The sequence below is a fragment of the Musca autumnalis genome, unplaced genomic scaffold, assembly GCF_047663935.1.
Source record: "Musca autumnalis isolate F117 unplaced genomic scaffold, ASM4766393v1 scaffold_4, whole genome shotgun sequence".
NCBI classification, from domain to species: Eukaryota; Metazoa; Arthropoda; class Insecta; order Diptera; family Muscidae; genus Musca; species Musca autumnalis.
The window spans coordinates 50874669-51018847 of NW_027411977.1; the positions used below are offsets into that span (position 1 = coordinate 50874669).

At 36.6% G+C, this 144179-nt stretch overlaps 3 protein-coding genes across 3 annotated transcripts; 2 read left to right on the forward strand and 1 right to left on the reverse strand.

The window, feature by feature from the left end:
• Positions 1-26380: 26380 nt before the first annotated feature.
• Positions 26381-28222, forward strand: LOC141402945 (uncharacterized). Its single transcript, XM_073985072.1, has one exon. It carries the CDS (start codon positions 26381-26383, stop codon positions 28220-28222), a length of 1842 nt encoding a protein of 613 aa, XP_073841173.1.
• Positions 28223-46818: 18596 nt separating this feature from the next.
• Positions 46819-106241, reverse strand: NT1 (Neurotrophin 1). The gene is made up of 7 exons (XM_073987958.1): positions 105533-106241; positions 57746-58188; positions 56500-57683; positions 48575-48703; positions 48372-48521; positions 47470-48142; positions 46819-47384 (listed from the first exon to the last, which is right to left on the reverse strand). The coding sequence occupies exons 2-7, from the start codon at positions 58181-58183 to the stop codon at positions 46953-46955; spliced, it is 3006 nt and encodes a 1001-aa protein (XP_073844059.1). The 5' UTR covers positions 58184-58188; positions 105533-106241; the 3' UTR covers positions 46819-46952.
• Positions 106242-124847: 18606 nt separating this feature from the next.
• Positions 124848-125222, forward strand: LOC141402946 (uncharacterized). Its single transcript, XM_073985073.1, has one exon. It carries the CDS (start codon positions 124848-124850, stop codon positions 125220-125222), a length of 375 nt encoding a protein of 124 aa, XP_073841174.1.
• The last annotated feature ends 18957 nt before the right edge of the window (positions 125223-144179 follow it).

Here is a 144179-nt window from a genome sequence, read left to right on the forward strand (position 1 = left end):
GTTCATTACTTTTTATGGTAAAGTTAACTTCCATGTCTTGATGGCGGTGGCACAGCAATTATTATCTTCGACACAATTTCATGGACATGACTTAAATGGGGGTTAAACGGCCAAGCAAAAAGCTCAGACAGTTTTACAACAATTTTCCAAAACAAAAAATAAAATAACTTATCACACGCATTATCTTCATAATGGACAATTATAAATAAAATTTTCGCATAACCAGATCGTTTTTTTTTTAATTCACTAATGTTTGCGTTTTTGTGTTTGCTTCTTAACCCAACAGACACAATAGCTACATAAACGCCAAGTGGACAAAACAATTGTTGTAAACCATTTCAAACAAGTTTTTTGTTGTTGGCTTTGTTATCTTAGAACAATAATTATTTAATAATTATATGTTCAGTGAGGTCTTGGAGTTAGCAACTTTAAAACGACTAATTGACGGTAACGTGATAATGAGTGGTGTTGTGCTTCATTGATTTTTTGTGAAAGATTATTTGAAGATGACAGATAAACAAATGTGTTTTGACACAACATGACAGACAGGATAATAAAGAGCGACAACAGTTAGTGCAATCACCTGCAATAAAATGTTACAATTTTTTATTATAATTCTACAATACAAAATTTATGAATGAATAGAACAATAAATTAAATAAATATTTGGTTATTCTGTTATGGAATACTGCGTGGAGAAATTTTAATAAATGCGCAATTGTTTATCCATAATAAAATATTGTTTGAATAAATAAAAAAATCAATTTCGCACATCAAAAACTGGTATAATTGAAATTTCTAATGAATAGAATTTATTCAAATAACACTGTGCAGCAGCATTTTTGGGGGGTGGAAAATTTCTTTTGGAGATGACAGCTCTTGATGGGTATACTAAGAACCCAAAAGGAAATTTTCGCCATAGGTCAAGTTTCTGAGATATCGCGCGATGAAGTTTTTGATTTTTTCCCTATAATGCTTGGAAAAATAGCTCCATATCTCTGTTTGGCGTTGTTGTAGCTTCATTTGGAGGTGACATGTCTTCAGTCAAATCGATTGGCGAATCTTTTTGTAGAACATTTCATTGTTCTAACTCAATGCCTTTCATGTCCTTTTCGTCCTTTATTTCTTGAACTGTAGTGAAAGTACCACAAGATGAGATTTTTCAGCATCCAAATATTCTACAAAAATGTTGCTCAGAAGATTTTAGGTACGGTTCTCTTTGACAGCTAATCGATTTTGTCCCGTTTTCATTGTCCTTTTTGACATTTAATCGGTTTTGGTTCAGAAATAAACTATGATTTTTTGAAATTTTGCCTGTTAGGGCGAAGATCATTTTTTTTAATGATTTTATTAATTTTCTCGTTTAGAGTTAAGCTTAATGATCTGAAATTATTTGCAAGTGAAAAAGGAAAGCCATGGACTCGAACCCACATAGTCACCAAATTACGTTACCTGGTTTCATTGGTGGTAAAGCAAATCTTCGGACGTATCGACTATGTAATGGCTTCTCTGTCCTAGAACTTATCGTTTTTCAAATGCAAATGTGTTTTTATACATTAACGGATATTTGGCCGTTTTGAAATGTATTTTCTTCTTCACTTCTGATTTATGGCGCGATAAAATTTCGTTAGGTTTTTGTCATGTAGGTATGTATAGTTTGTCTAGAAAGAATTGATTTCGCTATAACTCAGAAGTTTGACCTACGGTATGACTGTCCTTCCGGGTTCGTAATAGTATCTTCATCGACTTTCATCGCCAAAAAGAATTGTTCGCCCCCCATCCTTTGATCTCCATATTTGCGCGTACTGATATTTTTCCTTAAAACCGGTTTAAGAAATCGGTTTTTTGTTCCATAACTGCAACTAACAAAGTTTTCAGAACCGAATTAATTTAATTTGATTGACAATCCTATATGCTTTTTAACGGTATACATATAAGTTTAATCGGTTACATAAAACCGGTTCAAAAATCCGTTTTAATGTCGGAATATCCGGATCAAAAATTGAGATAACCGGATCTATCCTCCAAGAAAATTTGTTATTAACGTGTTCACCATTACAAGAGCTATTTGTGGTAAATATTTCAGAAGCACCCCAGATGTCTACATAAGCAATAACCAATTGTTATGTCTACATACCAATAAATAACCAATGACGAATATACAGAAAAACAAATCATAGTTTATTTCTGAACCAAAACCGATTAAATGTCAAAAAGGACAATGAAAACGGGAAAAAATCGATTAGCTGTCAAAGAGAACCGTACCTAAAATCTTCTGAGCAACATTTTTGTAGAATATTTGGATGCTGAAAAATCTCATCTTGTGGTACTTTCACTACAGTTCAAGAAATAAAGGACGAAAAGGACATGAAAGGCATTGAGTTAGAACAATGAAATGTTCTACAAAAAGATTCGTCAATCGATTTGACTGAAGACATGTCACCTCAAAATGAAGCTACAACAACGCCAAACAGAGATATGGAGCTATTTTTCCAAGCATTATAGGGAAAAAATCAAAAACTTCATCGCGCAATGTCTCAGAAACTTGACCTATGGCGAAAATTTCCTTTTGGGTTCTTAGTATACTCATCAAGGGCTTTCATATTCAAAAGAATTTTTCCACCCCCCATACTTTGAGTTCCATTTTGTGTCACAGTGTAATTATTCTATAAAGTGAGACTTATTAATGTTAATGTGATAACAAATACAGAAACCTTTTTCATTTTCACACCACTTATGTCATTTTTAAACCCTACACCACTATGTGGGGAGGGTATTAGAAGTTGGTTTTTACCAAAGAGTTTGTAAAGCATCGAAACAATGGTCGTAGACCTTTTATATACAGGGTGTTTTTTTAAGCCGATATAACTTGAAATTGTAAAAAATAACACAAAAAATTAAATTGTAATCAATTTTTTTTATTCGAAAGATCAATACGTGACATTAACATTTGAAAATGATTTCGGGCATATGGGCACCGCGGCTGTTCTTGACGAAGTGCATTCTGGACGTCCAATTTTTGGCCACTTTTTCGAGCACTGCTGGCCGTATGTCACGAATAACACGAACAATGCTGGCCTCCAAGGCATCAATTGTTGCTGGTTTATCAGCATAAACCAGTGACTTCACGTAGCCCCACAGGAAATAATCGAGAGGTGTCAAATCGCACGACCTTGGAGGCCAATTGACAGGTCCACTTCTCGAAATCAACTTATATATAACAAAATGAATGTCTCGACGAGCTGAGTCGATCTGGTACATATAAACCTTGTTATTACTCTACAGGTCGCAATTTTGATCGGATCATCACGAAATTTTGGTGGTTAATGTGGGTCCCGAAGGGGACTAGGAGCAGAAGAAAGAATATACAAACATATAATAAAAACACTGTTACATCAACAGTAGCGAATAAAAATAATAAATTATTTTTATTTATTCTGGAATATTTTGCAATGGCTTGTATTGTTAGTACATCTTTGAAGCTCAGTTTGATGGTGACATTAGAATCGAATAGCCGTATCTCTCTTTAAAACGTGTAATTTATTATTTTTGTGTTATATATTTATTGTTAAATTCTGTAACTTATGTTTTTACAATAGATCCCTGAAGACGATTACTGATGGTAATCGAAATATCGGATAATAAAGATTTAAAAGAATAAAATCATCGGTTTTTAATGACATAAACAAAAACAATTTAAAAAATCAAAAAATAAATTTATTTGTTTAACACTAGAATATTAAGAGCTTTATTGCATTAACTAATATTATAAAATTTCTTCATTAAATTCAATCGCAACTGAGTTTGTTACCTCCGCTCTTCATTTGATCCTAGCTGAAATGTACTCTAAAGTTGACGAGCCCAGCAAACGTTTTAAGGACCATGATCTGCGAATCTGCACCTGGAATGTTCGCACTCTTTATAGAGAAGGTGCAGTTTACCCATTGGCAGATGTAATTGAAAAGTACAAGGCCGACATTACTGCCATACTAGTAATTAGAGTTGTACTTTTAAGCTCTTTTAGCTGATCGCTCTTTTTAGTTCAGCTCTTTTCAACGAACTAGGTCGTTCTTTTAGTTCAGTAGTTCAATCGTTCGTCGAAAAGCTCTGTCAATCAGCTGTCTTTTCGTTCTATCGTTCACCGGCTCTGACTCGTTCGCTTGCAAGTTCGTTCATTTGTATACAAACACACATACATATGCAGACCGATAAAGAACAAATAACAGAAGAATATTTTAAAGAACCTAGCAAAGAAATTGGTTTGGTGTGATTAAAAAGCAAATTTGGAGGTTTTTTTAGACTTTAAATTTGTAATTAAGTTAAAAATAAATGAAAATATTAAAATTACAATGAATAAAGATGTGTGTGGGTATCTGTGTAAAATTCAAAATGTAAACAAAACTATTACCTTTACAAAGGCAACAGTTAACTCTAACGACGGCGTCACATTATGATACGTGAATGACGTGCTGAATCGTTCGTTCTTTGATTTGATCGTTCTTTTATCTTTCGGTCAGTGAGCTACTGAACTATAATGAACTATATCGACTGATCTAGTTCGTACGCTCTTTTCAATGAATCGTTCAATTGAACTAGTTCGTTCGTGAACTATACAACTCTACTAGTAATACGACGGAACGGGAAAGGCGTCACAACAACACCTAAAAGTGACCCACTGTATTATAGCTGCCATGACATAAAGCATGAGTTTGGTTGCGGATTTGTAGTTGGTCGGAAGTTAAAGCATCTGGTCTCCAGCTTCACCCCAGTGAATGAAAAACTCGCTGCAATTCGATTAAAAGTAAAATTCTTCGACATTAGCTTTATTTGTGCTCATGCTCCCACTGAAGACAAGGACGAACAGACCAAAAGATATATTTTACAAGCGCTTTGAAGAAACTTATGACAGTTTGCCCTGCCCATGACATTAAAATTATACTAGGCGATTTTAATGCTTAAATTGGAAAGGAGAATATCTTTGGCCCAACAGTCGGGAAATTCAGTCTCCACAGTGAAACATGTGACAATGGTATGAGGCTGATAGACTTTGCAGCTGCAAGAACATGATAGTTGGCAGTACCAGATCTAAGCATCTCGTTATTCATAAGGGCTCCTGTCTGTCGCCAGATCAAAGAACAAGAAAATCAAATTGATCACGTTTGTGATAGATGGAAGACATGCATCAAGCGTGTTGGATGTACAATTGTTCCGAGGTGCAAACATAGACTCGGACCACTACCATGCTGCAGCAAAGCTACGTACCAGATTAAACGTAGCAAACAAAGTGCGAACAGACACAACACGGAAGTTGGACACCGGTAAGCTGCAATCACAACAGATAGCCACACCATATTCCACTCAACTGGCTCAACTGCTTAATCAAAGCACTCCTCGTCCCGATAACATATCAGGACAATAGCAAAACATTGCCCAATCCATGCAAACATCGGCAAAATCAGTTCTTGGATACCACAGACCTCCACCTAGGAATCCATGGTATGACCAGGAGTGTCGTGCTGCTAGCGAATAGAAAATGCGGCATATAGGGCTACTTCACAATCCGTAGCAACGCGTAGCGCAGGAGAGAGGTATCGGGAGAAAAGGAGAGAAGAGAAACGTCTTTTCCGCAGGAAAAAGAGAGAGATGGAAAAGCGGGAGTGTGAAGAAATCGAGATGTACAGGAGACAGAATGAAGTCCAAAAATTCTACCAAAGAGTGAAACATCAAACTGATGACTTTGGAACTGGCACATCCTCCTGTAGAGACCAACAAGGTAATCTGGTAACTGATACAGATACTGTGCTAAGGATATGGAAAGATAATTTTTCCAAACTGTTGGTATCCAATAGTAGCGAAGTCGACAAAGATACCACAGATCCAATCCCAGAAGATGGTATTGAATGTATACCATCCGGCCAAGATGAGGTAAAGACAGCAATAAGCCGGCTGAAGAATAATAAGGCAGCAGGAGCTGATGGCCTACCAGCCGAGCTGTTTAAAACCGGAGGCGACACGATGATAAGGTGTATGCATCAGCTAGTTAGTTCCATCTGGCAGTAAGAACGCGTACCCGACGATTGGAACCTGAGTATCCTGCCCCCCCGTCCACAAGAAGGGAGATAAGACTGTATGCTCTAACTATAGGGGCATAAGTCTACTCCCTATTGCCTACAAGATAGTGTCAGGGATATTGTGCGAACGACTAAAGCCCATGGTCAATGAAATAATTGCACCATACCAATGTGGCGTTAGACCTGGCAAGTCCACCATTGACCATATATTTACCCTGCGGCAAATCCTGGAGAAGACCCAAGAGATGCAGAATGACACCTACCACCTTTTTGTCGATTATAAAGCAGCCTTCGACAGCCCCCTACGTTCGACCGTATTCCAAGCCATGTCTGAATTTGGTATCCCCGCAAAGCACATTCGGTTTTGTAAAATGACTCTAAATAAAATAGGAAGGAAACTCTCCGATGAGTTTTGTTCCAAAAGAGGTTTCAGGCAAGGGGACAGCCTTTCGTGTGACCATTTCAACATCCTGCTAGAAAAGGTTATACGAGAGGCAAACGACAAAAGAAGTGGTACAATCTACACCAATAGCCACATGTTACTTGCTTATGCTGATGATATAGACATCATGGGACGATCAGTAAAAGAAGTAACTGATACCTTTATGAAGCTCGAAGGAGAATCTGCTAAAGTGGGTCTGGCGGTAAACGGCAAGAAGACCAAGTTGATGGTGTCGACGTGCAATGCGTCCATTCAGATCGGACCAACTGTTGAAGTTGGTTCCTATAATATTGAGGTAGTAAAAGACTTCGTATACCTCGGCACCGCCGTAAACACAACAAACGACATCAGTTGTGAAATAAAAAGTAGAATTGTATTGGCCAACAGATGCTACTTTGGCTTAAGTTAGCACTTCCAAAAAAAACCACAACTCGTCAAACAGAAATAACGCTTTACAAAACGCTGATACTACCCTTGCTGATGTATGGTTCCGAAGCCTGGGTACTTGCGCAAGCAGATAAGGCAGTGCTTGGCGTGTTTGAGAGAAAAACTCTTCGAAAGATCTACGGACCAATCTGCGTTGTGGTGAATATCGACGTTGTATGAACCACGAGCTGTATTTTCTATACAAAGACATCAATATATGTAGTTAAACGTATCGAGATGCAGCGATTGCATTGGCCAGGCCATATATATAATAAGAATGAGCGATGATAAATCTGCTGAAAAAGCGTATAAATACGAGCCACATGGCGGTGCACGCAGAGTTGGCAGGTCAAAGAATAGATGGCGCAAACAAGTGACAGAAGGGATGACAAGGCGCGGTATTCCAGAAAGCGAAGCACTAAAGAGAATTGGATATATTTTCTTAGTTCAGTCTATGGAACAAATGTTCTGTAATGGGCCAGCTAAGTAAGTACGTGAAATGCACTTGTTTATTGTCTTCCCATTATCAGCTGAGATTTCGACATGTACTCCAACAGCACTCCATTAGGAAATTTTTTCTCGCGCGCTACTGTAAATATGCTTGGGTTGTATTTTTTATTTTTTTATATCAAAACTTTAGAAATTGATGCACTCTTTTTTGATATTTTCAAAAATGTTGTCGTTGCTTGTAAGCATCTACAAACTGGCTTGCTTTTAGGGATCTCTAAGCAACTGGTTGTACATCGAGTGCCTTTTTCACGACTCCCTTGAACTGCAACCGAATGCAATTTAAATGTGAGAAATGGATGTCAATCGTTGGATCGCATCCGAATGCGGTTAACTTTTAGGGCATGGAGTGCCTTTTTCACGACATCGTTTGAACTGCATCCAAACTTGCCGTGAAGGAACTAGTATACAGTGCACTACTTCCAATTTATTTTGCTGTGTATTTGACTCTTTCAAAGCGTTGTAAGGTATCATATAGTCGGCAGCGCCCGACTTTGATTCTTTCCTTACTGTTTTTTATATTCTTGATCAACAAAAAATCAATGTCGATATAACGACGTTCGTGTGTTTATGTGTCATCAAGATACAGTTCGCATTGTTTAAGACAGAGCTTTATAATGTGGTGAAGAAGTTTGTATTACTCCTAGGATGTTTGATATCGGTCCACATTTTAATATAGCCCCATGGGTTGGTACATGACGATTGCCTGCATTTTGAAGGATTTCGTCTTATTATCCTATCGAAACACCTGAAATTTGGTATTAAGTCTTCGTTGGGGCTACCCAACCTTCTCACAGGCACAGGTCCACTTTTGATATAGCACATGTAACGGCACCACCTGATTTTTTCGATATTTTCGGGGTTATAATTGCATTACCACACCGAAATAGCTAAAATTCTGACTTAAGTCTTTGTCGGGGTATACAATATTCCCACAGAGAATTGTCGGTATTAGACCACGTTTTAATTATGCTTCGCTATTTTGGAAATTTTGAACGTTTTATCCACATTATACAATCGAAATGGTTGAAATCTGGTTTCAATATAATTTATGGTGGAGGGAATAAAAAATTCGACCCTGCCTAAGATATTTTTTTTTTTTGCTTTTTTGTGTGTGATAACATATTTTTTTATTTTTGAACTCAAAATTCAATGGCCAACTCAATATTCGTTTTCTACAAAATAGTTTTTTCGTAAATGAGCGATATAAGAATGTCTTTATCTTTAACATCGTTAAGATACTGATGATATCTTAAATGTATTTCAAATATTTTTACTGGGGGCTTTTTGGTTTTTCTAATTATTCTTTTAATATTGCGTATGTATTCTAAACACATTAGTTTTTGTCATGACTTCTTAGTCACTGGCCTTAAAGTTGTTTACAAAAAAAATATATTAAATGATTTGTTTCTACATGTGCGGGTTACCACTGACCTACAATAGAAAATGGTCAATTATGTTCAAATATTAATTGTTTTAAATGAAATACGACTACATAGAATTAATGACGTAGTAACAATTTCAATGTCATAGAAAAATGTTATCTTCAACAACTCGTTTAAGTTTAGACATGCCGCTACTTCGACATAAAATATAATTTTATTTTTCTAAAGGTTTTAAAAACGTGATTGAAAAGAAATTGGTTTTAATCTTGGTTCAGACAGAATTACAAAGTCTGTGGTTTTAATATATAATTATCGAATATTCTCTTTCAAAAAACTGTACTACTAAAGGGGCGTCGACACGAAGATGTGAACAATTCTAAAACGATGATTAACAGATAGTCACACACTTGTTTAATATTACTACCAAAAGGTCCATAAGGTATAAACAATTACAATTTAAAGGATAAGTACTCTCATCTATATATATAAAAGAGTAGTGAGGTGAGTGACTGACTGACTGACTGATTCATCAGCGCCCAGACGAAACCGCTGAAGCTAGAAAGTTGAAATTTTGGTTGCTGTTGGTGTGTAGGGGTGAGATAAGGCTGGGTTTTTGGAAATTCGACCTAGAAGTGTACGAAAAGTACTAAAAGGTACTAAATATGGTGCCCTTTGTATTAGGCAAACGGTAAGAGCTAGAATTCTGAAATTTGGAATGAGGGTAACTGATGGAGAGCTAGAAAGATGTACCAAAGGGTTTTTGGAAATTCGAACTACAAGGGTACGAAAATTACTAGATGGTACTAAATTTAGTACAATTTGGATTTGTGTGAACGGATTGAGCTGGAATCCTGAAATTTGAAATTAGGGTAACTTGTGAAGAGTAACGAAGAAAGGTTTTTGGAAATTCGAACTATAAGTGCACGAATAGTACTAAATGGTACTAAATTTTGAACAATTTGGAGTTGGGTGAACGGATGGAGCTGGAATACAGGCATTTGGAATGAGGGTCACTGATGAAGAGTAACAATGAAAGGTTTTTGGAAATTCGAACTGTAAGGGTACGAAAAGTACTAAATGGTACTAAATTTAGTACAATTTTGATTTGGGTGAACTGATTGAGCTGGAATTCAGACATTTGGAATGAGGTCACTGATGAAGAGTAACAATGAAAGGTTTTTGTAAATTCGAACTAAATGGTACTAAATTTAGTACAATTTGGATTTGGGTGAACTGATGGAGCTAGAATCCTGAAATTTGAAATTAGGGTCCCTGGTGGAGAGTAACGGAGAGAGGTTTTTGGAAATTCGAACTATAAGTGCACGAAAAGTTCTAAATGGTACTAAATTTAGTACAATTTGGATTTGGGTGAACGGATTGAGCTGGAATTCTGAAATTTGTAATGAAGGTCACTGATGGAGAGTAAAAAAGATAGGTTTTTGGAAATTCGAATTAAAAGTATACGAAAAATACTAAATGGTACTAAATATAGTACAATTTGGATATGGGTTAATGAATAGGGCCGGAATCCTGAAATTTGGAATGGGGGTCACTGATGAAGAGTAAGAAAGATGTACCAAAGGTCGAAAAGTCCTAAATGGTAGTGAGTTTAGTATGATTTGGATTTGAAGAGATGGAATCCCGAAATTTGGAATTAAGAGTACTGTTGGAATATAGAATTGAGATATGGAGGTAGCTTTGGAAAATCGTATTAATGTGCACGAAGTAGTACTAAATGGTACGAAATTCGCTATAATTTGTATTTGCGTGAACAGATTATTGTTGAAGTGTAGGATTGAGGTAGTTTTGGAAATTCGTACTTATGGAAAAGTGCTAAATGGAACTACATTAATTTGGGTTTAGGTGAACGGATAGAGCTTAGATATGAAAGTACATTTTGGAAAATCGTGTACGAAAAGTTCTAAATGGTACAAAATTTGGTATCTTTTGGTATTTGCTATATGGTATAGAATTTTGTACAATTTGTGATTTTGTAAAGGGTAGAACTGGAATTTTGAAATTTGGTATTAGATTAGCAATTGGTGTTTAGAGTGGAGGTAGGGAGAAGGCTTTGAAAATTCGTACTTATTTATACTGAAACTACTAAATAGTCCTCAAATGGGTTTCGGGGGAACTGGTAAAACTGGAAAAGTGAGTTGGGGTTAGGATATATGTTAAATATAAGGAAGTAATTTTTGAAACGTTTACCTATGTGTACGAAAAGTTGGGTAACATGTTGGTACCAAAACCGTTTTAAATAGTTAAGGTACTAAATTTGGTGTTGGGTGTAGGAACAAAGATGGGATTATATAATTTGGAAATACGCTATTTGTACAAAAAATACGAAATGGAAAAATATTTGTTATGAAGATCGCTCTAAAATTTGACACAAAGTTCTGAGTTTGAAAAATTGTACTGAATATTGTTCCATTGATTTGATGTTAACGCCAAGGAATTTCTAAATAATGTACTGAAATTAAGTAGTCAAACGTGAAGCATCTTTTCAAAAAGTGTTTTTTGTTCTGACCGCTTTGGTATGTAAATTTGAAAACGTGGTCCAATGCGACAAATTTGTTAACTAGAAGGTATTTACCCCCTGATATTAAAAAATCCTAAATTGAAATGCCTCCAAAAATTTTTCCGTTATATACGGTTGACATACCCGTGCACATTACATACAATTTTTTGTAAAGAAGTTTTCTAATCTTTCATGCAACAAATTCCGAATTTCGGTTGGAAAATGTGCAGAAGATCTTCAAAATACTCAAAATCTTCAAAATATCTCTTCTAATAAACGTGGATTGAAGTGGATATTTTTTAAATTAAACTTTTATATCCTCTGAGTATTCAAGGTCCAAATTTAAAGAAAATTGGACAATATACATTTGTTCTTCTTTTCAAATACACTAAGTCGAGAGATATCGTTATATGGGGATATTCGAAAACGTGGATTTTTATGGCCATTTTGAATGGCGAAAATTTAACGGACCTATTCGGGTTCTGGGCGAAACCGCTAAAGCTAGAACCTTGAATTGTGAATGTGCGTGATTGTTGTTGTAACGGGGTGAGATAAAGTTTAGTGTTTGGAAATTCGTACTGGAAGGGAATGCTGTGTTAGTGAAGGATTAAACCCAGGAGTGAAATCTGAAATTTGCAATATGATACGTAGTTTTGGAAATTCGAAATAAAAATATGGTAGTTGTGTAGGGATGCGATACGGCAGTTTTTTTTTGTAATTTCTGGCTACAATCGAAAAAAATATTGGTAATAAAAATAGGTCTTAGTACAACAGAATCTCCAGTATTCACCATTCCCGTATTAAATATTGTTTATATATATTTTGTTCCCTTTCCGCATACGAAGTAGCGGGCATTTGCTATTTAGCTAAAAATGATAATCAAAACCACGCATACAGCATGCACCACAATGGCACCAAGTTATGCTGCAGAGTATAATAATAAAAAATCATCTACATTAGTTATCGTGGTGATGTCAAAATGTCATTTAAAATAAAGAAGACCTTTTGAAGATCTTCTTTGTGAAGATTTTCGAGGATTTTCAGTGAGAAAAACATTTTTAACTTAACTCCTGTTATTTGACACTTGAGGCTCCCAGTGGTAAAAAACTTATCCATCAACAGCTGTTAACATAGCCCCGATTTTAGGTATATTGATTTTTAATCGAACTATAGGTGATTTAAAATTTGAGGTTCTCCCCAATCACAATCACAACATCTATGGGAAGATGGCCTATTAAAATTTTGTATGGTTGACGACTGTTTGAAAGTCTTCTTTGAGAATACGAGACTTTGATACATACCCAGCAAAATAAATTGGAAGTAGTGCAATGTGGACTAGTTCTGTCACGGCATGTTTTGATGCAGTTCAACCGGAGTCATGAAAAAGGCACTCTAGTCCTCACATTTTAACCGCATTTGGATGCAATCCAAAGAATCACATCCACTTGTCACATTTTAACAACATCCGGATGCAGTTCAGCGGAGTCGTGAAAAAGGCACTCCGTTCGCTACATATTATTAGCAGTTGTTAGAGATCCCTACATGTATATAAATCGGTTTGTACATCTCTACAGGCAGCGGCATACATTTTCCAATAAGAGATAAGCGTGTTAACATTTTCAAACATTTTCCGGTAACTCAAGAGAAGAAAATTTCAGAATGGAACGCTGTTGGAGTACATGTCGAAATCTTAACTGGTGATGGGAAGACAACCCATTTAGCAAATAAAGCAAAAACAGTTCAGCTTGGAACAAATGGAGAGCGGAGGAAACACGCATGTTTGCGATTGAATTCAATGGAGAATTTTCATAATTTGTGTTAATGTAATAAAGTTCTTAATATTTTTTGGTCTGTTCCAGAACTACAAGAATCTACTAATTTTTACTATTTTTTCCGATAACATAAAGGAAAAAATGTTATCGTAGTAAAAAATAGCAGCTTCTTGCAGTTTCTGGAACAGAGCATTTGTTTTACACAAATAATGCATTTTATTTGTTCTGGCATATTTTGTAATATTTCCGCAGAATGCCTGTATCAAAACACGTGCTTTGGACTGCCTCCTATTCTACCCCAAAGGGTTAGTTAAAATGCAATGCCAAAGGGTCAGTTAAAATGCAGTGCCAGAAGGTCAGTTAAAATGCAGTGCCAAAGGGTCAGTTAAAATGCAGTGCAATGGAGTGCCTCTTTCCGTAGTCACGCTATTATAAAAATCATGAGTGAAAATGCATAATTTGATGCACTTCCAGATCACTTGTACATATCATTTAACTGCCTCTTTGGAGGCAAACTTTTTGCTGGGTATATCCTACCCACCGAAAGTAGGGCATGGTATCGACTAGTATTAATATGTAATGCTTCAAATCAAAACATTTAAGGACATTGAGCGTTATCTATTACATTTACTACTCCCTTATATCTAAAAGTTCCCAACGATACACAATTTGCTATCATATCTTACACATTGTATGCAAATTGGATTCTGCTTGAACAACTTTTCGTAGAAACACAATTATCGTTTTCTTTTTCTCACATAGAAAAAGGTAATTAACCAGTTTTATTCGTTTCTTCCTGTCCAATATATTTACTTACACTCTTGGTCAAATTGCTACCCAGATCAAATGTTACACTTTATCATGCTAGCCAGAGATATTGAGGTATATGGAGTAATGCAAATTTCTGTGGTGCACAACTTATACAATATATACGCCAACATATAAAACAATGAAATATGTACAGCTCAGTTCAAATCGTCCATAATTGTAATAGAAATAAGAGTAGAAAAGCAGCAGCAGCTAGCAAAACTCCGCCGACAGATCAACCGATACATCAATGTCCACAGGCTTGAGATTATGTGAAGTTGTATCGTGTCCATGCAACAGTAACAACATCATACTGACCATGACAACGACCATCAGACCACTGATTTTTCCATTCATTCACAGAAGTAAACTATTGGAAAAACACCAGCAGAAAAACGAGAAAAAAGTATAAAACAATAACAAAAACACCAACAACTAAACCAGACGTGAACGACATTGAGGATGTTGTACTGCTGCATGGATGCCACACTCTTTATTACACTTACAGAAAATTGATTATGAACTAAATTCAGGTTTGATTTTGCATCAGGGGCTGAATTGAAGTTGTCACATAGAAATATCTTAAATAGGACTGAGCAAAATGGAGAGAGAGGGAAATTTAAGGGAGAATTAATATTTAATTTTTCTTGATGTTTCATTACTTATTTCCAAAAATTTTTTAAACATTAATGCTGTCTAAAATTGTCCAACACGCAAATTATTAAAAAAGTATAAATAAAAAAATTGCATAAGTGTTTAATTATTCATGGTTCACAAAAATTAAGAGTACGTTTTCAAAATTTGCCTGTGTGCTAGCACACATGCGAGCTCAGCCCAGATCTAAAAAATTGAAATGCGCTTTATTAAAGAAGGAAAGCCAATATTTCGTGAAGTAAAGTTCAATTGTAAGATACCTCCCTTTTTTCGGCGAGATATTTTTCGTGGCCGAAATATACATATGTACTTTCGCCGTTGAATTATGTAGTGACGGAGACAAGAACTCATGACATATCGGGGTGTAGGTCGAGCGAAATAACACTGCCCTACATAAAAATGCAGTAATATGACAATAAATTTATTAAAAAATAAGAAGGTATCAATCGTACGGCAAGTACGTTCTATGATGGTGAAAGAATCAAAGAATTAATCCAGAATGAACATTAGGGTTATGACATTTTTTACAACCTCGTATCCCTGTATCACATTTTCATGAGCTTTTACCTAAGATAAGATAAAATTTTAATTACGATTCAATAAAAAGCTCAAACGGCATTGACAATTTTTCTAAATAAGCTTTTTTACAAATTTTTGAATACACTTTAACCAGATATACAACTGAGCTAAAAACTGGGACATAATTTTTCTCATATGCCCTAGACAGACGGCAGCGTTTATTTGCATTAACTGCCTTAATTCAAATTAATTCGTGCATTACAACATTCTTAATGCACAAAATCAAACTGAATTTAGTTATTTCAGTATGGCAATGCTGTAAAAAGTAGCCCATATTAATGTAATAGAGAGAGCCTATTCACGCTCTGAAACACAATTTGCATCGCCAACAACAACAAGACAGCAGTTTACCAGCAATCAGCTGTTTCATAAATGCAGAATCTGTCGTAGTCTGTCAGGGGAAAATTAAATGCAGATCTTAATGCAAATTAACGCTCCAATAAAACGCTTGCCGTATATTGCCTTTACATTTTGCCACCATTTTTAATTTAAATGCAAGCGTTTATGAAGGAGAATGTACATATTGAGGCTAAGAGAAAAACTATTTGCTGGTTTTTAGTGCACTAATAAATAAAACACAGTTAGGCCATGTTTATACTATGGCCTTTTGCAGGGTTAACCTTCTTTATGAGGATTTATTTGAAACTAGCAAACTGCCCGCTACTTCGTATGCGGAAAGGATATTCAAAACAAATAAACAATATATAATATGGAATAGGCGAACACTGAATATTTTATTGTACTTAAACCAATTTTAATCAATATATATTGTTATTTTAGTACTGTTCGTAACGCTTTAGTTCGATTTTCAGAAAGATCAGCCGTATCACACCCTTACATGTTAACAGCGAGACCAACATTGCACACTAATACTCACACTAAATCCAAAAATACAGATTTCAGCACTGTCCCTACGCCCAACAAAAAATTGAGTGCCCTTAAGTACTCTTCGTACCCATAAGTACGATTTTCCAAAACTACCTCAATCCTTCACTTCACTAGTAACCTTAATTCCAAAAAACATGATTCCAACGCAATCGGTGCACACAAATTTAAATTGTACCATTTGGTATATTTCGTGCCCATAAGTACGAATTTCAAAAACTACCTCCATGTCTCAATCCTACACTCCAACCGTAGTCTTACCAAATTCCGTTCCCCAAATACCCACTGTACCAAATTTAATACCATTTAGTACTTTTCGTATCCATAAGTACGAATTTCCAAAACAAATTTAAACCTATACTCCAACAGTAATCTCAATTCCAAATTTAAGGATTCCAGGTCTATTCGTTCACTCAAATCTAAACTGTACCAAATTTATTACCATTTAGTACTTTTCGTACCCATAAGTACGAATATCCAAAACTACCTCAATCCTACACTTCAACAATAATCTCAATTTCAAATTTCAGGATTCCACATTCCAAGTCCAGATAGTACCAAATTTAGTACCTTTCGTTCTCATAAGTACGAATTTCCAAAACTACCACCAGAAATCTCAATTCCACATTTAAGGATTCTAGGTCTATCCATTGACCTAAATCCAAATTATACCAAATTTAGTGTTTTTCGTATCCATAAATACGAATTTTCCAAAACTACTTCAACATTAATCTCAATTACGAATTTAAGGTTTCCAGCTCTATTCGTTTGCCCAAATCTAAGCTGTACCAAATTTCGTATTTTTCTTACCCGTAAGTAAGAATTTGAAAAACTAACTCCATCTTACACCCCAACAGCAAGCTTAATTTTAAATTTAATTATTCCAGCTCTGTTCGTTCACCCAAATCCAAATTTGGTACTTTTTGTACCCAAAAGTACGAATTTTCAAAACTACTTACATTTTACACTCCAAATGTAGCCTACGAAGTACGAATTTCCAAATTATCTCAATCCCATACCTTAACATCAACGTTAATTCGAAATTTCAGGGATTCAGCTCTATCCGTTCACCATAAATCCAAATTGTACCAAATTTAGTACAACTTAGTGCAACTTTTCGTACCCACAAGTACGAATTTTTAAACCTACATCGATTTTACTCTCCGACAGTAGACATAGTTCAAAATTTCAGAATTCCACCTCTATCCATTCGTCCAAATCATAATTGTACCAAATTTAGTACCATTTAGTACTTTTCGTGCCCATAAGTACCAATTTTCAAAACTACTTCCATTTTACTCTCCAACAGTAGCCTTATGTTTGGTTTACATTTGGCGTCGTTTCGTGATTTCGAAGGCGTTTCGTGATTTCGCGCGGAATCAAGCAAAATTTATCATGATTTTGCATACAAAACTGAAATCATCTCATTTCGTGATTTCAGCGAAATCAACATCGAAATCACAGTACACATGATATACAACCCTGTTTTTGCCTAAAAAAGTACCAAAAGTTGCAACACTTTTCACGTGTCAGAATAAACAAGGTAGATTCATATTCAATGCCAACTTTTTATCCCGTCATGCTCCGGATCATGACGTGTACGCGATCCCTACGTAATGGGGAGGTCGCCCCCACAGTTCGGAAGGGGTGGGAAAGTGTGGCGTTGGGAAAGTTCGAAAAAAAATATGGTCAATTGCTGCAACAAAAAAATTTAATACCAAAATTTGTAAACAATGTGAAAAAAATATTAAATTACTTTGTTACAATGCTATTTTTCATTGTGTTCCCGTACTTTTTTAAAGGTACTGTTTGAAAAAAGTTCGAATTGTCAAAAATTGCTTCCCCATACAAATTTCTTAAAAAATACGGGAACGAAAAAATGGCGGAAATTGCAAAAACTCCAGCAGTGATATCAAAATTAACGTATCAGCTATCGTATTTAAATGCAAATTAACATGCTGCAAGTTTCTACTAGGCCAAAATTGTATGGCAGAAAACAGGAGAAGATGGTATTATTCGGCGCTATTTTTGTTTAAAGAGAAGTGCAAGTCTTCATGTCAAGATTTCGGAGTACGAGAACGCATTTTGAGCACTAAACGGGAAAACTGCTGCAAGTAGTAATATTTTGCAAGTTCTGAACACAAATTTTATCTATAAAATTTATTATTAAAATGTCCCAACGATTAAATAATTTTTTATTTTTTCATTTGCTAGTACTATGCAAAATTAATACGATACATAGATAATTTTACGATAATTTTCGAAATACATTGTAATGTTCTATATTGTCGTATGTTTTCTATGACTAATTCAATTTACAACAACTTGTTTTGAAAATTCATCTTCGATCAGCTGCGCATATGCATCCACCTTGATTATTGTGATATGTTTGAAATCAACAAAAAAATAAGTGTAAACACCGGGATGTATTTCAGGATTTCGTGAAATCCAGTGGATTTTAGAGCGCAAGTGTAAACTTGGCATTAGTTCAATATTCCAGGATTCCAGCTCTCCAGTTCGCCCAAATCATAATTGTAACAAATTTAGTACCATTTAGTACCCATAAGTACGAATTTTCAAAACTTCGTCCATTCTGCTCTCCAACAGTGGCCTTAATTCAAAATTTCAGGATTCCAGCTCTATCCGTTCGCCCAAATCATAATTGTACCAAATTTAGTACCATTTATTACTTTTCGTACACATGTGTACACTTTTCCTAAACCACCTCCTTATGTCAACCGTACCTTTTAACCTTGATTCTCATACCAAATTTCAACCTTTAACCTTTATCCGTTTACAAAATACGAATTGATACCAAATTTAGTACACTTTAGTGCTTTTCGTACACTAATAGTTCGAACTTCTAAATACCCTTTAGCACACCTTTCCTACACTCCATCAGTGACCATCATTCCAAATTTCAAAGTTCTAGCTCTACCGGTTCGGCAAATACAAACGGTACCATATTTAGTACCTTTTAGTACTATTCGTACCCTTCCAGTTCGAATTTCCAAAAACCCAGCCTTATCTGACCCCTTCGGACCAAGAATGATCCACACCCAAAATTTCAGGATTCTAGCTTCAGCCGTTTCGTCTGAGCGTTGATGAATCTATCAGTCAGTCCGTCCGTCAGTCAGTCAGTCAGTCAATCACTTTACTCTTTTATTAATATAGATATAAGCAATGGAATTGACATTTGAAACCCAGTGGGTTTGTTAAATCCGGTTATATAAACGTACTATTACTTATTTTTTAATTTTTTAGTAAATAGATTTTACTATTCCAAACAGTCTGCTCCGAACAACCCCCTCCGAACATCCCCCTCTCAACTTGTCCTTTCCACCTTCAACGCAACCCCACAACCAAATTAAATATTTACATATTTAGGTGGAAAATATAGATAAAAACTTCAAACTACTGGTACCGCTATATGGGGGGCTATACCAAAACCTGGACATATGTTCCAATTTTTGATGGGGAAGTTTCTATACCATTGGGAGCTAACTAGCTGATGCATACACCTTATCAGAGTATCCGGTTTTAAAGAGCTCGACTGGTAGGCAATCAGCTCCTGCTGCCTTATTATTCTTCAGCCGGTTTATTGCTGTATTTACTAGTGTTGGGCAATCTCGTTCATTAAGCGGATCGATCTTTTTCATTCCGTTCACCAAAAAGATCCGGATCTTTCACTTCGTTCGTTGGCTCTTTTTCGTTCAACAATACATTTGACTGTGTTATTTTCTTTTGAAGTCGTTCGTTCTCTGCTGCATATGACTCCGTCGTTCTTTTCACCGAATCGTTCTTTTGAAAATGTTCGTTCACGAATGACACATTGTGTGCTAATGGGGGTGGTTTTGTTTCTGGATTTGATATGAAAGAACCAGATGAACGAATGATGCAAAAGAAAGATATGACCGAGATGTGCTGTTACTGAGCGAGAGTAGCTCTCTGAATCATTGTTTGTTTTGTGTGGAAATTTGTGCTGCTTGACTGCAAAACCAATGCATTTGTTTTTTTTTTGCTTGCTTGTGTGCTTGTGTGTATGCAAAGCTAATGGTGGTGATTTTGTTTTGTAAGCAGCAATGACTCGGTCATCGGGGATCTAAATGAACGATATAAAAGAATGAGCTGGATACGGATCCGTTCGTTCTTTTCACGGAATCGTTCCTTTGAACCGGTTCGTTCATGAACGACACAACTCTAGTATTTACCTCATCTTGGCCGGTTGGTATACACTCAATACCATCTTCTGGGATTGGATCTGTGGTACCTTCGTTGACTGCGCTACTATTGGATACCAACATTTTGGAAAAATGCTCTTTCCATATCCTTAGCACACTATCTGTATCAGTTAGCAGATTACCTTGCTGGTCTCTACAGGAGGATGTGCCAGTGCCAAAGACATCAGTTTGATCTTTCATTCTTTGGTAGAATTTTAGGACTTCATTCTGTCTCCTGTACATCTCGATTTGTTCACACTCCCGCTTTTCCAGCTCTCTCTTTTTCCTGCGGAAAAGACGTTTCTCCTGTCTCCTTTTCTCCCGATACCTCTCCCTGCGCTACGCGTTGCTACTGATTGTATTTTTCTCTTCGGTAGCAGCACGACACTCCTTGTCATACCATGGATTTCTTGGTGGAGGTCTCTGGTATCTAGTACTGATTTTGCGGTTGTTTGCATGGAGTTGGCAATGTTTTGCCATTGTCCTGATATGTTATCGGGACGAGGAGTGCTTTGATTAAACAGTTGGAGCAGTTGAGTGGCCGATGTTCAATTTCCGTGTTGTGTCTGTTCGCACCTTGTTTGCTACGTTTAATCTGGTACGTACAAGGTAGTGGTCCGAGTCTATGTTTGCACCTCGGAATACACGCACATCAAACACGCTCGATAAATGTCTCCCATGTATCACAAGGTGATCAATTTGAGTTCTTGTTCTTTGATCTGGCGACAGCCAGGTGCATTTATGAATATCGAGATGCTTAAATCTGGTACTGCTAACCACCATGTTTCTTACAGTCTCATACCATTGTCAGGTGTTTCACTGGGTGAGAGTGAATTTCTCGACCAAATGGGCCAAAGATATTCTCCTTTCACAATTTTGGCATTAAAACTGCCTTGTATAATTTTAATGTCATGGGCAGGGCAACGTTCTTAAGTTTTTTCTAAGCGCTCGTAAAATATGTCTTTGGTCTGTTCGTCCTTGTCATCAGTGGTAGCATGAACGCAAATAAATCTGATGTTGAAGAATTTTGCTTTTAATCGAATTGCAGCGAGTTTTTCTTTCACTGGGGGTGAAGCTGGAGACCAGATGTTTTAACCTCCGACTAACTACAAATCCGCAACCAAACTCATGCTTGGTGTCATTGCAGCTATAATACATTGTGTTGTATTATAGTTTAGGTGTTGTTGCGACGCCTTTCCCGTTCCATGGTATTTCCTGTATGGCAGCAATGTCGGCCATACAGGACAGACGGTCAAGACCTTGGTATTCCTATTATCAAATATAGGGATTATAAAAAATAGGCCCCCGAAATTCATCAACAAATGTATAGTATTTTGGACCAAGGGACTTTCCTGAAAATTTTCTGAAATTATGTTCAGTAGTTTTGGAAAAACAAGGGTGAACTTGGTCATCAGTTTCCTGGATATAACTTATTTAAAAGGTGGGTATGGTCCGGTATTTTGGTTCCAAATATGTACCTAGGGTCGGAGACACAGCCCCACTGACTCCCAAAGTTAATGCTGAAACCCATATAATCCTAAGTTTGACATATACAGAAATCGTTTAAAAGAAAGGCATGATACCTTCAGGTACCTTCTCCGCAACACGTTTGAGCTTTAATCCAAACAAATTTTTAGTCGGCAAGTTCAGACCTCCAGAACCTGCCACAAAATCTGGGAATACAAAAGTTGACAAAAATGTTTGATGGAGTTCTGCTGCATGATTACTAGGAACCCAAACTAAAAACCCCAATTTAAAATTTTGGCTTGTTCAAAGACATTGCTCTCCCCATTTATTAAATGAAAAAATGATAAAAATCCGTTGAGAAAAAAGAAGTTTAAATTTTAAAATTCAAGAAACGTTGCTTTCGGCTACATTAACCGTTATAAAATCAAAAAACGAAGTGGTCCAAAGATACCAAAGTTATTTTCGTCTTCCATGGACTCCCACATAACCGAATCTATGCGTTAGAGCCCCTGCATTTTTTTACTGTAGAACAGTGTAATTAATAAATCCTCAAAATGTTGAAAATCGGGATGTACCGTTGTATGGCGTCTACAACAAAACATGGTCCTGTGTTGACATTTTTTGGTAGAGAAGTTTCATACAGGCAGAGGGTATATTTCTGTCGGCCAAGCCGACTGATACTTTTTTACCTGTTCGGTTAAAACATTTAGCAAAAGTCTTAAAAATACCTAAAATCGGGAAGTACCATTAAATGGGGCCTACAACAAAACACATGGTCCTATGTTGATATTTTTGGTGGAGAAGTTTCATGACTGCAGGAAAACTCAAATGTGAAATTGTGGATAGTTCAGTCCAAAAATGTAGTTAAAATTCTCAAAATACCGAAAATCGGGAAGTACCGTTCTATGGGGCTTAAAACTAAACTTGGTCCAACATAGGACCTTTTTGGGTGGAGAAGTTTCAAGACTGTAGAGGACCTCAAATGTCATATTACAAATAGTTATGTTCAAAAGTGTAGCTAAAATTAAAGAACTAAACAAGTAAAGGCTTTGCCGACAGAGACCCCCAGCCTTTGTGGATTGAAATACTTTTCCCCAAAAAAAACTTAAGTATTTCGGGGGGGTTTAAAAATTTTGTGTGTAGGAACCGACAAAGGTATGAAAAGGATTAAAGCTCAAAAATTTGCGGGGATATCGATAGATAGGGCTTTTTATCACTATCCTACGAAAAACATAATATCGCTGTAAACAGGGCCACCAGGGAAACCTTCGGTGAAAATGTCCAAAGAATCCTCGAACAGACCGTTAACCACACAAAAATGTTGAATATTTGTGTGGGTGGTACCACAAGGATTGGACAGATAGCGCCAAATTTGAACATAAACTAAGTTTCGACAATATTTAGAGATCCAAAGTTTGGACCAAATCCGTTGCTACATTTATGCAAAATCGATCGTACGATTATAGCGAATATTTTCGAACTTTTGTGGGGGAGGTATAGGCAGGAGTGGACACACATTCGAATTTCGTCTTATATTCAAAGAAATATTACAATATCTAACGTGTGGACGAGCGCAGTATTCGGTTCTACCTCTCCAGCCAATACATATCGTCGGTGTCATGCTTAAGTGTTCCATACGCCATTTTCCCGTTTTGAGATAATCGCATTTTAATGTTTGCGTCACAACTGCGTGGAACTGACTGAAGAAAATAGTTATATTTTGACTAAATTTATTGGTAATAGTATACAGAACATATTTGCCAAAAGTTAGAGGAATATATTTTGGAAAAAAATGATATAGAGATTTTTTAAAATAGAATATTTGTCGTAGTTTTCCATATCCACACTTATGACACAAATGCAAAATTTTGTAAATCACATGGAACAAAGTGACAAAAAATTTTTACCGCCTTTGCCTCAATAAATTCAAACCTTCTAAGTAGAAAATTAAAGTTCGGATTTTGTGGAATATATTTTAAATTTGTAGGTTATTAAAACACTTATTTCATACCTGAAAGCAACTTATCCTTTTGGACCGAAACGTGAATATCTCGGAAACTAGAGCAGATAGGAAAAATCCGGCCAAAAATTCGGAAGGAGCATACGCGAAAACCCTAGAAACCACCAATATCTCAAAAAGCCAAAAATGACGTATGGAACACTTAAGCATGACACCGACGATATGTTGCTATGGGTTTTTTTTACAAATTTCGGTTGTTTTTCTAGAAGTATGGACTTGCCCCTGAAAAAACTTTTACTGTCGTAATTGAGGCAGCGAATGCAAGTTGCTTCAACTAAAATCAAAGTGAATCGAGAGCAGTTCTTAAAGTGAATTTATCCAAAATTTTGTGTGAGAGGTACCCGAAATAGTGGACAAATATAGTCCATATTCGAACCTGTTCTATATCTGGTAGATATATTTGGATGTGTAAAATATGGATCAAATCGGTCACTCCCATCAAGAGTTATCGTGCGCACAATTTTTCCGAACATTTTTCAACTTTTGTAAGGGAGGTACCTGAAGGAGTGGACCGACATGGCTTATTTGCAAACTTAAACTAAGTTTGCACAAAATATTACGAAGCACACATTTTGGACCGAATCGGCAGATCGGTTCGAGAATTATCTTGCGCTCCAACCACTACACACGGTGTCATAGGGGATTTTTGTAAATTTCAGGAGATTTCCAGGAAGTATGGATTTGCCCCTGATAAAACTTATACCTTCGTATGGGGGTCAGTGAATACAAGTTGCTACATCAAACTGAACTTTTCCAAAATTGTGTGTGGGAAGTACCCGAAGGAGTGGACCGATTGAGTCCATATTGGAACCTCATCTAAGTATGGTAGAAATTTTACAATGTGCAAAGTATGAACCAAATCGGTTACTTCCTTCAAGAGTTATCGTGCGCACAAATTTTCCGAACATTTGTGAGGTAGGTACCGGAAGGAGTGGAACGATATAAGCCATCTTCGAACTTAAACTAAGTTTGAACAAAATATAACGAAAGCCAAATTTTAGACCGAATTGGTAAATCCGTTCGAGAGTTATCGTGCGCTCCTGCCAGGTAGACAGACAGACGGACGGTCATGGCTAAATCAACTCCAAATTTCGTTCAAACATACTTGGGGTCTAAAACTATTGTTTCGATGGAGTCATTTTGTCCGTATGAAAGTGTATATTAGGGTTATGACTTTTTGACATTTTTCCTCAAAAATGATTTCCTGTAGCAGGGATGAATGAACTTTTGCCTATTAATCACTATGCTATCGTTTATTCCATTGAAATATAAAAAAGTTCACGCACAAATCGATTTTAAAAAAATAATTTTTTGAAAAAATATATGTAATGAAAAAAAATTTTTTTTTTTCAAAAAAATATTTTTTGTTGCACGAATGAACAGAAGCCTTCTATTACTATAATAACGTTTATTTCATTCAAATATTAGAAAAGTCGCGAAAAAAATCACTTTTAAAAAATTTTAAATTTTTTGTTAAAAAGTTATATTTTTTTGAATAAAAGCGTTTACGACATTTTTACGACTCTCAGAATTGAAGAAAAATAGTGAGAAATAAATTTTATGTCATTTTAATTATCTCATGTGGCTCTAAAGTTTATTTTCAAATATATATCTGTTTTCAGTGACTTCAAAAAATTTTCCATAATTTTGATAAATTCAAATTTTAAAATCATTTTGTGCGTGAGGTTTTTTCACCGAATCGTCTTATAATTAAGATTTTATGTAATCTTATGGCAAAACTCATCACGCTATGATACAGGGATATGAGGTTGTAAAAAAGTCATAACCCTAGTGTATATACCCTCGTTAGCATAAATGCTGAGGGTATAAAAAAACTAAAAATTCCGAAAATCTGGAGGTGTCGTTATAAGGGGGCTATAACAAAACAGGGACCTATCTTGACAATTTTTGGTGGGGAAGTTTGGTGACTACAAATTACAGACAAAAATGAGCTACATCTCAAAAGAAAAGCTGACTAAGGAATACTGCTACCGGAATTGGACATAACTCGCAAATTTGAGTTAGAAACACAAAAAATTCCGATGAAAGAAACAGACAGTTTTTTCATTTTGTTGACCAGTGTTATTCTTGCAGAGAATTTTATAATATAAAAATTTTACTTTAGCCACTTTTCGATAAATCTTAAAATTTTTGACATCTCTCCACAAAAACTTAGCTTTGTCGGAATGTTTGCTGGGGGACAAAGCATTTTGGACTATTAAATAATAATCAAGACTTTATATGACTATCGGATCGCATTGCTCACTTTAGGGAGCGTATTCAATCTTACAGCTGGACATAGAAAATATTTTAAAGTGTAGCAGCGAACAACAGCAACAAAAAAAAAAACAAATGCAAAAACACAAATTACAGTTTTCACTTTCATTTGTCTTCATTTTCATGTGTTGAGGTAATACGGAGCTATTGCATTTATTGAAAAACTGCCACTGAAGTAACTCAACGTGTGGAAAAGTGGAAAAACAAGTGGAAATATAATACAAAATCCCGCAAATATTATAAAGTCTTGATATCGATGGTTTTTCTCAACAGTTGCTGAAAACATATTCAAGTGTAAACAAAGCGTTTGTTTAAATTCGTCGTCTTTATTTTCGGAAAATCTCGTGAAAATGTTACAAAATGTACACACAGTGATATATTTGTTGCTGCTACTCTACGGCGGTGTATCCTTGACCAAAGCCTTGACTATAAGAGAAGAAGCACCTGAAACAACTACCCACCCACCACCAGCTCAATCTTTTCCCAGCATTCATAGAGTACGCAATGCTTTCGTTTATGAAGATGCCGATGATGTTATTCATGTCATAGAGCCACCAAAACATTTTGAACAATTAAAAATATTGATGCAGAATCGACAAAAAATTCCACCAATTACTGGTAGAGAAAATGTTGCAGCGGCAGTGGCAGCATTACCAGCATTACGTGTAAAACCAGCCAAACGAGAGCCACCGCCTGGGAAAGCTAGACCAGCCGGCAGACCTTTGGCTAAACTTATGCCAAAGAAAACAATGAAAAATTTACAAGCCATTAAAAAACCTTTAGATATGGATTTGGAGATACAAGAAACTGAAAACTTGCCAATAGAAATATTGGCATCTGTGAGGAAAACTGAAAACTACTTGAAAAAATATAAACCCAAAATACCTTCAGCTCCTCGACAACGGCTAAAAACTAAGAAAATACAAACAGTTATTTGGGAAAAATCACAGGTACAGCAGCAATATGTCCAGGGCCAGGAACAAAAAGTCAATGGAATTCGCGAGTATTACACCCAACCCCATGAGAAGAATAACCATCGCCGTAAGTTCATCAAGAAACGTATCAAGAGACAAAGCGGATTGGGAGACTATGAGAACCTGAAAGGTGATGAGCTGTTGGATCATATCAATGAATTGGTAAAAAATGCTTCAATTTATTTGGAAAATTTTAAAGTTTATGAAGATATTGATGTAGGCACCATCGCAACAACAGAGGACTGCGGCACAGGTACAACCACTCTACTTCAGACGGAAATTTTAAGCCAACCAACAGGAAGGCCGTTTCAAAGGGTGAATCCACCACAACTGCAAGAAGAAGCTGTTATTAAAATATTAGAGAATTCCGTAAAGGCCACAAATGTCATTATGGAACAAATCAAAAACTATACAAATTCCACAAATTTACAAAGAAATTGTGAAACTACTGAACAGAATCCCCAAAATGCCGTCAATCACATTACAAATTTACGCCAACAAATCCAATGTATGCAGAGTATAATAAATGCCGTTAATACCACCAGATTTCAAAAACCCCCACCACCATCAACTACTCAACGTCCACAAAGCCTAACAACAACGGCTAAACGTTTTGGTGAACGCTTAACCGAACGCAAATCAAAAGACTTAAGGCACAGACCATTTCTGGTAGCCACCGTGGAAGATGAATATTTTGGGGATTCTTCACCTTCACCGCTGAACACATCATTGATTTATGATGATGTTATGACAACAATACGAAATCTGTTACAGGCCACAAATTTACAAAATCTCGATGAATCAACGCTAACAACTTCCGCTTCACCTACAGCCGGCCCAGAAATATCACCAGAAATACTTAGCAGCTGGGAAGAGCTAACCATACCACAGGATAACTCTGAACAGCCGGTGGATTTTCACAATCTCAATCAATATTTAAATTCCCTTCAAACGATTGTGGCAAATTTGCCGCAACCCACAAACTCCTCCTCACTTAATTTGCATGAAATTGAAAATAAAGCATCGAAATATTATTTCATTAGTCCAGTTGGTGGAATTTACAATTTACCACAACCATTTTATCCGAAAGATCGTCGACCATTAACACCGCCTTCCACAATTTTCCGCAAATTTCCCGATATTCCCTCGATCAGTGAATATCTGGGTGCAAGTGGTTCACTTTTGAAGGCAACACAAAATGTTATTGAAATTTTATAGCTTACAGTCTTCGGTCATTTGTTGTTGTAAAATAAATTTACTTTCTCTATACAGATGTTTTTTTTCTTTAGTCTTAAAATAAATGTTTACAATTTCGTTAACTCTGTAATGATTTTTTATTTTGCTTTTCTTTTTCCTTATTTCATTTTCGCAACTTCATAATCATGAACTTGAACTCTTTTTTGTTTGAAGTTTTTGAACGGTAAATTATTTTGTTTATTTTTCAGTTTGGTTGTCATTACGTAAACTTATCATCATCAGTATTGGCATTGCACAGCTGTATTGCAAATTAGCAATTTGTAAATATCTATACATACATACTTCCTTATATGCAATCATGACATAAACTTTATGTCATAAAATAACTGATATATGCTTTATATTGGAGGAATCATGTAGATTAAAGACATCAGGAAGTGAGGGAATTGGTTGTAACTCTTCGAACTAACTGCTAGAGACCTAGTAAAGTAATTTTTAAACTGCTCTTCGATTCCCATTTTAGAAAAGAGTACAACAGAATTACTTTGCTTTGCTGAGGTCTGAAGAAGGTACATACATATATAAAATTTTCGGATATTTCTATACCCATAGTATGGAGGAAATATTATGTTTGTTTTTTCTGTTTGTAAAACATCGAAATAATCATTTGCGACCATATAAAGTACTAGCAAATACCCGCTACTTCGTATGCGGAAAGGGCATAAAATATATATGAACTCTGTTCTGTTGTATTAAAACCTATTTTAAATACCAACATTTAATCGATTTAATTCCAAAAAACATATCTGCCGTATCGCACCCCTACACAGCTACCATATTTTTTATTTCGGATTTCCAAAACTACGATCTCATATCACAGACATACACCAACCGCGACTCATATTGCAAATTTCAGACTTGACTTCTGGTCTTACTCCTTCACTTACACAGCATTCCCACCCAATACGAATTTCCAAACACTAAACTTTCTCCCACCCCTTCACAACAACAATAACGCACATTCACAATTCAAGGTTCTAGCTTCAGCGGTTTCGCCAAGAACCCGAATAGGTTCGTAAAATTTTCGAAATATATCCCCATATAACGGTACCCCACGACTTAGTGTTTTTTAAAAATAGAACAAATCTATGCTGTCCAATTTTCTTTACATTTGGACCTTGAATACTCAGAGGATATCGTGCACGGCTTTCCAAAAACTACTTGCATAACTCACTTCTTTCGTTCACCTAAATCCAAATTATAGCCAATGTACTTTCATTTAGCACTTTTTCATAAGTACGAATTTCCAAAGTAACCGCAATCCTACACTCCAACAGTAATCTGTTCACGCAAATACAAATTGTATCGAATTTAGTACCATTTAGTACTGCTTCGTGCACATTAGTATGATTTTCTAAAGTTACCTCCATATCTCAATTCTAATTCTAACAGTAATCTTAATTCCAAGTTTCACTCACTACCATTTAGGACTTTTCGACCATTGGTACACCTTTCTTACTCTTTATCAGTGACCGTTATTCCAAATTTCAGCACTATTCGTTAATTCAAATCCAAATTGAACTATATTTAGTACTTTTCGTACACTTTTAGTTCCATAAACCTGTCTTTGTTACTCTCCATTAGTCACCCTTATTCAAAATTCCAAGATTCCTGTCCTATCCGTTCACCCAAATCCAAATTGTACTAAATTTAGTACCATTTAGTACTTTTCGTACGCTTATAGTTCGAATTTCCAAAAACCTTTCTTTGTTACACTCCATCAGTGACCCCTCATTTCAAATTTCAGGATTCCAGCTCTATCCGTTCACCCGAATCCAAATTGTACTAAATTTAGTACCATTTAGTACTTTTGTTAATCTCCATCAGTGACCCCTCATTCCAAATTTCAGGATTCCAGCTCAATCCGTTCACCGAAATCCAAATTGTACTAAATTTAGTACTTTTCGTACCCTTATAGTTCGAATTTCCAAAAACCTTTCATCGCTTCTCTCCATCAGTGACCCTCATTCCAAATTTCAAGATTCTAGCTCTATCCGTTCACCTAAATCCAAATTGTACTAAATTTAGTACCATTTAGTACTTTTCGTACCCTTGTAGTTCGAATTTCCAAAAACCTTTCATCATTACTCTTCATCAGTGACCTTCATTCCAAATTTCAGGATTCCTGCTCTATCTGTTCACCCAAATCTCAATTGAGTACCATTTAGTACTTTTCGTACACTAATAGGTAGAATTTCCAAAAACCTTTCTTTGTTACTCTCCATTAGTAACTCCATTTCAAATTTCAGGATTCCAGCTCTATCCGTTCACCCAAGTCCAAATTGTACTAAATTTAGTACCATTTAGTACTTTTCGTACCCTTATAGTTCGAATTTCCAAAAACCTTTCATCGTTATTCTTCAACAGCGACTCTCATATCAAATTTCAGGATTCCATCTCTATCCGTTTACCGAAATCCAAATTGTACAAAATTTAGTACCATTTAGTACTTTTCGTACCCTTGTAGTTCGAATTTCCAAAAACCTTTCATCATTACTCTTCATCAGTGACCTTCATTCTAAATTTCAGGATTCCTGCTCTATCTGTTCACCCAAATCTCAATTGTACTAAATTTAGTACCCTTTTGTACTTTTCGTACACTTATAGTTCGAATTCCCAAAAACCCTTTGGTACATCTTTCTAGCTCTCCATCAGTTACCCTCATTCCAAATTTCAGAATTCTAGCTCTTACCGTTTGCCTAATACAAAGGGTACCATATTTAGTACCTTTTAGTACTTTTCGTACACTTCTAGGTCGAATTTCCAAAAACCCAGCCTTATCTCACCCCTACACCCCAACAGCAACCTACACCCAAAATTTCAACTTTCTAGCTTCAGCGGTTTCGTCTGGGCGCTGATGAATCAGTCAGGCAGTCAGTCAGTCAGGCAGTCAGTCAGTCACTCACCTCACTACTCTTTTATATATATAGATATATATTTTTGATCAGGATAACATTCTAAGACGATCTAGCCATGTCCGTCTGTTGTAACCATTCTAGCGGGCGCAACAATTGAGAAATTGTATCTTTTTTCTATATCGAGTACCTTTTTTCCATAGGCAGAGTAACGTGGTTTTCTCGTCGGCTGGGGAAAGTTGAGTCGCGTCCAGGGTCCCCATAAGTACCCACTAAACCTTACGAAATGAAAAGACTAGTATAAGACTAGTATTTACTGATTAAATACTAATTTACAATCTACTTACTTACTTAGCTGGCCCATTACAGAACATTTGTTCTATAGGCCGAACTAAGAAGAGATCTCCATTCCTCTCTATTTGTTGCTTCGCACTCTGGAATACCGCGCCTTTTAATCTCATCATTTACTTGTTTGCGCCATCTATTCCTTGGCCTGCCAATTCTGCGTGCACCACCATGTAGCATGTATTCATACGCCTTTTTAGCGGGGTCATCATCGCTCATTCTTATGATATGGCCTAGCCAACGCAACCGCTGCATCTCGATACGTTTAACAATATTGATGTCGTTGTACAGCAGATACAGCTCGTGGTTCATGCGACGTCGATATTCACCGTCAACGCAGATTGGTCCGTAGATCTTTCGAAGAATTTTTCTCTCAAACACACCAAGCACTGCCATGTCTGCTGCAAATACCCAGGCTTCGGAGCCATACATCAGCACGGGTAGTATCAGTGTTTTGTAGAGCGTTATTTTTGTTTGACGAGATGTGGCTTTGTTTTTGAACTGCTTACTTAAACCAAAGTAGCATCTGTTGGCCAATATAATTCTTCTTTTTATTTCACAACTGATGTCGTTTGTTGTGTTTACGGAGGTGCCGAGGTAGACGAAGTCTTTTACTACCTCAATAATATAGGAACCAACTTCCACAGTCGGTCCGAGCTCAATGGACGCATTGCGCGTCGACACCATCAACTTGGTCTTCTCACCGTTTACCGCCAGACCCACTTTAGCAGATTCTCCTTCGACCTTCATAAAAGTATCACTTACTTCTTTTACTGATCGGCCTATGATGTCTATATCATCAGCATAAGCAAGTAACATGTGGCTATTGGTGTAGATTGTGCCACTTCTTTTGACGTTTGCCTCTCGTATAACCTTTTCCAGCAGGATGTTAAAGAGATCACACGAAAGGCTGTCTCCTTGTCTGAAACCTCTTTGGTACCAAACTCTTCGGAGAGGTTCTTTCCTATTTAAACTGAGGACCTCGTGTCAGTTAAAGTCATTTTACAAAGCCGGATGAGCTTTGCGGGGATACCAAATTCAGACATGGCTTGGAATACCTTTGAACGCAGCGGGCTGTCGAAGGCTGCTTTATAATCGACAAAAAGGTGGTAGGTGTCGATCTGCATCTCTTGGGTCTTCTCCGGGATTTGCCGCAGGGTAAATATCTGGTCAATGGTGGACTTGCCAGGTCTAAAGCCGCATTGGTATGGTCCAATTATCTCGTTGACCATAGGCTTTAGTCGTTCGCACAATATCCCTGACACGATCTTGTAGGCAATAGGGAGTAGACTTATGCCCCTATAGTTAGAGCACACAGTCTTATCTCCCTTCTTGTGGACGGGGCACAGGATACTCAGGTTCCAATCGTCGGGTGCTCGTTCTTCCTGCCAGATGGTGCTGACTAGCTGATGAATACACCTTATCAGCGTGTCGCCTCCGGTTTTGAACAGCTCGGCTGGTAAGCCATCGGCCCCTGCTGCCTCATTATTCTTCAGCCGATTTATTGCTGTCTTTACATCATCTTGGCCGGGTGGTATACATTCAATACCATCTTCTGGGATTGAGACTGTGGTATCTTCGTCGTCTTCGCTGCTATTGGATACCAACAGATTTGAAAAATTTTCTTTCCATATCCTAAGTACACTATCTGTATCAGTTACCAAATTACCTTGTTGGTCTCTACAGGAGGATGTGCCTGTACCAAAACTATCAGTTTGATGCTTGACTCTTTGGTAGAATTTTCGGACTTCATTCTGGCTCCTGTACATCTCGATTTTTTCACACTCCCGCTTTTCCATCTCTCTTTTTCCTGCGGAAAAGACGTTTCCCCTCTCTCCTTTTCTCTCTGTATCTCTCTCGTGCGCTACGCGTTGCTACGGATTGTAAAGTAGCCCTATATGCCGCATTTTTCTCTTCGGTGGCAGCACGACACTCCTGATCATACCATGGATTCCATGGTGGAGGCCTCTGGTATCCAAGTATGGATTTTGCGGCTGTTTGCATGGAGTGGGCAATGCTTTGCCATTGCGCTGATATGTTATCGGGATGAGGAGTGCTTTGATTAAGCAATTGGGCTAGTTGAGTGGAATATGCTGTGGCTATCTGTTGTGATTGTAGCTTACCGATGTCTAACTTTCGTGTTGTGTCTGTTCGTACTTTGTTTGCTACGTTTAAGCGGGTGCGTACCTTTGCTGCAACAAGGTAGTGGTCCGAATCAATGTTTGCGCCTCGGAACGATCGTACATCCAACACGCTCGATGAATGTCTTCCATCTATCACAACATGATCAATTTGATTTCTTGTTTTCTGATCTGGAGACAGCCAGGTGCCCTTATGAATATCGAGATGATTAAATCTGGTACTGCTAACTACCATGTTTTTTGCAGCTGCAAAGTCTATCAGCCTCATACCATTGTCAGATGTTTCACTGTGGAGGCTGAATTTCCCGACTGTTGGGCCAAAGATATTCTCCTTTCCAATTTTGGCATTAAAATCGCCTAGAATGATTTTAATGTCATGGGCAGGGCAACGGTCATATGTTTCTTCTAAGCGCTCGTAAAATATATCTTTGGTCTGTTCGTCCTCTTCTTCAGTGAGAGCATGAGCGCAAATAAAGCTGATGTTGAAAAACTTAGCTTTTATTCGAATTGCAGCAAGTCTTTCATTCACTAGGGTGAAGCTGGATACCAGATGTTGTAGTCTCCGACTAACTACAAATCCACAACCAAACTCATGTTTTACGTCATGGCAGCTATTATACAGTGCGTCACCTTTAGGTGTTGTTGTGACGCCTTTCCCAATCCATCGTATTTCCTGTATGGCAGTAATATTGGCCTTGTACTTTTCAAGTACGTCTGCCAATGCGAAGACTGCACCTTCTCTATAAAGAGTGCGAACATTCCAGGGGCAGATTCGCAGATCATGGCCCTTAAAAGTATGGGTCTACGACCATTATTTCGATGCGTTACAAACTTTTTGGCCAAAACCAACTTATAATACCCTCCCCACATAGTGGGTGAATGTCTCGACGAGCTGAGTCGATCTGGCTATGAGTGTCCGTCTGTCCGTCTATCCATATAAACCTTGTAATCACGCTACAGGTCGCAATTTTTATCGGATCGTCACCAAATTTTGGGTGTTGAAGAGGGAAAGGTCGGATAATATTCAGGGGTCGGAATGGGCAAAAAGCTTATGTGGAGAAAAAGTCAACGTTTTATTTCAAAGCGAATATATCTGTTTCTTTAAGAGGTGTACCAAAAGAAAACCCGCTATTGAAAGTAAAAATATAACCTTTACAACGACGTAAAGTAGGTTGTCGTAGGTGGTAAAACAACAGAGATATCGCAATAGTCGGTAATGCATCCCATTTTCCGATTTTTTTGTAATCACGCTACAGGTCGCAATTTTGATCGGAAATGTTGGTTGCTTATGGGGGTCCCAGAGAGAAAGAGGCATATTATGTTTGGTGGTATTCGGATTATATTCCCTAAAAGAAATGTTACTAGTGAAAAGCTTATGCACAGGGGTAGTAGTGTAGGGTATCACATAGTCGGCCCCGTCCGACTATAGCCTTTGCTCACTTGTTTTTTTTTCATTTTCTTCTAATTTTATTCCGAAAACAGATTTTTCAATAAATCGTGTATAGGATTGTAGAACTCGCGATTCTGAGTTATTTGATATACATATGTATCGTGTATGTAGTCTACACAGCTTCACAGAAATCTGTATCCAAATACGGTAATTTTATGGGAAAATTTGCCTAAAAATCTTACATTTCGGGCATAATTTTTATAATTGTCACTCGATTTTATCGTAGTGAATTGCAAATTTTAGATTGTTACGTTCCGGACCTAATAAATCATTACTCGTGAAAATCCATATAATAATAAAACGCGAGATACGGGAAAATCCAAAGGCTTTTGCCTACTAAGATACATAGTAGCCTCTAAATTAAATTTTGAGAAATATACACAAATTTATAATTTTGGTCTCTTTAGATTCACCTAATTATACCCTACACCAAAAAGTGGAACGGGTATTATAAGTTTGTTGTTCCGAAAATTCATGTAACACCGCGATATCCTTGGTAGACCCCCAATGTGATATCACTGTGCAACATTTTTAAGGTAATCTTGTGCAAACAATTTGAGCTGAGGATTTTTTGAAAATACAGACCCAAACGACAAGAACCCTAGTTGGGTTTTTTTGTCAGATCCAGCATGGATTTTATGGCCCCATCTAAACATGGTTAAATATTGACTTTTAAAAACAATTCTGGTCTATATCTCTGAAACCTATGTGAATCTTCATCTCACCTCTGAAGCAAATTTGTAGATAAAGCAAGAATAAAATATTTGTAGAAATAATGAATTCGAAAAACTACATTTATTGCATCAAATGTTATAAGATATCGAAAAGTTCCATAATTTTTATACATTTAGCACCATATCTCAAAAACTGTTAATTTTTTCTTAATGTTTTCATTATGAAAAATTGCTGAGACCTTTATTTAGAATATTTTTGCAAAAAAACTGTAGTTTAGCCTGGTTTAGATGAGGCCATAAAATCCGAACTGAATATGACAGGACAAAACCCTACTAGGGTTTTTGTAGTCTCAATATGTACTTTCAAAAAATGCATACTAGTAGTTGTTTGCATTTTCAGTGTTGCATAGTGTATACCAAAATTCATATCTCGACAAGGTAATGCGTCCATTAAAAATTGTAATCAAGTTAAAATCGAATATTATGATAAACATATCTAATTTTAATAATGTTATGATTTTTGTACCTAAATTAAAGGTACCTACTTCAATTAACTGCTAGAATCTGTTTCTTGTTGTGAATTTTAGAATCACTTTTAATTATTCAATAGAAAACATGTTCTTTTTTGCATAATGTTGATATTAAAGAAATAAGTATGGTAAATCACAGTTATTGAGTCCGTTGGTAATTGTCCCATATCCATGGCGTAGTTGCCCCATGAGTGGTGGGCTTCGCCGCTTTTTAGACATTTTGTAAATTCTCAAAAGTAATAATTTAGAAACAAAATTATAATCATTTGTATACCAAAACTTATATTCGCGATATGCTAATATTTTTACCAAAAATAATATTTGAAAATAAAGACAATTATATTCTCAAAAAAAATATATGGGATAAATAAATATCTAATGAATAAACAAGGTATGCAGAATATTGATAAAATTTTTAATATTATTTAATTTCACCAGCATTCGAATTAGATTTGTATTTGAACTTGCATTGGTATAACTTGCTATGATGTCCCCCCAATTTCAAACTGTCTGTCACTTTCACACATCATATGAAAAGCTTTTAAACGTGTAGGCGTAAAATAATAACTATTAAGTAACAAAGTTCAAAATTCCTCCTTAACCACTGTCACACATCATACTAACTAAAAAAAACAACCTTCAACTTGAACTCTTTTTCAGTTAACCATTTCGGTTTATTTATTTTTGTCTTTCTCTACGCTTCTACAATGCTTGTGGTCGCTCTTATTTAAATGGTTATCAAGTTTATGTAAATTTGTTTTTCACTTCATCGTGATTCGTTACTTTTTCGTCGAGTCATCGTTGAATTGTTTGTGTAGTGGACAAATAAAAAGCTGATAAAGTAGTTTTTGTTGACAGGCGGCAAATATGTATTTTATGGCTTGATGTCTTTCTTTTTTTCTTCAACGTTTAACAGAAAATTAGATTCGTCAGTAACAGACTGGTTGGTTAGTTTTTGAAGTCTGTTATTATTTAATAACATAACATTTTAGAATCACCTTAAAGTATGCTTTTCAATACGAAGTTATTTAATTAAATAAATCTAACGATTTTAAAGAAATTTGAAAATTTTCTACATTTCTATAAGAAAAAAATATCAGTTAAAACAAGTAAAAAGTAGCAGTCGGCTTTGCAGACAGAGATATACCCTCAGCCTGTGTGGATTGAACTACTTTTTTCCCAAAAAAAAACGTATGTATTTGGGGGGGTTTTCAAAATTTTGGCCGTATGTACCGACAAAAGTATGGATAGGATTAAAGCTCAAAAATTTGCAGAGATATCGATAGATAGGGCTTTTTTATCACACTAGCCTGCGAAAAACATAATATAGTTATATTCGGTAATATATTCGGTTCCAGCCCTCCAGCGGCTACTTATGGTGCCATAGGGGTTTTTTTTACAACTTTCGAGCTGTTTTCTCAAGAAGTGTGGACTTGCCACTGAAAAAATTTTTACTGCCGCAATTGAGGCAGCGAATGCAAGTTACTTAAACAAAAATCAAAGTGATTCGAGAGCAGGTCTTAAAGTGACAAACATAGTCTATATTCGAACCTGATCTATATCTGGTGGATATTTTAGGATGTGTAAAGTATGGACCAAATCGGTCACTCCCATCAAGGGTTATCGTGTGCACAATTTATCCGAAAAATTTTCAACTTTTGTGGGGAGATACCTGAAGGAGTGGACCGATATGGCTTATCTTCGAACTTAAAATAAGTTATCACAACATATTACAAGGACCAAATTGTGGACCGAATCGGCAGATCCGTTCGAGAGTTATCTTGCGCTTCAACCACTACACACGGTGTCATAGGGCGTTTTTTTGTAACTTTCAGGCTATTTTCTCAGGAAGTATGAACTTGCCTCTGATGAAGCTTATACCGTTATATGGGGGGCAGTGAATGCAAGTTGCTATAGCAAAAATCAAAGCGGTTCGTGAACAGATCCTAAACTGAACTTTTCCGAAATTTTGTGTGGGAGGTACCCGAAGGCGTGGACCGATTGACTCCATATTGGAACCTCATCTAAGTCTGGTAGAAATTTCACGATGTGCAAAGTATGGACCAAATCGGTTACTCCCTTTAAGAGTTATCGCGCGCAAAAATTGTCCGAACGTTTTCGAACTTTTGTGGGGGAGGTACCGGAAGGAGTGACCGATATAACCCATCTTCGAACTTAAACTAAGTTTGGACAACATATGCGTGCGCACCAGCCAGACAGACGGACGGACATTGCTAAACCGAATCCAAAATGTCTGAAACACATTTCGTCCAAACATACTTGGGATCTAAAACCATCATTTCGATGAGGCACATTTTGCCCGTATGAAAGTGTATATACCCTCGTTAGCATAAATGCTGAGGGTATAAAAAATATCAGTTACAAAAACAACACGCAAAAATTAATAGAAATAAATAAACAGATTTTATCGAGAGAAGTATGGAGAATAAAATTATAGCTTTGTAACAAAGACCATAGTAACAACAAAATAATTAATGCTAGATGTGTTTGACCCCTAATATTGGGACCTGGAGGTATTGACCGATATGGACCATATTGAAAATTTATATAAAGGAGCTTTTGTCATGTAGAATGGACTTTCCCATAAGAAATAGTTTACCTTCAGTAAAAATGTCAAGACGTTCCTTGAACATTTCTTAAACTAATCTTATCGATACAGTCCATCTTTTAACTTGATTAAAGTTTTTGAAAAATGTAATTTTTGGACCAATGGGGGTCACTCCTTTCGTATCGTGTCCACCAGTTATTTTAATTGGTCTTCGCAGGGGTTTTTAGTGCTTTCGGCCATTATTTCAAAAACCAAAGAATTGTCCTTGACAAATATTACATCGTTCTAATAAGATTGGTCTCGTAATATCTGAGGTTTGCTATCATTGACAAGGCTGACACCAATGGGCGATAGCTGTAGCGTCTTTCAAGCAGATATTTTTGCTATAATTAAACATAAGTGTTGGTTAGAGGATTTGAAAACAGCCTTACTGGACTCCTACCGGTGCATAGCACAACAAGAAGTTATTGAAAAGGTAGCTTCCACCAGGTAAATAATCTACATTTAGAAAGAGAGAGGTCCTTTCATGAAGACTAGCCTAGCATTCACAGTGATACAGTTGCACAGACAGTTCACTGGTTATGGTGTGAATGACGTACTCGAAGACCAACCCCTTTCATTGCAAAAAAGGGCGCCAGCTGCCAAGGCAAACCCACTTACCTGTCTCCTGATGCCTTATGAACGCAGTCACACCAGTTTGCACAGTTTTTGAATCTGGACTCGAGGAAAATTTACGAACGAAAAAATTTGTGTTGCTACCACAACAACAATTAGTACATTACTCTAATTCTGTTCCAGTATTACCCATCGAGCAACAATACAGAAATTTTCGAGAGAAAAAATTGTCCATGGAATTGTCTCATTATCATCTTCAAATGTATGAGAAATACAATGGACCAATGCTACTAGGCCTACTGCTACTATGTTGGACCAGATCGGTGGATTCGTTCGAAAGTTATCGTGCGCTCCAGTCAGCCAGGTGGACGGAAAGGATATATCGACCATTAATTCGATGAGGCACAGTTTTGATCTAATCAAAGTGCTAACCTAAGGTTCAAGAGAGTATATAAGTTTTAATACGGTGAAAATGTGCCTCATCGAAATAAATTTTTTGATCCAAAATGTGTTTGGAGGAAATCCGTGTCAGACCATTTGGAGTCGGTTTAGCCACGTCCGTACGTCTGTCTGCCCGACTTGCAGCAGTGCACGTTAATTAACAGATTTGGTTCAAAATTTGGTTCTCATAATATTTTGTGCAAACTTATATTAAGTTTGAAGATGGGCCAAATCGGCCTTTTCTTCGGGTACTTTCCCCAAAAAAATTTCTCAACACCACGTGAAGACAGTAACTGATTAGGTCGAAACATTTTACGCCATAATATTTCCTTTACACATAGATCACAAATGGACAACTTTCGAATAGAGGATAAATATACAATTTTTGTTAGCTTTTACTTTTAACACAGGTTTTATTTAACTAAAAACAAGTAAGAAAAGGCTATAGTCGGACGGGGCCGACCATGTGATACCCTACACCTTTACCCCTGGGCATTAGCTTTCCACATATCAAAATTTCTTTATGGAACAAATAAACTTATTGTAAGAAGTAACTTTGTGCATTCTGGTACCGTATCACACCAAGCTTAAATAATAATATAATAATTGTTTCAAAAACATCCAGAAGGGACATGGGAGACTTCTCTCATATCAATGAGTGAGTGCACGCCGATTCATGTTCGCTCAATGATATGGGACCCAGAGCTTATCTCCGAGTCCGAACGGCGTGTCCTATGACAGCACTTGTAGAGAAGTTTTACATGGCTGAAATACTCAGAAAATGTCGCAAACCTTACTGAAGGATATTTTGCCACCGTTAAAAATTTGATTTTGCCTGGCTAGGGAATTGTTTTAAAAAAAGGTGGCAATGTATGTATAAAAATCGAATTGGACCATTAAAACGTTAGGGCACCATATAATTTGCAATACTGCAAAAACTGGGAATGGGCAAATGTGGTTCTCTTCACAAAACCCATTATATATCAAGCAGTAGGCCCGTTATCTAGCAGACACGTTATTGCAATTTGCATCAAGGGGAAGATCAGTAGATCTATTTCCATATGTAGTCTACTTTGCCGGTATATGTCCTACAGCAAATAAAATATAGACCAAAAAAATTTTGTTGTATTTTTCATACAAAAGTAATGGTCTATTTTACCCGCCAAATATTATCAGATCATCATCCAAAATTGTAAGCATCTACTTCGACCTAAAGTCATACCTCGTGCAAAATTTCGTGACAATTGGGCTATAATTGCGACCTCTAACGTGTTCATGATTATACTACAAAGAAATTACAGGGTATATTAGGCTGTAACTCTGTTATCTTATCATGTACACCAACACAATTGACATTAATAGAAAGATCAAGCGTTCCTCTTCCAAGTATAGTTTACCTGCCCGGAATGTCTGTTCCAGGAATAAAGATAAAAGCTGTATATTCAAAATTTTCACAATTTTCACACAATAGTTGTGGTCCATTTAACCATCTAAATATTATCTGATCGCCATCTCAAATTGCAAGCTTCTTCTTTGTCATATTCTCTTACCTTATTTAAAATTTCAAGGCGATCGGACTATTATTGCGACCTACAGAGCAGCTACAAAATCGGATAAAAACTATGTTTTTGGTCCATTTCACCCGCTAAATATTCCACAATCATCACCAATTACAATAGCGATCTATTCTGATGTGCAACCGACCTCCATACCAAATTTCGTGACGATCGGTCCATAATTGCGGCCTGCAGTTTGATTACAATTTATAATGGAAAGACGGACACACGGACGGACGGACGGACACACATCTCAAAATCGCTTTATCTCGCCGAGATATGAAGATTGGCATACCACATTGGGGGTCTCCGACGAGTATTTCGCGGTGTTACATGAATTTTTACCAAAACAAACTTATTATACCCTTTCCACATAGTGGTGTAGGGTATAACTATCAATAAATAATTTATTTTCCGCATTATCCTACAGAGACTTGTCAGCATATGTCCATGTTTTGATATAGCCCCTTTAGCATATATTTTCGGCATTTTGAAGGTTTTAGCCAAATAAATGACCGAAATTCGGTATTTATTATTTGATATGGGTGTAAAGCATGCCTACGGAGAATTGTGAGTATAGATCATGAGGGGTATTATTTACAAAGACCAAGTAGAGGGCGACAAAATCTGAATGTATTTTAGAAAACGCAGGTTAAACAAGCGGTTGAAGAACGACAAATCAAAACATATGTACTCTTTGTCACGCTCCTTTTTAGCAATCGTGTCGTATGTGTGTAAATTGCCATAACATTTCAGCACCAATGTATAGTCCGTGCTAGCATATGGTACATATAAATACTAGGACTATGACTTTTTACAACCTCATATCCCTGTATTATAGCGTGATGATTTCTTTACATAAGATTACATAAAATCTTAATTATAAAGTGATTCGGTGAAAAAAACATCATGCACAAAATGATTTTAAAATTGGAATTTATCAGAATTATAGGCAGATATAAAATTGAAAATAAACTTTAGAGCCACATGAGATAACCAAACTGACATAATATTTGTTTCACACTAATTATACCATCCAGCATAAAATGGAGGGTATAATTAAATTTGACATTCCGCTTGTAAAACATCGAAATACTTGTATGTATGTATATATTCTTGATCAGGGTAAAATTCTAAGTCGATATAACAATGTCGTTCTGTCCGTCCGTGTTGAAATCCAGATACAGCTCGTAATTTTTAAGATAAAGCTTTGTAATTTGGTATAGAAGATTCTATTCCTCCTAGAATGTTTGGTATTGCACATGGGCTATATCGGTCAACGTTTTGATATAGCAACCATAGAACGGTACAACCCGATTTTCGGTATTTGGAAGATTTTAGCTTCATTATCACACCGAAATGGCTGAAAGTTGGTACTTTATCTTCGTTGGGGGCATAAAACTTTTCCTCAGAATTTTGTCGGTATAGGCTCACGTCTTCATATAGCCCCCATAAAACGGTACCTCTAGATTTGCGGTATTTCGAATGTTGTGGCCTCAATGTTCCACCAAAATGGCTGAAATTTGGTATTAGGTCCTCGTTGAGGGTATTCCCTTCTAGATTTGTCGGTATAGGTCCACGCCTTCATAGTGCCCCCATAGAACGGTAGATCTAAATTTTTGCGGTATTTTTTAAGTTTGTGGCCTCAATATTCCACCGAAATAACTGAAATTGGGTGTTAAGTCTTCGTTCGGGGTACAAAACTTTCCACCTGAAATTTGTAGGTCCACGCCTTCATATTTCACTCCCGATTTTCGCTATTTTGAAGGTTGTGTCTTCAATATTCCAGCGAAAAGGCTAAAATTTGGTATTTTGTCTTCATTGGTGGTAAAAAACTTTCCTACTTTTCTACGTTGAGATAAAAAACTTTCCGACGGAAATTCGTCGATATAGTTCCACGTTTCGATATAGCCCCCATAAAACGGTACCTCCCGATTTTCGTAATGCTGAAGGTTGTGACCGAAATGAGTGAAATTTGTTAGTTAATCTTCCATGGGGTTATAAAATATTCCAAAAGAGAATTATCAGTATGGCTTCGCATCTTCCTGTATAGAAGCGTACCTCTTGTTTTACGCTATTTTTTAGGGTTTAGCCCATTATCTTACAGAAAAAACTTTCCGCCAGAAATTTGATGTTTTGATGTAGCTCAGGAATTTCGGTATTTTGAAGGTTAGCCACATTGGTTTACTAAATTTCCGGAAATTTCTATTTTGGTCTTCCTCATAAACGTAAGGAAACTAATTGTTACATTTTGCTTTAATACAACTCGCGGTGGATGGTATAACAATTTCGGCCTGGCCGAAATTAACGCCTTCTAACTTGTTCAGTATTTGAATGGAATAAACGTTATTTTAGAGTAGGCTTACGTTTATTCATTTGTGCAACATGTGCCGCGCGTTCACTCATAAGAACGTTAACAACTTGGGTTGGGGCGTCGGATTGGTAATCCTCCCTAGAAAAAACAGCCTACTATAAAAAAACGAAAGAAAAGAAAAACAAATCCCTCAAAAGTTGACGACCCCCGCAAAAGTTTTAAGGACCATAATCTGCGAATCTGCTCGTGGAATGTTCGCACGATGGAACGGGAAAGGCATCACAACAACACCTAAAGGTGACGCACTGTATTATAGCTGCCATGACACAAAGCATGAGTTTGGTTGCGGATTTGTAGTTGGTCGGAGATTAAAACATTTGGTTTCCAGCTTCACCCCAGTGAATGAAAGACTCGTTGCAATTCGATTAAAAGCAAAATTCTTCAACATCAGTTTTATTTGCGCTCATGCTCCCACTGAAGACAAGGACGAACAGACCAAAGATATATTTTACGAGCGCTTAGAAGAATCATATGACCGTTGCCCTGCCCATGACATTAAAATTATTCTAGGCGATTTTAATGCCAAAATTGGAAAGGAGAATATCTTTGGCCCAAGAGTCGGGAATTTCAGTCTCCACAGTGAAACATCTGACAATGGTATGAGGCTGATAGACTTTGCAGATCCAAGAAACATTGTAGTTAGCAGTACCAGATTTAAGCATCTCGTTATTCATAAGAGCACCTGTCTGTCGCCAGATCAAAGAACAAGAAATCAAATTGATCACGTTGTGATAGATGGAAGACATGCATCAAGCGTGTTGGATGAACGATTGTTCCGAGGTGCAAACATACACTCGGACCACAATCATGTTGCAGCAAAGGTACGTACCAGATTAAACGTAGCAAACAAAGTGCGAACAGACACAACACGGAAGTTGGACATCGGTAAGCTGCAATCACAACAGATAGCCACAGCATATTCCACTCAACTGGCCCAACTGCTTAATCAAAGCACTCCTCTTCCCGATAACATATCAGGACAATGGCAAAACATTGCCCACTCCATGCAAACAGCCGCAAAATCAGTACATGGATACCAGAGACCTCCACCAAGGAATCCATGGTATGACCAGGAGTGTCGTGCTGCTACCTAAGAGAAAAATGCGGCTTATAGAGCTACTTTACAATCAGTAGCAACGTAGCGTAGCGAAGAGAGAGGTATTGGGAGAAAAGGAGATAGGAGAAACGTCTTTTCCGCAGGAAAAAGAGAGAGATGGAAAAGCGGGAGTGTGAACAAATCGAGATGTACAGGAGACAGAATGAAGTGCGAACATTCTACCAAAGAGTGAAACATCAAACTGATTGCTTTGTAACTGGCACATCCTCCTGTAGAGACCAGCAAGAAAATCTGGTAAAAAAATCTGGTAAATGATACAGATAGGATATGGAGAGAGCATTTTTCCAAACTGTTCGTATCCAATAGTAGCGAAGTCGACGAAGATACCACAGATCCAATCCCAGAAGATGGTATTGAATGTATACCACCCGGCCAATTTCGGGTAACACCTTCTACCTTGTTCAGTATTTGAATGGAATAAACGTTACTTTAGATTAGGCTTACGTTTATTCATTCGTGCAACAGGAAATCATTTTTGAGAACAATATTTTTCATTTCATACATTTTTTCCAAAAAAAAATATTTTTTTAACTCTATTTGCACGTGAACTTTTTTTATATTTCAATGGAATAAATGTTATTTTAGTGATTAATATTGAAAAGTTCATTCATCCGTGCTACAGGAAGTTATTTTTGAGAAAAAATTTCGAAAAGTCATAACCCTAATAAATACACGTTTTATTATTGCCCCCATAAAAGAGTTATTGCGAGTTCTCAGATTCCATACCGTTCGATGTGAAGTCTTTTAAATGATTAATTAACTGTAGTGACTGTAACTAAATATTTCGGATTTTCAATGGGTAGAAATTGGTGGAGGATAAGAAAGGTTATACAAATTTACACTATATTCTATTTGGATTTATATGATAACAAAAAAATATTCTTTTCATAAAAATATAATTTTAAAATGATCTGTGTGTGACCTATTTCAAAACTTAAATGTAATAAACGCTATTTTATTCTTTAATAGGCAAAACTTCATTCATCCTGCTGCAGGAATAATAGTCGAAAAGTCATAACCCTTATGTTCTTCAGAACACGTGACGATTTTCTCCCCAATAATGAAATTCACTTCTAAAAATATGTTTTTACAAAAAAATAAATATTTTAAATATTTATTCCAAATATTGAACGTATAAAAAATATATTTCTTAAACCACTACAAATACGCTTATATTATAAATATAAACTTAGTCTCACATACAATTATTGACATGAGAAACTTATTCGGGAAGCTTTCGCTTAATGAACTAAAATAATTTAAATAAATAAATAAATTAAATAATAGAAAAATAAATAAATAAATAATTAGGAAATAAAACACAGGCAAGTAACTACGAACAGAATGTTAGTTCAAAGAATAAGATCAGCATTATTAATAGGCAAAGCACTAGAGAGTAACAGAGGGATAAATGGGAGTTTAGAAATTTTCCACAATTACGGGATGCCAAACATCAGTAACTTCTGTTTCCTGCTGCTGCTGCTGTTGTGGGCGAACAGAGCGAAAAGCCGTATCTGATGTTGGGCCATCATTGGGGAAAAATCTACTAGAATGGGATGTAACTCTACTACCATCACCAGCAGCACCGTAACCAATTCTACGCTCATTTTGTTGCCTTTGTTGTTTATATTCGTTATTATGTGTGTGCTGTGTGGGTGTTTCAGGCTGTTGATATATTGTAGCCGGTACTGCATTGGGTATTTTATGTACATACAGTTGAGTCGAGGATAGATGATATGGAGGTTTGGTGGTAATTCGTACACGTCTTGTTGCAACTGTTGTGGATGTTTTAGATGTTACAGGTGTGGTGGAGGTCTGGTGTTTTTCGGTGGCCACATTTTGAATTTTCCGATTGTACTCAAAAAAGTCAATAATGGGATGATAACTGTAATTAATACGTTTTGGTGGGTTTGATGAAGACGACGAAGAAGACGATTTTGTTGAGCTGCTGGTTGCTGCTGTTGGTGGATAATACGAAGTCAAATTCAATTTGGCCTTGTAGGTATTGCGAAAAACATCCGAAGTTATAGACGGTAAAACCTTGAGCTTCGGTGACGTCTCAGAGTATTCGGTCGTTTCTGGGATCGTAGTCGCTGTTGTGGTGGATGTCGATTTCGTTCCCGTGATGCGTAACCTTGGCTTGGACTTGGGTGGGCCTCCTGCAGCATGGGTGTAGTAATGGGTTGGTAGTGATGCTGTACGGATGGCTGGTGTTGGTGTATGGCTGAGTACTGATGATTCGAGTAGTGCTGCTCCATCACTGGTAGCCTCTGTTGATAGGGAGTTTGGGGCGCTGTTGCCGGTATGCGAGATTGTTGGGGACTTTTGGTGGGCATTGGTATCAGGGCGTGGCTGTGGCTGTCCTGTGTTTGGGACATGGTGTAATGTTTCGGGTGTGTGGGCACGAATGGTTCCGGTGCTGGAGGTGATGGCCGTAGTGCTGTCGTTGCTACCGCCTGTATGGATAACAGAATAGAGAGGTTTAGTTTTAGTTTGTTGGGTACGATCTTGCTTGCCATTGGGTGTGCCAAAAACGTTTACCTCTCTTTCGGCATGCTGTTCACTGGGTGAAAATTCCAAATCCGTTTGATATTCGCTGTTAAAGCTTTTGTGAGGTCGGCGACGGGCCAAGTCACGTAAAATTTTGTTCGACGAACCTGAAGAGGAAGATGAGGTTGCAGATGAAGACAATGAGGGACCTGGCGCAGAAGGTTTGAAAATATTGCTTGAATCACGTGTTAATTTGTAGGGATACTGTCCGAATTCATCATTATCGGGTGGGCTAAGATAAGATCCAACCGTGGGGCTGGGAACTTTGGTCTTAATTTTATTACTGCCACCCGATAATAATTCATTGGCATCGTAGCTTGTGTCATGTTTGTAATGGTGATAATTACGAATATTAAATGCCAAATCATCATCATCTTCTTCTTCCTCATCGTCCTCTGTATAGTCAAAAGTTTCTGGGCGATAGGCTTCTTGTGGTTTGTGGGAAACAGGAGTGAAATCTTTTTTCGTGAATGAACCCAAAGCAGCGGCAAATTGTTGTTGCCGTATGCCATTGATTTGGCAAGAGCAGCAGGTGGGCACTTTAAAAATGTCAACGTGAAGGCCACGCATCTTGTCCCAGCTGAGTAAACGATGATAGTTGTAAACTTGCGAACAATACGATTTGTAATTGGACGACAAGTATGAACAGGTTTCTTGGGGATTTCTGTAGAAAGAAGGAGAGAAGAGCGATTAACATTTTATGGGTCATTACAACAAGTTATTTTTTGTTATTGGTTGGATTTTTGGAGACTGTGAACACAAAAATTTCATATATGATTCCCTTTTTAACTTTTAAATCTGCTGGCTATGAATATGTTCGCAAAATCCAACCAATAACCAAATGTATCTTCAATGACTGCTTAAAAAATAATAAACATATTTCTTCTACTTACGTGCATTTCTCTAATCTCAAGGTCTGCGTATGCTTGCCTGTATTCACAATAAATTTCCATTCACCCGAAGCTGAGCGAGCCTTTTGAGGTCGAGCATAACGTACAATACTTTGACATAATCCAGCATGAACCTCATTGGTGTCTTGGCGCCTACATAACAAGCAAATAATATTAAAGCTCTTTATTAAGTCAGATTCACTTACCTTTTCTTTCCCACGTTGAAATCCTCAAAATCATCACCCAAATCCGCGCTAGAGGGTTTATCAGTATATTCAGCCAAAAGGGCAGTCATTGCATTTCGATGCCTTCTAATGCTACCCATTATCTGTTCCCTGGTTTATTCAAATAAATTTAAAGAAACGCCAACAATTTTAAAACAATATTTTCTTAAACTATTCAAACCAGAAACCTTTACCGGGTGTTTATCTTTTGTTGTATTTTTATTTGCAGTGCAGTGCCATTGGTAGCTGAACCACCACTTGCCCAGTTAATAAAAGCTGAAGGGTTCATGGGATTTTTTTTTTTGGTTGGGGGGGAGTAGTTTGGAGTTTGAATTGCATTTCCCACATAACCTTCTTAATATATGCCAAAAAAAATTTACACAATAATTTACAAAATTATTTTACTTAAAATAAAACTTGTTTATTTTCATTTAACTTAAATGGAGAGGGTGTAGTTTTGTACTTACAAATAATATTATGTTTAAACTTAAATATATGTATATACCAAAAAAGTCAAGGCAGTGCTAGGATGATTTTACAGAATTAGTTAAAACTAATAAATAATAATATGCTTTGATTTTATGAAAAAAAAATAATAGAAATATTGTATTAATATAAAATCAAGTGGTATTTCTTCGAGCTGGCCACATTTGTTCGCAGGAAGCGCGACCCTCCAAAATGAAAATTTCTCATACATCTTTGCAAAATTTTACTTCAAAACACATTAGGGCTTACAGTAGAATCAGTAATCACCTAAAAATGTGTACAGAAATACATATGTATGTACTACATCCTAAATGGCTCTTCCGTGAATAATACTTGATAAGCTTGCAAAATATCTACAAGCATCTACAAGCATAACAAAAATAGAGTTATCGACAAGTGTATTTAAAAAATGACTTACTGGTAGGAATTTAGAAATTTGGCTAAATCGGATCAAAAATAAGAAGGATCAACGTGGTACGAAAATATGTATATGGGAGCTATATACAAATCCTAAGCAATTTAATTATAATTTTGTGCAGTTCTATACCCTCCACCATATTTGAAGGGTATAATTAAATTTGTCATTCCGTTTGTAAAACATCAAAATATTCATCGGAGACCCTATAAAGTATATATATTTTTGAACAGGGTAAAAATTCTAAGTCGATATAACCATGTCCGTCCGCCCGTCTGTTAAAATCAAGTTAGAGGTCACAATTTTTAAGATAGAGCTTTGTAATCTGGTAAAGAAATTTATATTACCCCTAGGGTGATTGGTATTGCAAATGGGCAATATCGGCCCACGTTTTGATATAGCCTCCATAGAATGATACCTCCCTATTTTCGGTATTTTAAAGTTTTTAGCCTCATTTTCACACCGACATGGCTGAAATTTGATATTTAGTCTTCGTTGGGGTATAGAACTTTACATCTGAAATTTGTAGATATAGGTCCACGCCTTCATATAGCCCCCATAGAACGCTAGCCCCAGTATTTTCGGTATTTTGAAGGTTGTGGCTTCAATATTACACTGAAATAGCTGAAAAATTTGTTGGAATAAGATCACGCCTTCATATAGCCCCCATACAACGGCACCTCCCGATTTTCGGTATTTTGATGGCTGTGGCCACAGCAATCCACCGATAAAATTCTGTATTTGGCTACGTTGGAGGTAAAAACCTTTTCGACTGAAATTCGTCGTTATAGGCACAAGTTTTGATATAGCTCCCATATAACTGTACCTCCCGATTTTTGTAATTCTTAAGGTTGTGACGTCAATATCCCACCGAAATGACTGACATTTGATATTTAGTCTTCCATATGGTTTTAATATATACCTGAAGAGATTTATCAGTATATGTCCACGCCTTCCTATATCCCCCATAGAAGCGTACCTCTTGATTTTCGGTATTTTGAAGGTTTTAGCCACATCGGAAATTTGGTATTAAGCCTTCTTTCCGCCAGAAATTTGACGGTATATATCTTCATGGTGGTGTAACCACCATTGAACGGTACCTCCCGAATTTCGATATTTCGAAGGTTAGCCGCATTGTTCTACAGAAATTGAGAAATTTAGTATTTAGACTTCTTCATAAACGAAAGGATGCTAGTTGTTCCTTTATGCTTCAATAAAACCTTACATGAAGTCGGGTGAAAATATCTATGGGAGCTACATAAGTATATCCAAATATGAACCAATTCTTATCAAAAGAAATGCCGTTCGTCCTTTGGACAGGAAAATAACCATCTTCAATTATCACCCGAATAGGACGGATATGTATAAATCAACTCACTATGAGCTATGGTATGAGTAGTCAAAAGTAACCATGGGGTTATCTCGTTTCCTTTTGTATTTTACATACAAATGCACAACACATAATACCCCTTACTAGGGTGGTCTAGGTTATAAATAATCTCTTTCCGCGGAAAAATATATATTTATGAAAACAACCAAGACGAAGGCTAAAAAGATCCCAATATTGCTGACTGCGAAAACGTTTAAATGATATATTTGCTTAATCTGTATCTCTATCTCTATGTGGCTGCTCCAACGGGTTGCAACAACAAAGCTACTTGGCAGGACAGGAGAAGTGGTGCAGTGAGCCGTGCGGTCTTATGTCTTATAATAATATGACTGGTTTGAATATTTTTCCATCCCTTATATAGACCGACTTATCGCGTTTTATGTTGTCAACATAGTTTTTTCATCTGCACCGTAAGTACTGTCGGCTAGGAACTCGAGGACCTTGATCCTACATCTAAGCTTATCGTAGGTAGTAGTGGCAAACTCAGACGATGTGAACATACTATTGAATGTGACCCTTAAAATCTTGGGGAAGCAAGTGGACATTCAGCTGAATGATAATATCCGCAGTCGTTGTGTTGAAAAGAGGGGCGCTGATTTAATGGTGAATATTTGCATTGCCTATTTCTTGTGCGGAGAAAGGTAGTAAGATCGATGAAATGGCATCAGGGAAAGTACCTGACATCAAGATCGTACAATCATCCGCCTGCAGGGGGTGGAATACAGGAAAAGTACAGGATAAGCTGTATAACACCACCCCGTTTTCCCTTTTTCACTCTACAGGGCTTGAACTTCTTGTTCGAGAATTCCACGTTCGAGAATTCCACGCAGTGTGTCCAAAATGGTTTTTTTGTATCAAAAATCTATATCTTCTAAAAGGATGAAGATTGAGCTATGCAATTTGGAGGAGACGTTTGAGATTTTAGTGAGGGTGGAGCATCCCTGCCAAAAAAAAGTTCCATAGAGGTGCAATTTTTGTAACTCAATGAAATAACAGATCTTCATTTGATCTGTTATTACTGAGGGATCACTAAGATCCCAAAATGTCAATTTTCAGCTAGTTTGTTTAAACCTTGTTGCCCTTAAAATGGGAGTTACCGTTATGTGGGAGCTATATCAAAACGTGAACATATGTATACTGAAAATTTTTGGTAATGAAATATTTTACTCGTAGAAAAGTATATATTTCAATTTTAGCTAAATCGGTGGATTATTGTAGGTAAAATCATGGCAATACATAAAATCGGGTGTTACTTTTATATGGGGACTATTTCCCAACGTCGCAGTTGGTCGCAATTAATCTATTAAGAAATTGATAGTTCGAGAGCTCCTCTAAGTTTGTGTACCATTAGAAAAGTTGAACCCCGTTGAACTTTTCAGTTATATCCTATTAAAAAGGATTAATTAAAACTAGTAAAAAACATTAAGTTCGGGCCGAACTTTTAGTACCCTCCACTATAAAATATTCGGAACTAAAATGGAATAATTACTTTCCTGTTAGGTGCACAAATTGTTCGACCATGAATAACCCAAATGCCTAAATTAGGTCAAAGATTGTATATAAAGTTCTTCAATCTGTTCGTACCTTTATATGGGGTATATATGGGACCTCTAAACACTTCAAATGTCTAATTACAGATAGTTCGTTTAAAAACTGTAGCTAAAATCCTCAAAAATACCGAAAATTGCGAGGTAACGTTCTATAGGGGCAGAACAAAAAAGTTGACCTATGTGGACGATTTTTGTTGGATAAGTTTCGAGACCACTGAGAACCTCAAATGTCAGCTAGTTCGGTCAAAAATGTAGCAAAAAATCCTCAAAATAACAAAAATAGGGGGGGGGGGGGGGAGGGCGTTATATGGGGGCTATACCAAAAATGGATCTATGCTAGAATTATCTTGTGGACTTTTCACTTTGTTTAGTTGCCGTCAGGGTTTCTTGGACCTTATATCTCAGGAAGTACGAACTTGCGCAAGAAAAACATTGTAATTGTAATTGTAAGAACTCTTAAACCTGTGTGGGAGGTACCCGAAGGAGTGGACCGATATAGTCTATATTCGAACCCGATCTATATCTGGAATGAATAATACGACGTGTAAAGTTTAGGCAAAATCAATTGCACCATTCGAGAGTTATCGTTCACACCACTTTACAGAACCACCACTGTTCGAACTTAAACTAAGTTTAGACAAAATATTACGATACGTAGAGTTTGGTTTAAATGTCAAATTACAGCTAGTTCGGTTAAAAACTGTAGCTAAAATCCTCAAAATACCGAAAATTGCGAGGGGCTACACCAAAAAATTTACATATTTTTAGTGGAGAAGTTTCGGGACCACTGACAACCTCAAATGCTATCTGTCAAAAAAATGTAGCAAAAATCCTCAAAATAACAAAAATAGGGGGTACCGTTATATGGGGGCTATACCACAAAATGGACCTATGTTAACGATTTTTGGTGGACCACTGAAAACCTCAAGAGTCAAACTACAGCTAGTTCGGTTAAAAATTGAAGCAAATATCCTCAAAATACCGAAATCGGGGGTCGCCTTTATATGGAGGGCTATACCAAAACATGGGCCTATGTTAACGATTTTTGGTGGAGAAGTTCCGTGACCACTGACAACTTCAAGAGTCTAATTATAGTTCGGTTAAAAATTGTAGCTAATATCCTCAAAATACAGAAAATCGGGCGGTACCGTTATATGGAGGCTATTCCAAAACATGGACCTGTATTGACGATTTTTGGTGGAGTGGTTTTGGGTCCACTGAGAACTTTAAATGTCAAATACAGTTAGTTCGGTTAAAAAATTTAGCTAAAATACCCAAAATACCTTAAATAGGGAGGTACCGTTATATGGGGGCTATACCAAAACGTAGACCTATATAGTGGTAGAGAATTTGTTTGGTCATTGGAAACATCAAATATAAAATTTCAGCTAATTTGGTCAGTAAATTTAGCTAAAAGCCACAAAATACCTTAAATCGGGAGGTATCCAAAGGTGGACCTATCTTGGCAATTTTTAGTGGAGAAGTTTATTGACCACTTGAAACTCCAAGTGCCAATTTGAAGTAGCTAAAATTCTCAAAATACCTTAAATTGTGCGGTACCGTTATATGGGGGCTATACCACAACGTGTACCTATATAGCCCATCTTCGAACTTGGCCTGCCTAAGGAAAAAATACACTCTGGTGCAAAATTTGATTACAACAGACAGACGGGCGAGGCTAGATCGTCCTAGAATTTTATCCTGATCAAGAATATATATATACTTTATATGGTCGCAAATCATAAGTTCGATGTGTTTCAAACAGAAAAAAAAACTTAATATACCCTCGATACTATATTGGAGGGTATAAAAATACACGTGAAAAAGGTTCCAAAACATATTTAGTTGTTCTACATAACTGTAACCCAGATTCAAATATTTCTAAGCACATACATCAGGGTTCGTACCATCGGATAACAAAAATAACTATTAAAAACTCCAATAATTCGTTATAAAATGGACCACTCAAAATCAACGATTATCCTTACGATTTTGAGTAGTTTTTAAAACGAAAACAAATCATTTTTTAGATACTTCAAGCTTAACGATACAACCGACTATATTTTCATTTTTATCCCTTAGTTCCAATTTATATTAAGCAAGTTTACTTGCAGCAAGTCTCAGTTTGTCGGTGAGAGAGGGTGTTGAGACGCCTCACCTCTCTCCCCAACAAACTGACAATTGCCGCAAGGAAAATTGCCTAATATAAATATGGACTTGCTAGCTTGTTTTCTATTACTTCATGTACATTTTTTGGAAATTTTTGAGAAAAATTTTTTTTTGGCCGGAACAGTATATAACAGTATCAAAGTCTATGATAAGTCACCAACACTCTCCCATTGCACGACTTGTTCTGGTTTAGTCCTATTGTATGATATGGCTTAAATCGCTTTTGTATTGTCCTGTTGCTTACTAATTCTGACGCAGAGGAGAAGTAAAGCCTCAAGAGTCTTTGCTACGGGCGACAAAGGTGAAATCGATCAGTACGATTAACCTTTGCTGACATCCTTATCTGCCTGCATATGTGCCAGACATCGAGCACTATGTTAGTGGCTAGCGACAGGTTGAAAACTTTGGTAAGATACTCAACTCCCTGTTTACCCAACTGTTTCAGCAGTAGAATGCAGATTTTCATTGTAAATTGAGGTGCTTCCTCCACGGCCCGCCATCCTCGTCAGTTGGTTACTGTATATTTTTTAGAGATTTTCTGGAAACATGGACGATACATACCATGACAGCAAAGTGTACTTTCGGTAAAAATTGCGAAATAATCCTCGAACAGCCCTTTAAACTGTACTTAAGCGAAAATTTTGAACTTGTGTGAGGTAGGTACCCGAAGATTCTTTCGGTATAGAACTTCATGGAATTTGATGCACGTTTTGAAGAAATTCAACAATGCATAGAGCTTCTGCAAACCCAGATACTCAATTTGTAAGTTATAGTGCTTTTGACTTATTTATTTGGTGGCCGCAGGGTTCTACAGCTTTTGGGCCAATATCTCTGGAAGCAAAGACTTAACCTAACTTAACCTGATGGACAACCTTATTCAAAATATTGTCCTTAAACAACCTTATGCAAAATGTTGTTTGGAAAAGGCTTTTTAATAGACTTTTTTCAGTCAAAAGTCTAAAAATCGTTGTCGACTTTTGTCTGGAGGGAAAATCGCATAATCGATTATCATGTAATAGATTTCGCAATTTTTGGCGGTTTTACAGTTTCAAAAGAAATCTCGAAATCGGTTACTGCCTTCTAGAGTTATCGTTGTTACTAATTAAACGAACAATTTTCAACATTTGTGGCAGCGGTACCCGAGGCATGGCTACACTATGTAGGAGATATGCCAGATAATTTTATGGAATATATTCACGCTTCGGTTGCCACCGTGGTGCAATGGTATGCACACCCGCCTTGCACACATAAGGTCGTGGGTTCGATTCCCCGGACAGGCAACATCAAAACACTTTTCAACGGTGGCAAAATACCCCTCAGTAATGTTGGCGACATTTCCTGAGTATTTCAGCCATGTAAAACTTCTCTACAGAAGTGGTGTCTTAGACACGCCGTTCGTACTCGGCGATAAACTGTAGGTCCCATATCATTGAGCTAATATGAATCGGGGTGCACTCATTGATATGAGGGAAGTCTCCCTTGTCCCTTATGAGGTGTTTGTGGAACAAGTACAAGTATTCACTCTTCAACAGCCTGAGAACGGTTGGGACGATCGGTGGGAGTACATTAAAACTTTGATGTTCATAAATTGAGTATTTTCTGCCCACTGGGACTCGTCTACCCTGTAACTTTAACAAATTACATTATACAATATTTCCACCAACTATTTTTTTTTTCAGAAAACCAAAGCATATAAAATCAAAATAAATATAATAAAAAATTAATCTCAATTAGTTGCATAAGAAAACTTACAAAAAAAGAAAATGCAACTAGCTACTAATTTAACTTAAAATTAAAAGAAAAAAATTAAATAAATAAACCCCAAAATAAAATATCATTCCATAAAACCATAAAACCCTGGCATCCAACTCTTTTGTTTTGTTACTTCATAGCTTACATGGGATAATCTTCAGTTCGTATGCACATTGACGCTGTAAAACGTTCGCATTTCTTAGGCGCTGTGACACCACTACCCTGTTTAGGACGTACACGCACATTAGCCGGCACACGTTTACCCTTGGCGATGGCGGGACGCATTAATTTGTTACCGGATACGCGATAACGTGGTCCAGCTATTAATTCTTCGGGCGTGGGTAATAGTTCATCTTGAGGTTCTGCCAGATTTGGTGAATCATCCCTCTGCTGAGGTTCATCATCAGTTAGGAGAATTTCTGAACCATTTAGACTGGCAAAAGCCAAATCTTCTACTAATTGATAGGATTCTAAAGGTGCATCTTCTTCCCTCTCTTCTTTGGTTTCTTGTTCTTTATCAGAATTGGTGGTGGTGGTAGCAGAGGGGGGTGATAACGTTGTTTCTTTTGGTGTGGCGAAAGCAGTGGTGTTAAGTTTTAACGTGCGGCCAGCTAAACCTCTTTGTAAATCGGCTTCATTCACCGAAACAGGTACCGATCTAACCAGTTTGTGTACAAATGCACCATTTTCAGTGGCTCTTCTTGTGCGCCTGAGGGGAGCCGGTGTTGTAGTGCTTGTCGCCTTCTGTTTTGTGTCTTTTGCTTCATTTAATGTTGGAATATTTCCCTTAAGCAATTCCAATGTGGGAACATCTTTTTGTAATTCATGATTTATTTTTAGTGGATCATCTACAATGACATCAGCAGCATCCGCATCAGCTTCCTCATCTTCATCATTTGCATTTTCTACACTTGTTTCTTTTTCTTCTGGTTTCTCTGGTTCTACAGTTTGTAAAGTGTTGTTCTTTTTACCATTCTCCACAATTTGTAATTCTTTATTGATTTCCATGGGGTCTAGAAATTCTTCAGGCATGTCTTCCATAAAATCTTCCATATCATCCTCTTCTTCTTGTTCTTCTGCTTCCTTTGACATATCAGCGGTATATGGCAAAGTACCAATTCCCTCATTATTTTCTTCCTCCAATAATTCCTTGGAATTTAAATCCAATTTTCTTCTATCCGAGGTGGTTTTGGATTTACCAAAATTGGCCAAATCCTGGATGCTATAATCGAATTCAATGTATTTCTTGGCGGAATTCTTTACCAAATTGGCAATATCATAGACAACGGGCAGGATAAGGCTTTTGTCATCACCAAACATCATGCGGACCTAGAAGAAAAAAAATCAAAAATCATTAATTCGATACGATATTATTTTTTCACAACACTCACCTGGTCCAACCTCAATTCATTTCCTTTTTTGGCACTAAATTGCGCCGTAATTAATGCCGATAATGCAAGTTTTTGTTGTTTCGATAAAACCCTTAATATCGGCATAACTTCAATGAATTTTTGTCTTACCACTTTATTGGTCAAAGCTTTAGACAATGCAGTTCTTAGCATTTTTTCACGCCAATCGAAACGATGCACTTGATCATCATCTTCTTCCAAAAAATCGATATCATCGTCAAATGTTATCGAATTCTCTTTTGTTGCAGTTGTGGCCTTTTTCAGCATTTCTTGACTGTTATTATTTTCATAATTCCAATCAATTTCTTTCAAATCGCCGAAATCAAAATCCATCAGATCTTCATCCGATGCACTGACTAAATACAGTACACAATAAAGGATTGCCCAAAACAGGCACCGTAATGATTGGCCCATTTTCATGGTGACTGGAAATAAACAAAGGGAATCAGATTATAATTTTAATCAGTATGAAGAAAAGTGCAGTTTTATGGTGAACGTAATGGAAAATTCTACCTAAAGTTGTCCCGGCAATTCCGTACGCCAATACAGAGTCTGTCGAAATAACACAAACAGGTAAAAAAGCATCAGTTAGCTCTGCCGGCAGAGATATATTCTCACCCTGTGACTGTAAAAAGGCAATAACAGAATCGGCGATCCTAATGATCTAATACCGATTTTCGGTATTTTGAAAATTTCTGACACATTACCCAACCGAAAAGACTAAAATTATTTTTTTAGTATTTATAGTCTGTTGGGGTATAAAATATTTCGATAGAGAATTGTCGGTACAAGTTTATGTTTTGATATCGCCCCATACAAGGGGCGTGGGGTGTGAATTGGGTAATTTTGAACGTTTTAGTCACATAATCCATATTCCAACAAAGAATTGTCGGCTCAGGTCCACATTTTGATATAGCCCTCATAGAACGTTACAGCAGTAAAAATAAAAATATATACATTTCTATCTCTTTCTTTCTTTTTTTCAATTTGTAATAACGTGTTTTCCGATCTCGTCTTTCACTTCTTTACTTCATCGAAGACTTGGCCTTTTAGTTCTACGTGTACCGTCATGCGGCTTTTATACCCTCAGCCTTTAGGCTAGAAAGGGTACCTCATCGAAATAATGGTTTTAGACGCCAAGTATGTTTTGACGAAATGTGTTTCAGAAAAATTGGAGTTGATTTAGCAATGTCCGTCCGTCTGTCTGGCTGGTGCGCACGATAACTCTCGAACGGACCATGGTTTTCATGGTTCTCGTTGGGGGTACAAAACTTTACCCTTGAAATTTGTCGGTATATGTCCACTCCCAAAGGACGGTAACTTCCGATTTTCGGTATTTTGAAGGGTTTCGCCTCACTATCATTCGGGAATGGCTGAAAATTGGTATTTAGTCTTCGTTGGGGGTTTATAACTCTCCACCTAAAATCTGTTAGTGTAGGTCCTCGCCTTCATATAGCCCCCATGGAACTTTACCTAACGATTTTCGTTATTTTGAAGGTTGTGCCCCCAATATTCACCCGAAATGTCTGAAATTTGGTGTTCAGTTTTAATATTTTTTGTGGGCTTATTGAATACATAGAACTCTTGTCTTCAAATATGTAAATTTTTCTTTAAAAACGTTTTTAGACCGATTAGTGGACAAAAACGACCAATTTTTGTAAAAAATTTAATGTTGGCTTTGGCTGTTTGTTTACCATTTTTTTTAAAACATTTTTATTTTTAAAAGTCTCTCTTCCAAAGGCCATCATCATATCTTATGATCGGTCCATTCGTTTTCGAACTTTAGAGGACGCAGCAACACATTTATATAAACAAGTAAGAAAAGCGTTAAGTTTGGTCGGGCCGAACTTTTTATACCCTCCACCACAAATTTCAGACATTTCGGTGGATTAATGTGGCCACAACCTTCAAAATACCGAAATTCGGAAGGTACCGTTCTATGGGGGCTATATGATGGCGTGGACCTATACCTACAAATTTCTGGGGGAAAGTTTTATACGCCTAAGGAAGACTAAATACCAAATTTCAGCCATCTCGGTGTGATAATGAGGCTAAAACGTTCAAAATATCGAAAATCGGGAGATATTGTATTATGGGGGCTATATCAACACGTGGACCTATATAAACATTTTATGGTAGAAATGTTTCTTAGCCTCTGGAAACACAAAATACAAAGTTACAACCGATTCTTTGGTCAAATGGGTCTAATACATTCAAAATATATTAAAATGACGCGTACTTTATAAGGGGCCTTATGTGGGGGCTATACCAAAACGTGGACCTATATAACCCAACTTTGGTAGGAATGTTTTCTGGCCTCTAAAGACACAAAATACCAAATTACACCCATTTCTGTGGTCAAATGGGCCTAATACATTCAAAATATATTAAAATGACGCGTACTTTATATGGGGCCTTATATGGGGGCTATGCCAAAACGTGGACCAACTTTGGTAGGAATATTTTTAGGCCTCTAGAGACACAGAGTACCAAATTACAACCAATTCGGTGGTAAAATGGGCCAAATATCTTAAAAATTCCTTAAAATGACGACGCGTCACGCGTCATTTTGTATGGGGGCTATTCGAAAGCGTGGACCTACATAGCCCGCTTTCAATACCAAAAGTTCTACGTAAATATAACATATTTTCCCAAAATTTCATCAACCTACGTCGATCCGTTCGGACGCTAGAGTGATTTCCACAGACGGACAGACGGACGGACATGGCTATATCGATGTAGAATTGCACGCTGATCAAGAATATATATACTTTGTGGGGTCTACAATGATTATTTCGAGTAGTTACAAACGTAGTGACAAACTTAATATACCCCCATCCTATGGTGGAGGGTATAAAAAGGGGGTAACTCCCTTATGAGGTGGTCACTGAAAAAGAGAAATAACATGTTCGCCTGCAAACCTCTGCAGCTGACATATTTATATATTTGAAGTACTTCACAACTCAAACAGCGAATAATATCGATATACATTTTTATACAATTTTTTCCCCACCCAAATTTGGTTCTCAAAATCGACACCATATGACCACTATTTATTACATCCAAAGCAATTGTAAAAATTTATTTTAGAACCATAAATCACTTTAAAGATGAAAATATTGGAGCATATTAATTTTAGTAAAATAAGGACAAACATGCATATTTCGAACAATTATCGGGTTTGAACCTTCACATGAACAAAACTACTTGACAAATCAATACCATAATTCAAATTCCTTCAAATTAAAATGTCGCCTATCAATACTCATCAACAAATTTGTATTCCGAAGTACTTGGTTTTGACAATTTTTGGCCACGGCCGTGACACTGTTGGACGGGGTATCAGTTAAAGTCATATTACAAAGCGGAATAAGCTTTGCGGAGATATCAAATTCAGACATGACTTGCAATACCTTTAAACGTTAAGGACGGTCGAAAACTACTTAATAATCGACAATAAGATTGTATGATCCGCATCTGTTGGATCTTTTCCAGGATTTGCCGCAGGGTAAATATCTGGTCAATTGTGGATTCGCCAGGTATAAAGTCCCATTGGTATGGCTCAATTATTTCCTTGACCATGGACTTTAGTCGCGCACACACTATACCTGACACTATCTTAAAAGCAACAGGGAACAGACGTATGCCCCTATAGCTAGAGCACACCGTCTTATCTCCTTTCTTGGGGACGGAACACAGGATACTCAAGTTCCAGTCGGTGCATGCACTTTATCAGCGTATCGCCTCCGGTTTTGAACAGTTCGGCTGCCTTTTTCAGCCGGTATATACATTCATACATACATTCAGTGGCCGGGCAGTATACATTCAATACCATCTTCGGAAATGGATCTGTGGTATCCATAGTCTTCCATGATATTGAATACCAACAGTATCCTTTTATATCTTGAGCACACTATCTGTATCCGTTATCAAATTTCCTTGCTCTCTCTCTACAGGAGGGTGTGTCTACACCAAAGTCAACAGTTTGATGTTTCACTTTTTGGAAGAATTTTCGGGCACGCGTACACCTCGATTTTTACACTCCCGCTTTTCCATTTCTCTCTTTTTCTGCGGAAAAGACTTCTCTCTTCTATCCTTTTCTCCCGATACCTCTTTCGTGCGCTACGCATTGCTACTGATTGTAGAGTAGCTTTATATGCCACATTCTTCTTGTTTCAGTCTCCGGAATTCAAATATGGATTTTGCGACTGTTTGAATGGAGTGGACAATATTTGCCACCGGAACGAGGAGTGCTTTCATTAAACATTCAGGCCGGTTGAGTGGAATATATTGTGGCTATCTGTTGTGATTGCAACTTACCGATGTTCAAATTCCATATTGTGTCGTACATCCAACACGCGCAATGAATGTCTTCCTCTATCACAACGCACAATGAATGCGCCCAACGACAAAATTCGAAAAATTCAAGACATCGTTTTAAAAATTTAAAAATGCAAATCGCTTCAAAACATTCCAAATTTTTCGAAACTCAACTTATTTTTTGCATTTTCGCGGTTCTTAAGGAGAAAAAGCGTTAATACAAAATTTATCAAATTTATGAAACAAAAGACTATTATAAACGCCTTAGCTTAGGTTGAATCATTTAGTAAATTGCCTTAGCTTCATTTTTCTAGTTATGAAAAGTCCTCTAAATGGCAAGGGTTGCCATATATTTTGGTTACAATACCGGTCAAAATTAAAATATTTAATATAGATGTATGGATTTCCTTAAAGTTTAAGTTACTTTCCAAAAATTCGCAAGAATGGCCACTAGTACCAAATTGAAGCCTAACGCCTGTAGATTTCAAAACTGTATAGACTTTTTGCGGAAATTTGCGCTTTTGGCAGTTATGACCAAAAGTTTAACTCCTTTTTTAGTTACTGAATTTACATTTTTTTGAATATTTTTAAGTAATTTTATTATCCTATCTTACATATAGTTTCAATATAATATTTTTTGTGCTACTAGCGATTTCAATGGTCATGGTAATTTAGAGCTGTAATAAAAACTCGCGAAAAAATTGGGGGTATTCACTTTAACAAATAACTTATTTTATTTTTGGGACACCCTAATGTTGGACCACGCTAAAAAGTAGACATTTTTCCCCGCATTGAGAACTAAAAATACATTATTACAAGTAATTCTGCAGACAAATGTGGTTAAATTATATAAAGTACCAAGAAAAGGATAGTAACCCTATTGGAAGCTATGGTCAAAAGTGGACCGATATGACATTTCTTTATAAGATGGTGTTCTGAAGTCTGAGATTATTATAAGAACATAGTCGCTTAGAATATTTGGTTGACATCTGCTCAAATAAATCGATATATAAATCATAGTGGAGTAAACCAAATCATGGACCAGTATTGACAATTTTTCGTTGGGAAGCTTACAATGCAATAATAACCCCTGGTACCGGATTACAGCAAAATTGGTTGAACAATGTCTTGGTAACAGTAAAAGACTTAAATTCAAGATGATTCGTTTCATGGGAACCACGCGAAATTTTGGACCGAGGACCCCAATATTTTACGTAGAGTGTTTTTAGGCCACTATGACCCATTGATAACAATTTTCAGTTCGATATAGCATTTAGAAGTATTTTTGTCACACCTTCCCATGTAAGTGCCACCACTGTTCAGTGTGAAACATTTTCTATTTTACAAAAAAAAAAAAAATAATAAATAATAAATTTATAAACATTTGTTTTGATGTCTTGCGATTTAAAGAATGGTTTAGCAATTAGTGCACCAGAATTAGTGCGTATTACTGAACGAAGTTTTTTTGTGCCCGCGATAGTTTTAACCACTAATTATATCAAATCCAAACCCTGCTTCATATTTAAATAATCATATTCTGAAGAAAATACACTTCAATATTTGGCTGTAGTTTTTATCATCAATTTAGTTAGTTTATTGTCCGCCTGGTACAATAACAGCTAAAACATTTTCAAAATCAAAAATCCCAAGCTTTTATGAAATACTTAAGATAAAGTCCCAAATAAAAATACAAAACAAATGTTGAAACATTTATTTCTTTATTTTTTTGTAGGTGGTCAAACAACGGAGATATCGCAATAGTCGCTAATCCAACTCAATTTTTCATCTTCCGGGATTTTAGTTGTAATGACAAATATCACAGCTTAGGTTGGGGACCTTCCAAATGCAAAGTCTAACTATGAAAGTAGAAAATCCCATCTTTGCAATGATGCAAGGTAGGTTGGCCTAGGTGGTCAAACAACGGAGACATAGCAATAATCGCTAATTTATCCCATTTTTCCATTTTTTTTGTAATCACGTTACAGGTCGCAAAATTGATCGGATCGTTACGAAGGGTCACAGAGAGGAGGAAGGCTATTGATTTTGCTGGTGGTCATATACTATTCAAGGGTCGGAATGGGCAAAAAACTAATGTGGAAAAAATTGAACGTGATGTTCTTATGGAAATATCTCCGCTTCTGAAAGCAAAACCTGTCAATGGCAGAAGATGTAAAGTAGCTTCTTGTACCAATGATGTAAAGTAGGTTCTTGTACCAGATTTTTTGGGCGTATTTCAACAAAAGTGACCTGTAATATTAAAAAAATTCTGAGCTTTAAATTGTTCCCAATTGCGTTACCGAAAGTGGTCAAATACTTGAGATGTAGAAAAAGACGCTCAGATATCCTAATTTGTGAATTTTATTTGAAATTCGGTTATCTCTGTTTCTGTTGGACATATTCCTAGGGGAGAGCTTGATAGTGAAACTAGACTATCTGAGCTTTAGTATCCGATATTGGCTACTCTTGACAACATACTTGGTAATTAATTAGTTTGGTTCAATTAGCGCTAAGTCATTTGGTATAAAAACCCGGATGGATGAACATTTCAGTATCTCCCTAAAATAAATGTTTACCAGTGAAAAGCTTAAGCGCAGTGCTACAGGGTATCACATGGTTTGCCACGACCCGACTATAGCCTTTGCTCACTTGTTTATTATATATTTGTAACTTCGTTTCCTGCTTAGTATGGCTCTGGGTCTATCTCCAGTTCTAGGAATGTGGCTGTTTCAATGGGAGGTAACCACAGATCTACTGGAGTTAGTTGAGTAGGTTTGTCAGGGCTATTGAAAAAGTGCAGTGTGTCGTGCAGACCTGAGCTGCATGTTGGGCGTATATTTTGCACTGTGTCATCGATGTTTGCCCTATAGGAATTTTGACGGCTGCACCATCCCGAGTGTAGTTGAGCCAAAACTAGTCTGGTTTATCGTGCCAGCTGTTGCTTCTCAGCTGTGATAGATGGGGGATGTTCTCCTAGGACCACATTCACACAATAGTAGTTTATGACATCTGTGACTGCATCCGTGTGAATGAAAACCTGCTTGATAGGCTTGTTAATCTATGGGTTTTCTCTTGTAACGCTGAACCTGACATGCCTGGGTGGGGTGCCTTTCACCATATAGTGATTAGGATGACTCTCACGGTAACACTCAAGCAAGTACTGCAACGAACGCATACCATTAGGTCGCTGTTCTGGAAGAATCGTTGTCTGCTCATGTAAATGGTCCACCTAAGACATGAGGCACCCTATTGCAGTTTTCTGGACGGCATTCTGTCAGGTTTGAATATTTTTCCTTCGTGTTGCACTTATATTAGCGGACCAAACTGATGCCGCATAGTTTACCACAGACCAATCCATTGAGTTATATGTGGTCAACAATGTATAGTGAAACATTACTGTACTGCAGGTTAGAAGCTTGAAGACCCTGTTCCTACATCTCAACTTGCCGCAGATAGCTGTGGCTTGAGCGGACAACATAAACATGCTCTCGAATGCGACCACAAGAATTTTGGGTTAGTTTGTGGTCATAATTCTTTTCCATGCACAATGGTCCCAAATCCAAATTTTCTGGCCAAAACTATTTCAACGTCCATTTTGCATTGAAATTAATTATTATTTATAATAAATGTGTACAAACAGCTATTCTTACGTTTTATCGACCAAAATGACCAAAAACTGCCAAAATTTGTTGAACAGGGTGGTCCCGTTGTGTGGGGTCTAAAACAAAACATTGACCTATGTTAATAATTTTTGGTACGAAGGATTCATATCTTCCAAGAGGTCAAAATACCAAATTTCAGCCGAATCGGTCAAAAAGTGTCGCTAAAATCCTAAAATCGGACGGTACTTTTATGTGGGGGCTATGACTAAAAATGGACCTATTTTCAAAAAAAAAATATACATACTTGTTTTCTACACTCTGAAAACTCTTAAACATGAATTTTAAGGAAAATCGGTTGAATCGGTTCTATTTCAATTGGATACTACGTGCAGTCACAACAGGTATTTACAAAAAATTCTCTCATCATAAAATGGAAAAAATCCACTTTATTTTAACTGTGGCAAATTTGAGCACGATTTGACTACTGAATTTATTAGTACAGACCCCCCTGCTATCTTTCAAATTCGATTTGTAGGTGGACATATTTGGATTTTTTTTTAAAGTTTAAGAATATTTAAAAAATATGTGTAAAACATAATTTTTAATATATATAAAAACATTGATTTTATTACGCTAATTTTACAAATTTTATCGTTCTTTTTGTAAATATTATGAAAGTACTCATTAACAGCTTCCCGATTCATACACAAAGTCTGTTTTATTTTTACATAAAAAAGTGTCAACTTTGGTACTGCGCCAATCAACGAATACTAACGTTATTTACAAAAACTAATTATTTTCAGATGACTTAATGTGTTTTTTATTATTCTGTGAAAAAAAAAAATTAAAATTTCGAAACTTCAAAAATAGGGTTTTGGCCAAAAATTTCCTGATTGAAACCTATGTGTATTGGTAGAAAGGAAAATTGTATAAACAAATTTTAAAAAATTAAGAAAAAATAGTAATCATTCGAATCCCACTACCAAATAGGATTTAACATTTTTGTAATTAATCGTAGTTTAATACAAAAAAATTCAAGAAAATCGAGTACAATAATTTATAAAAATTGATTTTAATTTAAATTGAATCGAAAACCACTGTGCACACATTGTTTCCATTTTTTATCAGATAGCTAATAAAACAACAAAACATACAAAAAATTTTTTTTTCTATTTGGACCAATATTGAAGAAGTTATTTCTTTGCACATAGTTTTTACAGAATTTGACTTTTTGAAGGCGCTTTATCTCTGGAACCGTTAGTCAAAAATATCTGAAAATATACTAAAATTTTTTGCTGACGAGCAGCATCACCACAGCAAAAAACCAAGGAAGGTTTTTGATATCTTGAAAAAGTGTCCGATTTCACTCAGAAATCCCAACATATATTCTGATTAGAATAAAATTCTAAGTCGATTGTAGTGGTGTAAGGTCGGCCCGTCGTACCATTTCCCTTTCGGCCTAATTTCAAGTTCAACTATTTTAAGCGCCACCAATAAAATCTGCTTCATTCGTCTTAAAAAAATGCAGCAGTCCTGTTAATTGTTTAACGGCAATCATAAATAAAGACATTATTATGGCAGGTAAGTGATGACGTTTACAAGCAATTATCGTTGAAAAAAAATACGCTTTAAAATATTTTGAAAAAACTTGCATCCCATAAATATTTACGATAGACACTTTAAAACTCTCGTGCGTTCATACATACGACTCGTACTAAAGTTTTACTACCGGTCTTACCACAAAATAACGCATTCACTAAATTGACATGCGGCCTGTCGCATATGGTGAATGAACGAACATTTAACAAATATTTATAAACATCAAAATAAAATCAATCATACAGTGGGTATTACGTAGCTGACATGTGATAAGTACAGTGTCATCAATTTGAAAGGATTTTTATAGAAAACTAAAGTTAGAAAAGAGAATATAATAACTAAATGCAACGATTATTACTGAAACATAAGACCTGCGATCTGACATTTCAGTACAATATTTCTTACTGACAAATTTTTAATTTAATTCCACGGACCTTGTTAGTTGTCGGAATTGATATACAGGCGATCTACACATTCAATGTGCCTCTGGCATTCCCTTGTAAAATGCTTTTACATAGCAATAAGCCCACTTTCTGAATATTTTTTACTATTTATGTGGTTTGAAATAGTCATTTAAAACCCCTGTCCACTGTCAACAAGCGCATAAACACTTGTCGCTTAACTAACTACTCTTTTAAAATAAACACTCACTGTGTTTATTACAATGGCTCCACATGTTTCAGGCAAAGATAAAGAGATTACTAACGATGCTATTTAGGTTTATTTACCTCATTATGAGTCTTCATTACGACCAAACATTGAAATAAAGAAATATTAATAGACATTTAAAACATATTTAGCCCAAAAAACTCTACTGATTACCCTCATCATACTCAATTACCCTCATAATTACCATATTAAATAATCTCAAAAATATCTGGAAGCTAACATACATACATACCTATCGCGAAAGCATTACATTGTCGATCACATATCATTATGAGCATGCTGTCAAATTTTAATGACTTTTACTTTTTCAGCCCGCTTTGTGTTTTCACTATTTTTCTCACATAGAATACTTGGCTTTTGTTGGTTGGTGTTGGCGGTTTGTGTTCGTTTATTTTTTGTAATCGTTTTCTTTGATATGTAAAAAACAAGCTCTTTAACGGTATTTAGTGTTATCTCGAAAACAAAGCAAAACAGAAACACTGATTTCATTGGATCTGACAATCACTTTCTTTTGCTCTTTTATCACTCCCCCCAAATGTGCGGAAACGATCATAGCTAATTATTTCTGAATAACAAACTGAACTTTTTTGTAGAAAGTTTTGTTATTTGTAATGTTAAGTAGGTAGATGATAAATACAACAAATTGAATTTCTAATCACTTTTGTTACAACAATTAATTTGAGTTGATTCGATATGTGTCAGATCATTTCGGTCATGCTTTGAATTATGTGCCACACGAAACTGGCCAGAATGTAAGCCATGTAACACTGGGTCATTATTACTCTAAAATTAGCTCACGTATCTCATGACGTAATTTTATTTATGAGTTGCTCGTTAACTGTAAAGATTGGAAGATCGGAATGCCCGAATTTTGTACAGAGAATGTGTGTTAGTTACCACGTAGGGAGGCCTAAATTTATATAACGACTACGGAAAAGATGTAGGCGTGTCTTTCAGCCGGTAACAACCACATACACCCAATAATAATTCAATTCAGGCGTACAACTACGGGAAAATAAATTGATGTTCGCATACTCCACACTAACGATTAAATGCATATGCATAGTTTACCCATACTATAGAAAAGACGATGGATTCGATGGATTCGATGTTGTATGGCATAAATGTCTTAAATCACATTTATCCGAGAGTTAAATATAACGACTTCAAAATAATCAGGTTTAATACCTCCTTCTTCTTAGATGGCTTTTATACTAAACAGAACGACTTGTTCCAAAAGCCGAACAAAGAACAGATTTCCACACGCACAGATCTGCTGCTTTACTTCTGCAATATTGGATGCCATGTTTTGTAGTGATGCACAGTTTATGAACGAACTAGTTCAATTGAACGGTTCATTGAAAAACGCTTATGAACTAAATCAGTCGATATTGTTCATTATAGTTCAGTAGTTCACTGAGCACCGACCGAAAGATAAAAGAACGATCAACGAAGGAACGATTCAATCTAGTTCAGCACGTCTCGTATGCATAAGGCGACGCCGTAATGTACCCTGTAGAGACTGAAACAAGTAAAAAAGTATCAGTCGGAGATATACCCTCAGCATATATGAATCGAAACTTTCATCTACGTACAGAATTTTGTGGCTCTTTTTGGACATTTGAACTTGCCGACAAAAATGTGGATTAGGACTAAAGTTCAATTGATCAGTTGATCTTATTTTGGGGGTCATATCTATTCGATTGATATAGCGCCCACTAGTCACTTTAGTGGGTCACAGTATAACTTTTGGATCAGTATGCCAGGGAGCATGGACTTGTCCACGGAAAATATAATGTCGCCCAATGATCCTCGAACATACCCTAAACTGCACTTAGACATAAATGTTAAACTTTTGTGGGGGAAGTACTCTAAGGAGAGGGCCGATATGGACCATTTTAGAAGTTAAACTAACTGTGGACAAGATATTAGGAGATCAAAATTTTGGTTGCCCCGTTCAAAATATATCTTGCAGATCATTTTAGGGGGAAATATCGATATTGCCCATCTTCGAACTGAAATTAAGTTTTGACCAAATATAACGAAGACCAAATTTTGGACCAAATCGGTAGATCCGTTCAAGAGTTATATTGGGCTCCAACCCCTACACACGGTGTCATAGGGTTTTTTGCACCTTTTAGGCTATTTTCTCAAGAAGTATGGACCTGCCTCTGAAAAAAAACTTTCCGACGTAAAGGAGGCAGCGTATGCAAGTTGCTGCCTCTGAAAAAAAACTTTCCGACGTAAAGGAGGCAGCGTATGCAAGTTGCTTCAACAGAAATCAAAGTGATTCGAGAGCAGGCCTTAAAGTGAATTTATCCAAAATTTTGTGTGGGAGGTACCCGAAGGAGTGGACAAATATAGTTCATACTCAAAGCTGATCTATATCTGGTAGACATATTAGGATGTGTAAAGTATGGAACAAATCGGTCACTCCATTCAAGAGTTATGGGTCGCAGAATTTTTCCGAAAATTTTTGAATTATTGTGAAGGAGTGGACCGATATTAATTATTACGTTTGAACAAAATATTACGAAGGATAGAATTGGCAGATCCGTTCGAGAGTTATCTTGCGCTCCAACCACTATACACGGTGTCATGGGGTTTTTTTTCCACCTTTCAGGCTATTTTCTGAGGAAGTATGGACTTGCCCCTGATGAAACCTGTACCGTCGTATAGGGGGCAGTGAATACAAGTTGCTACAGTAAAAAACAAAGCGATTCGAGAGCAGGTCCTAAACTGCACTTTTCCGAAATTTTGAGTGGGAGGTACCCAAAGGAGTGGACCGATTGAGTCCATATTGAAACCTCATCTAAATCTGATAGAAATGTCACGATGTGCAAAGTATCGACCAAATCGGTTACTCCCTTCAAGAGTTATCGTGCGCACAAATTTTCCGAATATTTTCGAACTTTTGTGGTGGAGGTTCCGGAAGGAGTGGACCGATATAACCAATCTTCCAACTTAAACTAAGTTTGTACAAAATATTACGAAAGCCACATTTTGGACCGAATCGGTTCATCCGTTCGAGAGTTATCGTGGGCACCAGCCAGCCAGACAGACGAACGGACATTGCTAAATCGACTCCAAATTGTCTGAAACGGATTTCGTCCAAACATACTTGGGGTCTAAAACCACTATTTCGATAAAGCACATTTTGTGTGTATACCCTCGTTACCATAAATGCTGAGGGTATAACTAGCTATAACAAGTAACTAGTTGAATTTCCGGGTTATGGCGTGATGCAGTTTTTGCTAGATACCCTGTAAGTCATCAGGAATTAACGTTACATCATTCTTCACTGCTGCTTTATCTTATAATTGAGATGACTTCTAACTCGCTTTCTTTAATGTCCTTTTCGTCCTTTATTTTAAGAGCCGCTTTAAAAGTACAACAAGATGACGTTTTCAGCTTCGAAATGTTCTGCAAAAATGTCGCTCAGAAAATTTTAGGTACGGCTCTCATTGACAACTAATCGCGACAAAATCGATTAGTTTTCAATGAGAGCCGTACCTAAAATTTTCTGAGCGACATTTTTGCAGAACATTTCGAAGCTGAAAACGTCATCTTGTTGTACTTTTATAGCGGCTCTTAAAATAAAGGACGAAAAGGACATTAAAGGAAGCGAATAAGAAGGTCAAAGCACTCTACGAAAATAATCCTCATTCGATATGACTGAAGACATGTCATCTCAAAAATAAGCTAAAGCAACAGTGAACAAAGATATAACGTTGATTACTGATGGCTTACAGGGTCTCTAGCAAAAACTTCATCACGCCATAACGCGGAAGTTCGACTCACGCCGGATCTGTCCTTCGGGGTTCTTAATATACTCATCAAGGGCTTTCATCTCCAAAAGAATTATCTCTGCCCTAAAATTTGTGTTCACAGTGTATTTTGTAATATCATATTTAACTTGGTCTTTCCATCGGGGTTTGGCCTTCTCTTGGGTCACATACCGTCGTGTAGTCGTTTCAAATGCCATTCTGGTGGGGCCATCTTAATCCATCCTGCTGGCATGGCCCAGCCAATGCAACAGTTGTAGTTCAATACGTTTTGCTATAACAATGTCGGCTGTCGACGTCGGTATTCACCGTCAACGCATATTGGTTCATAAATCTTTAGAAGAATTTGTCTCTCAAACACACCAAATTCTGCTTCATGTGTTTTCGCAAGTACCCATGCTTCAGATCCATACATTAGTACGGGTAATATCAGTGTCTGGTAGAGTGTAAGTTTTGTTTAACGAGGGGTTGTTTTGATTTTAAATTGTTAACATAGACATCTGTTGGACAGTATTATACTTCTCTTTATTTTAAAAGTGATGTTGTTAGTTTTATTTTTGGCGGTGCCGATGTAAATAAAATCATTTACTACCTCAACACCCACAGTTGGTCCGATGTCCGTTGCCGCCGTTGACTGCCAGACCCACTTTGCACAGACTCCTTTTTAATTTTTGCAAAGGTGGCTGCTGCAGCTTGCGTTGATCGACCTATTATGTCTAGATAATCTACGTTGGCCAGTAACATTATATCCTTATAACACATATATAATGCTGTTTTTATCTCTGGCCGCATGTATATTCGCATCTTGTATTACCTTTTCCAGTAGGATGTTAAATAGGTCACACGATAGACTGTGACCTTGTCTGAAACCTCGTTTTGTATTAGAATACTTTCCTATTTTAATCTTGTGTCAGCCAGTGTCATCGGACATGGCTTGGAACTCCTTTGGTCTAACTGGGCTATCGAAAGCGACCTATTAGTCGACGAACAGGTGGTTCTTGTCGATCTGTCTTTCGTGAGTCTTTTCCAGTAATTGGCGCAGCGTGAAGATTTGCTCAATTGCCGATTTACCAGGTCTAAAACCACATTGGTATGACCCGATTATTTCATTGACCATAGGTTTTAGATGTTCACACAGTATGATCGACAGCAGTTTGTATGCCCATATTCGATACTAAGAGCTTCATAAAATGCTCCTTCTATCACCTTTGCAGGACTCAGTCTGGTGTTTTATACTCTGGTAAAATTTCAGACTTCATTCTGAATCATGAACATCTAGAGTTTCTCACGCTCACGTTTTTCTTTAATTAATACCAATGTCGTTTTTATACCCTACACTACTATGTGGGGAGTGTTTTAAAAGTTGGTTTTGGCCAAAAAGTTTGTAACGCATCGAAATAATGCTCGTACACCCATACAAATATGTACGTAAATGAATGTCTCGAAGAGCTGAGTCTATCTGGCTGTGTGTGTCCATCCGTCTGTCCATCTAAACTTGTAATCACGTTACAGGTCGCAATTTTAATCCGATCGTCACCAAATGTTGGGTGTTGCTGAAAGTCCCGGAGGGGAAGAAGCCTATTGGAAGAAGGGTTGGAATGGGCAAAAAACTTATTTGGTGAAAAAGTCAACATTTTATTTCAAAGCGAATATCTCCGCTTCTAGTAGAAAGTAGAAAATATCACCTTTGGAACGACGTAACGTAGGTTGTCGTGGGTGGTCAAACAACGAAGATATTGCAATAGTCGGTAACGCATCCCTTTTTCCATTTTTTGTGCAATCACAGTACAGGTCGGAATTTTGATCGGATCCTCACGAAATTTTGGGGGTTTATGGAGGTCTCACAGAGAATGAAGCCTATTGATGGTTGGCGTATATCCCACTTTTCAATTTTTTTATTTGAGTTGTACTGACGATGAACTTAAATGCGTTTTAACACAATTGACCTGTTTTAATAAAGACAATCAGAGCAAAGGCTCTAAGCTATACCAATTTTAATATTTTGAATTATACCAGTCAAAAACTTATGCACAGGGGTAGTGGTGTAGGGTATCACATAGTCGGCCCGTCCCGACTATAGCCGTGGCTCACTTGTTTTTCAATATTTTATTAAATAAATTATATTCATTAGCCTGGAAATTTTAGCATGTTCTCAAAGAGGTAAAGCGGTCTATACACTATCAAATTGGCTTGTCCAACCGATGAAATCTTCTGTACGTGTGTGTTTGATAAGTATGTAGCAAAGTATTCAATCAGCCTTCAATCTGCAACCGAAATTGCTTTTTGAGAATTTTGAAAATAAAGTATATTCGTTTTGAAAATCAAAACTATTTCGATTTTCCTCAATCCTCACGGCGATAGAAACCGCAAGTTATATCGATATGTTGTAGTGATGAAAATTCTCTACAAGATTGACTTTTATGATAATTTCGTAGGTTTTACGGTTATTGAGATATAGAAATTCCAATTTGGGACAACGCATTAATTGTATCGCTACCTTATAAAATAATGGCATACTTGGTGCGCCTTAACTAACTTTAAGTGAAAACCGCTTACACCTGGAAAGTTTTTGCGGATTTTTAAACAGCAATGTTCATAGGTGAGAAGAATCCAAAAACAAGAAAAAATCGCTGGAGTGATTTTTAAATAAATCGCGGTCAAAATTTACATTTTTAGGTTTATTTTAGGTTTTCGTGATTTTGCTTGGAAGTCCTATCAAAATGGGACTAAAGTAAATGTTGTAGCTGTGAATATTCTCTAGAGGAGTGACCGTTATGATTTGTTCCTATGTGTTACCACATTTGAGATATATAGAGGTTCAAGTCACATTTTTAGCTTTTTTGATAGGTTTTCAAGATTTATTTGAAAACGATAAGTCTTATCGAAATGGGACTGGAAAGAACCCTCGTGCTGTGAAAATTCTCTACAAGATTGGCTTTCGTAATGTTTTCCTAGGATGTACCATTTTCGAGATATATAGGTTTAAGTTGGGAAATTGCAGTCATGACATTGTTGTATAATGAGGCGATACAGTCAGCGAATTGTCAATTTGAACTTCTATATCTCAATAACGGTAAAACCTACGAAAATATCATAAAGGTCGAGAATTTTGATAGCAAGAACATTTTTTTCCTAATAGGCAAAATTTTCAAATAAAAATAAAAATCAGCTTGAGCCAGGCAGGGGTTCGAACCCACGTCCTTGAAAAACACATGGAAAAAAGTGTTGTCACGGCGTGTTAGTGTTCAGAACCAAACTCATAGCTTTCAAAGGCTACGCTAACATTCAACATTTTTATACCCTCCACCATAGGATGGGGGTATATTAAGTTTGTCACTACGTTTGTAACTACTCGAAATAATCATTGTAGACCCCACAAAGTATATATATTCTTGATCAGCGTGCAATTCTAGATCGATATAGCCATGTCCGTCCGTCTGTCCGTCTGTGGAAATCACTCTAGCGTCCGAACGGATTGACGTAGGTTGATGAAATTTTGGGAAAATATGTTATATTTACGTAGGACTTTTGGTATTGAAAGCGGGCTATGTAGGTCCACGCTTTCGTATAGCCCCCATACAAAATGACGCGTGACGCGACGTCGTTTTAAGGAATTTTTAAGATATTTGGCCCAATTTACCACCGAATTGGTTGTAATTTGGTACTTTGTGTCTCCAGAGGCCAAAAAATATTCCTACCAAAGTTGGGTTATATAGGTCCACGTTTTGGTATAGCCCCCATATAAGGCCCCATATAAAGTACGCGTCATTTTAAAATATTTTGAATGTATTAGACCCATTTGACCACAGAATTGGTTGTAATTTGGTATTTTGTGTCTTCAGAGGCCAGAAAACATTCCTACCAAAGTTGGGTTATATAGGTTCACGTTTTGGTATAGGCCCCACATAAGGCTCCTTATAAAGTACGCGTCATTTTAATATATTTTGAATGTATTAGACCCATTTGACCACAGTATCGGTTGTAACTTTGTATTTTATGTTTCCAGAGGCTAAGAAACATTTCTACCATAAAATGTTTAAATAGGTCCACGTGTTGATATAGCCCCCATAATCCAATATCTCCAGATTTTCGATATTTTGAACATTTTAGCCTCATTATGACACCGAGATGGCTGAAATTTGGTATTTAGTCTTCTTTAGGCGTATAAAACTTTCCCCCAGAAATTTGTAGGTATAAGTCCACGCCATCATATAGCCCCATAAAACGGTACCTTCCGAATTTGGGTATTTTGAAGGTTGTGGCCACATCAATCCACCGAAATGGCTGAAATTTGTGGTGGAGGGTATAAAAAGCTCGGCCCGACCGAACTTAACGCTTTTCTTACTTGTTTCTTTTTTTCATTTTCAAAATGTTAAAATTTGTTAAAAAATTAAAAAAGTACGTCTCGGGTTTTAATAAAATCATACACTTAAAAAAAATTCGATTTGTTTAAAAAAATAATTAATATGGGAAATGGTATTGAAAACACATACATTTTAACCCATGTAATTTCAATAAACGGACGGAACGGGATGGGTCCAAAAGTATATATAGGCTGAAAAAGGACACTCTCAGGCATCTTTCTTTAAAACCCAAACTTTGTTCCATGTTGTTGGCTAAAAGTTCTACTCACTTAAATAGGGATTTCACTAACAAAAATCCCACCTACCTAACAAATAAACAATGGACACAATACTTGTTATGATTTTCGAGAAATGTAGATTTCTCCAGAAATTTGCAAAAATTACTTATATTCCAAAATTGGGAAAAATTGCCGTCTTTGAGAGCACACCACGTTTACACCTTCCAATGTTTGACCTAATTTTTTGGTTTCCTACATTTCAATATGTTTACTATCGAATCCCATGTGAAATTTGACAATCGGTGACAACAAAATATTGATATTTTTGGCCAGGAAAATCGATTCCTCAACCATTGGTCTGCGAAGATATAAAATTTCTAATTATAAAATGCATCTAAAATTGTCATATATAAGATTGGGGGCAAATATTTAGCTTATTAACACAATTTTTACCAGGGAAGTATATTTTAAGGTACCACCATTTAAAATTAAAATTCACTAAAAACCGAAATAAATAACCTCTCGGTACATCTGGATTTTCAGTACGAAATTATTAAAAAAAAAAATCTAATATACGTATACATAAACCGAGATCGGCATTCAAAATATTAAAATTCTAACTGAATCGTCCAGTAGTAAACATTTTAATAAAATGTCTACCAACTTTTTATTATCTTTGCAAAATTAGTTTGTTATAAATTAAATTCAAATATGTTTATCTAAACTATTTTTCCTAATTAAGAAAATTTGTTCCATCTTATCAACCATCCAAACGGTTTTAGAGAGTTTCCTATTAAACGCTTACCAAATACTCAAATATTTTAATTAAGTTCCTCAAGATTGATTTGTTGCCATCAAACTTAACTTGTCTTCTTTTCGCTTCTACAGAAGCAACAACACATCATACTACTCTTTAGGATTGATTAGCACTCGAGTGTTAATTTAAAAATTAAACAATCGCCCAAACATCTTTAGCTTGGTGAAAATAAACACACTCAAAAAACAACTTAATCGATGAGGGTTATTTGGTAAAATGCCAAAGAGACCACTTTCATCCGTACAAGCTGTAAAAAATAAATAGCTGACAAGCATTTAAAATGTTAAATCGCGAACTAAAGATAGATGAAAACATATCAAGGAATTTAAGTGAACAAAAAGAAATCACAAAAACTGAAAAATTCCCACACGACCTTTGAGGTTTGATGCCTTTCTTACTCACTGTCAAGTGAAAAATATCGAATAAAATTTTAGGATGTGCCAGCATCCATAGTCGAAGTCGTCATCCTCATGGAGGAGCATCAATGAACTCTTAGACAAATGTAATCAAAAATACAGGTGTGCATCATAAATTAACGCCAGACCGCAAAGGCATGACGTTAGACTGTAAAGGATGTTACCCGTTATATCAGCACAGCGCCTCCACACTGCTTGCTGCCGGCAGCGACATGTCTCAAAGGTAAAATCTACGCTACGAGTAAGCTGCATTATTGCCAAACGGAATTTGACTTTAAAACTTTTTGTGTTTCTTATAAAATAAATAACATTTGATCATATCAGCAACAATAATGATTGTAGGTAGGTAGTGTCATTGCAAAAGAGAAACAAAAGACTGTTGAATAAGGGGAAACAAACCCCCACATTGTGCTATGTTGTAGGTTCAATACCATCTTCTATCAACAATCTTAAAGGATAGACAGCCAAGCCACCAAGGTAGCTACAAAAGGTTAACCAATATTATTGTTTTCCTTCAAAGATGATAGCGGAGGTTCGAGGCACAGTGGATTATAACGAAGAGGATGAAATTGAAAAATACGAATAGGGGTTTTGATAAGAAAACTTATCTATAAGAAATTTGAGTAGTATTTTCTATAAGAAAATCTCTATTCAGCCTGGCTGAATAGTATTTTCTATAACAAAATTTCTATTCAGCCTGGCTGAATAGTATTTTCTATAACAAAATCTCTATTCAGCCTGGCTGAAAAGTATTTTCTATAAGAAAATCTCTATTCAGCCTGGCTGAATAGTATTTTCTATAAGAAAATCTCTATTCAGCCTGGCTGAATAGTATTTTCTATAAGAAAATCTCTATTCAGCCTGGCTGAATAGTATTTTCTATAAGAAAATCTCTATTCAGCCTGGCTGAATAGTATTTTCTATAAGAAAATCTCTATTCAGCCTGGCTGAATAGTATTTTCTATAAGAAAATCTCTATTCAGCCTGGCTGAATAGTATTTTCTATAAGAAAATCTCTATTCAGCCTGGCTGAATAGTATTTTCTATAAGAAAATCTCTATTCAGCCTGGCTGAATAGTATTTTCTATAAGAAAATCTCTATTCAGCCTGGCTGAATAGTATTTTCTATAAGAAAATCTCTATTCAGCCTGGCTGAATAGTATTTTCTATAAGAAAATCTCTATTCAGCCTGGCTGAATAGTATTTTCTATAAGAAAATCTCTATTCAGCCTGGCTGAATAGTATTTTCTATAAGAAAATCTCTATTCAGCCTGGCTGAATAGTATTTTCTATAAGAAAATCTCTATTCAGCCTGGCTGAATAGTATTTTCTATAAGAAAATCTCTATTCAGCCTGGCTGAATAGTATTTTCTATAAGAAAATCTCTATTCAGCCTGGCTGAATAGTATTTTCTATAAGAAAATCTCTATTCAGCCTGGCTGAATAGTATTTTCTATAGGAAAATTTCTATTCAGCCTGGCTGAATATCATTTTCTATAGGAAAATTTCTATTCAGCCTGGCTGAATATCATTTTCTATAGGAAAATTTCTATTCAGCCTGGCTGAATATCATTTTCTATAGGAAAATTTCTATTCAGCCTGGCTGAATAGTATTTTCTATAGGAAAATGTCTATTCAGCCTGGCTGAATAGTATTTTCTATAGGAAAATGTCTATTCAGCCTGGCTGAATAGTATTTTCTATAGGAAAATGTCTATTCAGCCTGGCTGAATAGTATTTTCTATAGGAAAATGTCTATTCAGCCTGGCTGAGTAGTATTTTCTATAGGAAAATTTCTATTCAGCCTGGCTGAATAGTATTTTCTATAGGAAAATTTCTATTCAGCCTGGCTGAATAGTATTTTCTATAGGAAAATTTCTATTCAGCCTGGCTGAATAGTGTTTTCTATAGGAAAATTTCTATTCAGCCTGGCTGAATAGTATTTTCTATAGGAAAATTTCTATTCAGCCTGGCTGAATAGTATTTTCTATAGGAAAATTTCTATTCAGCCTGGCTGAATAGTATTTTCTATAGGAAAATTTCTATTCAGCCTGGCTGAATAGTATTTTCTATAGGAAAATATCTATTCAGCCAGGCTGAATAGTATTTTCTATAGGAAAATATCTATTCAGCCAGGCTGAATAGTATTTTCTATAGGAAAATATCTATTCAGCCAGGCTGAATAGTATTTTCTATAGGAAAATATCTATTCAGCCAGGCTGAATAGTATTTTCTATAGGAAAATATCTATTCAGCCAGGCTGAATAGTATTTTCTATAGGAAAATATCTATTCAGCCAGGCTGAATAGTATTTTCTATAGGAAAATATCTATTCAGCCAGGCTGAATAGTATTTTCTATAGGAAAATATCTATTCAGCCAGGCTGAATAGTATTTTCTATAGGAAAATATCTATTCAGCCAGGCTGAATAGTATTTTCTATAGGAAAATATCTATTCAGCCAGGCTGAATAGTATTTTCTATAGGAAAATATCTATTCAGCCAGGCTGAATAGTATTTTCTATAGGAAAATATCTATTCAGCCAGGCTGAATAGTATTTTCTATAGGAAAATATCTATTCAGCCAGGCTGAATAGTATTATCTACAGGAAAATATCTATTCAGCCAGGCTGAATAGTATTTTCTATAGGAAAATATCTATTCAGCCAGGCTGAATAGTATTTTCTATAGGAAAATACCTATTCAGCCAGGCTGAATAGTATTTTCTATAGGAAAATATCTATTCAGCCTGGCTGAATAGATATTTTCCTATAGAAAATATGAATAGGCTGAATAGTATTTTCTATAGGAAAATATCTATTCAGCCAGGCTGAATAGTATTTTCTATAGGAAAATATCTATTCAGCCAGGCTGAATAGTATTTTCTATAGGAAAATATCTATTCAGCCAGGCTGAATAGTATTTTCTATAGGAAAATATCTATTCAGCCAGGCTGAATAGTATTTTCTATAGGAAAATATCTATTCAGCCAGGCTGAATAGTATTTTCTATAGGAAAATATCTATTCAGCCAGGCTGAATAGTATTTTCTATAGGAAAATATCTATTCAGCCAGGCTGAATAGTATTTTCTATAGGAAAATATCTATTCAGCCAGGCTGAATAGTATTTTCTATAGGAAAATATCTATTCAACCAGGCTGAATAGTATTTTCTATAGGAAAATATCTATTCAGCCAGGCTGAATAGTATTTTCTATAGGAAAATATCTATTCAGCCAGGCTGAATAGTATTTTCTATAGGAAAATATCTATTCAGCCAGGCTGAATAGTATTTTCTATAGGAAAATATCTATTCAGCCAGGCTGAATAGTATTTTCTATAGGAAAATATCTATTCAGCCAGGCTGAATAGTATTTTCTATAGGAAAATATCTATTCAGCCAGGCTGAATAGTATTTTCTATAGGAAAATATCTATTCAGCCAGGCTGAATAGTATTTTCTATAGGAAAATATCTATTCAGCCAGGCTGAATAGTATTTTCTATAGGAAAATATCTATTCAGCCAGGCTGAATAGTATTTTCTATAGGAAAATATCTATTCAGCCAGGCTGAATAGTATTTTCTATAGGAAAATATCTATTCAGCCTGGCTGAATAGTATTTTCTGTAGGAAAATATCTATTCAGCCTGGCTGAATAGTATTTTCTATAGGAAAATATCTATTCAGCCTGGCTGAATAGTATTTTCTATAGGAAAATATCTATTCAGCCTGGCTGAATAGTATTTTCTTTAGGAAAATATCTATTCAGCCTGGCTGAATAGTATTTTCTATAGGAACATTTCTATTTAGCCTGGCTGAATAGTATTTTCTATAGGAAAATTTCTATTCAGCCCAGCTGAATAGTATTTTCTATAGGAAAATTTCTATTCAGCCTGGCTGAATAGTATTTTCTATAAGAAAATTTCTACTCAGCCTGGCTGAATAGTATTTTCAATAGGAAAATTTCTATTCAGCCTGGCTGAATAGTATTTTCTATAAGAAAATTTCTTTCAGCCTGGCTAAATAGTATTTTCTATAAGAAAATTTCTATTCAGCCTGGCTAAATAGTATTTTCTATAGGAAAATTTCTATTCAGCTTGGCTGAATAGTATTTTCTATTGGAAAATTTCTATTCAGCCTGGCTGAATAGTATTTTCCATACGAAAATTTCTATTCAGCCTGGCTAAAAAGTATTTTCTATAGGAAAATTTCTATTCAGCTTGGCTGAATAGTATTTTCTATAGGAAAATGTCTATTCAGCCTGCCTGAATAGTATTTTCTATAGGAAAATTTCTATTCAGCCTGCCTGAATAGTATTTTCTATAGGAAAATTTCTATTCAGCCTGGCTGAATAGTATTTTCTATGGGAAAATTTCTATTCAGCCTGGCTGAATAGTATTTTCTATAAGAAAATTTCTATTCAGCCTGGCTGAATAGTATTTTCTATAAGAAAATTTCTATTCAGCCTGGCTGAATAGTATTTTCTATAAGAAAATTTCTATTCAGCCTGGCTGAATAGTATTTTCGATGGGAAAATTTCTATTCAGCCTGGCTGAATAGTATTTTCTATAGGAAAATTTCTATTCAGCCTGGCTGAATAGTATTTTCTATAGGAAAATTTCTATTCAGCCTGGCTGAATAGTATTTTCTATAGGAAAATTTCTATTCAGCCTGGCTGAATAGTATTTTCTATAGGAAAATTTCTATTCAGCCTGGCTGAATAGTATTTTCTATAGGAAAATTTCTATTCAGCCTGGCTGAATAGTATTTTCTATAGGAAAATTTCTATTCAGCCTGGCTGAATAGTATTTTCTATAGGAAAATTTCTATTCAGCCTGGCTGAATAGTATTTTCTATAGGAAAATTTCTATTCAGCCTGGGTGAATAGTATTTTCTATAGGAAAATTTCTATTCAGCCTGGCTCGCTTCCTGATTTGCTTGGATGTTTTCATTATGATGAAGGTGTGGACTTTAGAAATTCTTTCGTCATAAACAGTTTTACCATTAGGAATATAACCACAGTGCCCTCATAAAGGTGGGTCTTCACTATCTATTCTCAGGTTCAAAAGACCATGGTGGCGTAAAGGCTGGAGCCACTAGATGTACAGTCAGGCACTCTAGAAAAATCAAACAATAGAAAAAACTACCAAAAACAAATATTGTCTCACGAATTTCAATGTTACAGCAAGTATGGGCAGGATTTATTCATTCACTGAATTTCCATTCAAGCCAGGCTCATCCACATCCATATTCAATGGTAGATTGCCAACTTCTTCACATAGTTTCAATGTCATGCATTAATTTCACTTTTGTTTTCGTAGGTCACGTTTTGAAATATCATTTGCGATTAACAGCCAATGAAGAGGCAACTTGTGGTCATTTATGTGTTGGTGGTAGTGTTATGTATGTATAATGCAACATGGTATGTCTTCTTTTTTGTGGTAACATTGTACAATGCAACACACCAGATGTTATAGCATCAAAGTCAAAGTATCCAGCAGCAGAAGTAGGAGCCTTTTGCATGGCCAAGGAATGCACTTTCCTTGAAACGAAAAAGCCATTGACATTAACGCTTATTAAACAGCTGCATGCTAAGCATTAGGAAAAAATGTGTCGTCTTCAGTTGGCAATTTTTGTAAATTTGCGAATAAAAATCCCTGATGTGACAATTCGACAACCAAATATGGCAAAAAAGCCTGTTTTTCGCTGACACTCAAAAAATCTTTGTAGACATAAAATCAAATTTATTACCATCACCAAATATTATTATTTTGTAAATATTTCGCAAATAATGCAAGATATGGCGGGTCAGCACATGCAAGGATTGTAACAATGACAGTTGAAATGATTCAATGATTGTAAGTAGTTATGGGAGGAATGCTGAAATTTGAAAGTTGGTTTTCTTATGGAAGAATAATCCAAATATGTTTAGAGTGAATATCGTCTATGTTCTTTATTTAGATTGGGTTAATAAATAAACCATCAATTGCCATTTTTGCCTTCAAAAATGACAATCGTGATTGTCCTTTCACTCACAAGTCTCATACATTTCACTGTTATTGAAAGGGCTGTGAAAGTTACTAAACAAATAAAATAACTTTCGGGAACATCTGCTGACATTTAGAATTGTTTACGAAAGGTGTATTAAATATTGTGATATTTGACAGGTGTTAACAACAATAGCGGCATTTTAATACAATATTGACAACACCTGTGATTGAATCAACTTTCTCAAGTCCATTCAATTTTGGCAGCGTTATTTTAGTTTTTTTTTAGTGGAAATAAGACACACAATATTTTGAATAAAAAGTTTGTCAGAATAAAGCAGTAATTGTTATTTTGTTTGTTTTTTGTAAAGTTAGTGTCGCAGGCATATTTAAACAAAACATAAAGCATGTGTCAATAAATTCACTAAAATTCAAAAATATGTAAATTTTTTAGCATTGGATTAAATATATTGAAAAATATGAATGAAAATTAGTTACGTATATGGGGAATTCTGAGTAAAATCACACAGTTTTTAAAAAAGATGTTATTTTTTCCTTTATTTTTTGCAACTATATTGAAATGTTTTGCTGATACATTTCAATGTATTTGCCGATTTTTTGACTAACTGTTCCAGAGAAAATATCCGTAAAATCCGAATTCTGTAAAAACTATAGGCAATATTCATAACTTCTTTAATATTGGTCCAAAAAAATCTATTTTCTGATAAAAAAAATAGAAACAAATTTTGCACAGTAGGCTTAGATGCACGTTTCGCGATTTAATATTTAAAATCAATTTTTATCGAAGATGTTTAAGATACTTTCCTAAATAAAACAAGAAAACAAATGTTAATTTTTTTTTGTTTGTAAAACAACAAATGTTGAAACACTGGTAAAAAAGAAAACTTTTATTTACAAATTTAAAAAAAAAAAAAACAAGTAAGAAAGGTCTATAGTCGGACGGAGCCGACCATGGGATACCCTATACCACTATCCCTGGACAATCGCTCTCCACGGAACTTCTTTTCAATGATTGTGAAAATTTAATTATCAAATATCAGAGATGTAATGTATAATACTTATGACCAAAACCAAAAAGTTATCTAGCATGACTAAGACATTTTAGTAGCAGGAAAGGAAAATTTAGTTCACGTAAAATGTAATGAAACCCACTTATGTAGTACTACTACTTCCGTTGTTTAACCGCTACGTTATTGACATTTTTACCAATTTCACACAAACGTTTCAGTCCATTTAACCCGATAAGTATTATTATCATCATAAACTCAAACTTTGTTTAAAATTTTGCGGGTTATTATTTTGACCTACAGAGACGCTACAAAATTGGTTAAAATTTTGTTTTTGGTACATTTCATCCCCTGAACATTTCACGATCATCACCAAAAACTAATCATTTCTATTCTGGCTCGAATCCAACCTCCTTAAAAAATTCGTTACAATCGGTCCATAATTGCGGCCTTAAGTTTGTTTACAATTTTTAATGGACGGACACACATCGCTAAATCGCTTTATCTCGTCATACCAAATAAGGAGTCTAGGACGAATATTTCGTGGTGTTACATAAACTTTTGCAGAGACAATAAGTAGCATGGGATAAAAATGTGGTTCTCTACACAGAACCCATTATATATTAGGCAGTAGGCCCGTTATCTATCAAACACTTTATTGCAATTTACAACAGAGGAAAGGTCAGTAGTTTTTTTCCATATGTAGGCTACTTTGCGAAATATATATGTCCTCAAGGAATTAAAATTTCGACCAAAAATAAAATTTTTATATTTTTCATACAAGTAATGGTCCATTTCACCCGCTAAAGAATATCAGATCATCATTCAAAATTGTAGGCATCTTTTTCGACCTATACTCTTACCCGGTGCAAAATTTCGTGACTATTGATGTATAATTTCGACTTCTAGCGAGTTTATTATTACACTACAAACAAATAACGGAATATATTAGGCTGTAACTCTGTTATCTGATCATGCACACCAACATAAATGGCATCAATTGAAAGGTCAAGCGTTCCACTTTCAAGTATATCTCACTTATCCGGAATGTCACTTCCAGGAATTAAGATATAAGCTGTATATTAAAAATTTTCACAATTTTCACACAAAAGTTTTGGTCCATTTAACCCTCTAAATATTATCTGATCGCCATCGCAAATTGCAAGCTTCATCTTTGTCGTATACTCTTACCTTATTTAAAATTACGCGTTGATCGGAGTATTATTGAGACCTACTGAGCCGCTAGAAAATTGGATAAATATTATGTTTTTGGTCCATTTCACCCGCGAAATATTTCACGATCATCACCAATAAGAATAGGGATCTATTCTGATCTAAACCTGACCTCCATACAAAATTTCGTGACGATCGGTCCATAATTGCGGCCTGGAGCGTGTTTACAATTTATAATGGACAGACGGACGGACGGACGGACAGACACACATCTCAAAATCGCTTTATCTCGTTGAAATATGAAGATTGGTATACCACATTGGGGGTCTCCGACGAATATTTCGCGGTGTTACATGAATTTTCACCAAAACAAACTTATAATACCCCTTTCCACATTGTGGTATAGGGTATAACAAGTAAAAAAGAGGTAAGTTTGGCCGGGCCGAACTTTTTATACCCTCCACTATGAAATACTCTGATCGGTCCACCTACACACAGAAAAATATATGTTTGGATCCAAACATAATTTGTTTGTGTCCATACAAATATATGTTTGCAACATTAGTAACATATCTCAATTTTATTTGTTTGGGTACCAACATTTTTTATGGGTGGAGAGAGGATTTTTGTCAAAGAGAGTAACAGTAGGGCTGTCGGTGAATGGTGGTGTGTATGCGGCCAAACACGTGTGTTTCGTGCTTTGATGTTGTTAACCAACGTAACAAGCGAAGGGGAAAATAAAATATGTTCTTTTTACTTAGTTTTCTAAATACAATCGTTGAGTAAAGACGGTAAAGTGAGTGAATAAATCAGTGTTTTAAGTTTTTTTTTAAGAAATTGTGGTTTTTAAATAATTTAAATGCCCAATACATTTTATAATTGAATCAAAAAGGTGAATGGAAATATTTTATTGGACAAGGAAGAATTCGCATTTAATATTGTAATACCGATTTGTAAAATGTAACATATGGTCCGTTTTATTGTACTCTGCGGAAACATGTACTTTGAAATCTATAGATGAAAAAGACTTAACTCCTTTGAAATATTGATATATTGTCGAATGTCGAACGCCAATGAATAAAAAATATAAAAACACAAAAAAACCGTGTATCTTGGTCACATAATGAGGCATAAAAAATATAAGCTTCTGCAATTATCAATCAATTATACAAACTAAAATCGATGGGAGAAGACCGAGGAAGATTGGACTGGACACCATGACGAAAGAACTCTTCTGAATGCCGCCAAAAACAGAAATCTGTCTATAAATTAATAAATTGATTTGTTAAATATACCAATTTATCATTAAGTAATTGTATGCTCGCTAAAACCCGAATACGGAATGGCAAAAAATGAAGAAGATTGCAATTACATCAATAAATTTTTCATATACATACAAATCGCTCATTTACTCAAAGAGTGATACATCTCGAAAAATTTAATTTCGAGAAAAACGCGTATTAAGTTGCCGACTGAAATTTGACTTCCCAAATTAAAAAGATTATTACACAAAAGCTAAAAAAACTACTTCGACCATCTTTTGTAAAGAGCTAGCCAGATATCAGTGCTAAATTTCTATGCAAGTTCAAGCATGATTTGAAGCGCTTTTGTGCTTCATAGCCTCAAAAAACGTTTTTAAGGATTTATGCCAAATTCCTAGAAAATAAGCTGTAACTGGTTGAGTTTTAGAGATATCGAATTGAAAATTTGACACAAGATAAAGTAAAAATCGTAGAAAAAATAGAAATTTCTATCTCAGAAAAAATTTATGTCACTCTTTGAGTAAATGAGCGATATGTATATTTGAAATATGGATGTACCTATTTATTCCACATGACGATTTCCCGCTGATGATTTCAACTTTGTGTTTTATTTCAAAACTAAGGAGAAGCGTCCAACGATGTTTCTATATATTTTTTCTTTTTAAAAGTATGACTTTTTATAAATAATTTCATTCAGATGTTGCTTTTGTGTTTGGTATTTCTATGCCTTTCAATAATCCACCACCATTTATAAATGTGTGTATATGATAGAGATATCCAGTGAGCGCTTGCTGAGAGCAAGTGAGCATACATATCAATGTTTTTCACATTGAAATTTACGCTCTCTTGCTCTTAGTGAGCGCCCACTGGTGCATGTGTTTCTTTTTTGGGGCTTTTCTTGAAACTTCAAGTGCCAAATTGGAGTCAATTTGGGAGGAAAGTGTAGCTAAAATCCTCAAAATACCTTAAATCGGGTGGTACCGTTATATGGGGGCTATACCAAAACGTAGACCTACATATATAGCCCATCTTCGAACTTGACCTGCCTATGGAAAAAAGACATTCTGGTCACAAACGGACATGACTAGATCGTCTTAGAATTTTATCCTGATCAAGAATATATATACTTTATAGGGTCGGAAATGATGTTCGATGTGTTATAAACAGAAAAACAAATATACTATGGTGGAGGGTATAAAAATTTAAGAAAATCGAAGACAACAATCATTGATAAAAATTGATTTTAAACAAAAAACACACATAGTTGTTACAGCATTCGCGTTTTTAAGGCGTAATAACTGTGAAAACGTTAGTTACAAAATATCTGAAAATATACAGAAATGTCTTGTTGATGCGCAGCTTCAAGACAGCAAAAAAAGGAAATTAAAAACCACTTTTTGCAAATATGTCCGATTTCACCCAGAATTCCCCATGCTACTGTTTAAAATCCAATCTTCTATGAAATATATAAAAAAATTCTAAAATAAAATAAAATTTATATAAAAACAAGTAAAAAAGTATCAGTCGGCTTTGCCGACAGAGATATACCCTCAGCCTGAAACTTTTTTCCCAAAAAACGTATGTATTTAGGGGGTTTTAAAATTTTTGGGCGTTTGAACCGACAAAAATGTTGATTATGATTAAAGATCAAACGTTTTGCGGAGGAGATACAAAAAGGAATGGATCGACATTGACCATTATGGAAGTGGATCTCCAGCCACTACATATGGTGCCATAGGGGGTTTTTACACCCTTCGGGCTGTTTGCTCAAGAAGTATGGACTTGCCCCTGAAACAACTTTTACCATCGCAATTGAGGCAGCGAATACAAGTTGCTTCAACAAAAATCAAAGTGATTCGAAAGCAGGTCTTAAAGTGAACATGTATCCGAAATTTTGTGTGGAAGGTACCGGATGGAGTGGACAAATATAGTCCATATTTGAACCTGATCTATATCTGGTAGATATATTAGGATGTGTAAAGTATGGTCCAATTCGGCCACTCTCTTCAAGAGTTATCGTACGCACAATTTTTCCGAACATTTTTGAACTTTTGTGGGGGAGGTACCTGAAGGAGTGGACCGATATGGCTTATCTTCGAACTTAAACTATGTTTGGACAAAATATTACTAAGGCCAAACTTTGGACCGAATCGGCAGACCTGTTCCAGAGTTATTTTGCCCTCCAACCTCCTCACACGGTTTCATAGGGGTTTTTTGCAATTTTCAGGCTATTTTCTCAGGAAGTATGGACTTGCCCCTGATGAAACTTATACCGTCGTATGGAGGGCAGTGAATACAAGTAGCTAAAGCAAAAATCAAAGCGATTCGAGAGATGGTCCTAAACTGAACTTTACCAAATTTTTGTGTGGGAGGTACCCGACGGAGTGGACCGATTGAGTCCATATTAAAATCTGATCTAAGTCTGGTACACGCTCCACGATGGGCAAAGTATGGACCAAATCGGTTACTCCCTTCAAGAGTTATCCTGCGCACAAATTTTCCAAACATTTCCGAACTTTTGTGGGGGAGGTACCGGAAGGAGTGTTCCTATATAGCTCATCTTCGAACTTAAACTAAGTTTGGGCAAAATATTACGAAAGCCAAAATTTGAACCGAATCGGTTCATCCGTTCGAGAGTTATCGTGCGCTCCAGCCAGCCAGACAGACGGACGGACATTGCTCAATCGACTCCAAATTGTCTGAAACACATTTCGTCCAAACATACTTGGGGTCTAAAACCATTATTTCGATGAGGCACATTTTGCCCGTATGAAAGTGTATATCGTCACCATAAATGCCCGAAGACGTAACCCACAAAACCAAAACTTTACGGGAGAAGCAAAAAACGGTATAAAATTAAAAACAGTTTTATGGAATATTAATCTTATGAAGGCGAGTATATGGGATATTATCGATCATATACGAAGGGGAATTTGTAGTGAAATCAAAACCTCTGAAGTGCTTATTTTTGATATCCTCCATTACAACAAAATCTGCAATATTATCCCATTTTACGAAATGCCATTTCTTGAATAGCATCGTTGTTTTTGAACGTAGAGGCTTGAAATTTTGCCAGAGCAAGTGTTTTAGCTTTATGTATCAGATTACGTCAAAAAAGGAATATCGATTTTCATGTCGGTTACGTCTTCGGGCATTTATGGTGACGATATACCCTTCATAGCCTAAAGGCTGAGGGTATAAAAATATTGAAAAAATCAAATTTGTTCGAATCTATTGCTTTGCACCAGTACTATGTGCGAAATATTACGTTGATAACGAAAAATTTTGTATTAGACTTATGGAAAATGGTCCGATATTGACAATTATATTCAATTTCAATAAAAAATGGTTCAAGTAAGAACGACTTTCGGTCACAAGTTAAGAAATGTAAGGAATGACTGAAATGGAAAACTTGTATGCAAACACGACCATTTGATGTTATTTTTGATATTTACAAAAAAATCAAAAAAGTTATAACCTTAATAAATATTTATTACGGCTTTATATATGTATTTCTTTTAATTTTACAAAAAAGCCTCACATAAGAAATGTTGCGCGGTTTTCGTTTGTGTGTTTTCAGCTGAGTCATATAGCACAAACTTTATCATAATTTGACAGACTGGGTTATTTGGTGCATCAAAAATCGATCAATGAGAGAGAAGCCTTTTTGTGTAAAACATGTTTGTTATTGTGTGATTGAGGAAATGAATACAAAAAAGATCGTAATTGTTTGCATATAACAAACAAACAAATGACACAAATATGTACATTAAGGTTATATATTGTTTTCTTTTTTTTTTTTTTTGGAAATATCTAAAATACACTGCAAAGTCGTATCGGTCATGTCGACCATGAAAAATAATTATAAATATGATCACAAAAGTTTGTTTTGCCAAAAATTCATGCGACACCGCAAAATATTTGTCGTAGACTCCCCATGTGGTACACCACTTTTCATATCACGACGAAATAAAGGTATTGATAAACGTACATATGTGTGTTCGTACCAGGATTTTGGAGTCAGAGTCGGAGTCGAGCAATTTTGCTGGAGTCGGAGTTTAAGTCGAAAAAAATAACTCGACTCCGGGCAAAAATGTTTAAATTTATCAAATGATGTTTAAATGTATCAAGTTGAAAAACAAAACAAAAAAAAACAAGGCAACTGATGAGAATCTGTGGCGAGATCCGAAACTATAGTCTTCCCTGCCTTCCGCCAATTGTTCCCACTAATAAATTAAAGTTGTTTTAATAAAATATTAAAACAACGACTAGGGGATTAAGCCGGACTATTTTGAAAAACATAATAGAAGTTGTCATCTCAAATAAAAACGCCAATCCTTTTAAAATGTTACTCCATGTTGGTCCATTTGTGCACAAGAACAACTTGAAAGCTTTATAGATCAGATTTGCAATCTGACTCTAATTTTGGGCTTTTTATATAGTACAATACTTTAAAATGCAAAGAATTAAGCAAGGGTCCGCTTTAACGAGCTGTACAAGAAGTCAGACCTTAAATAACGGCATTTAACCCCCACTCGTCAAAACAATAAAATGTAATAAGGTAATACACTATTTCCCTATAATATTTTGGTTTTTGTAAAATTTACCGTTATTTGTATAATGGAATATTCTTTTGTTGTTTTAACCCACTTAGCGCCGAGATTTTTTTAGCGAGAAAACTTAAATTTTTTAAAAATTATATTTCTGAGACTTTCTAAACATTTTTTAAAAAATAAATTTTTTTTCTCAAATCGGGCCTTCTATTAAAAGTGCCGAAAACTTTGAAGGGTAATATGGGTGTATTCTTACATAACAATCCCCTAGTTTTTGATTGAGAAAGTACTCTTACTTTATTCCTAGCAAAATTCTGAAGTTATATGAATGTAACATTTTTTATTAAATTTGTATGGCATATTTAAATTTTTCATCAAAAGTCGAAAATTACACTATGCAACACTGAAAATGCAAACGAGTTCTAGTATGCATTTTTTGAAAGTAAATATTTAGACTTTAAAAACCTTAGTAGGGTTTTGTTCTGTCAGACCCAGTTCGGATTTTATGGCCTCATCTAAACCGGGGTAAATCTACACTTTTTTGCAATTATCAGGCCTTTATCTCAGAAACGGATACGAATTTGGCCTTGCTGTCTTTAGCAATATTGTAGCCCTAAACTAGTAGAACTTATCTTTTGAAAAAACCACATAAGAAAAACTCCATCTAGGGCATCAAAATCTATAAAATATAGGAAATTTTACATAATTGCTGAAATTCTGGTCAGTATGGGCTAAACTATTGGGAGTTGAACCAAGTAAACTTTTGCAAAAATCTTCCAAATAAAGTTCTCAACAATTCTTTAGAACATTCTGAAACTCTAAAATGTTTACTTCACGTTCTTTCACCGATATTTCGCATCATATATTTTACAATACGTATTTCAAACACAGTTCACACCAACAGTCTATTCTCGCATTTTGGATTTCATCGTCGTTGAAAAATGTACTGAAAACAACGGGATAGAGGTATTTTACAACAATGACATGTTCTGTAGAGTTGTGTATTACATTCCAGGGACTATTTTTCCAAAAGAATATATTCAGAAAAAATTAACGGTTTTGGAGAAGAAGATTTGCAATGGTTTCAGAGATATAGCCCCGATTTTTTTTTTAAACTCAATATTTAACCATGTTTTAACTAGGGTTTCCTGTCGTTTGGGTCTGTACTTTCAAAAAATCCTCAGTTCGAACTGTTGCACAAGATCACCTTAAAAATGTTGCACAGTGTTACAAAAAAGTCGATTTTTATACCCTACACCACTATGTGGAAATATATTATACATTTGTTTTGCTAAAAATTCATATACTCGCCTGAGACCCCCAATGTGGTATACCAATCTTCATATCTCGGCGAGATAAAGCAATTTTGAGATGTGTGTCTGTCCGTCCGTGTGTCCGTCTGTCCATTATAAATTGTAATCAAACTCCAGGCCGCAATTATGGGCCGATAGTCACGAAATTTGGTATGGAGGTCGGTTTCACATCAGAATAGATCACTATTTTAATCGGTGATGATCGTGAATTATTTACAATAAGTTTATTTGTTCCATAAAGAAATTTTGATATGTGGGAAGCTAATTCCCAGGAGTAAAGGTGTAGGGTACCACATGGTCGGCCCCGTCCGACTATAGCCTTTTCTTACTTGTTTGAATTGCTTGTGTTTTAGGCCAAATGCGTGGAAGTACATACATAGGACAAATGAAACTTTATATGAGTGAAATGACAGTTAACAGACAATACTATAACAAAATGCAAAAAATCCCACAAAAATATGCGAAAATAACCGAGTTTACGTCAATTTTTGCAACCATTTTTGGTGGCGTTTAAACGGCCAGTGGATTTAAGAGGAAATAAAACTGTGTACTTGGAATTCCATAAAAGTCATTACTTACACTAAAACCCGAGATTTATGGGGTGTATGTAAACTTTTGGCCCTAACTGTATATTTTACGACTAATGTTTTGTTAATATTTGTAGAAATGTTTTCTAATCCATTTAGCTGTAGTTTGGAATTTGGGGTAATAGAAAATGTATTTATTTCCTCTATGAAGAATGTGTAATAAATTTAAATTAAGAATATCACATTTTTCATCTGAAACAATGCTAAAAGTTGTTGCAATTTTACATCATCTTGTTAGATTCATAATTTCAAATACCACCATGAAACTTTCCCAAGAAAAATAGACACAAACTAACTAAACGCAAATAGTTAAGCATATTATTATCTATAGGGATGGACGCATCTAATCGCCACAGGTGTCAGAAAATTACATACATACATATGTATGTATGTTTGTTTCAACAACTATTATTTTATATCACAAACATCTTGTACACACCTCTAAGCAAATTTTCCTTTTATGCAGGTGTCTTTTCAAACGATCGTTGTCGGCTAAAATCAATTAAACAGCAAACAGTTTTTATCCCAAAAGCTTTTGCAAAATACTTTTTTGTTATACCGGAAGGTAAAACTTTGCTATTTTACTTGGAGGGCAAAATATTCACTGCCAATTTCTTATTTGATGGACATCGCGCTATTATAAATGACGAATTCTTTTGCATGTTATTTGCATATTAATTAAGTCGCCAATATACTTCCGCCTTAAATAGCAAAAGCATAAACAAAGAAAATGAGAAAAATAGACACAAACAAAAAATTGTAAATTGAAAATAAAACTCTGCCAGCATTTTGTGTTATTTGAGGAAATATTTGTATAGAAATCGAAAAAGTCTCAATAATGTAAATTTTATAACTGAAAATCCAATCAGGCTTTCAGTGGAGCTGTTGTGCTTCTTTTTTGTCTAACAATATTTTTTATTAGGTTACTCGGTTAGTTTGCTGTTATACCGGTACGTTTCTAGTTTCATATGTACTCGTATGATGTACATTTGTAGCTATTGTTTTTAGTTGATTTTCAAGCAATGTCTTTGGCATGCTCAACGAGATGTGGCATTGTATTCCTTGTTTTTGCTTTGCAACAATGAGCTCTAAGCAACCAAATGATCTTCTTTTGACGATATCTTACATCTTGTCATTTAAATTGTTTTTTTATTTTAGTTTACGTTCTGCGTAAGCAACCATGTCTAGCCTTGCACATTTGTAACATGTCCTCAATTGGGACATTTTTCTGGTCTGTTTGTACATTATGATGTTTTTTGTTGTTGGTTTTATCGCTGTGCTTAATCAAATGTTTAAATAACAAACTAATTAAAAAATAATTACTTAATGTAGGTGGAATAGAGCGACACAACAAGAAGCTATTAGAAAGTCAATCAGTTTCAGAACAACGATTTATATAATTTTTACTATATTACAGTGTGAATTTGTTCTTATTTATTAACATATTTTTTACAGCACTCATGAAATGAGTAACATATTGATTGTTATGGGGAGTTTACAACAATGTAGCTCACGAAGATTTTCACTTCTTATGTATTTTCCACATATGATTTTTTCGTTTACCGACAAGACAACAATTTCTGTCATTCTCCCACATTTTCCAACAACAACCAAAACCAATCATCTGTAGATCAAGCATCCACTTTGTGGAATAACGTTTAATTGGTTACTGATCTTAAACTTGATCACGATAGAACAAGAAATTGGTTGGTGAAATGCGTTCGATTTTCCTTTTCAATGATGTCGTCTAATTTAATGGAAACTGGTTGAGCTTATTAAAATTAGAGAAAATTTTAAACTAGACATTTTCACTTTCGTAAATAATTAGGATAACGAAAGCAGTGGCAAGAAATATTTTCTTAAAATGAACAATTAGAAATTAAATACTGCTGTAGATGCCGAAAGCAATTTCAAATCAATGTTTTGACACGGTGCTTTTGAAGCAACTTTAAATGGGAAGTTTTTGCGGATTGTGAGAAAAATCAAAAAACAAAAAAAAATTGCTGGAGCGCTTTTTAAACAAATCCCGATTCAAGTTGACATTTTTAGGGGTTTTTGGGTTTTCACGTTTCGATTAGAAACCCCAAGTCCTATCGAAATAGCGCTAAAGAAAGTTCAGGTCACATCTTTAGTTTTTTGTTAGGTTTTCACGATTTGCTTGAAAACGGAAGACTTACCGAAATGGGACTAGAGAGAATCTTTTAGCTTGAACATTCTCTACAAGATTGGCTTTCGTAATTATACCCTACAGCACTATGTGGAAAGGGTATTATAAGTTTGTTTTGGTAAAAATTTATGTAACACCGTGAAATATTCGTCAGAGACCCCCAATGTGGTATACCAATCTTCATATCTCGACGAAATAAAGCGATTTTGAGATGTGTGTCCGTCCTTCCGTCCGTCTGTCCATCTGTCCATTATAAATTGTAATCAAACTCCAGGCCGCAATTATGGACCGATCGTCACGAAATTTTGCATGGAGGTCGGGTTCAGACCAGAATATATCCCTATTTTCGTTGGAGATGATCGTGAAATATTTAGCGGGTGAAATCCAATTTTGTAGCGGCTCTGTAGGTCGCAATAATGGTCTGATCAACGCGAAATTTTAAATAAGGTAAGAGAATATGACAAAGAAGAAGCTTGCAATATGACCAGAACTATTGTGTGAAATTTGTAAGAGATATTCCGGGCAAGTAAGCTATACTTGGAAGACGATTTCTTGACCTTTCCATTGATGTCAATTATGTTGGTGTACGTGAGCAGATACGAGTAACAGAGTTACAGCCTAATATATCCAGTTTTTTGTTTGTAGAGTTATCATAAACACGATAGATGTCGCAATTATAGCTTAATATTCACGAAATTTTGCAATATGTAAGAGTTTATTACGAAGAACATGCCTACAATTTTGGACCATTACTTTTGTATGAAAAATATAAAAATTTTATTTTTGGTCCATATTTAAATTCCTGGATGGCATATATCGGCAAAGTAGCCTACATATGGAAAAATAACTACTGACATTTCCCCTGATGCAAATTGCAATAATGTGTCTGCTAGATAGGGCCTACCGCCTAATATATAATCGGTTTTGTGTAGAGAATCACAATTTCCTCACATGCTACAAATTGTCTCTATCATGACAGAGAACTATTCAGTTCAGTTGTCAAATTGGATTTTGTATAAAACAAGTAAAAAAGTATCAGTCGGCTCTGCCGACAGGGATATACCCTCAGCATGTGTATATCGAAACAAATTTTCCCAAAAAACGTGTGTATTAGGGGGTTTTAAAAATGTTGGGCGTTTGAACCGACAAAAATGTTGATTAGGATTAAAGATCAAAAGTTTTGCGGAGGAGATACTAAAAAGAATGGATCTCCATCCACTACATATGGCGCCATAGGGGTTTTTACACCCTTCGGGCTGTTTGCTCAAGAAGTATGGACTTGCCCCTGAAAAAAACTTTTACCATCGTAATTGAGGCAGCGAATGCAAGTTGCTTCAACAAGAATCAAATTGATTCCATATCAGGTCTTAAAGTGAACTTATCCGAAATTCTGTCTGGGAGGTACCGGATGGAATGGACAAATATAGTCCATATTCGAACCTGATCTATACTTGTTAGATATATTAGGATGTGTAAAGTATGTACCAAATCGGTCACTCCCCTCAAGAGTTATCGTGCGCACAAATTTTCCGAACATTTTCTAACTTTTGTGGGGGAGGTACCGGAAGGAGTGGACCCATATAGCCCATCTTCGAACTTAAACTAAGTTTGGACAAAATATTACGAAAGCCAAAATTTGAACCGAATCGGTTCATCCGTTCGAGAGTTATCGTGCGCTCCAGCCAGACAGACGGACGGACATTGCTCAGTCGACTCCAAATTGTCTGAAACACATTTCGTCCAAACATACTTGGGGTCTAAAACCATTATTTCGATGAGGCACATTTTGCCGGTATGAAAGTGTATATACCCTCGTTAGCATAAATGCTGAGGGTATAAATATTGCAGCATGTTGTCGCCTCGACACCTATTTTATACCTCAGGATTTAGGGTAAAGGGGATACAAACAAAATACGACCAAAGATGTGTCTCATCGAAATATTGGTTTTAGACCCCAAGTATGTTTGGCGAAATACGTTTCAGACAATCTTAGCTGACCGGTGCGCACGATAACTCTCGAACGGATCTACCGATTAGAACCAAGTTTTATACTTCGTAATATTTGGCTATGTCGGTCCGCACCTCCCTCAAAAAAGTTTAAATTGTTTTCGAAAATTTGTGTGAACGATAACTGGCGAAGTGAGCAATCGATTTGCCCTAAACTTCCATATATTATTATTCCTTCCAGATATAGATCGGATAAGACTATATCGGTCCACACCTTAGGGTACCTCCCAAACAAAATTCGGAAAAGAGAAATTTAAGAGTGCTCTCGTATCGTTTTGAATTTTTTCAGCAGATTGTACTTGCGCCGCATATCCGCAGGATAACTCTCAAGGGGATTTTCTGATAGGTCGAAACTTTACACATCGTATTATTTCATCCAGTCATGTATCAGGTTGGAATATGGACTATATCGGTCCGTCCTTCGAGTACCTCCCACACACACGGTGAGCCTTAACTAATTTTAAATGGAAGGTGCTTACACCTCAGAAGTTTTTGCTGATTCTGAAACTACAATGCTTATAGATGAGAAATATCATGAAACAAAAAAAAATCGCCGGAGGGATTTTAAAATAAATCGCGATTTAAGTTCACATTTTTAGGGGTTCTTTAGGTTTTAACGATTTTGCTTGGAAACCGCGAGTTCTATGTAAATGGCACTAAAGAGAGAAAATTCTCCACAAGATTGGCCTTTAAGATATTTTCGTATATTTTACCGTTTTTAAGATATGAAAGTTCAAATTGGGACAATGCACTGACTGTATCGCCCCCTTATAAAACAATATCATGCACAGTGTCCCTTAACTAACTTTTAATGAAAAACGGCTTACACATGGGATGTTTTTGCGGATTCTGAAAGAGCAATGTTCATAGATGAGAAAAATAAAAAAAGAGACAAAATCGCCGGAGGGATTTTTAAAAAAATCGCGATCAAAATTCACAATTTTAGGGTTTTTTTTTGGTTTTCACGATTTTGCTTGGCAACCGCAAGTCGTATCGAAATGAGTCTAAAGAAAATGTTGTAGCTGTGAAAATTCTCTACAAGACTCACCTTTAGAGTTTTTCGTAGATTTTACCATTTTTGAGATATAGAGATTCAGTTCAAATTTTTAGGTTTTTATCTTAAGTCTTCAAGATTTTGTTTGGAAACCGCAAGTCATATCAAAATGGGACTAAAGAAAATTTTGAAGCTGTGAAAATTCTCTACACGACTGGATGATTTATTTTTTCCTGGGAGGTACCATTTTCAAAATATATAAGTTTTATTTGGGAAATTGCAGCAATGACATTGTTTTATAAGGAGGCGATACAGTCAGTGCATTGTCTCAATTTGAACTTCTATATCTCAAAAACGGTGAAACCTACGAAAGTATCATAAAGGTCAATCTTGTGGAGAATTTTCACAGCTACAACACTTTCTCTAGGCCCATTTACATAGAACTCGCGGTTTCCAAGCAAAATCGTGAAAACCTAAAGAACCCCTAAAAATGTGAACTTAAATCGCGATTTATTTTAAAATCCCTCCGGCGATTTTTTTTTTTTTTTTTGTTTTATGATATTTCTCATCTATGAGCATTGTAGTTTCAGAATCAGCAAAAACTTCCGAGGTGTAAGCACCTTCCATTTAAAATTAGTTATGGCTCACCGTGCACAACATTTGGGAAAGGACAGTTTGAAGACCCGTATCGGATCTATTTGATTATTTATTTATTTATTTATTTATTTATTTATTTATTTATTTATTTATTTATTTATTTATTTTTTTTTTTTTTTTTTTTTGAAGAAGATGGTTCTTTCCACTGCCCTATTTTGGTCCCTTTTCCGGGGTAAATCATACTTCCTGAGATAATTGTACAGAAGTTCAAAAAACCCCTGCCGGCTCCAACCAAAATTACAAATGTGAAAAAATAATTCTCAAACCTTTCTAAAACTCAGAAATTAGCTTACTAAAATTGATTTGGTATAGCCTCATATTACGATACCTACAGATTCCACCTATTTTGAAGCAAACTCGTGTTACAAAATAAATATATTTTTATACCGTTAGCGCAGCTGACTTATACTATCTTCTTTGGTGTGTAATTGAATATGAATAATTTTGGATTTATAAATTTGTTTGCATGCAAAATTTTTGAATTTCTATTCATTGTCAGTTATTCCTACCGGTATAAAATATAGTTTTGATATCACAATATATGCCCACAATGAACTATTTTCGAAGCATATTTGAGGTACAAGTGCACAATTTTTGGATGATAGATCTTCAATAAACTCACAATTTTCCCAATTATCCAATATACCAAATTGCATGGTATAGTTATTTATTTTAGGTGTATTCCTAGTTTTGATATTCAAAGACAATTTGAAGATGTAGCAGGAGGGGCTAATCAATGTGAATTTTCCAATTTTCGAATATTTTTTAGAAATGTATAATTTATATATTTTTCCACAAACATCCCAGTAAAGACTAGGGAGGCTTCTCTTATATCAATGGATTCATATTAAGTTATTGATATGTGACCTAGTTTTTATCGCCGAGTCTGAACGGCGTGTCCTAAGTTGCCACTTGCAGAGACGTTTTTCATGGCTGAAATACTCAGGAGATATCGCCAACATTACTAAAGGGCATTTTGCCACCGTTGACAATTTTATGGGAATCGAACCCGGACATTTAGAGTGCGAGGCGGTTGCACATAGCTAATTCCTACAGGTTGTGGTGTAGGGTATCACATGGTCGGCCCGTCCGACTATAGCCTTCGCTTTCTTGTTTTTTTCTAGATTGACCATTTTCGAGATATATAAGCTTCAGTTGGGAAATTGTAGTCATGACATTGTTTTATAAGGAGGCGATACAGTCAATCCATTGTCAGGTGTAAGCACCCTCCATTTAAATTTGTTTCAAGAGCACTGTGATAGCCTTTATAGAATGATATGTCCCAATTGTTGGTATTTTGAAGGCTGTGGCCTCAGTATCCCACCAAAATGGCTGAAATTTGGCATTTAGTCTTCGTTAGGGGAATAAAACTTTTCACCTGAAATTTGTCGGTATTAGTTTACGTCTTCATATAGCCCCTACAGAACAGTACCCCCGGTTTTCGGTATTTCGAAGGTTGTGCCCTCAATATCCCCCCGAAATGGCTGAATAAAACTTTTACCTGAAATTTGTCGGACTTGGAACACGTTTGCATAGAGCCCCCATATAACGGGACCCAACCCCTTTAGGTATTTTAAAGATTGTGGCATCCATATCTCAGCGAAATGGCTGAAAATTTGATATTTAGTCTTCGTTGGGAGAATAAAACTATCCACCATAAATTTGTCGGTATTGGTCAACGTCTTCATACATCTCCTATAGGTATTTTCAGAGTTGCTGCCTCACTATCCCACCGAAATGGCTGAAATTGGTACTTAGTCTTCGTTGGGAGAATAGAATGATGTTGAAATTTTTGCCACATTTTTAAACCAGGATAACTGAAGTTTGGTATTTAGTCTTCGCTAAGGGCACAAAACATCTCTTGCAAAAAATTAGACAGTATAAGCCCATGTTTCAGTATAGCCCCCATATAAGAGTAGCCATCATTTCAAATATTTTGAAAATTCTAGTCACATTTATCTATCGAATTGGTTGTTAATTAGAATTCTGTGTTCTCCGAAGGCGGAAAACTTACTCGCACAAAATTTCCATATTGTATATCCAGACTTAAGTCTTGCCCCCATGACCCGGTATTGCTCAATCTTATGTATTTCGAGGGTTTTTTAAAAATTCGGAATATTGTAAATATTGGCCCTTGTTTTGAAAATAAAAACGATGATGTCCCATAAAACTTATTTTAAAGATATTATCATAAACGAAAGGAAACTAATTGTTCCTATTTACTTCAATGCAGTTTGTTGTGGAGGGTATAAAAAACAAGTAAAAAAATATTAGTCGGGTTTGCCGACAGAGATATCCTATTGTGAATTGGAAGCATGGACTTGCCCACGGAAAACATAATATCTCTGTAAACTGGTATACATTTCCAAAGGATCTTTGAACAGACCCTAAACTGCACTTAGACACAAATGTTGAACTTTTGTGGGGGAGGTACCCTAAAGAGAGGACCGATATGGGAGATTTTAGAAGTAAAACTAAATTTGGACAAAATATTAGGAGATCCAACGTGTGGACTAAATTGGTTGCCCGTGCAAGAGATATCAAGAGATATCGTGCATACCAATTTAGTGAAATTTTTTAATATTGGGGGGAAGTACCGGAAGTTGTGGACCGATATAGCCCATCTTCGAACTGAAACTAAGTTTAGGCAAAATATGACGAAGGCCAAATTTTGGATCAAATCAGTTGATCAGTTCGAGAGTTATCGTGCTCTCCAACCACTACATATGAAGCGGTGCGTTTTTTACACCTTTCGGGCTGTATTCTCAAGAAGTATCGACTTACCCCCAAAAATCTTGTTGGCTTCGTAATTGAGGCAGCGAATGCAAGTTACTTCAACAAAAATCAAAGTTATTCGAGAGCTGGTCCTAAACTGAACTTTTCCATATTGGAACCTCATTTAAGCCTGGTATATTTTTCACGATGTGCAAAGTGCGGACCATATCGATTTCTCCCTTAAGAGTTATCTTTCGCACAAATTTTCCGAACATTTTCGAACTTTTGTGGGGGAAGTACCGGAAGGAGTGAACCGATAAAACCAATCTTCGAACTTAAACTAAGTTTGGACAAACTATTACGAAGGCCAAATTTTGGACTGGACCGGCGTTGCCTCGAGAGTTGCCTTACACACGGTGTCATAAGGTTGTTTTGCATCTTTCAGGCTAATTTTCTCAGGAAGTATGGACTTGCCCCTGATAAAACTTGTACCGTCGTATGTGGGGCAGTGAATTCAAGATGCTACAACAAAAATTACAGCGATTCGAGAACAGGTCCTAAACTGAACTTTTCCGAAATTTTGTGTGGGAGGTACCCGAAGGAGTGAACCGATTGAGTCCATATTGGAACCACAGCTAAGGCTGGTAGAAATTTCACGATGTGCAAAGTACGGACCATATCGGCTCCAAATTGTCTGAAACGGATTTCGTACAAACATACTTGGGGTCTAAAACCATTATTTCGATGAGGCACATTTTGCCCTCGTTAGCATAAATGCTGAGGGTATAAAAATTTAACACCGTTCTTACCTGTTAAAATGTGACACTCTATAGCCATTTCCGTCCGTCTGTCCTGCCGTATTGAAGTAGGTGGATAATATTTTGTGGTGGTTAAGAGCGTCTCAACCTAAAATTTTGGACATAGGCCCCTGTTTAGGTGTACCTCCCATTTCAAGAACTTAATATTATATATTATATTTTTATACCCTCAGCATTTATGCTAACGATGGTATATACACTTTCATAAGGGCAAAATGTACCTCATCGAAATAATGGTTTTAGACCCCAAGTATGTTTGGACGAAATCCGTTTCAGACAATTTGAAGTCGATTTAACACGATAACTCTCGAACGGATGAACCGATTCGAACCAAATTTTGTTTTGTCCAAACATAGTTTAAGTTCGAAGATGAGCCATATCGCTCCACTCCTTCAGGTATCTCCACCACAAAAGTTCGAATATGTTCGGAAAATTGTGCGAACGATAACTCTTAAAGGTAGTAACCGATTTGTTCCATATTTTACACATCGTGAAATTTCTACCAGACATAGATGAGGTTCCAATATGGGTACCTCCCACACATAATTTCGGAAAAGTTCAATTTAGCACCTCCTCTCGAATAGTTTTGATATTTGTTGCAACATCTTGTATTCACAGCCCCCATTACGATGGTATACGTTTTTTCTGGGGCAAGTCAGTCCTTCCTGAGAAAATATCCCGAAGTTGTAAAAAATCTCTGTGGCACCAAGTGTAGTGGTTGGAGCGCTTTGGCTTTAGTAATATTTTGTCCAAACTAAGTATAAGTTCGAAGATGGACCCTATCGGTCCACTCCCTCGGGTACCTCCCCCACAAAAGTTCAAAAAATTTTCGCAAACATTTTGCTCACGATAACTCTCGAAGGGACTAACCGATTTAGTCCATACTCTGCACATCGTAATATTTCTACCAGACATAGATCAAGTTCGAATATGGATTATATAGGTCCACTCTTTCATGTACCTCCCACACAAAATTTCGGAAAGTGCAGTTTAAGCCTCCTCTCGAATCGTTTTGATTTTTGTTGTAACATCTTGTATTAACAGACCCCATTACGATGGTATATGTTTTTTCAGGGGCAAGTCAATACTTCCTGATAAAATGGGCAGAAAGACCTAAAAATCCGCTATGGCAATATGTGTAGTTGCTGAAGTGCACGATGACTGTCGAGCGGATAAACAGATTCGATCCAGTATTTGGCAGTCGTAATATTCCATATCGGTCCACTCCTGTAGGGACTACCCCCACAAAAGTTCAACCCTTTTCACTAAAATGATGCACACGATAACTCTTGAAGGTAGTATTCGGTTTGGTCCATACTTTGCACATCGTTATATTTCTGCGAGACATAGATCAGGTTCGAAAATCAACTATATATGTCAACTCCTTCGGGTACCTATTACACACAATTTCAAAAAAATGCAGTTTAAGACTGCTATAAAATCGCTTTGATCTTCGTTGTAACAACTTTTACTCAATGCCACTACGACGGTACAAGTTTTTTCAGGGGCATGTGTTTTTCTTGGGCAAGTCCATACTTTCGACCAACTGAAATTGCTGGTAGGCACAATATCTATCAAAATAAGATCCACTTCCAAAATGGACTACGTCAATCCATTCCTTCAAGTACATCCTCCGCAAATATTTTGAGTTTCAAACCAAATATATTTTTGTAGGCAAATTCCAAAAGGGCCACAAACGTTTCAATTCACACAGACTGAGGGTATATCTATGTAGGCAAAACTGACTTATACTTTTTTACTTGTTGAAATTGGTATTCCCAGCGGTCGAAAACTTACCCACCTGATATTGTGGATATAGGATATAGCACTTATATTGCGCTTAAGTCCGATTTTTAGTATTTTGAAGTTTTTATCCACATTTTTTGCCACAATTTGGTAATTAGGAATCCCAGTAGAAGAAAGCTTCCCCACCACAAATTGTTGACATTGGTACTTTTCTTACAAAAAGAAACTAATTATTTCATTTCAGTTCAGAATATTTCATGTTTATAATTGTTTCTATCCCATACCTCTTCAAACATATTCTTGTTTTCCCGCTCATGTAATATCATGGCTCGACTTTTTGAAGTTGTAAAAGAACATTTTATCAAGCTTAACGACATTTTTACGTATTTTAACAAGTACTTGAAGTAATGTATTTTTCTTACATTGTTAATTAACTTAGGCTAGGGTGTTCTCTTATAGTTGTTTTTTTTTTGTCGTCAACAAAAACCCATAATTTTAAATGAACTTTAGCTGGCGACCACCAAACACCTTTATCAAACAAAAGACTTAAGCAACAAGCGTCACTCATTTGCTTCAACGAAAGTAAAAATGCCAACAACCTAAATACTACTTACCACATGCACAACAATTTATGCACGTTGTGTTGTTTTTATTTGAACATTTTTGTCACAGTACTTGGCGTTAACGGTTTATAAACGAATAAAGAATTATTGACTTTGCATACCAACAATAATAAAAATGGGGTGACCTGATTGAAAATGAAAAGAGAATTTTCTACTTTTACGAAAAAAAAACCCACACACAACAGCCAATGAAGTGATACATTGTTATCACTGCTGCCATTTTATTAAAAACTTATGACTGTATGTGTTTGTCAGTTTTGGTGTTATTTCACCATTGACACTTGGAAATCACTTTAAAATATTCATATATATTAAGTTTGTCTGCTTCTTCTTCATTTCTTTTGTAGAAAGTTACCTTATATTTCTGACTGCTACTCTGCTACTCCACTGCTTTGTTGTTATTGCTGTTGTTGCTGTTGTGGTTTGTCAGTCTTCTTGTTTTGGCCTGATCGTTAGGCTGCCAGTTCTTTCCACAATCGAGTGTGTGTATTAATCCAAAATCACTTGTATGCTTGGAGATTCTTATGAATTCGGTATTGATTCAATAAAGAGTTTTGACTTTCTTCAAAAATATTTTCACTTTTTTCAACTCAATTTAAATATTTTTATGCCATTTTGTGTTGTTATTGTTGTTGTTTTGAGATTTGTCGGTAACATTTATGCGGGTATCTTCTTAATGATTTGCATTAATGGTTTAATTTTCAACACAAAGAAACACATATTTGCTTCGCAGTGGATTTTCGATTTCATACGTTTGTTACAACACTTACTAAGCTAGTAAAAACCTATAATTAATGAAATGGTTTTCTTTTCACAGTTTCGTTTGACGGTTGTGTTTTCTGTTATTTTCTTCAATTTTCTATTTTATGTTTTGTTATTGGTTTCTTTTTAAATATTATTTGTTTCTGTTGTTGCCTCGTTGTCTGATTAAATATTTATGGTAAACTTTTCTTTTTGTTTCCTCTTTCTTTTTTAACCATAATAATTTTTTGTTTTTCTTTATGCTGCTATATAATCGTCGACCGCTATTCACGTCACTGCCAGTCTAACTCTCACCGTTGACTGATCTTTCAATGGCAACTATTTGATTATTGTCTTAGCCAAAAGCTAAAAAGAGTTGTTGACATGCTTTGAGTTGGCTGGCACTGAGTCGAACTCCAACATGTTTTAGCTGTTATCTGAAAGCTCTCTTGAGTGAAATACAAATGTGGGTATTGAGAAAATTGTTAGTTTTCATAAATGGTAAATATTCTGAGCAGCATATGTGTTCATTGGTATAGAAGTGAACTTAAAGTGAATTAATGCGTAATAAGTTTTAACATTGACAAAGGAGATGTCTGAAGGAATCGTAGTAACCAGAATTAACAGAACTGTCTTCGATGAAAATTTCAAAATACACCTAGAACAGCCCTTACTGCTCTTAAGCGAAAATTTTGAAGTTTTGGAAGAGAGGTACCAGAAATAGTTGTGAAATATAATACATTTGGGAGCCTGATTTAAGTTACAGAGAAATATTACAATGTGCAAAGATTGGACTGGTGTTAGTCACTACTTTCGATAGTCATTTTTATACCCTCAGCATTTATGCTAACGAGGGTATATACACTTTCAGAAGGGCAAAATGTGCCTAATCGAAATAATGGTTTTAGACCCCAAGTATGTTTGGACGAAATATGTTTCAGACAATTTGGAGTGGATTTAGCCATGTCCGTCTGTCTGTCTGAACGAATGGATAAACCGATTTGGTCCAAAAGTTGGTTATCGCAATATTTTGTCCAAACTTAGTTTAAGTTCGAAGATGGGTTATATCGGTTATATCCACTCCTTCCGGTACCTACCCCACAAAACTTCGAAAATGTTCGGAAAATTTATGCGCACGATATCTCTTGAAGGGAATAACCGGGGAGGTCCATACTTCCTTAGAAAATAGCCTGAAAGTTGCAAAGAGCCCCTATAACACCGTGTGTAGTGGTTGGAGCGCAAGATAACTCTCGAACGGATCTGCAGATTCGGTCCAAAATTGGCCTTCGTAATCCAAACATAGTTTAAATTCGAAGATAAGCCATATCGGTCCACTCCTTCAAGCAACCCCCCCACAAAAGTTGAAAAATGTTGGGAAAAATTGTGCGCACGATAACTTTTGAAGGGAGTTACCGATGTAATCCATACATTGCACATCATAATATATCTACCAGATATAGATCAGGTTCAAATATGGACTATATTTGTCTCCTACTTCTGGTACCTCTCACTCCAAATTTCGGGTAAGTTCACTTTAAGACCTGCTCTCGAATCACTTTGATTAGTGTTGAAGCGATTTGCATTCGCTAAATCCATTAGACGGTAAACGTTTTTTTCAGGGGCGAGTCCATATTTCTTGGGAAAACAGCCCTAAGGGTGTAAAAACCTCCTATGTCACCATATGTGGCAGTCGGAGAGAACGATAACTCTCGAACTGTTCAACCGATTTGGTCCAACATTTGGTCTTCGTCATATTATATCCAAACTTAGTTTCATGGGGCAATACCGGTCCACAACTTCCGGTACTTCTCCCTAATATTTAAAAAATGTCACTAAAATGCTAGGACGATATCATTTGAATGGGGCAACCAATTTGGTCCAAACTTTGGATCTCCCAATATTTTGTAAAATTTAGTTTAACTTCTAAAATGGCTCATATCGGTCCTCCCTAATGGTACCGCCCCCACAAAAGTTCAACATTTGTGTCTTATTGCAGTTAATTCCTAATCCACATTTTTGTCGGCAAGTTGAAATGTCAAAAAAGGGCCACAAAATTCAGAAGAGACCTTAAATACATTCGATCTGTCCGTAGGTGAAAGTTCCACTTCACATTGGCTGAGGGTATATATAGCATTTCCAAATTAAATGAAACCTTTTCCAAATTAAATGAAACTTTTTCCAAATTGAATGAAACCTTTTCCAAATTAAATGAAACCTTTTCCAAATTAAATGAAACCTTTTCCAAATCAAATGAAACCTTTTCCAAATCAAATGAAACCTTTTCCAAATCAAATGAAACCTTTTCCAAATTGAATGAAACCTTTATTTTTATTGAAAGAAAAAATCCAGAATATTTTAAAAAGAGGAAGAAATAAAAAAATTATGCGGGTTTTCAACGATTTTTTAATTAAATTCTAATCTTAAGTAATGATATAAAAGTGTAACTCGCTGCATGTTTTGCTTCCTTGAACATGAATGGTCTGTTCCTTTACTTTTGAAAATGGTAAAACTGGCAAAAGTAGCAAAAGTTATAATCAACTTCCATATGAATTGTATGGTGTCTGAAGTAAAGGAACGCTTTTCGAGTAAAAAGTTGTAAAACTTGAAGATTCTTGCACGTAAAGGAACAGGGTTAAACATTTCATAATTTTTGGGCATCAATTAAGGTTATAGCGAAATAATCCTAAAGAGAGAATTTAGGTTTAAAAAAATTCTAATAACACTGTGACACAAAATGGAGTTGAAAATCTGGGGCAGAGATAATTCTTTTTGGGGATGAAAGCCCTTTGTGAGTATATTAAGAATCCCCAAGGACAGATCCGCCGTGAGTCGAAGTTCCGAGTTATGGCGTGATTAAGTTTCTGCTGAAGACCATATAAGGAATCTGAAATTAACATTATATCTTTGTTAACAGTTGTTTTAGCTTATTTATGAAATGACTTGTCTTCAGTCAAATCGAATTAGTATTATTTTCGTAAAGCATTTCGACCTTCTTACTCGCTTCCTTCAATGTCCTTTTCGTCCCTTATTTTAAGAACCGCTATAAAAGTACCACATGATGACGTTTTCAGCTTCGAAATGTTCTTCAAAAATGTAGCTAATCGATTTTGTCGAGTTTTCATAGTCTGTTGTTTGAGACGTTCGATACAATGCTCAATCACGTGAACGGTATTACGATCTATTGTCCGATCGCTTAGTACGACTCTGGCACAAAATTTTATTTTTGAAAGTTTTTTTTCAGGATAATTTTAATGTAACAACTTAATAAGTAAACGAATACACATAATGATAGAATTAAACCGGTGTAATTTTAAATTTTTAATGCCATATTCAGCAATGTTGAACCCAATAGTAAAGGCATTTTCAAAAATAAAATTGTGTACTAGAGTGGTACTACGCGATCAGACAATAGATCGTAATATCGTTAACGTGATTGAGCATAGCAACCAACAGCCCAATAAAGAGGACTGTTCCAATTATGTAATGAGTATTTCCATTGAAAATTCCACAAGCAGCAAATCGTGAACCACTTCATTAGGTTAGGTAATACAATTAGCCCCTGCTATTTTTAGCAATTTTTAACCTCAATTCTCTCTTTAGCATTATTTCGCTAAAACATTAATTGTTGCCCAAAAATTATAAAATGTTTAAGTTCAAGGAAGCAAAACATGCAGCGCGTTGCACTTTTATGTCATTACTTATGATTAGAACTTAAGTAAAAAATTGTTGAAACCCCATATACATTTTTATTTCTTTCTCTTTTCAAAATATTCTAGATTTTTTCTTTCAATAAAAATAAAGGTTTCATTCAATTTGGAAAAGGTTTCATTTGGTTTGGAAAAGGTTTCATTTGATTTGGAAAAGGTTTCAATTGATTTGGAAAAGGTTTCATTTAATTTGGAAAAGGTTTCATTTAATTTGGAAAAGGTTTCATTCAATTTGGAAAAGGTTTCATTCAATTTGGAAAAGGTTTCATTTAATTTGGAAATGCTATATCTGTCGGCAAAGCCGACTGACACTTTTTATACCCTCAGCCTTTAGGCTAAGGAGGGTATATACACTTTGATACGATGAAAATGTGCCTCATCGAAGTAATGGTTTTAGACCCCAAGTATGTTTGGACGAAATGTGTTTCAGACAATTTGGAGTCGATCCAGCCATGTCCGTCCGTCTGTCTGTCTGTCCTGCTGGCTGGAGCGCACGATAACTCTCGAACGGATGAACCGATTCAGTTCAAATTTTGGCTTTCGTAATATTTTGCCCAAACTTAGTTTAAGTTCGAAGATGAGCTACATCGGTCCACTCCCTCCGGTACCTCCCCCACAAAAGTTCGAAAATGTTCGGAAAGTTTGTGCGCACAATAACTCTTGAAGGGAGTGACCGACTTGGTCCATACTTTGTATAGCGTAAACTTTCTACCAGAGTTATATGAGGTTTCAATATGGTCTCAATAGGTCCACTCCTTCGGGTATCTCCCACACAAAGTTTCGGAAATGTTCAGTTTAGGGCCATCTCTCGAATCGCTTTGATTTTTGTTTTAGCAACTAGTATTCACTGCCCTCCATACGACGGTACAAGTTTCATCAGGGGCATGGCCATACTTCCTGAGAAAATAGCATGAAAGTTGCAAAAAACCCCTATGACACCGTGTGAGGTGGTTGGAGCGCAAGATAACTCTCGAACGATCTGCCGATTCTGTCCAAAATACGGCCTTAGTAATATTTTGTCCAAACATAGTTTAAGTTTGAAGATAAGCCATATCGATCCACTCCTTCAGGTACCTCCCCCACGAAAGTTCAAAAATGTTCGGAAACATTTTTCGTACGGTAACTCTTGAAGGGAGTGGCCGAATTGGTCTATACTTTACATATCCTAATATATCTACCAGATATAGATCAGGTTCAAGTATGGACTATATTTGTCCACTCCATCCGGTACCTCCCACACAAAATTTCGGATAAGTTCACTTTAAGACCTAATATCGAATCACTTTGATTTTTGTTGAAGCAACTTGCATTCGCTGCCTCAATTACGATGGTAAAAGTTTTTTTAGGGGCAAGTCCATACTTCTTGAGCAAACAGTCCGAAGAGTGTAAAAACCCCCTATGGCACCATATGTTGTGGCTGGAGATCCACTTCCATAACGGTCAATGTCGATCCATTCCTTTTAGTATCTCTTCCGCAAAACTTTTGATCTTTAATCTCAATCAAAATTTTTGTCGGTTCAAACGCCCAACATTTTTAAAAACCCCTAAATACATACGTACTTTGGAAAAAAATTGTTTCAATATACACAGGCTGAGGGTATATCTCTGTCGGCAAAGCCGACTGATACTTTTTTACTTGTTTTCTTGTTCATTATTTCAATAACATATCTTGTGCGGAATCAAAAGAGATCTACGAAGTAGTGGAATAGTCCATGAGTTCATACAAACAAATAATTTAAATGCAATAAGAATAACAACATCGGATACTGATTTCCTTTTTGTTCCTGTTTATATAAGAGGCGATAATTGGTCAATCGAATTTGAAACTATAAAAGAAAGCGTTAAAGACTTCAAGGAAAATAAAATACTACTGATGGGAGATATGAATATCAGAATAGGAAATATGCAACAAAACATGGAAGCATACTTTCTCAAGGACTTCGTGGCAGGAAGAGAAACGAGAAAGTCTAAGGACACAGTGGTAAATGGTAAAGGCAAACAATTTGTAGAATTCTGTGAGGACATTGGTATGGTAATTCTAAACGGCAGAACAGAAGGTGATCACACAGGACATTTTACCTTTATAAATAGTATAGGTAGTTCTGTGAATGATATAGCGGCTATGTCATATGATGGGCTAAAGATGGTAAAATTATTTGAAGTTGAAGCGAAAATATGGTCAGACCATTTACCTCTGAAAGTAGAAATCGAAACAGTGCAATCTTCAAATAATGTGAAATCACTAAATTTGCTGCCGACATTACAATGGAAAAAACAAATCGGTAATTATAATCAAAAGCTCAATCAAAACCTACAAATAGCAAAATGCAATAACAACGTGAATAGCTTACAAGACCTAACAAATATTATATATAAATCAGCCACAAAAATAAATAATCCTACAGGAACAAAAATCTACAAATCGAGGTGGTTTAACTTTGCTTGTGAAAAAGCCCGTAGTAAGTCCTTTAAACTACTCAAAACATTTCGGAAGACCAACAGCCAACAACACAAAAGAAATTACACAGAAGCTGCTAGATCTTACTCAAGAATATGCAGAAACAGGAAGAGGGAGTATGAGAGAGAGCTACAGGAAAAACTATCCAATACCGTCAATGCTAAAGAGTGGTGGAGGGTCGCAAAAGAGATACGAGGCCAGAACTTTAAAATCGGAGAAAATATATCAGCTTTAGAATTCAAATCGTTTTTTGATATGCTCTTAAACAAGGAACAATTCGCAAATGACATCCACTATGCAGCACCTTATCAATCCGACCCTACGTTGGACAGGGATATCGAACTAGCCGAATTACAAGATATATTAAAAACAGTCAAGGAAAATAAGGCTCCAGGAATTGACAGGATTCCATACGAATTCTATAAACACGCTTCCCAACAATTTCTCACTGAATTAGTACACCAATACAACATAATCTTTAACACCGGTCAAGTGGATAAAATAATGGAAGAAACAGTTATATTTCCCATTCACAAAAAAGGAGACCTTAACGATCCGAGTAATTACAGAGGGATTTCATTTATGAATTCATCCGCAAAAATTCTTATGGGAATCCTGAATAAAAGGATTAAGTTGTGGACAGCAGAGAATGCAATTCTAAACGAGTTTCAAGCAGGCTTCAGATCGGGGTATTCAACAACAGACAATATTTACAATTTAGCCGCTATTGTCCATATTAAGCTAAATGAAAGGAAAAAAGTGTATGCCTTCTTTGTAGATTTTTCTGCGGCTTTTGACATGATATCTAGAAAACTGTTGATCTTCAAACTTTACAACATGGGTATGTCAACAAAAGTTGTTAAATTGATTGAAAATATTTACAAAAACACAAAGTCAGTAGTATGGACGGGAAAGGAAGTTTCAAAACATTTCAAAACATACACTGGAGTAAGGCAAGGCTGCTTGCTATCACCTATGTTGTTTGCGCTCTATTTGAACGACTTACACGATTGGCTAGAAGGAGGTCTAATGATAGATGAATTGAATATTCGAGTGTTGTTGTATGCGGACGATATTGTGATATTAGCGGAAGAAAGACAAATACTTCAAAAAATGATACTAAATCTAGAAAAATATTGTAGGCGATGGAATATGGTGGTCAATTTAGAAAAATCGAAAATAATGGTATTTCGAAATGGTGGGCGAATTTCGGCAAACGAGAGATGGCAGTATCAAAATCGTGAAATTGAAATAGTCAACGAATATTGCTATTTGGGTGTCATTTTAACACCAAAGATGACTTTCACAAAGCACGTAGAGACGAGAAATATCAAGTCCAAGGCATGTATCAACGCAACGTGGTCGAAACTCATATCGAACCTAAATATATCATTGGTGGGGAAGTGGAAAATATTCCAAAGTGTATGCAGGACAACACAAGCATACGCAGCACAAGTTTGGGGATTCGGATGGTTTGAAGAGGTAAATAAATTACAACGGTACTTCCTTAAAAGAATACTAAAACTGCCAGACAATCTCCCAAATTATATACTTTCTCTGGAGACTGATATACAAGACAGCCACTTCTACACCTTGAAGTTACACTTAGATTATATTTCGAAGGCAGTCTATAAATATGAAAACAATAGGTTACCCCATATTCTAACTATAAAAATATGGGAGAGAAGAATATTCTGGGCGAAAACTTTAACAAGATTGTCAGAAAACCTTAATATGCAAATATCAAATATAAATATAACCTCAAATAATTGGGGAAATAAAATAAACACCATGTTGAATCAGCTCAAAATTCAAAGTTATATGCAAAAAAGAGAAAAAGCAAACACAAGTGCAACAAGGTTCTACCGCTTACTAAATCCAGAAGTAGGAATAAACTACATGGCAAATATATGGAATATAGAAAAGATTTCTATCATCATGAGAACCCGAGCTGACGTACTACCCTTGAATGGAAATAAATATGGAAATGAGGAAAATAAGAAGTGTACGCTTTGCAATACAAATGAAGATGAAAATATGCAACATTTTTGAGAGAACTTAGGGTTAGATATTTAGGAGATATTTGTCTACAGGAAGAGGACCTAATAAATATTCTAAATGGATATGTAGAAAATGCATGGGATAATTTATACAACTATGTTAGAAACGCATTAAAATATAGAAGTCGAATAATACATGAGCAATTTTAAGGCAAATGAAAAATAATGTGTTATAAAATAACAACAGTCAAAACAATTGAATTAAAAATATCTTTAACAGAAACTAAAATTATCTAGTGACAGACAACTTTCATAAGTTATAGTCAAGACATTATATTTTGTTATCTTTAACTTCACTATCCACAAAATGACTTGTTAAAATATGTATTGAATTGTAATTATGAGAGAAACAAAATAAAATCTAATCTAAAATCTAATCTAAATCTAAAATCTATTCTTGCCCCGTAAACACAAGACCACAAGAAGTACTTTCGGTAGAAATCTGAAAATGATCTTTGAACAGGCCTTAAACTACATATAAGCCAAATTTTTTAACTTATATGGGGAGATATCAGAACGAGTTGTCCGATATATGTATGTATGTAAACCTACTAGTGCAATATTAAGGACAAATGGGTTACTTGAACCGTTGTAATTGGGGCCTCAAGTACAACATGTTGCCAAAATTCAAGACGATCCGAGTCATGTCCCTAAAATGCAATCTTGCGAAAACTTTGGAAATTTTGTGTGGGTGGTATCGCTGAGTATGGACCCATACTCTAACCTAATCTATGCCTGCAAGAAATATACCGATGTGCATTACTTGTACCGAATCGGTTAATCCGTTCGAGAGTTATCGTCCTAATACATTTTATAATTTTGTGGGGGTTGGGTCCCGAAGTAGTACATAGATATGTCCCATTCTCGAACATGAAACAAGTTTGGACATAGTATTGCGAAGTGCAAAGTTTGGACCTTGGAAAGTTATCCTGTACACCAACCAGCTATACAGACAAACAGACCGAAGAACATGGAAAACTCGACTCCAAATTATATGAAACGGATATCGCCCAAACCAACTCAGGCTCCAAAAACATTATTCCGATGAGTAACATTTTTAATCGTAACAAAACCCTGCTTAGCCTTTTGCGGATTGGTTGCTTCGGGCAATACTCATTGGTTATTCATGTTTTTATTCAAAGCTACAGATTTTTCTTCAAAACTTTCAACTCGGAACAATTGACTACAGAACCAGTAATCAGGTCATGAGAAAGAAATTAATGAATAGATTTAATGCAACTTATTTCGGGTTTCAGGTATCAGAATGAACCCTAGGAAAACTAGAATGATACGAGAGTTCCAGCATGAATTGCAGATGCTTCGGATCTGCTTTAACTTTAAGAACTTTATCAGTGATGTAACGGAGGACACAAGGTGAGGTAGAAAAGACAATTCATGGCATCTCTCCAGCAGCCTGTTCCTTTTATCTCAGTTATACGCACATACAGCCTTTAACACCAGCCGTTGTTGTCCCAATTCCGGAAAATGCATACTTTTTGCAAATTAATTGCAATGGACCCCAAGATAAGATCGAGGCAATAGTAGATTTCATGAGTTGGAGGAATATCAAAGTCGCTGCGGTGCAGGAAACCATGCTCAACAACAACTGTAGCTTTCAACGTTGTGATGGTTACAACGTGCTAAGGAAGGATCGCATCAGAAGTGGTGGTGGGGGATTAACTTTCCTGTTGCACCAGTCTGTCCAATACAGCCCTATTTCGCTTGAGCCTGTCTCTAATGACCCATACATGGAATGTATGGGGGTAGCAGTCAGGTGTAGAGCTGTCGAGATAGAGTTGCTGAACGTATACATCCCGCCGAGAAATAGCTGTATCTCGGACTACGAGCCCGACATTAGCCAACTTTTGGAAGGTCATAATCGTCAGGTCCTGTGGGACTTTAATGCGCATCATGTGATGTGGCATTCGGTCCTCGGAAACGACCAGAGGGGTACAGCGCTGGCTGAGCAGATTGATAGCTCTACGGTTTGCACGGTCAATGAGGACGTACCTACCAGAATTAGAGGAGAGTGCCACAGTTCGCCAGACATAACCATCGTGCCATCTGGTCTGACAAATGACGTTACCTGGCAACCTGTCATTTCCCTTGGATCAGACCATCTCCCCATAATTGTCTCCATTAGCAAACCATCCGATTTCATCACCTCTGAACGCCGCACATTCGCCAATCATAAGAAACATGATTGGCGAGAGAGTTCACCAATCACCGCTTTAGAGAACTGCCCAATCCTTCTGATATTCGTGTAGCGGAAAGGACATTCCGAGACATCATCACTGCTCCAGCCGCTCACCATATCCCTGCTGGTCGAATACCCGAAGTAAGATCAAACTTCCAGCAGAGGCGACGGGATTATGAATGAGCGTGATGAGCTTCGTTGAGCCAACCCCAATGACCCCAGAGTCAGGGAACTGACAGTGGAGGTTAACAGGCTGGTCGGCGAGCATAAGCGGAACAATCCATCATCCGTGTGATAGAACAATGATGGTGGCGCTTGACTTATCAAAAGCTTTTGATACAGTCAGGCACTCCACGCTGTTTGAGGACATTTAGCAGACAACCCTCGGGCCAAGTTTGAGACGTTGGATGTGTGGACGCCTGTCGTACGTGGAATTCAGAAACAAGAAGTCCAAACCCCGTAGAGTGGAGCAGGGAGTTTCCCAAGGTGGGGTGATATCTCCGGAACTGTTTAACCTCTACCTCTCCTGTATTCCGCCCCCTCCAGACAGCATGAAGATCGTAACGTATGCGGATGATTGCACTATCCTGGCATCAGGTACCTTCCCTGATGACATCTGTGACTGAACTCATATTTAACCGATCTTACCACCATTTTCCACGTGAGGAATACGCAGATTTCCGCCACAAAATCTTGTTGAATGTCATGGTCGACGGTAGCAGAATTCCGACCACAAACTGCCCCAAAATTTTAGGGGTCACACTCGACACTACATTCAAGTCACGCGCACACGCCACAGCTATCTGCGACGAACTGAAAAGCAGGAACAAGGTCCTCAAGTCCCTAGCCGACAGCACTTGGGCTGCAGATAAAGAAACCTTGTTGACCACGTATAACGCGATAGGTCGAATTGGAAAAAGATTCAAATCTGTCAGAATGCCGCCCTGAGAACAGCAACAGGGTGCCTCCTCAAGTCTTCAGTGGACCATCTAGATGAAGAGGCAAAGATTCTTCCAGTAAAGCAACATAATGAGATGCTTTCGTTGCAGTATTGGCTTGGGTGTTACCGTGAGAGGCATTCAGGCATATCAGGAAGGATATTCATGCTATAGAGAGGGAGGTCCAACAATATACGAGAGAACTCCTAGATCAACAGGCATATGAAGCAGGTTTAAGTAGTATTCACACGGATGCAGTTGCTAAGGCCATAAGCAAATATAGTGTGAATAAAGTTCTCGGAGTACATCCCCCATCTATCGCAGCTGAAGAGCGTGAGCTGCCACGACAAACCAGAGTAGTTTTGGCTCAACTACGCTAAGGATATTGCAGTCGCCCAAATTCTTATTGGGCGGAAATCGATCGCGCCGAGCAAGACATCTGCCCAGTATGTGGCATGGGCCAGCACGACACAAAACACCTTTTCAACAGCCCCGCCAAACCTACTCATCTTACTCCAGTCTATGGCTACATCCCATCGAAGCAGCCATTTTCCTGGAACTGGAGATAGACGCAGAGCCAGATTGAACAGAAGAACGAACATACAAACATAATTATAAACACTATTACAACAACCAAGTACTCCTTCAGCCGAACAGTTTCCTTGTAAATAGCCTTGTGAATTGCTGTCTTAAATGGGGTTGGAATTTGAATGCCCTCAGCTGAATGAAGGTGGCACACCGTTGCTATTTTGTGCGACGACCGCTTTTAGTTTATTATAATGCGTCTTGCAATGCTCCCAAGGACTATATATAGTGCTTCCGAGTGAATCCGTGCAACTTTAGAACAGTCTCTTCCATAGCTCTCTTTAGCTTGGATGGGTGGATGATATTGCTAACAGCAAGTTTGCCGCTCGAGTAACCAACGCGGCCCTAACTCTCAATTTGTATTTGTAGAGGTTCTTATTCCATTTGCACATCCATTCGTCTTTTACCGTAGTAATGTCAAACAGTTCCTTCAGCAATCAACTTTTTTTTGTTCCGCGCCGCTCGTTTTGTTTTACATAAATGAATTGATAAGATATATTTGCTTCATAGAGCTTTACTGTGCAGGTACATTGACCAATGCATAAACTACACCTATTTTACAAAGAGCCCTTATATTCCATGTGCAGATTCGCAATAGTACGGTCATTCAAACGTTTGCGGGAGACGTCAATTACACTGTACAACACAAAAAATAATTACAAGATAATTCGGCCAGATTATGAGAGAGAACCGAAAAAAAAGAAATGTGTATCGGCGTTTTGAAAGTTTACGTCGGGAATTTTCGCCCATTTCTACATGTTTTGAAATATTCGATATCAGATTCCTTGCATTTTAGGTATAACGTGTCTTTGGCAATATTACTGACAAAAATGCGGGGTATATTTTTATGGAAAAAATTAACCCTCATACGAGTCACTAAAAGGGTAATTTTGGTCCCTTTTTTCAAAAACGTTTAAAAACTCCTTTAATATGTGATCGTATCAGTTCTAAATATTCTACAAAATTATTTTTCATATCTAAACTTTGTAATCACTCTACAGGTTGCAATTTTGATAGCATTGTCGCGAAAATGTTGGTGGAGGGGACCCGAAGCATATGCACAGATTATGATTAAGAATATGTTTTCATCTGATCTGAAGTGACCCAGCAGAAAAGTCCTCCCAAAATCATGGGTTTTGTAAGGGATTTTTGGCAGCCGTAACTACTCACAAACCCCCTCTCTTCCCCATTATTTTTACAAGGGCATGTCGCACTCAGTTTCTACTAGAAGTTGAAAAGTAAGGTGAAAAACATTCTATTTTTAGAACAGTTGATGTAGAGAATTTGTTTTTAATTTCATCACACTTCTTACTTTTATTTTATTTTATTTTATTTTATTTTATTTCGCTGTCTGCCCGAGTTAAACCCACGAACCCTCTGATTTCTAGCCAAAGACACTACACACTGTGCCACGCACACGAATATTAAGGGTTGCTTAAGAACTTAAATGTGCAGTGCACATGTGCACCACGAACTGTTATTTTTTATTTATTTAAATATTTATTACAATTAAAAATTATAATAAACTTATAGCTAAAAGCACTAGCGACTACGGCTATCGGTTTGTTATTTTTTAATTAACAAAACTCGCGTGCCGACGGTGAGAGTTGAACCCGCACACACTGTACCACCGTCCTCATTACTTAGTGAGGAGTAAAGTAAATAAAAGATAATTTGCGTGGAAGCTGCGGCTATATTTACGTTAAAAAATGGGTAAAAATGGGTTGAAGCCACCATGTCTTTTTTTTGTTTTCTCTCGATTTGTGAGTAAACCACACTTCTCTCGATTTCCCTGTCAAAGTAAAAGTAGAAGCAAACTAAATAAGGATCATCTCACTTATGTATTACTTTTCAAAAATTGAACTGCTTCTACCATTAAATGATGCTGACATTTTGAAGCCAGAATTACAGTGTTTTTTGAAATTTTCTTCTAATTTCATTCCGCAAACAGGTTTTTCAAAAAATCATATATAAGATTGTAGTACTTGCGATTCTGTGTTATTTGATACGTATATTGTGAATGTAGTCGGCACAGCGTCATAGAAATCTGCATACAAATGCAAATATATGTTTATTTTGGCTGTAACGTCGAAACTATAACACCAATCTCTATGATTGTAGTCTCATTTGATTCGCCGTGAAGTTTTGATCCACAACAAATTTTTATGTAATTTTATGACCACTAAATGGGCCTTAATTTTGAAAACAAATGACTTATATTCAATAATTTATCAATTTTATGTACATTCCGCGAATTCTGTCTAACATTTTGCAGGTATTATGCAATCTACTCGCTAGTTTTACTTGGAGAGAACTTTTTTGTAACAATTGTGCTCATTAAAATAATTAGCGTTTTTATAATATTTTCTTTCTTAAAAAGCGAAATAAAAGCGCCATTACTTTTGTCCGTAACAACCAAAAATTGGCTCGCGACCAGATTCGTACTGGCAATTTTTTTCTTAACCTACATATCAAAAATTGTTGATGTAGCGCGAAAAAAAATTATCATTTTTTTCTGAAATGGAATATGAAATAATTGACAATATTCGTGATATACAATTATTTAATATTGTTATTTCCGAATTCGATATCGACTTAAAAACAGAAACGCCATACAAAAGCAAACCAACAAGAGATGCGTATTATAATTTTTGATCAAGTTCAGATATTATTAATAAATATTTCGGAAATAGAAACATAAAACATGTTAAACAAACATTTATTCTTGTAGATAAATAGTTGATTCATTTTTTATATTGATTCTGTTGCAACGAATAAAACGATAGAATTATATATGTAAATTTTTTTGGTGAATGGTGTTGAGAGTGAAAACAATTCATCATTTAAATTATATCATCATTGAGACATCACAGAATCTCTGATAAAATTAGCAATATACGGCGCTTGAATCAAATTTTGAATTTCTAATTATTGCCGTTAATAATATAAATAACGATGCTAGTTTCTCGAATATGTATCACAAACAGTTTAGAAGTTCTACCATAAGCTACTAAAATAAACTCCACAACAAAAATGGTAATTTTATCATATAACATAAATTTTTTGTTGTTATACTAAAAATATTTTTTTATTTTTCTTTCATTAGAAATTCATAATTTTGTCTTTGGCTTTGTTGGGCTGTGTTTTGGCCGATGTTTCGGAATTGGGAGGTTACGATTATCATGCTCCCGCTGCCACCGAAGTACATGGTGACTTTGGCGGTGAAGGTGGTTACAGCAGTTCTGCCCCTGTAAGTACCTACCTTCCACCTGCAGCTCCTGCTCCAGCCCCATCTGCTCCTGTAAACACATATATCCCACCAGCTGCATCTGCTCCAGTTAACACTTACATTCCTCCAGCTGCTTCTGCTCCAGCCCCTACTGTAGAAGTTGCCGAGGATGGTTATCGTTACAAAACTTTGCGTCGTCGCGTTTACCGCCAACGTGTTTAAGAGGAAGAAGAAGAAGATATGAGTTTGAATCTGTTTTGTTTTGTTTTGTTATGTTAATAAATTTACATTGTTATAAGTGAAAATTATATTTTTCTATTATACTCTAAGTCTTTTGTAATGAACACAAATACTTCTGGAAATGATAAAAGGTCCCTCATGGTATTTTGAAGAGTTGCCCACATTTCACAACCCAATCAGCTATACTTCCGTGTTTCGTGTTGTCTATGGACAAGAAATCTTAAGATGTATTAGGTATGTTCTTTGACCTTAGCATCGAATGGATATATGAAGTTTTACCTCATAAAATGAACCTATTTGTCTGTGTGAAACGACTAACATTGTCATTCCGTAACTCATATACTCAATCTATTCACCTATTCGCTACAAAGTATATAATTATATAACAATTTCTAAATTTTACATTGGTGTAGAACGATCATGTGTGCTCAATTACCACAGTCTTGCAGTTTGTTACCGTATAACTTAGAGGTTTTGGATTACTATGTCAGGACTACTATGGCCACGAAAAATATAACATGGCGGTAAACAGGAACACAAGAAGTAACGTCGGTATACATTTTCAAAGGATCTTCGAACAGACTCTAAACTGCACACTAACAAAAATGTAGAACTTTTGTGGGGATGGTAACCTAAGAAATGGATCGATATATTCCATATTCTAACTTTAAGATTCGCAGAAATTGTTACTGCCTTCGAGAGTTATCATCGCACCATTTTAGGGAAAACTTTTGAACTTTTGTGTGGGATGTACCTGAAGCAGTGGACCGATATGGCCCATATTCGAACTTAAACTAAGCTTAGACAAAATGTTACGAAGGCCAAATTTTGCACCAAATCGATTCATCCATTCTAGAGTTTTCGTGCGCTCCAGCCACTGCACAGGGTGTCATAAGGGCATTATCTTTGGAAGTATGGCACGGTGTGCCTTAACCATATTTAAATGGAAAGTGCTTACACCTGAAAAGTTTTTGCAGATTCTGAAACTACAATACTCATAGATGAGAAATATCAAGAAACAAAAAAAATCGCCGGAGGGATTTTCGAATAAATCGCGATTTAAGTTCACATTTTCCTATCTAAATGGGGCTAACAGAATGTTGTAGCTGCAAAAATTCTCCACAAGATTGACCTTTATGATATTTTTGTAGGTTTTACCGTTTTTGAGATATAGAAGTTCAAATTGACACAATGCAATGACTGTATCGCCTCCTTATAAAACAATGTCATTACTGCAATTTCCCAAATTAAACTTATATAACTTGAAAATGGTACAACCTAGGAAAAAGAAATGATCCAAATCTTGCAGACAATTTTCACAGCTTCAACATTTTCTTTAGTCCCATTTTGATATGACTTGCGGTTTCCAAGCAAAATCTTCAAGACTTAAGATAAAAACCTAAAAATTTGAACTGAACCTATATATCTCAAAAATGGTAAAACCTATAAAAAAACGTAAAGGTCAGTCTTGTAGAGAATTTTCACAGCTACAACATTTTCTATAGATTCATTTCGATACGACTTGCGGTTTCCAAGCAAAATCGTGAAAACTTAAAAAAAAGCACAAAAATATGTATTTAGGGTCTTTTCAGAATTTTGTGGTCCTTTTTGGACATTTGAACTTGCCGACAAAAAATCGGTAAGGATTAAAGTTCAAAAGTGTTGCGGAGAAGGTACTTGAAGGAGTTGTCTTATATAGTCCATTATGGAGGTGGATTTTATTTTAGAGTCATATCTTTACGATAGATATCGCGACCACAAGTCATTTCAGTGGGTTATCGTATTACCACTATTGCCAGGAAGCATGGACTTATCCACGGAAAACATAATATCGCTGTAAACAGGATCACAACGAACAACATCGGTATACATTTTCCATTTTTTCGAGCAGACCCTAAACTGCACTTAGACACAAATGTTGAACTTTTGAGGGGGAGATTCCCGAAGGAGAGGACCGATATGGGCACTTTAGAAGTTAAATTTAATTTGGTCAAAATATTAGGAGATCCAAAATTTGGACCAAATTGTTTGCCCGTTCAAGAAATATCGTGTGACATTTTTTTAAATATTGAGGGGAGGTACCGGAAGTTGTGGACTGGTATTTCTCATCTTCGATCTGAAGCTAAGTTTGGACAAAATATGACGAAGGCCAAATTTTGGACCAAATCGGTTGATTAGTTCGAGAGTTATCGTAATCTCCAGCCACTACATATGGTGCCATAGGCGTTTTTTTACAAATTTCGGGCTGTTTTCTCACGAAATATGGACTTGCCCCTGAAAAAAACTTTTACCGTTATAATTGCGGCAGCGTGTGCAAGTTGCTTCAACAAAAATCAAAGTGATTCGCGAGCAGGTCTTAAAGTGAACTTATCCGGAATTTAGTGTGTGTGGTACCAGAAGGAGTGAACAAATATAGTCCCTATTCCAACCTGATCTATATCTGGTAGATATATTTGGAAGTGTAAAGTATGGACCAAACCGGTCACTTCCTCCAAGAGTTATCGTGAGCACAATTTTTCCTAAGAGTTTCGAACTTTTGTGGGCGAGGTAATTGAAGGATATCACCCATTTTCGAACTTAAACTAAGTTTGAACAAAATATTACAAAAGCCAAATTTTAGGTCGAATCCGTTGATTAGTTCGAGAGTTATCGTGCGCTCCAGCCAGAAAGACAGACGGACGGACATTTCTAAATCAAATCTAAATTGTCTGAAACTGGATTTCGTCCAAACATACTTGGGGTCTAAAACCATTATTTCGATGAGGCACATTTTGCCCGTATGAAAGTGTATATACCTTCGTTAGCATAAATGCTGAGCGTATAAAAAATTTAAGTTCCACTAAAGGTGTTTTGGGTGCCACAGTGATACTGAGTCACCACAGTACAAGTATATCTGTTTAATAATTGTATCGATGACCATTTCTGTGTACAAATATTCATAATTAAATTTTTCAAATTTAACATCGGCTTAAAGAGAAACGATTCACTAATATAAAAGAAAAATAGATGAATATTCGAATTTTTAATAGGGTTCAGATATTATTAATAAATATTCGGAAATAAAAACATAAAACACATCAAACAAACATTTATTTATAGGAAAAACATTTATTCCTACAGATGAATGTTTGTTTCATATGTTTTATATTGATTCTGCAGCAACAAACAAATCAATAGAATTATATATTTAAATTAAATTGGTGAATGGTGTTGAGAGACTGAAAACAAATCCATCATTTAAATTATATCATCATTGAGCCATGAAAAAAACCTCTGATAAAATTAACAAAATACTGCGCTTGTATCAAATTTTGAATTTCTAATTATTGCCTTTAATAATATAAATAACGATGCTAGTTTCTCCAATATGTATCACAAACAGTTTAGAAGTTCTACAATAAGCTACTAAAACAAACTCCACAACAAAATGGTAATTTTATCATATAACATAATTGTTTGTTGTTATACTAAAAATATGTTTTTTTTTATTTATTTTTCATTAGAAATTCATAATTATGTCATTGGCTTTGTTGGGCTGTGTTTTGGCCGACGTTCCGGAATTGGGAGGTTATGACTATCATGCTCCTGCTGCCACCGAAGTACATGGTGACTTTGGCGGTGAAGGTGGTTACAGCAGTTCTGCCCCAGTGAATACCTATCTTCCACCAGCAGCTTCGGCTCCTGCCAGTACTTATGTACCACCAGCAGCACCAGCCCCTGTTCCAGCTCCTTCTGCACCTGTAAATACCTATATCCCACCAGCTGCATCTGCTCCAGTTAACACTTACATTCCACCAGCCGCTTCTGCCCCCGCCCCTACTGTAGAAGTTGCTGAGGATGGTTATCGTTACAAAACTTTGCGTCGTCGCGTTTACCGTCAACGTGTTTAAGAGGAAGTAGAAATGTGCGTTGAATATGTTTTGTTTTGTTATGTTAATAAATTTACATTGTTATAAGTGAAATTAGTTTGTTTATTTTTTATTTATACCCCAAATTTGTGTGTGTTTAAGACTTTGCATACAGCTTAATACCCTCACCGTATGACTGTGTGAAGTGGATGTCCCTTGAACAGATCCCTAATTTAAACAAGTAAAAAAGCATTAAGTTCGGCCGGGCCGAACTTTTCATACCCTCCACCATAAAATATTCTGAACTAAAATGGAATAATTACTTTTCATTCCTGTCCCCAACTTTAAGTGGGTACGTTAAAATGTCAGATAATGTTTATGTACATTTATGCTTCATTCGGGAGGCCCTTTTTTATGGTGCCTATATCTAACTATGTATGTTGATAATTTTTGGTGGGCTAGAAATTGGGAGGTACTGTTATATAGGGGTTATAATAAAACATGGGCCTATGTTGGCAGTTTTTGATGGGAGCCTTTAATGTCAAATAACTCCTAATTCGGTTAAAAAATTTAGCTAGAATCTTCAAAATATCGAAAATCGGTACATAACGTGGGAACTTCAAATGTCATTAACAGCTAGTTCGGGAGTATCTGGGCTATACGAAAATATGAACTTAAATGAACCGTTATATGGAGGCTATACCAAAACTTGGACCTATGTCCACAAGTTTTGTCATATAAGTTTATTGACATTTAAGAACTTTAAATGTCAAATTATAGCTAAATCGCTCTGAAAATGTAGCTAAAACTGTCAAAATACCGTAAATCGGGGGGTACCGTTATATGGGGGCTATACCGAAACGTGGACCTATGTCCACAACTTTTGTTATATAAGTTTATTGACACTTAAGAACCCTAAATGTCAAATTCTAGCTATATCGGTCTGAAAATGTAGCTAAAAACATCAAAACACCGTAAATCGGGGGGCACCGTTATATGGGGGCTATACCAAAACGGCTATGCCCACAACTTTTGTTATATAAGTTTATTGATACATAAGAACCCTAAAGGTCAAGTTATAGCTAAATCGGTCTGAAAATGTAGCTAAAAACCTCAAAATACCGCAAATCGGGGGTACCGTTATATGGGGGCTATACCAAAACGTGGACCTATGTCCACAAGTTTTGTTATATATGTTTATTGACACTTAAGAACCCTAAATGTTAAATTATAGCTACATCGGTCTGAAAATGTAGCTAAAACCGTCAAAATACCGTAAATTGGGGGGTACCGTTATAGGGGGGCTATACCAAAACGTGGACCTATGTCCACAACTTTTGTTATATAAGTTTATTGATACATAAGAACCCTAAATGTCAAGTTATAGCTAAATCGGTCTGAAAATGTAGCTAAAAACGTCAAAATACCGCAAATCGGGGGGTACCGTTATATGGGGGCTATACCAAAACGTGGACCTATGTCCACAAGTTTTGTTATATATGTTTATTGACACTTAAGAACTCAAAATGTCAAATTATAGCCAAATCGGTCTGAAAATGTAGCTGAAAACGTCAAAATACCGTAAATCGGGGGGTACCGTTATATGGGGGCTATACCAAAACGTGGACCGATATATCCCATCTTCGAACTTGATCTTCCGGCTAAAAAAATGGTATTCCCCAATTTTCAGCGAAATCGGTCAACAAATGCGACCTGTATGTTGCGAACGGACGGACGGACGGACGGACATGCATAAATCGACTCAGAAAGTGATTCTATGTATATCCCTAGAAGGAACTATGGGTCTATCTCGTTTCCTTTTGTATGTTACATACAAATGCACTAACACATAATACCCCTTACCACATAGTGGTGTAGGGTATAAAAACTAGGTAGCATTTTCGAAACTGACAAAAGAAGCTTTGGAACTTTCCAGCTTACATTTTCAAGAGTTTGTGGAGTTGGTGTCATAGACAGTGGGCCTCATTGTTTCACTGACAGACGAACTCAACACAGTTAACATAAAAAACGATTACAAAAACTACCCAGCAAAAATACTCATTACAAATTGGCCTACTTTCTCATTATTTTAACACGGGCATGTCATAGGGAGTAAGTACTTATTTTTTGACCACTAAAAAGTAGATAAATAAGTATTTACTCCCTGGTTACTTCAAGTCGTAACTACTTATTTAAGTACTTATTTATTTACTTTTAAGTGCCAAAAAATAAGTACTTACTCCCTATGACAAGCCCGTGTTAAAATAATGAGAAAGTAGGCCAATTTGTAATGAGTATTTTTGCTGGGTACAAAAATTTTACTGCGATATGTGTATGAAGCCAAGGCCCTAAACTTTGTGATGTTTCAGTGTCTATATCTCGGGACGTATATATTTCAACTGGTCTTAATTTGTAGCTCAACACAGAGGTATTGCTGGTTCTAATTTGGGGAGTCATTCTTTCGATAGTTAAGGTGCCGATATGGTTCTTTGGGTAGTAATGGAAGGATTTTTAGAGCTTTTGGATCATTATGTCAGACAGCATGGTCTTGCCCACGAAAGTCATTATATCTCTGTAAACAGGACCACAAAGAGTATCATCGGTAAAAATTTCAAGATGATCACCGAACAGCCCTGCACTCAAGCGAACATTTAAAATATTTATTTAGTGTCGTACCGGAAGGAATGGTCCTATATAGTTTATCTTCAAACTCGATTTAAGTTTGAGCAAACTATTACGACGTTATTTCGATTACAGTAGGATTTTTTATAAATTTCGGACATTACGTCAGGATAAATTGACGTGTCTCCAAAATCGATGAAAAAAAAAGCACAAAAAGGACCTTCTGTAAAAATTTCGAAACGATAAATGGTCCCCGACGAAATTTGTATGGCCTAAGATGGACAAATATTTTAAAATTATCCTAGACATGTCCATAAACTGCCCTTTTGCGAAGGAGTGGACCGATGTCTCGAAGAATTTTACGATGGGAAAATCTTGGAGCAAATCGGTTGATCTATTCGAGAGATATGGCCCATCTTCTTGATAGCCTAAAAGCTATGGGTACAAAAATCAAAATTTCATTAAAGAGAGGAAAATTTAATTAAAGAGGTGGGAAGAAATAAAAAAAGTATCAGTCAGTTTTGCCGACAGAGATATATCCTCAGCCTGTGTGAATTGAATTTTTATCTTTTTTTTAACTTTTGAGGGGAAGGTACCGGAAGAAGTGGACCGATATGACCTTTCTTTGAACCTAAACTAAGTTTGGACAAATATTAAGAAGGCTAAATTTTGGACCGAATCGGCTGATCCTTTCGAGAGTTAGCATGCGCTCCAGGATCTATCGTACAGCGTCTATCAGCTGTTTTACTTGCTGTCACCTCATTACTCGAAGGAGTGTACCGATATGGCCCATTTTCGAACTTAAACTCAGTTAAAACTAAATAGAACTAAGGCCAAATTTTGGACCAAATCGGTCAAGAGTTATCGTGCTCCCCAGACACTACACATGGTGCCGTAGGAAATTTTAAACTTTTCGGTCAATTTTCTCAGGAAGTATGGACTTGCCCCTGATGAAGCTTGTACCGTCGTATGGGGGCAGTGAATACAAGTTGTTAGAGTCCATATTGGAACCTCATCTGTGCCTGGTAGAAATTTTACGATGTGCAAGGTATGGACGACATCGATTACTCTCTTCAAGAGTTATCGGGCGCAAAATTTGTTCGAAGATTTTCGAACTTTTGTGGGGGAGGTGCCTGAAGGAATGGACGATAAACTAAGTTTCGAAAAAATATTACGAATTTTTGACCAAATCTGTTGTTCCGTTCGACAGTTATGGTGCTCTCCAGCCCGACAGTCGGACGGACATTGTTTAATCGACTCCAAATTATCTGAAACGAGTTTCGCCCAAACTTACTTGGGTTCTAAAACTATTATTTCGATGAGGCACATTTTGTCCTTATGAAAGTGTATATACCCTCGTTAGCATAAATGCTGAGGGTATAAAAACTTCAGATTTTGAAAACACAAGTTGGGTATCAGACATTTGATATGCTGGATATATATTGACTCTGTACACGACCGACTAGCACACTGATGACATGCCAGTAACATCACAATTTCGTAGGTGACTGAAACCCACAGTGCAGTTAATATTTCAGCCATGACGTACAAAGTTATATGACACATCAATCGGTCTCAATAATAAGATGGAGGTCCATAGCACTGAGCTAAAACAGAGGCTTTAGGCATCACTCTTTGACTTGAGGGATTTCTATCGTTGTAGCTACTTGGGTGTGAGAGAGAGATAAATACTTTAACCCCCATTATTATAAGTCTGCTTTTGTTATAGTTTGGATTTACCGAACAGATTTATAGCGTTCCGGTTAACTTAAAGTTAAAAGTGATGATTGAATTTCAATAGTTAATAATAAAAATTCAAATCAAAAATTTCAGGCATTATAACTGCTTTGTAAATAAAACCATATTTTAAATTTCACTTATAACAATGTAAATTTATTAACATAACAAATAACAACAAATTCAAAAACATTTCTCCTTCCTATTAAACACGTTGACGGTAAACGCGACGACGCAAAGTTTTGTAACGATAACCATCCTCAGCAACTTCAACAGTAGGGGCGGGGGCAGAAGCGGCTGGTGGAATGTAAGTGTTGACAGGAGCAGATGCAGCTGGTGGGATATAAGTGTTTACTGGTGCTGAAGGAGCTGGAACAGGGGCTGGTTCTGCTGGTGGTACATAAGTACTGGCAGGAGCCGAAGCAGCTGGTGGAAGATAGGTATTCACAGGGGCAGAACTGCTGTAACCACCTTCACCGCCAAAGTCACCATGTACTTCGGTGGCAGCGGGAGCATGATAATCATAACCTCCCAATTCCGAAACATCGGCCAAAACACAGCCCAACAAAGCCAATGACAAAATTATGAATTTCTAATGAAAAAGAAATAAAATAGACATGTTTATAAAATAAAATGCAACAAAAACACGAAATGCTCTATAGAAATATTACCATTTTTGTGGTGGACTTAGTTTTAGTTGCTTATTGTAGAACTTCTAAGCTGTTTGTGATACATATTCGAGTTTCAGGCATCGATATTTATATTATTAACGGCAATAATGAGAAATTAAAAATTCGATTCCAACGCCGTCTTTGTTAATTTTATCCGAGTTTCTTTCATAGCTCAATGATAATATTAAATGATGAATTGTTTGCATTCTCCCTCTACACCATTCACCAATAAATTTAAATATATAATTCTTTTGTTTTGTTAGCTGCAACAGAAACGATATAAAACAGATTAAACGTTATTGTTATAGCTACTTCCGAAATATTAAAAAAATAAATCGGAACTTGCTCAATATTTCGAACACCCATTTACTATGGATTTGTATCAATGATACGTCTCATTTTTAATTGATGTTGAGCTAAAATTTTCAATTTGTTCCTAACGGCTTTCCAGATATAAGCCCGAGAAAATTATATTTTTTGCAAAAAAGACACCGATGAATATGGGTAAAATTTGACGAAACGAATCTTTCTTATTTCTTTGCTGTCTTGTCCTTCAATAAAACGCATGCCGTATTCTTATTTTAGCTTATTGTACCCTTTTGAACTCCTGGCAACACATAATATTTAATTACAGCAATCCCTGCTATAAAATTTTACAAAAAATCCCTCGAAATACACAAAATTGGGCAATACCGGCTAGACTTAAACATGGATATATGTACGAGTATATTGAGTTTTTTATACCCTACACCACTATGTGGAAAGGGTATTATAAGTTTGGTTTGGTAAAAATTCATGTAACACCGCGAAATATTCGTCGGAGACCCCCAATGTGGTATACCAATCTTCATATCTCGGCGAGATAAAGCGATTTTGAGATGTGTGTCCGTCCGTCCGTCCGTGTGTCCGTCTGTCCATTATAAATTGTAATCAAACTGCAGGCCGCAATTATGGACCGATCGTCACGAAATTTGGTATGGATGTCGGTTTCACATCATAATATATCGCTATTGTAATTGGTGATGATCGTGAAATATTTAGCGGGTGAAATGGACCAAAAACATAATTTTTATCCGATTTTGTAGCTGCTCTGTAGGTCGCAATAATAGTCCGATCGCCTTGAAATTTTAAATAAGGTAAGAGAATATAACAAAGAAGAAGCTTGCAATTTGAGATGGCGATCAGATAATATTTAGATGGTTAAATGGACCACAACTTTTGTGTGAAAATTTTGAATATACAGCTTTTATCTTTATTCCTGGAACAGACATTCCGGGCAGGTAAACTATACTTGGAAGAGGAACGCTTGATCTTTCTATTAATGTCAATTGTGTTGGTGTACATGATAAGATAACAGAGTTACAGCCTAATATACCCTGTAATTTCTTTGTAGTATAATCATAAACACGCTAGAGGTCGCAATTATAGCTCAATTGTCACGAAATTTTGCACGAGGTATGACTTTAGGTCGAAGTAGATGCTTACAATTTTGGATGATGATCTGATAATATTTAGCGGGTAAAATGGACCATTACTTTTGTATGAAAAATACAACAAAATTTTTTTGGTCTATATTTTATTTGCTGTAGGACATATACCGGCAAAGTAGACTACATATGGAAATAGATCTACTAATCTTCCCCCTGATGCAAATTGCAATAACGTGTCTGCTAGATAACGGGCCTACTGCTTGATATATAATGGGTTTTGTGAAGAGAACCATATTTGCCCATTCCCAGTTTTTGCAGTATTGCAAATTACATGGTGCCCTAACGTTTTAATTGTCCAATTCGATTTTTATACATACATTGCCACCTTTTTTTAAAACTATTCCCAAGCCAGGCAAAATCAAATTTTCAACGGTGGCAAAATATCCTTCATTAAGGTTAGCGACATTTTCTGAGTATTTCAGCCATGTAAAACTTTTCTACAAGTGCTGTCATAGGACACGCCGTTCGGACTCGGAGATAAGCTCTGGGTCCCATATCATTGAGCGAACATGAGTCGGCGTGCACTCACTCATTGATATGAGAGAAGTCTCCCATGTCCCTTCTGGATGTTTTTGAAACAATTATTTTATTATTTAAGCTTGGTGTGATACGGTACCAGAATGCACAAAGTTACTTCTTACAACAAGTTTATTTGTTCCATAAAGAAATTTTGATATGTGGAAAGCTAATGCCCAGGGGTAAAGGTGTAGGGTATCACATGGTCGGCCCCGTCCGACTATAGCCTTTTCTTACTTGTTTTTTTTTTTTTTTTTTTTTTGAATAAGTTTCCTATCTCCGGTCAATTCGGTAAAAACTGTGAATAAAATCGTCAAAAAACTTAAATGGTGACTCCGCTTATATGGGGACTACACCAAAACATGAACCTACACTGTCTGATTTTTTGCAAGGGATGTTTTGTACCTGCGTAAATGTCTTGTACCTTTAGCGGAGACTAAAAACCAAATTTCAGTTATTCCGGTTGAATAATGTGGCTAAAACTTTCAAGATACCGACAAATTTCAGGTGGAAAGTTTTATGCCCCCAACGAAGACTAAATACTAAATTTAAACCATTTCGGAAATTTGTAGGGGCAGTTCTACGGGGGTATATGAAGACGTGGATCAATACAGACTTAATACCAAATTTCAGCCATTTCGGTAGCATATTGAGGTTACAACCTTCAAAATACAGGAAATCGGGAGGTACTGTTCTATGGGTGCTATATGAAAACGTGGACCTATATCGACAAATTTCTGGTGGAAACGAAGACTAAATACCAAATATTAGCCATTTCGGTGGGAAATTGAGGCCACTACCTTCAAAATACCGTAGACCTATACCGTGAAAACGTAGACCTATACCGACAAATTTCAGTTGGAAAGTTTTTCACCCCAAACCAAGACTAAAGACCAAATGAAGGCGTGGACCTTGGGAAGTTTGATACATCCAAGGAAGACTAAATACCAAATTTCAGCCATTTCGGTGGAATATTGAGGTCACAACCTTCAAGATGCAGAAAATCAGGAGGTACTATTCTATGGGTGGTAAACGTGGACCTATGAAAACGTAGACCTATACCGACAAATTTAGGTTGGAAATTTTCAAATTTCAGCTATTTCAGTATGTGAATGAGGCTAAAACCTTCAAAATACCGAAAATCGGGTGGTACTGTTCTATGGGTATATACGAAGGCGTGGACATATAGCGACAAATATCAGATGGATAGTTTTATACCCCCAACGAAGAATAAATACCAAAATTTCTGGCATTTCGTTTTGACAATGAGGCTAAAACCTTCACAATACCGAAAATCGGGAGGTACTGTTCTAGGGGGGCTATATGACAACGTGGACCAAAATAGCCCATTTTCAAAACCAAACATCCCAGGGGTAATAGAAACTTCAAAACAAAATACAAAGCTATATGTTAAAAATTACGAGCTGTACCTTGAGTTCAACAGATGGACGGACGGACAGACGGACATGGTTATATCGACTTAGAATTTTACCCTGTTCAAGAATATATACTTTATAGGGTCTCCGATGAATATTTCGATGTGTTACAAACGGAATGAAAAATGGAATGGATGCACTTCCGAGGATGAACTGGCCTTTGTCGCTCCCAGGATTACTGCGTTAGGTATGTTGCTGTTTTCAGCGCTAAAATATCTCCCAATGTGTCTCCAACTATGTCGTCGACTCTTCGTCGTCGTCGGAATACAAGACTCCCGCGCATTCTCCTCAACAACATCAAACGCAGCATCTAACTCCACAAGTTGTTGCTCAGTAATCCGGAAATGCATCATTACTGCAAATCAGTTGCAACGGTCCCCGCAATAAATTCGGCGAAATTGTGTGGAAAAAAAAATTATGATCGCCGCGATCCAGCGAACGACACTCATCGCCACCTGTAGCTTACAACGTAGGAGAACTTTCCTTCCTAATACACCAGTCTGTCCAGTACAGACGTATCTCGCTTGACTCTAGTGACTCATACAGGTTCATATGGAAAATGTGATAATGCCGAGATAGAGTTGCTTAAATATGCTACATCAGACGCAATCACATACATCAGATGCTCCGAGCACTTTTGGTCCGTGCCGGGATAGAGATGAACACGGGACCAGTATGGATCTGTTCCATTTGCCAGATCCGCTTCCACCACATGTCAACAATAATGAGGATGTAATGGATGTAAGGAATGGATGCACTTCCGAGGATGCACTGGCCTTTGTCGCTCCCAGGATTACTGCGATAGGTATGTTGCTGTTTTCAGCGCCAGAATATCTCCCAATGTGTCTCCAACTATGTCGTCGACTCTTCTTCGTCGTCCGAATACGGAACGCCCCCGCATTTTCCTCAACAGCATCAATTCATATGCAACGGTCTCCGCAATAAAGTCAGCGAAATTGTGAAAATTGTGTGAAAAAACATTATGGTCGCCGCAATCCAGGAAAGGATGCTCATCGCCACCTGTGGCTTACAACGTAGGAGAACTTTCCTTCCTAATACGCCAGTCTGACCAGTGCAGACGTATCTCGCTTGACTCTAGTGACCCACCCATACATGCCCATATGGGGGTAGCAGGAAAGTGTGATAATGCCGAGGTAGAGTTGCTTAAATAGGCTACATTAGACGCAATCAGTGCACACAGTGCGGCAATTTATGGCAGAATGCCTGCTCCGAGCACTTTTGGACAGAGTCGGGATAGAGATGAACAACGAACCAGTATAGAGCTGTTCCATTTGCCAGATCCGCACAACATGTCAACAATGGTGACATGTAATGAATGTAGGGAATGGATGCACTTCCGAGGGTTCTCTGGCCTTAGCCGCTCCCAGGATTAGTGCGATAGGTATGTTGCTGCTTTCAGCGTTTTTATATCTCCCAATGTGTCTACAACTACGTCGTCGACTATTCGTCATCGTCGGAATACGGGACGCTCCCCATTCTCCTCAACAACAGCATCATCTAACACCACAAATTGTTGTTCAATTCAATTGGTCTCCGCAATAAAGTCAGCGAAATTGTGTGGAAAAACATCATGGTCGCCACGATCCAGGAAACAATTCACACCGCCACCTGTAGCTTAGATGTAGGAGGACTTATCTCGTTTGAATCCAGTGACCCATACATGTCCATATGAGGGTAGCAGTAAAGTGTGGTAATGCCGAAGTAGAGCTGCTTAATGTTAACATACCGCCATGAATAGCTGTGCCCTGCGTTATATGCCCGATATTAGTTTGCTTTTAGGGGCAATCAATGTCCTAAGTAATGACTAGAGGGCAACAGGGCTTGGGGAAAGAATTAATATCTCCACGTTTTGCACGGTGAATGAAAATGCTCCTACGAAGATAAGAGGAGATGCAGCTCGCCAGACATCACCATTGTGCCACCAAATCTGACAAATAACGTATCCTGGTAACCCGCCATTTCTCTTGGCTCAGACCACCTGATTTTATGACCTTTGAACGCCATACTTTTATGAACCATGAGACAGCTGATTGGCAAGGTTTCAGAAAATCACCGCTTCAGAGAGCTGCCCATTCCCTCAGATCTTCTGGTAGGGGACATCATCATTGCAGAAGCCGCTCGCTACATACCTGCTGGTCGAATACCCGAAATCAGACCAAATTTCCCAGCAAAGGCGACGGGAGTAGCAAATGAGCGTGATGAGCTTAGTCGTACGAACCCTGAAGACACAAGAGATTGCGGTTACTTTTATCCGGGTGACAGTGACAGATCTCAAGAGGTGGAGTATTATATTAACCGGCAGTTTATAGAAGAGGAGTGGGCTTCATCCGAGCGACAATACCACAATTTACGACGGGCGATGTTGCAGACGTCATCCGAAACGCGAAATCATCCAAAGCGTTGGGCCCACACTATATTTCAATCGTAATGCTAAACCAACTGGATGAACCTGAACTTGAGTATTTAAGAAGTGTGCTCAACCAATCGTTAGCCATTCATATTGTGCCAAAAGACTGGAAAGTTGCAGTGTGGACCCGCTACTGAAGCGTGGCAAAAATTTTAGCAGAGTTGAATCGTTCAGGCCGACTCCTGTCGCCAGTAGCATAGATTCTAGACGCACTATTCCTCCCAACGATGAGAAAAAGTTTTCCTGTTTCCCAACATCAACATGGAGTCCGGAAAATACATTGTACTACAACATTACACGCCATATCGACACATATAAGCAGAGAACTGAACCAGAACAGGCCGTGAGACCGAACAGCAATGGTGGCACTTGATCTATCGAAGGCCTTTTTTACCGTCCAACATACTAAGCCATTCGAGGATATAGAGACGACTAATTTCCAGCGGTGTTTGAGACGTTAGGCAGTCAACGATATGTGCGGACACCAAACGTTTGTGAAATTTAGAAACAATAAGTCCATAACCCGTCGAGTGAAACAGGGAGTTCCCCAAGGCGTCGTGATATCCTCTAGACGGCATAGATATTGTAATGTATGCCGATTCCGATTGTAGTGTACGACCTTGCGTCGGGTCTTATATAGCTGACCTAGTGCAGTTCTTCCATCTGAGGAATATGAAAATATCGGCCGCTAAAACCACTGCCACACTGTTCACCACTTGGGCGGCTGAAATGTCATATTGATCGATAGTGTATTGCTTCCTACCTCTAACTTCCGCAAAATATTGTGTGTAACGTTCGACAGCATGTTTAATTCGTCCGCGCAAGCCACAGCTATTTACGATAAGATTAAAAATTGGAACAAGATCCACAAGTCGCTGGCCGGCAGCACTTGGTGTGCTGACCTGAAGAAACCTTGTTGACCTCTTACAAAGCTATAGGGCGATCTGTGATAAGCTATGCGGCGCCAGCATGGTATGCACATGTTAGCGCTACGGAGTGGAAGAATATTCACACCTGCCAGAATGTCAACCTGAGGACTGCCCTGCCACGATTTTATAGACAGGCTTCCCCCTCTCTCCCACGTCAAGAGAGATGTACATGATCTATAGATAGAGGTCGAAAGGTATGAACGAAAACATCTAGACCATCGAGCCTATCAGACAGGCTTGGATAGCATTCACACTGATGCAGTCGCGCAGGCAGTACAGAGATACAGTCTGAATGTCGTACTTGGGGAAATTAATTACATGTTTTTCCCGGGGCGTATTACTACTGACAACACATATGCGCAGCAATAGCCTAATAGTTAAATATTCCTGAAATTGAGATAATTAATAACTAGACACTAGGCGGTAGAGAAAATCTGATTAGACACAAACTCGTTTTATGACAAAATAAAACGAATTATTTTGACATATTTGCATCAAATGAGCATATGCAAAACTATGTGCAAAATATATACAAGGATTTGTGGCCTGAATATCCCACCGAAGTTGCTGAAATGTTGTATTAAGTCTTCTTTGGGGGTATGACACTTTACACCCTAAATTTGTCCGCATAGATCAAATTCTTCAATTAGCCCCCATAGAACGAACATTGCGTTACTACAACAACAACTATTTCACTATGCATTATCTGGTCCTAAAACATCAAGACTCAAAAGTTTGTTCAATCTTTGCTTCTATCTTTTCTGTATACTCACCAAGGTCTTTCATAGTGACACGACATTTTCTGTACTCAGATTTTGATGCTGATTTTGTTACACACATGCTTTTCTTTCATTTATCTTTCTCTTTTTTAGTACACACAATTCCACAACAGGTTAAATGAAGCTTCTTTAGATTATTCGCTAGCAATTTTCATGTTTTTTCCTTCTATTTTGATTTGCTTCTGTTTGTTGTTTGGCTTTGTAATGTTGATTTCTGATTTCTATAATCTGTATTTGCTTCTTTCTTTCTTTCATTAAAACTGGCGAAATGAAAAAATAAATTAGAAAAATTGCATTTAAACAAACAGTTAAAACGTTAATTTATGCCAATACAATGTTTTTTATCTTTTTGCTTAGTTAGACAGCGGAGAAATAATAAAAGATAAAAATGGTAGCAATTTTTATTATGCGGAAATAACATATTGTGAGTTTTCTGTTTGTTGCTCTGATTAGATTTATTACAATCTCAACAAAAGCTATACAAATGTTTAAAAACTGAAAATAATTCGTTTTTTTTTGCAATAATTACTCACTACTGGATATTATTTTGCAGGGTACTACGCAGCAATCTGTAACAAGTCGCTTGGACTACGGGCTTGAAGTCGGGAATGTATTTTTGTCGGTCTGCCGGAACACAATATTCCCAGATTTCAGCGAGTAGATTACGTAAATGCACTCTCCCGACGGACCTACAACACTGAATTCCTCTCTATGGTGGCAGTCGCCTCTGACAATACTCTGAAATGACAAGCTTGCAAAAAGTGCTGCTAAAATTATATGACTGGCCTTCGGAAAACTCACACTCGGACAACCTAAACCAACGATTTCTTTTAGTGAGTTACGAATAACACTCCCAGCTACGTTTTTATTGAAAGTTCATCAAAAACACACTCTTGGGAAAGCTAAACTACTGGTTGTTATGAGTGGATTTCGGAATCAAAACGTCAGTGTAACTATATAACGAGCTGCTATGAATAGCTTACGAAAACACACTCTCGGGAAAATCTACGCTTGAATTTATACGAGTGGGCGTCGAAAACATGCTCTCTCGCCTTTGTTATGCGGGATTCAATCACAGAGGTATTTGAAATAGGAACGTCAACAACTAGTTATGGTTCCAACATATCTCCTAACCTTAGGCATCTCCTTGATCGTACGGAATTTTAAGAAGTGGAAAGCAAGCTCATTTAGATATTATTCTTTTAGGTACGTTGTTTAACATGTCCCCAAATTCCGCATATCTTCTAGATACTCCTTAGATCAAAAATCAATCGACGTATTGCCCAAGTGTGGGTATGATCACAAGTCATGTATCTTTGATACAAAGCGACTGCTATAGTGAATTAGGTGTGCCTTGACATTTTCAGCAGTACATGAGACAAGTGCACATGTTCACAACAGTAATAGGGTGTGAACCGTCAATGTCTATATACGATGATAAAGCTAAAAGTAGTGCAAACCAGTCTACGTCTGACAGGACCGAAGTTAATTGAGAGAAGCAGAATTAGAGAACTCCTAGGCCAAGTGACAAGCTTGCACTCGATGAGAGTAACAAGGACATCGCGCTGACGACGAGCTGAGTCTGGTAAGGAGACGAAAGTAATGTGGAAAATGTGTAAATAAATAAATGAAGACAGACAAATCTCTACAGCACAACAATTTAAAATTTGTTCCTACTTCCGAATTCTACTCCAAGAAAGACAATATTTTTTCTCATACTGTAAACCCATCGACGTTCTTTAAAGCTTTACTCAGAAAAAGCGTTATCCAAGGCCTCCCATGGACAAGGACGGAAAAAGCCTTATGACAAACGATACCAAGGACGACCTTCGAGTGGCAAACATTGGCAAAGCTGACCCCGATGGGATAATTAGCGACAGTCATTGGTTACCATTCGAGACTGGGCTAACGATCATCAATTTCCCCTACAAGGGTTGGAGTACACTAGCAAATGAGCGTGATGAGCTTTGCCGCGTATCTCACTGAAGTTCTCAATCCGTCGCTAGCCAACCACATCGTTCCCGACGTTTGGAAAATGTGTGACCCCGCTACTGAATCCAGGCAAGGATTCCAGCAAAAGTGAATCGTACAGGGCGATTTCACCTTTGTCACCACTTGAAGACGCTTGATGAAGTCAGAAACAGCTATCCAGCTATCCGATTTTGGAACTGGTTTTAAGTAACCGATTAATTGTATATGTATATCATTGGAAAGCTAATAAAATGGTCAATCAAATTACAGTAAGTAGCTGATTACAACTTTCTTGGTTCCGATGCTTCATCGCCAAAAAGAATTTTTCAACACAGTGATATTTTACATCAAAAACGGTTTAAGAAAGCGGTTTTTTGTTCTAGCATCGGAACCAAGAAAGTTGTAATCAGATACTTGCTGCCATTTGATTGACCATTTTATTAGCTTTCCAATGATATACATATACAATTAATCGGTTACTTAAAACCGGTTCCAAAATCGGTTTTGATATCAGAATACCCGGTTCAAAAGTTTAGATAACCGGATCTATCCTTCAATAAAATTTGTTATTAACGTGTTCGTCATTACAGGAGCTATTTATGGTAAGTATTTCAGATGCACCACGGACCAATATCGAATATACATAAAAACAAAACATAGTTTTCTCAACAAAATACGGGTAAATGTCAAAAAAGACCATGAAAACGTGGAAATATCGATTGGTCATCAATGAGAACCGTACCTAAAATCTTCTGAACAACATTTTTGTAGAATATTTGGATGCTGTAAAATCTCGTCTTGTGGTACTTTTACTACGGTTCAAAAAATAAAGGACGAAAAGGACATAAAAGGAATGGAGTTAGAGGGATAAAATATTCTACAAAAAGATTCACCACTCGATTTGACTGAAGACATGTAATCTCAAAATGCAGCTACAATAACGCTTAACAAAGATATAAAGCTATTTTCTCGCAAATTAAGGAGCCAAAATTAAACCATTAATCACGCGATATCTCAGAAACTTGACCTATAGTGAAAATTTCCTTTTGGGTTCTTAGTACACTCATCAAGGGCTTTCATCTCCGAAAGGGATTTTCCACCCACTGAATTTGAGTCCCATTTTGTAGCACAGTGTCATTTATCGATATTTTCCGAAAAATGTGCACCTTCTCGAGGCCATAACTGCCTGAAGGAGCGTTCCAATGCTTTTGCGATGTTCTAGAGGGTTCTTTATTAATGTCTTGGCTCTTTGTGTTGGATCGAAAATATCAGTGGTTTGGTTGTTATATGCCAAAATATCCGAAAATCCCTGAAAAAAAAACTTCAAGTCAAAATCCGGGGGCTCGATTTTCACCGTAGACATATGGTCTAGTTGACTTTTTTGCTCAGTACAATCCCAAAAATCAGAAACTCCAGGCGCCCGTGATGGTGTTCAAATCGCCCCACTCTAACGGCCACTCTGTTCACCACATGGAAAAGAATTATGACCACAAACTACTCGATAGCATGTTTATGTTGTCCGCTCAAGCCACAGCTATCTGCAGCAAGTTGAGATGTAGGAACAAGGTCCTCAAGTTTCTAACCTGCAGCACTTTGGGTGCTGATAGTGAAAAATTGTTGACCACCTATAATCCGATAGCTTGGTCTGTGGCCAGCTCAGCTCAACACAAAGGAAAAATATTCAAACCTGTCAGAATGCCGCCCTAAGAACTGCAACAGGATACCTCATGTCTTCTGTGGACCATGTACATAAGGAGACAAAGATTCTTCCACTACAGCGACCTAATGGTATGCGTTCGTTGCAGTATATGCTTGGGTGTTACCGTGAGAGTCACCCTAATCACTATGTGAAACATGGTGAAAGGCACCCCCACCCAGGCATGTCAGGTTCAGCGTTACAACAAAAAACGCATAGATCAACAAGCCAATCAAGCAGGTTTTCCAGACGGATGCAGACGCAAATGTCATAAACAACTATTGTGTGAATGTGGTCCTCGGAGAACATAATCCATCTATCACAGCTGAGAAGCTTCAGCTGGCACGACAAACCAGAGTAGTTTTGGCCCAACTACGCTCGGGATGGTGAAGCTGTATGAATTGCTATAGGGCAAAGATCAATGCCACCGTGCAAACATACGCCCAGCATGCGCCACTGTTCCTCCCGCATGACACACTTCACTTTTTCAATAGCCCTGCCAAACCTACTCAACTAACTCTAGTAGATCTGTGCTTACATCCCATTGAAACAGCCACATTAAGCCTGCAATAAAACGGCAGCTGGTTCTTTGTACCGGACTGACCCGAAACAAAAGCGTTTGGGCCGTAGCTGCCAACGCAGCGTCAAATCTATGCTGATATAACAAGGGTTTTCTCTTGTTGAAGCTGTTAATGGAATTGGTGAACTGTTGACAAAAAGCTCATACATATAGATATTGACGCTTCCAAAATCAAATCTCCTGACATCGGTCTAGAATATAATTGGCCTGACCATTATAAGGATAACTGAGGTATGGATAATAAGGTTATGTGTGAAGCCTGTTGGAGAAGGGTTTTAAGAAAGTGTGAGGGGCTGATGAAACCACCTCACATGGTTAATTACACTGTGCAACAAGGTTTCTGTGCGGTGGAAAAATTCCTTTTGGAGATGAAAGCCCTTAGTGAGTATATTAAGAACCCAAAAGGAAATTTTCCCATAGGTCAAGTTTCTGAGATATCGCGCGATGAATTTTTTGAATTTTCGCCTGTGATGCTTGAGAAAATAGCTTTATATCTCTGTTTGCCGTTATTGTAGCTTCATTTTGAGATTACATGTCTTCAGTCAATCGAATGGCGAATCTTTTTGTAGAACATTTCATTCTTCTAACTCAATTCCTTTCATGTCCTTTTCGTCCTTTCTTTCTTGAACCGTAGTAAAAGTACCACAAGATGAGATTTTACAGCATCTAAATATTCCACAAAAATGTTGCTCAGAGAATTTTAGGTATGGTTCTCATTGACAACTAATTGATATTGTCACGTTTTCATTGTCTTTTTTGACATTCACCCGGTTTTTGTTCAGAAAAAAACTATGTTTTGTTTTTCTGTATATTCGTTATTTGTTATGTATTGGTAGGTAGACATACCCATTGGTTATCGCTTATATTGACATCTTGGATGTATCTGAAATATTTACCATATATAGCTCCCGATATGCCGAACACGTTAATGACAAATTTTCTTGGAGAATAGATCCGGTTATCTAAATATTTTGAACCGGATATAGCGATATAAAACCCGGATTTTTTACCGATTTTAAGTAACCGATTAAGGTTATATGTATACCATTAGAAAGCTAATAAAATTGCCAATCACGGAAAATAATTTTTTGACAGCATCTTACCTGAGTTCGGTGCTAAAACAAAAAACCCGTATTCTTGAACCGTTTTTAAGGAAAATATCACTACACGTAAATAAGAAGATCAAAGCTTGGTGGGTGAAATATTTCTTTTGGCCGATGAAAGTGGATGAATTTAATATTATGAACCCGGAAGGACAGTTATGCGTAGGTCAAACTTCTGAGTTATAGCGAAATGGAATTTATGTTACGGGTTTGTTGTCGTGCTCTTAAAGTTCATCAAGAATGTATGCATCACGCCATAACTTAGAAGTTTGACCTACGACATAATTGTCCTTCCGGGTTCATAATATTAAATTCATCCACTTTCATCGGCCAAAAGAATATTTCACCCACCAAGCTTTGATCTTCTTATTTACGCGTAGTGATATTTTTCCTTAAAAACGGTTCAAGAATACGGGTTTTTATACTCCACTATAGTATGGAGGGTATATTAAGTTTGTTTTTCCGTTTGTAACGCATTGAAATACTCATTTGCGACCCTATAAAGTATATATATTCTTAAACAGGGTAAAATCATGAGTCGATCAGTGCACGTCCGTCCGTCTGTGGTAATCACTCTAGCATCCACAAAAATGGAGATAGAGCGCTGAAATGTTGGGAAAATGCGTCTTTTGTTTGCAGGCAGGTCAAGTTCGATGATGGGCTATATCGGTCCACGTTTTGGTATAGCCCCCATATAACGGTACCCCCCCGATTTACGGTATTTTGACGTTTTTAGCCACATTTTCAGACCGATTTAGCTATAAATTGGCATTTTGGGTTCTTAAGTGCCAATAAACTTATATAAAAAAGTTGTGGACATAGGTCCACGTTTTGGTATAGCCCCCATATAACGTTACCCCGATTTACGGCATTTTGACGTTTTAAGTCACATTTCTGGACCGAATTAGCTATAATTTGATATTTAGGGTTCTTACTGACCTAAAAACTTATATTCGAAAAAATTATGAACATAGGTCCATGTTTTGTTATAGCCCCATATAACGGTACCTTCCTTGAGTTCCAATTTGTGGCACAGTGTTA

Coding starts and splice junctions, on each gene's coding strand:
- LOC141402945 (XM_073985072.1), top strand. CDS start 26,381: ATGTTACAAAATGTACACACAGTGATATATTTGTTGCTGCTACTCTAC.
- NT1 (XM_073987958.1), bottom strand. CDS start 58,183: ATGAAAATGGGCCAATCATTACGGTGCCTGTTTTGGGCAATCCTTTAT. Junction 57,684..57,745: donor ATGAATTGAGGTTGGACCAG/GTGAGTGTTGTG, acceptor TTTTTCTTCTAG/GTCCGCATGATGTTTGGTGA. Junction 48,704..56,499: donor CGAACTGAAGATTATCCCAT/GTAAGCTATGAA, acceptor TGAATAAACCAG/GGAACAGATAATGGGTAGCA.
- LOC141402946 (XM_073985073.1), top strand. CDS start 124,848: ATGTCATTGGCTTTGTTGGGCTGTGTTTTGGCCGACGTTCCGGAATTG.